This window comes from Gossypium raimondii, chromosome 9, assembly GCF_025698545.1.
Source record: "Gossypium raimondii isolate GPD5lz chromosome 9, ASM2569854v1, whole genome shotgun sequence".
Classification (NCBI taxonomy): Eukaryota; Viridiplantae; Streptophyta; class Magnoliopsida; order Malvales; family Malvaceae; genus Gossypium; species Gossypium raimondii.
This window is the reverse complement of record NC_068573.1, coordinates 24,229,463-24,373,641: the sequence shown is the minus strand read 5'-3', so window position 1 is coordinate 24,373,641 and position 144,179 is coordinate 24,229,463. Positions and strand designations below refer to the sequence as shown.

Below are 144,179 nucleotides of genomic sequence, written 5' to 3'. Positions count from 1 at the left end.
GATACGTCCTTCATTCTTTGCTAATCTCAACAGCGACGCAAAACCTTCTACACAGAATAAAAATAGATAAGGGCTTAGTGGGTCGCCTTGTCTCAATCCCCGTGATGGCTTAAAATTTTCTCCTCGCTTCTCATTCAATAAAACCATGTATTCCACAGTTCGAACACATTGCATAACCAAAGTCAACCATTCTTCGCAAAAACCCATCTTCATCATTACTTGTTTTATAAAGCTCCATTCAACTTTGTTGTACGCTTTGCTCATGTCTAATTTAAGTGCAAAATGCCCACATCTTCTTCCTTTCTTCTAATTTAAGGTATGCAAAATTTCATATGCAATTAAAGCATTATCTGTAATCTGCCTACCAGGCACAAATGTCGTTTGTGCTTCGTCAATGAAAATTTCCAAAACTGATCTAAACTTGTTAACCATTACTTTAGAGATGATTTTGTACAAAACGTTACACAAGCTAATTGGTCTGAATTGAGTCATGCAATTTGGATTATTAACTTTCGGGATGAGGACTATGCTTGGGCTATAAATCTCCCCTAGTTCTGATTTTCTACTTAAAACATTTAAACAATACCTGGAGATCTCCTCTCCCATAATGTGCCAATATTTTTGGTAGAAGAGTGCAGGAAATCCGTCAGGTCTCGATTCTTTTAAGGGAACCATGCTTTTTACTGTTGTCGTAACTTCATCAATTCCGAATTCTGTAGTAAACGCTTGGTTCATATCTTCTTGGATGCATTTGTTGATTCCTAATAATACTTTTTCAGGGTTCCAAGTATTTGGTGCTGAAAACAACTCTTTAAAGTAATCTATCGACAAATTTAGTTTAACTTCTTCTTCAACAGCCCATTCTCCATTCGGCCCTTTTAATTTTTTACATAGTTTTTTTCTCCGTTGGTTCTCAAAGTTGTGGAAGAAAAATGTGTCACGATCCCCAAATTGAAGCCAATTTGCCCTTACTCTTTGTTCCCAGTACAATTCCTCTTTGTCAGCTTCAAGATTTAGGGTTAATTTAACTTCCTCAATTTCTGCTAATGTATCATCATCTGGATTGCTTATTTAACTTATCAAGTTTTTTTCGAAAAAATTGCGTTCCTTCTTTTACTTGACATTAAACAACCCATATCCTTCTTGAGGCCTTCTCCTAACTTCGAAGCTTCGTTGGGACATCTTCCAAGTTTTCTTTCCTAAAATCCTTGATTTGTTGTTCACATAAATCTCCAGTATCCAATTTGCATTAAATCTAAAGTCTCCTTCGCTTCGATTTTTAAACAGATAAATAGTGACCCCTAACTCAACCAGAATTTGGTAATGATCTGATATGGTACGAGTTAGATGTTTTAAAGAAAATCCCGAAAAAAACTCCTACCAAGCTTTATTTGCCACCCTTCTATCAAGTCTCGCGAACATTGTTCTCTGGCAGTCTTCCTCGTTCCCATGTGTACCATCTTCCTGAAAAGTCTAAATCATTAATATCACAAATCTCCAACACCTCTCTAAATCGGGCCATGCTTCTTTCATTCCTCAAATGCCCCTCCCTTTTTCAAAAGAAAATGTGATTTCATTGAAATCTCCTATAAATAACCATAGAAGTCTCTGATCATTCCCTAAATTTTGTAGAAGGGACCAAGCCCTCTCCGATTATGTTCCTCTAGTGTACCATAAAATCCAGTGAGTCTCCAAGCCAACATACCTTCTTTTTCAAGAATTTCCATATCAATATGATTTATTGAAAAGCTTCTCAATTGAACTGAATACTCCCCTTTCCATCCAACCGACGGTCCACCTATTGATCCGTTTGCTCCCACCTCTATTCCATTAGTGAACCCACACTTCTCACGAACTTTTTTCATTCCCTTTTCACTCAATTTTGTTTCCATTAGAAACAAAATTTGGGGCTGAACATGCCTCACCTTGTTTCGAAGGTGATTAATCACTCGTGGATGCCCTAGTCCACAAATGTTCCAGCTTAATATTTTTATTACGTCAGGTCGACACGCTTACTAGCGGCCACCAGTCTCTCAATTTGTTGAGTTAACACACTCAGGTTTTCTTCAATGCCAACATCTCCCTACCTTGCTCTTTGCCTTTTTTTCCTTTATGGATTACGACTAGAGCGTTTTCCATCATTGAGTCCCATTGGTCCTTCGTCCCCCTATATTAATTTCTTCTTCATCAATTGAGTTCCCTTGGGTTCTAAGATCTAGCTCCATTTTGGTAGGGTTCCTGCTGCTTTGAAGACCTTGTGATGATTCTTCCCTGAGCCATTTACTGCTAGTAAACATCTTAGGAGGGTGCTCAAAGTGAAGAGTTCCAGCCAAAAACAACCTCTTTGGTTCCAATGGTTTTCCTAATAAGGCAAAAACCCTCCCCGTGCCCTAATTTTCCACACATGAAGCAAAACAATGTAAGCCTTTCATATTGGAAGTATGCGCACCCTTCTTACCCTTGCTCCAAAATTAATTTCTTTTTCCTTTTTAGCGCAAATCTCATATCTATTTTTACCCGAAATCGGATGTACCTTCACTCCCCTCTTGAGATTAATGCAGTATCATATTGGATAAATTGCCCTACAAAATCTCCAATTGTCTTACTAAGTCCTCAGAAATAATACCATGAGGAAAGTTTTGGACTTGAATCTAGAAATATGTGTGGTGGAGAGGAATTTGCTTAGGATATTCTCCCGTCTCTAAGCGATGAAAAATTATAAGACGTCTATTGAAAGACCACGGAATGCCATCAATGACTCTCTTGATATCAACCTCGTAGAAGAATTAAAAAGATATCGTTTGTCCCCTAGATCTGAGATAATCACTCCTCCTAGTGGATGCCACAAGTCAGCCAATGTTCTTTTGAGGGCTGGGAAGTGGATAACGCAGTCTATTAGAGCTTTTCCCACTAAGCAAACTTGATGCCCATTCTCTATTGTAATCTTGTTCCTTGTACACAGTATTGGTTCCTCCTCTTCATCCTCTAAATTGAGGTTTTCAAGATCTGCCTCTATTAAAATACCTTAGTATCAAAGATCTTTTGAGGAAATTGATAACTCCCAAAATCCTAGGTTGTGTCGCCGTTAATTCCCCCAATACCCAAGTAGAAAAATCACGAGGAAGAGTTTAATCGTTCTTTACTCAATTCTTGTTATCAAACCCCAATCGATACTGTTGTGAAGGTTCAAAAAAAGGAGATCTAAGAAAGAAAATCCACAATAACGAAAGGATAAAAACAACGTGCCAAACCCTAGCAGATGAAAGAACCCTTGAGGTTTTAGGATTTTAATAGACATCCACTTTATAATAATAAATATTTATAACAATATATATGAATGATAAAATAAGAAAATCTATGATAATATCACTTTTAAAAAATAAAATTTAATAAATTTAAATTCCAACTTAACCTTTGGAATTTAATTTTTATATTTTAATATGAAAAATTATATGACTTCAACTTACATAAAAGTAGTAATTGTACAATAAATACTTTTTATTGGTTCTCCTAACTATGGATGAGAAATTATATTTAATTAGATTATATACCCTTATTATGTTGGGAATTTAAATAATTAATTCAAAATAAAAATTTTAACTATACTGAATAGTTTTCTATTAAAATATTATTTTATATTTTAATATTTTATCAAAATAAATTTGGAATTAAATTAAAATAATTTAGCAAAATATGAGATAAATTGAGATTAAAAATATAATGCGATAGAATTAAAACATGACATATTGTTCAATGTGTGAATCAATCACTTCATAACATAATTTAAAAATAATGAATTAAATAATGCAATGGATTTATTTGTATACAATTACTATGATAAATTATAGAAATAATTCTTGGAAAGTGCCAAATTATCTCAAAAGTTGAATATAGTGACAAAATCTCAAATTTGAGCGTAATATAAGAATCAAAACTGAAATTTGACCATTATTATATAATTTAAAAAGAGTAAAAAGATCAAATTTGAAATTGGATCATTATTTTATAATGTAAAAAGAGAGAGGGGACATCAAAACATGTGTCCCTCGAGGTATGAAATTATGTCAAAAATTAAATATAAAGATTAAAACTCAAATTTGAGTATAATATAGACCGAAACTGAAATTTAATCATTATTATATAAACTAAGAAAAGCAAAGAAATCATACTTGCAATTGAAATATTATTTTATAATGTAAAAAAGTAGGACTATAGCACCCCACACCCGACCCGATCGACGGGTCCGAGATATGTGATGCCATATTCGTTGTCGGAGTAACTACAATCACAAATTCAATCGATTCAACAACTTATTCCAACTAATAAGATCATTACATCATTATAACATATTATATATTCTTATCCAGGGTTTATACGAGCTTACGAAAGCTCTTTCGATAATCCATGATCATTTTAGGACTGAAATGCAAAGTTTATAAAGTTTATGGGGTTAGCGTCACAGCCATGAATGGTTAATGTCACGACATCAAGAGCAGTAGCTCTGCATCACGACTTCGTAATGCAGTGTCGCGACACTAAAAACAGGAGGTTGATGCCGCAACTTCAAACAGGGGATGTTGTGATGTTGGGGGGCTGATGTCGCAACATCAATAAGATTATGTCACGACTTTGAGGGCAGGGTCTGATACGAGTCACAAAGGCCTTAGATGCGTATACGAAAGAAAAAGAAAATCAAGATTCACTTTCTTGTTTTCAAGAAAATCAAGAAACCGAATCTTGGTCCAATTTTGCTGTTTTGAGCGATTTCAAGAATCAAGAAAATCAAGATTTCAAATCTTGGAAATCTTGGTCCAAGAAACTGAATCTTGCAACTAAGGTGCATTGGATCTCAGTTACGAGCATTAACAAGCCAATTTTGGGAGAGAACGGATTACAAGCCCAAGTTCTTGAAGACACGGCCCAATAAGATGTTCCAAGCCCAATCCTGAAATTTAAATCAGACTTAGTTGAAAATCAGGCCAAATTGTCAAAGTGGCCCAATTTGTAAAATTTTAATTCTTTAAATACTTAGTTTTAATTTTTAGGCTTTATAAATAAATTTCTATGTAAAAATTCAGCCCAAAGAGGCCCATTAAAGGCCTTGGACGAAATTCCCTTGAAAGTAAAAAAAATTAGGTTTTTTTTTTAGTTTTCCTATTAGGACTAGGAAAATAGTTAGAAGGCCTATATGTATGGCTTGGCCAGCCACCCTTATACACATTATACTTCTCAAATATATCAAAAATTTCAGATTTGTTTAAGTGCAGAATTCTTTTTGAGTTTTTCTCCAAGAATTCTCTCTTGGGTTTTCTTTAGAAGCTGTTTTAACAATCTTTTGATTGTGGGAGCCATCTTCAGCCTTCTTCTTGCCATTGATATTCTTTGAAGGGGAGATTAGAGCCGTTTAAAGGGAGTTGTGAGATCTTTCGGGATTTCAAAGCTTCTTCGGACTTATCTTTTAATTTCTTGCTGTCAATTCTTTCTTTATTTCTGCTTGTGCCGAATCTTTATCTAATTTATTTGTTATTCTTATTGTGTTTCCAGCCTTTTTTTCTATCTTAAAGAATCAGCCAAAAATCCCCAATTTCTAGGGTTCTTGCTGATTCATCCATACTCTTTTTGGGTGAAATTAGATTGCCGAAATTTGGGGAAAACTATCTTGGTGTTCAATTGGGCAGAATTACAACCTCCTTTGGGGTTTCAAGAACCCTTATTAACACTTATTTCTATTCTCAATTTGACTCTTTGCTGATTTGGGGATTTTATTTCAGATCTGGAAATTCAAAGTTCTAATCTTTTAATTTTCTGTTTCGTTTCAGATCTGATTATTTAGAGCTTTCGTAGGAGTTTCCCGTGACTTGACGACTCGATCTTGGTCCACGCGCAACCCCCTATCAGGCTCCCTCAACGGTTACTTCATTTGATTCAACCTACCAAATTATACAGCACCAATGGTCTAGGGACCCAATATGCAATTCAATTCAACATATAATGATGATCATTTGCACATTTCAATTCCTTAAAAGCTTTAAACTACTTATACACATGTTCTAAAAAATTCATATGTTAACTTCCATCTAACATTCACTAACCGAAATACCTAGTTGACCATTTACAGCTTTAAACCAGTTTAGCCCTAAGTACATGCCATCTATTGAAACGTAAAGAACGGTACAAACATTGTTGAGTCAAGAATTTGCAATCCGGATGCTACTTCACCTCTCGAGGCTTTGTGATCTAATATTACCTGTGCACGGAATAAACAAATCATATGTTAAGGATAAATCTCAATGGTACTTTCATGATTCAAGTCATATATAAATGAAATGATAACACGATATATATACGATCAGTTCATATTAAGTTTTACCCATTCCATTTTCACTTATACATATCATCTTTATATACCAAATCATATTATGTCACATTCACAATTCAATATAACATGCCATACCATATTTTCCACTATCAACAATATGTTCATTTCCATCTGATGCATACCATTCATTTATATCATAATCCATTTCCGTATCGAATATATTGATTCACTATGTTTTCATATCGGCCCTTCGGGCTAGTATAAATCAGTTCACATGGTCTTTCACATGTTGTCTTTCATCACATTTCTCATGTATGCTTTTATATTACCAATTCATATCATCATTTCAATTCAAATATCATTTATCAAATTCATACTTTATAGTCCCTATTAACTTGACTCAAACTCAAGACGGATACACGGATTATCCGACCAACCCACCAATCCAACACCCAATGTCTCATCGAAACGTCCAAAGTATATTTGCGTCCATTACTCATTGGTATAACTGAAGCAAAAAGGTGTGTCCAACACTCATCGAAACGTCTGAAGTAAAATGTGCCTAGCGCTTATCTGCATATAATTGAAGTATAACCTGTACACAATCTAATCTATGGCATGCCAACTATATCCGACTCTACCCGAACAGTTAATAGGATATCAATGATCCAATTACATTTTATAACCAATTCACATATCAATTCATATTTAATATCATAATTCTAGTCCCATTTTTATTATCAATCATATTACAAATCATTTAACAAGTTATAATATGCTTGTTTCTACTATTTTCAATTCAATCCAAATTCCCGACATTCAATATCACTCAATACGGATCAATTCATATTACAATATAAACTTACCTCAATAGTTAATCATACAATCAACATGCATATATATAATGATCTCGAATCATAAAAGTACAAACCAAAATTATGGTTACTTGTCAACGACTCTCGCCTTTCCCTTCTCCCTCGATGGTTTGGCATCATCTTTAGTTACGTTTAGTAATTCAATAATAAAAATATTATCATTTTACACCCAATCCACATCCAAATACATAGTCACTCATATTTTATATTTTATATTTTATTCAATTTAGTCCCTATACTTGGGATGTGCATATTTTTCAATATCTAGCATCAAATCAAAATATGATTTCACATTCTTTTATTAAGGATCTTATACTTTTCATCTATAGCATAATTTCATGACATTTTTAATTTTTTTCAATTTAGCCCGTAATGTTTCAAAGTATCTAACAAGTTTAATTTACTGTTTAATTTAGTTCTTTTCATGATCTAAGCTCATAAACTATCAAATTCAAATCTAATTCATCAATTTCTCTAAATGAAAACTTACTAAAAACTCAACAATTGATTAAATTGATACATGAGTTACCTAATTCAAGCTCCCATGACTATAAATCTATAAAAATTACAAGAAAAGGGTTTGGTTAGTTACCTTATTCCATTGGTGGTCGAATGTATAAAGAAAATTTGAAGCTTTCTTTCTTTTTCAAAAACCGTAGACGGTGCAATTGAGGAAGAAAGATGATGTTCTCATCTTTTTCCACTTAATTTGATATATGTACTATGATTAAGCATTAATTAATCTAGTTTAATTAACTTAATTAAGATTTCATTATACTAATTTTACTATTATTTAAACTAAGCAGAACAATCATCATTATCCACTAACTCATATTAAACAATTGTTAAATAATCATTTTGGTCCTTTGGCAATTGCTATATAGATTCCCAAGTCTTTTCTAAATTAAAATACAATAGTAATTAGACTTTTACAATTTAGTTCTTCAACTTTAAATAACTATTTTTCGGTTAAATTACTTAACCAATCTTCAATATATTTTCATAATAACTTTGTTAATCTTTATATTTCGTCTTTACAAACTCGGTTTATGAAAATGGGATTCCAAAATCGTATTTTTCGACACCACTAAAAATCGAGTCATTACAAAAACACTTATTAAAAAGATTAAAATTACTATTGAACTATTATATTATAATGTAAAAAAAAGAGCAAAATACGTGTAGCAAATATGAGGTTTAATTAATATATAACTATGACAACAAAAATATATAAGAATAATTTTGGATTGACCAATAGTAGAGTTTAAAACTCCATAAGAAACAATGAGTTGATGACAAATGGATGTAAGGTATAATTAAAAAATTAAAAAGATTAAATATATAAAAGAAATCAACACATTATAATTTTTAATTCTATTTGTGAAATATATAAAAGAAATGAACACATTGATTTTTAACTCTATTTTGAAATTAAGTTGACTAAGGGTTTGTTTGGACGACACGAGTAATTACTATAGTAGTAATTATACTCTCTTGTGATTACAAAAGTTGTATTTGTTAGGCGTGTTTGGTGACAGAGTGTAATTACATCGTAATCTCTTATGTCTTGTTTGATAGTACAAATTGTGATTACATTGTTACATAATTTATATTTTAAAATATTAATTACTATAAAAATTATTTGTATGATAAAAATAATTTCTAAAAAAGTAACAAAAATTAAAATCAGATCATCATATGTATTAAATTAGTCTAAAATTAGTTAATAATACGATTACTAATAAAAATAACAAGAAAAATCAACATCATATGCAATTTTATCTAATTTTTCTTGTGCATGTTGGGCTATTCCCTCTTTAATATTTAACATTTGGTCTTTATCATCATATGTTGTTCATTGATCGAGTTCTTCATCATCATCTAAATTTGAATTTGCATAATTATATGATCATGATCTCATTTTTTCCATGGAGCCTTTGAAGTAAGAATCATCTTAACTCCACCTATGATTGAAGTTATGAAATATGCAACATGTTAGTACAACCCAACATTTTTCTATGTTATACTAAGGTGGTGGTGTTAATATGGGAAATAATTTCTTAGAACATTAAATGTCTTCTCAACCACATTTCGAAATCTTGAATGTCTCAAATTAAAGAGTTTGCGATTTGTCTTTGGTGCTTGCGTCTGGCATTATTCTCTCAAATGGTATCATACCCAATAATATAAAATTTATAATATATAACATTTATAAATAAGGTTTTATAAATTGTTCAATAACTTTCATAGTATTTTTTAAAAACAAGTATATTATTTTTTAATATATAACATGGACACAAATAAGTTATGTCCACATTTATTAGTCATATTCTTTTATAAATATATATATGTTATAATATCTAAATTGTTTTCATAATAAACATTTTAGTCATAATTTTAGAATTTTTTAAGATTTATAATTATTTGTTATAACTTTATAAAATACACAAATTATTTTTATAATATAATTCTTTAGAATTTATAATATAAGAATTTTTACATCTCAAACATTCATTCGTGTTCATAGTTATAATATAATTTTTATAACTTGTATAGGAATAATTTTTAAAATTAGATTTGCATATAATTAATATCTAATTACTCCAATTCTCACCCTCCTTGACAATTTTAAAGTGTAATTTGATGCTCCAATTACACTCAACTCGAAGAAACCACCAATTACAATAGTTACTTACCCTTGTGTAATTACAATCAATTACATCCAAATTCAAGTACTAAGTGATTTTTTCTAAACATTACCTAATAGTATAACAAATACTAACCCAAATATATAACCATTAAAACATATACACCAATTACCAAGTTTAGATCAGATAAAAAAAAATGTCCATGTTTAGAGGGGATTTGAGTTACACGGTTAAAACCACCTAATCATTATTGAATTTTAGAAATCAGTACTACATCTTACGGAAAATTGGCAAAATACACACGCACACAACTCAAACACCAAGTATTAACAGCAAACAGACTGCAGGACTTATCATGAAGGAATATATTATAATTTGACCACAAATCCATTGTTATTAACATGATTACGATTTTGGTTAAAGAACAAGCTTTGTAGTTTGTACTTACATATCCTATAAAACCTAAGAAACCGAACCATATCCTTTTGCATAAACATGACTTAACCAAAGATTAAGTTGCAGTTTTCGGTTAAGTTGTGTTTGCTATGGTGATGGGCGAACGTTACAGTGATTAATCATGGTAAGCGGCGGAGAAGGCCGAAACTGGAAAATAGCAGATGTAATATCACGTTATGACCGCTAACCACTGCCACTGAGAACTTGCAAGTGAGAAATCACATTTTCAAGCATTGAAAAGTGAGTCATGAACCTCTCACGAAGTTCAGCAGAGTCTGTGTGATTAGGTTGCCACTGTGTAAGACTGTCATTAATAACTTTCAAGCCATCTTGCAACAGTTCCACTCCCTTGTTAATTCCATCAGGAAGTTTCCTTCTCTTGTTTGATTGGTTTTCATCATCAGTCTCAATTTTATCACATCTTGCAGCATCTGAATTGATATTCAAGATCTTCCGAACCATTTGTTTTAGAACCAAACCTTCCTCGAGAAGAAGCCGCTGCTGCTCAATACTGGTGGTTATTACTGCAGGAAGAGCCCTTTCTTTCTCGAGAAAAGCCTTGAATTCGGACATAAATCTATCTTCGCTAGCATCAGTTCCAGATACTAGATCGTATGAAAGTGCTGCATCTTGGGGCATAAACCTCCATAGTTGATTGCAACTAGTACGAGCAGCGAAATATCCAAACGCTGCAATGCTTAGATGAACAAATGCCCAGTGCCTTTCTCTCAAAACCATGTGATACAACTCCCACACAGCAGTGCTTTTAGGACAAGTATCACTTTCCGACATCAACGTGTTACTAAGTCCAGCCAAGAAAAGTGTCAGTCCAGGTTTGCATTGATTCAAAAGAGTATCGGAAGCCGCTGGCCCCGAGACAAACAGATTGTGAAGCTCCAAGATGACTTCCTCCATTTCTGCAGATTCATATAAGTGTCTCAGACTGGAGATTATCCCTAAAGTTTGACTCAATAGCTTACAACAAACGTTCTTCTTTAATTTGTCCACAGAATTCCGATAACCACAAACAACAGTAACTAGGAACTTCAAGGTCTTCATGTCCATGTCAGATATGGTCACCTGGCTGCATGAAATAGTAATTCCATTCAGTATTGTAACTCACAAATCAATATGATGTCAAAAATACAATCAAAATCTTGTTAGATGAAACATATTTCGGCAGATCTTTATGGGAGAAATGAAAGAAGGTTAAATAAACATTTATGAAACTCGGACTTCGGTGTGTCAAACACGGGCATGTTCAATATTTTCTAAGTATGTTCCCCATACGTATGTCTAAATATAAGTCACACACAAGAGTGGAGATGGGTACTACAAGAGAAATGCAGAACCGAACATATATTAGCATGTAAGCGAAGCATATCAAATGAGTGGACGCAGAATCCTTTACTAAAAACTTTTATGCGTGCAGAACTTACAGTGACCGCAATGAAGCAGATAATGCAAAAACAGGAAGCCCAAATCCAGAACTGGAGACAGTCAATAATTTGTCATCAAAACTATCAATGAAACCAAAATAGTCAGAAATGATTTTCTCTTTAGCAATACTTCTCATGTTTTTCGATAGCAAGTTTAGTGGAAAGCCTTCCAAAAGCAAGGCTGAATATAGAACTGATGATAACTGAGATCTATCATCACCAATCACAGAACCATAAACACATTCCACCACTGATGTGCTGCAGAATGAAAGAAGTAGGCAGACTGATTTCGCCATTTTCCGGAGACTAGAATCCGGAACAAAAACCGATTCTGGAGATGATACTAATTTCATAAGTGCACATAGCTCAACAATGATGCCATTCACCAACTCTAGCTCAGCATGCCGAACCAAAAAGCACCAAATTTCCATTATGATTTCTGAGCAAAGGAAATGAGGATGCAGGAAATTCTTAACCAGGAAAGATCCAAACTCCTCCCAAGCTGAAGTTGAAGATACCACTATCATGAAGGTTTTTAAGGCTTGCAAAAGAGCTGAAAACATGGGCTCCCAAGTTAACTCCACAGTTTTACCAGAAACATACAATAGCGGAATCTGTGATACAAGAATGGAAGAGTAAACCTCTTCATCAATTATTGAGTTCAAAAACCAATCAAGTTTCCTGGCAATCATAAGTTTTACATCATCCTCAAGATCACTGGGGTATCTCAGGAAACTGGAAAAAGTTGCCACTTGACCAAGCACCAATACGCTTGATTTAGGCAGAGTTTCACAACTCACTGAAAAGATCTCATCCAATGAAGTCAGCCTACATTTACTAACCTGATTTTCTTTAACAGCATCTGACCAGCAATCATCAAAGAATAACCAATTAACAAGTTCATATTTTTGTTCCTGCTTCACATCAGTTGAATTTAGCAAAGAACTAAGCAAATCCAAGGATGTTTTCTCCAAAAGTTCAGCCATAACTTCACTGACATTTTTCATAAGTTTTTCATTGCTCACTGATAATTTAAAGGTTGAGATCATCAAAACACAGAGTGCCAAATGTCTATAAACTGTATATGCCTGACATGGATATAGGGAAGATATCTTTACTGCATTAATCAGGTAAAACTTTATTGGAACAAATATCCTTCTAGCTTCAATGACGGAAATGGTCTCCTTGGGATACAACCAACTCTCAGCTGCACATTTCAGAGAACCATTGACGAGTGAAATTAAAGTCACAACAATGTCTGCTACCTTCACTTTTAACGGCAATTTTCCCTTGGATAGGTGAAGCAAGTTGACCAAACCTTTCCATGACACATTAAGAATGGTTACAAGACTTCCACCGTCATTTGCAGCAAGAATGCCCAATTCAAACAGCTTTTCTACTGTAACTGTTGTTATGTTCATGACATGATTCATAATGCATGCCTGTTCACATTCCATGACGTTCTCATTTTTTTCAAGTTCTGTACCAGAAAACTCCCAATTAATTACTTGGTAATACTCCTTGCAGAGTCTTATGACAGCATCAATGACTGCCTGCGCAGCCTTTAAAACCTCACTACCAACCGAGTCAATACTCTGAAAATAAATAAATAAAATCAAAACTTCAACAGGAGATGATGCCAACTAGATCCTTCAGGTAACAGAAAGCAGAGCAGAAAGCAAATATAATTTCTTCATAAAAAATGCTTTCAGACATAAAATAGCTCCACTCTACATGTTTTGATATTTAATTAAATTGTACCGGCACTATTGCCACAAAGTTTAAAAAAAACAGATATGATCCATATTGAGAGATAAGAAATCAAGTAAGAGAAATCAATGTTGAAATTTGTCATCCCAAAGTGAATCAGCATAACAGGAAAGTGAGAAAGTGCCAAAGCATAACCAATTGACTAGTAAAGAGATAAAAGTTCAGGTTAACTTACAAAATTGAAAGACGCCTTAAACAAAATACCACCTCACCTTGAGCTTTATTTTTTAAAAGTATGTTTAGAAACTTTATTAGGGCATGTTTTAAGACTTTATTAAGGTATGTTTTTAAACTTTATATTAAGGAAAAGGGCAGAAAAGAGATCTAACGTTGGATTAGTTTTTGTAGGATTTATAACTGAAGTAGAAAGAAAAGGGAGGCAGTAAATATCACACTTTTCTCAATTCTATAAGTTCCCCAATATTTACTAAGTGAACATCATTAACGACATTTAGACTGCACTTGTTAAATTATTGAGACCACTGGTAAAGTTGAATCTCAATGCTGGCAAATCTGATCATTAACTCTTATTCTTTTCAGCAAGCCAGGCAGTTTGCCTTCAATAATGAATTTTTTTTATCTAAAGTCTAATTGAAGGTTTTGCAGTGGACACCTATCTAATTTCCATTTATGCAGCAAATTATAGTAGACTAATGCATACTTCAGCCCTAACAAACTTTTAAGAAGACATTTATATAATGCATTAAACAGGTTTTTAAGAAGGCATGGCCTTTATTTTCAGATAAGGTAAATATCCCACACAGGTATGCTAAACTTTTTTAAGGATTTTCATATATTTGGAGGATCATGTTCATGTATCCATGTCCAAATATGCATCAAACACAAGTGTCAAACATGAGCACTTCAGAAAAAATGATGAGTTAGAGTAACATAGATATAGTAGCAAAGATCCCCCATGTCAACACTCAATAATGATTAATGGCTAAGAAGGGAAAAAAAAGAATTAGGTACCTTAATTTCAGATATTGTGCCTTTTGTCAGATTCAACTGTTCTAGAATGAATTCTTCAACAACCTCCATTGATTCCTTATCAGTCACAACTGAGTATCTGGCCATAGATGAAAAGCTAGAAGCAGAGAAGCTCAAAAAATCCAGTAGCAGCTGCAAAATTAAGTTTACCAAGATAAACAGAACTTGTAAGATAAAAAGAGATATTAAAGCAGTTTCAGAATTGAAGAAAATATAAGCATTTCATATTAGAAGACCAGCTAAAGTTTCTCAACATTCTACACTGAAGGCAAAACTCTTACATTTTTCCTCTGAAAGTTAATGATATTTGTCATGGAAAGAATTAGTTAACTCTCATGCATCAGAGAAATAGACTCAGGAAGTGTAAGTCAAGTAGCTTAGCATGAAATGCATGTCAAATAGGAGTAGCCCTAGGTGCCTCAATGCACTTTCCAATGCATCATTATGATATTAACACTCTAGCCTTCTATCAAGGAAACAAATAGAAGAGTCACCTTGATTGGGGCTTGAAACTATTAGGCCATTAAATTCAGGCATTTGATAACTAGCTAATTAAATGCCTAACTTCATTGTATAATTACAAAGTAGAACCTATGACTAACTTCATGCCGGGCAGTGTTTACCTCAAATCATAAATTACAAAGCCTGCCTTCAACATGAAATAAGAAAAATATAGCATGATGGATATGAGTTCAGGGAGTCAGCAACAATCATAAGAATCTAAGACACTGCCATACAAGGATCATTTCAAGACTAACAAAATTTGACAATAGATAGTTATTTATCCAAAGAAAGGAAAGGAAAACAAATGACAGCATTCATACTAGCAAATTTTGCAAAGACAAACCCTTGTTTATTTGATGAACGAAAGTTTTCCAGACAACTAACAACTTCTCCTCACAAGCGATTGATGCCTGAAACTATCAACTATCATGTACCTGGTAAAAGAGGCTGCAATGTTCTTCTTCTGGAGATTCCTCAGTTGACATAACAGTCATTTTAAGATGCTTTCCACACCATATGCTTGCCTAGAGGGCTCATACGTTAAATTGCTTAAGAAACTGCCATTGAATTTGAGTTGCATTCAAGCAAGCACGGGGAGAATTTTATCTTATAAAGCAAATTGAAATACACATACCTTTGATCCAAGTAAAAGAAACTGTAATAAACATCCGGAAATATCTGAATCAAGATATTTTGCGGCCACATGCACAACAGTCTTGTTCAATAGACACTGCGACACATCCAAGCAAGTATAATCTTCCCAGAATGTCTATTCTCTTGTCAAGGAAATAACAATAACATGACAACAGAAGGAGACAACCAAATCTAATTCAAAAGAGAACTCCACATAAACCGACTTAATCTTTCAATCCTTCCCAGAATTCCTCATCTTTAGAGTAAATATTTCGGGAAAAGTTTACATACTTGAGAAATAGAAAAACAAAATTATGTACCCAAAAAATTGAAAAAAACATTATAAGAAAACAGCGATAATGTGGATACAAGTAGGGATTCAGCAAGAGATTTCACATCAGATTGCTTAGATAAATGTAAATCTGCTAATTTGGCAATCAGTTCCGTCCGGCCTTCTACCACCTGCAATGTACAATAATTTTCTTTTCCATTTCAAATTTCTCAGGAACCAAAAAAACCATTACCATTTCCATAACTGCAAACCCTCAACTATTACCATAGATAATTTCTTGAATAGCTAAAGAATATCCAAAAAAGATGGAAATGTAATGAAATGGAAAGTAAATTTTCAACAATAATAATAATAAAAGCTTACCTCTGAAATTTTTATGGCTTCTATGAGCTTCTGCAACTCGCTGCTGGAACTTGAGTTCTCCATCGCTAGTCTTTTCTTTTCTTTTCTTTTTCAAATTGCAGGTTTTGAGGACTGTCTATTTGTATTTTCGAATTTTCCCTCTTTTTATTTTTGCGTGTTGCCATGCCTATTTCCAGTTTTCCCGCCCTTGGTGAGGAAAATGGAAATTTAGATTTCAACCCTCAAAAATGTTTGAATTTCCATTAGTCGTCCATAGTTTATGTATCTTTTAGATTTTTTTCATTTGAAAATTGAAATGAACGAATTAAAGTGACATAATAAAGATACACCTAACAATGTTAGACACAATAAGTAATGTTTAAATATCAATGCCAATACTTGTAAACCAGAACAAAACTTGTATAGTTGCATAGACAATCATTAGCAAAACGAAAATATGTCTAAAAGCTAGTGTATTTGGCAGGAATGTTAGTAATTGATCTGGGTCGATATATTTATAATTTTTAAAGAATTTTTTCTCATTTTTAGAGGGGACAAAGTACAATTTTACTTTTATTAATTTAAAATTTTAAAATTTCTAAAAATCCTAAATGAATAATTTTTCATTTTAAGGGGAGCCGAGACCCTACCAGCCCCGTAGATACACTACTGTACTTATCATATAGGTATTGAATATTTGAATAGATATAGGGAAAAAAAATCAAAGTTATGTTTAATAGCAGGTGGAAAAAAATTAGATATTTTAGCATATTCAAATATCTTCGTAATGATGTTATTTAATTTTTATAAGGATTCAAAAGATATTATTGAAATTTTAAATTTTTATTGCGTGAAGCTAATATATTTTCTAAATGATTTTTCAATATTTTAGGCAATGATAGGAATGGTGGTTGTTTTGCGTAAATATTATAGTATTTAGGATGTTGTAGTTGATACCGAAAGTAATTCTTATTGAGTCATTGTATGAGTTATAGGGAGTATGTCCGGTTGAGGATTGTTGCTCGAATCAGTTTGGAAGGCCTATGTAGAAGAATTAGTAGTGATATTGAGAATTTTAGGGATATTTCTTCCACCATCGTCGTGCCAAATTAGAGAAGAGGGAAAAAAATGGGGGTGAATGGCGATTCACACCATCGGATGATTATGGAAAGAGTTGTTTGGTTGGGAGGTTGGATTAAGTTTTGAAGGAGGTAGTTGGTTTGAAGTCTTTGTTAAAGTTGGCGTACAGCTTTTCTCTTTCCAATATTTCAACTTTAATTTTAATGTTTCAAACCTGTTTATGAAAGTTAATAAAACTCTCTCTTTTCAGTTTAGTCGGATAAAAGAAAAAAAAAACCTTAATTGCAAGCTTCATTTTTTGCTAGTGAAGTTGCAAGCTTGTTAACAGAAGCTTGTTTTGAGTGAGGTATTTTAGGCCTGTTTTTTATTATGCTTTTAAACTTTTTTTAAAAAGTACTTTTCAATCACAACAACAATAAAAAATTAGCTTTGCACAAATGAACCAGCATCGAGTGCCCTCTTTATATGGAAATGAAGATTTCATGCAAGGTATAGTGAGCAAAGAAAGTAGCATTTTATCTTCCATCATATTAGCTCATTTAGATTAGTCTTCTTTCTCCTTCATGATCAAAGCTAAGAAAACTTTTTTTTTGTTTACTTTTTTCCCGTTTATAGAGTTATAATTGGTTTTTTTACTTATTTTTTTCAATTTCCGATTTCTAGTTCATGTTGATTTTTAAGGGATTTGAACCATCTTGTAGAATTGGACTTTTTTGGGGCTAGAAAAGTTTTGCCAAAATATAGAAACCGGATCAACTGATTTTGTTACCGATTTATTTAGTTCGTGGCTCAACTGATTCTACCCCTTTCTTCAAATCAGTATACCAATCAATTCTCAATTTAACTAATCAAACCAGTCGATTCCTTTTGATTTCAACAACCTTGATCTCAACACGTGTTATTGTGGGTGTTAATACAAATCTCTGATGAGAAAAATCTCGAACACACGAATAGAACTCGAACAGAAAAAAAAGAAATACGACAAGGCTCCAAGGTATATACCAAGCCACTATCTTTAAGGTTATATTCGCCCCCACCTATCTTCGGTGTGCAAATAAGTTTCAAACAAATTAACCTCGAGAATACAATAAAGCCAATGACTATTTGCGTTTTGCACTGACGAGAATAGTCCACTAAGTACTAAGTAATGTATAACAAGAAACTCAATTTCTACAAGAAATTTCTACAGTAACTCTTTATAGAACAATTTAATAATATTAGAACATGAGGAAGGATAGAAAGAACTTTTAGAACTTGTTGGTGTGATTTCCAAATGAAATTTCATTCCTATTTATAAGAATTTTCATGTCTCTTCATAAAGACCCTATTGAAAGATGTCTCTATGAATAAATAAATAATTATTATTCATTTAATTTTATAACAATTCAAGAAATATTGTTTGAATAGTTATAATTCTTTTCAAAAATCAAATGATATAACTTTTGACCAATGACCAAAATATTTATCTTTTGATTAGTTACACCCATTCATTTATTTTTTTATTTTTTTTTGAAAATAAGACTGGGATTTTATTTATATAGAATAGGAAACAAAAACAAAACAGGTGGCCCAAACAAAGGCCCAATTCCTAACAAAGCAAAACAAAATTGAAAAATTGTCCATCTTCTATCAAAACAAAACGGAACAAAAGAAACAGTAAAAGAAATCAAAAATCAAAATCAGAACCTAACCCAGTCAAATCAAACACAGCTGGACTCCAAAGAAATTAATTGAAATGTCATTTCCAAAGCACCAACCGTTCCATCAACAGCAGCCTCCAAGGCATTAAATCATCACTTTGCTGTCCATCTTGATTTCTTCTTCTTTGTATCAATCTTCAATCTGGGTTTCTTGGCCAGATTTCAACCGAAGCAAAAGTGTGGCCATCCAGTTCTTCTCCCCTCAGATAAGTAGTCTCTCATTTTCCAAGCGCATTTTTTGCTAGTCTATGGGCACAAAAATTCTTGGATCTATGAATATACTGAAAAATGAGTTCTTGAAAGTCAAATTTCTTGCTCTGAATGTCTCTAATAATGGATCTGATTGCTGATTTGTCTGTGGTAGTCTCCTGACATTTCCTTATAACTGTTCTTGAGTCCCCCATAAGTTTTACTGAGTGGTATCTTAGTGAAATCCCTAATTTTGTACCATCTAAACACGCATATGCTTCGCAAAAAGAAGAAGGAACATTGCTATGAATAACCGTCTTTAATCTTAAGTTTCCCTCGGTCCCATACTACCGGCCGGTGTCGATCGGAAAGTTTTGTCGTCGTACGCCGCATCAAAAAGGATCCTGACTCTCAGTATGTCCTCCTGAACTCCATAGCTCCTGCATATATTCTCATTATTCTTTAAAACTTTTAAACCTTCCTGTTCTGCCATGTATTTTTGGATATTACATACTAAAGCCCTTCCTGTTGTGTTTTTCCCCTCATGAATATATTGATTTCTGGATAACCATATCTACTACAACGCAAAACAGAAAAGACGACAATGGCCATTATTACCCCTCTTGAAGACCCAAGTTAGCCACTCCCATATAGACTGACTTGTGTTATCCAAAATCCATGAGAAATCTAACAAATACCATACTTCAGTTGCTATAGGACAATCGCAAAATACATGGAGGCTCCCTTCCACTTCAGATCTGCAACGAGGAAAACTGTCATTTGTGACAATTCTCCTGAATCTGAGATTAGCAAAGTTTGGAATAAAATCCCAAGAGAAACACCATATTGTAAATGCAATCTTTGACGGCAACTGTAGATTCCATAGTTTCTTGTAAAAATCTTTAGTTCCGGTCTGTAATAAATAGCTTCTAGGATCTAGATTAGCATCTTGTAATAGTTTATAGGCACTGCGGACCGAAAACTCACCCGATAATTCTCCTTTCCAAACCTGGAAATCCTCATGCTCGGTCTCTGCGAGAGGAATCTGAAGGATTTTCTGAGCAATGTTCTCTTGAAAGGTATTATTAACTAATCCCACTTTCCATTCTCTGTTTAAATGATCAATAAGGTCCGAAACTAACTCAATATCACATCTGTTTGTTCTATTTTGTGCATCAATTTCATCAATCCCCTGAATCCAGCAATCTTTCCATATCGAGATTCTGTCCCCTCTGCCCACTCTCCAACACATCCCTTTTTGTAGAAGAACCTTGGCAGCCCAGATACTTTTCCAGGTAAAAGAAGGTAAATTTCCCAGCCTTGCACTTGAGAAACTTGAAGACGGGTAGTACTTTGCTTTTAAAACTCTGGCTAAAAGAGAATTCGGAAAATTAATAAGGCGCCAACCTTGCTTCGCTAATAACGCAACATTGAACTGACCAAAATTACGAAAACCCATTCCACCGTTTTTTTTTAATGAACAGAGGTCCTTTCAAGCACACCAATGAATTCCTCTTCTGCTTTTTCCTTTCTGCCACCATAATTTAGCAACAATACTTTCTAGCTCATCACATAGAGATCTAGGAAATAAGAAACAAGCCATCGAGTAGGTTGGAATAGCCTGTAGAATGGCCTTAATATAAACTTCTTTACCTCCTTGTGATAGAAATCTATTGCTCTAATTGTCGATGCATTTCTTAAATCGGTCCTTCATACCTTGAAAAGCTTCCTTCTTCCTTCGACCCACCATATTGGGGAGCCCTAAATATCTTTCTGGTTCACTCGATCTCCGCACCCCCATCAAATTAACAACCTGTCTTCGATCCTCTTCCAATGTATTTTTGCTAAAGAAAACTGAAGATTTTTCAAAGTTAACACACTGTCCCGATTGAACTTTGTATTCATCCAAGATTTCTTTAAAGATGCAAGCACCCTTACTTGTTGCTTCCCCAAACAAAATGCAATCATCAGCAAATAAAAGGTGAGAAACATGTGGCCCATTCCTACTAACCCTTACTCCCTTTAATGTGCCTCTTCTCATTGCCTGTCTCAATAAACTCGATAAACCCTCACTGCATAAAAGAAACAAAAACGGACTAAGAGGGTCACCTTGTCTTAGACCTCTAGTTGGCAAAAATTTATCCCCGCAATGTCCATTGATAACAACAGAGTAGGAAACGGTAGAAACACAATTCATTATGGCCTTCACCCATTTAAAATCAAACCCCATTCTCATCATGATTCCTTCAATAAAACTCCATTCAACCCTGTCATACGCCTTACTCATATCAAGTTTAACGGCCATAAGACTTTTTCTCCCTAGTCTCTTCTGTTTTAATTTATGCAATACTTCATATGCTAGCATCACATTGTCTAAAATTAACCGACCAGGAACAAAAGCACTTTGTGCCTCATCGATACATTTTCCAATAACCTTTCGAAGTCTACTAGCTATTACTTTCGCAATAATTTTATAAAGTACATTGCAAAGACTAATCGGCCTATATTGCGTCATTGTCAAAGGATTTTAACTTTGGGTATGAGAACAATATTTGTAGAATTTATTTGACTAACCTCCATATCACCATTCAATATCTGGCTGCAAAAGGATATGACGTCTTCTCCCACAATCTGCCAACATTTCTGATAGAAAATCGCTGGAAATCCATCCTCTCCTGGAGCCTTCATTGGTCCCATATCAAACATTGCTTCCGTAATTTCCTCCCTTGTATATGGTGCTGTAAGATTTTGATTATCTTCCACTTGAATACATCGTTCAATCCCTGAAAGTATACAATCATTGTTTCCTCTTCTTCCAGACATGAACAGATTTTGAAAATAACACCCCGCAACCTCTTCAATATCCTGCAAAACAACCACTTCTCTCCCTTCTTCGTTCACCAGCTTATGAATAGAATTTTTTCTCTTTCGTTGTGAAGCTTGACTGTGAAAGAATTTTGTATTTTTGTCCCCAAACTTCAACCAATTTATTCTTGCTCTTTGTTCCCAATAGCATTCTTCTTTTTCGATCTCAAAATTCAAATTGATTCTAGTCTCTATCAACTCAGCTAAGATTTTATCATCCCTTTCAGCATCAGCCAACTCCTCAAGTTTTTTTGTGAGCAACTGTTTAGATCTTTTCCTCTTAATTTGAGTTTCCCCAGCCCACTCCTTTAATCCTGTTTTCAACGCCTCTAACCTCTGCAACAGCTCCCCCGATGATTTCTCCCATAATCCTTTTACCACATCAATGAAAGATTCATCCATAAGCCACCAAGTTTCAAATCTAAAGTTATTATTCCGTACTCTAACAGCATTTTCAGTAGTATCAAAGAGGATAGGACAATGATCAGAGAACGTATGAATAAGGTGTTGGGCCTTCACTCCTGAAAACATTGTAATCCAACCTAAATTAGCGACTCCTCTATCAAGTCTTTCTCGTATATTCGTTTTTGGTAGATTACCTCTCACCCATGTGAACCAGCTGCCCTCAAACCCCACGTCATACAATTGACAATCTTCAAGCGTTTTTCAGAAACATTCCATTCTTCTTTCATCTCTGGGTAAACCTCCTCTTTTTTCAAATCTATACATGATTTCATTGAAATCTCCGCAAACCAGCCAAGGCATATCCACTCCTGTAGCTAATCTCTTCAAAATTTCCCACGAGTCATACCTATCCTGTACATATGGAGATCCATAAAATCCCGTAAGCCTCCACTTTACTCCTCTTTCAATATCTTCAACAACCACATCAATATGTCTCTTAGAATAGCTGCGAAGAATTATATCCACATCAGTTCTCCATGCTAAACATAATCTTCCCCTTGTACCTTCAGATTCAACTTCAATACCATTTAGGAACCCACATCTCCTCCGCACAAATTCCATCTGCCTACTGCTAAGTTTTGTCTCCATAAAGAAGACTATTTGGGGAGCTTTCATCTTCAGTAAATACCGAAGTCTTCTAACCGTCCACGACTCCCAGGACCACGGACGTTCCAATAATGATTTTCATTGTGCCGGTCGGCTAACCTTTTAGTAGCAGCCGATGATGAACAATTTTGACCCTCCATCTCACCCCTATTTCGTTTTTTCCCCTCTTCCCCCATCACAGCTTCATCTTCTAGATCATGATCCATTAACACATTCGTCTGATGGACCCACATTTTTTCTTTCTGTTTATTCATAACTGATCCTTTCCCTTCTAAACTAAACCCTAAAATAGGATCAATTATTTCCTGCATACTTCCATTTGAATCCCCAAACCTTTGGCTCAGCCTCCTTGATATATTCTCCCTCCAACATCCTACACTGTCTCCCTCCCCTTCTTCTCGTAGCCAAATACTATTCAGTGAAAGAGCTCTACGGGATGGAGCCCGCAAAGTTAAATCCCAACCCATAACTGAAAGATCTGTTCTCATCATCATTTTTGTCTCACAATAAGAGTCATTGTGTCCTAAACGACCACAGAAAAAACAAAATAGTGATAATCGTTCATATTTGAACTTTACATACGAGGATACTCCATTAGACATAACCTGCTTCTTTCTTCTTAGTGGCTTCCTAACATCAATCTGCACCCTAACTCTCATAAAATTACGATTTTCTTTGCCCAAATCTGAACAATCATATTCCAGAAAGTTTCCAATAAAGTTCCCCAAATGCCTCGCTAAAATCTCAGAGAATAAACCAATTGGAACCTCATGAATTTGTACCCAAAACGACACATGAACTAAAGGAATTCTTAGCGGATCTTCACCTCTTCTCAACTTGCTTAAAATAAGTAAATGATTGTTAAAAGTCCACGGAAGACCCTTCAAAACTCTCTCCATATCCATGCTATGAAAAAATTTGAAAAGATACCTTTTTTTCCCTCAGATCTCGTATCTGCACCCCACAGACTGGATGCCATAAATTTGCTAAGGTACTCTTCATAGTTGAAAAATTTATGATACTTACTGTTAAGAAACAACCCACAAGCTGATAATCTCCCACCTCTGTTTGTAACCCTTGATCACCTTGGATTTGCAAAATTTCTTCTTCCTCTTCATTAATCGATAATTGTGCTAATTCTGTCTCCATAATTGCAGGGAAATAGAATCAGAGATAGCGCTTCACATCAACCAATTGAAAAAGTGGAGGTATCCTTGACACTCCGAAGAGAATCAAACAAAAATAAAAGAAAAAATCCCAGAAACAAACAAAAACCCTAAAACTCGTGCCAGCGGCGGCAGACAGAACCGTACTAAAATAGCAAACTTGTCTACACCCATTCATTTATAGTCATTGGAATACTATAAATATTTTAAAATGTTCTAACAATCTCCCCCCATTTTCAAAATATTTTAGATTTTGATATTCTTGGAAATCAATTTGCATAAATGAAGGTTTCTTACATGAAGGTGTCTTACGATTGAACCTTCACTTAGTGAAAATATGTTACAGTTAATCAAAATTGCATGGTAGACTAAGGTTTGAACCAACTATTCCATTTAATTAACCGAACACATCTCACACAATGATTTCAACATCGGTCAATACATAGTATCTAGGGACACTATTATGGCCATGTGTTTGTGTCCTCTTTTTATGAGTGCTGTCAGAGCCAAGCCCTTGAGCTCCTAGAAGCGGCCAGACTTCCACTCATATAGGTAGATCCCATCAAGAGTGTTCTCGTAATTATAACACTCTAACATATTTATGTTATAAGTCCATTAAAAGTACATTGCTCATCATTCCCTTATCATTACGGGTACCTAGCACTTTAATCTTAGGATGGATTTATTTATACTTTTAGGATGGATTTATTTATAGTGCTAACAGTTATATAGTAATGATGTACTTTGTCTCATTGAACTCAAGACTTGACGTTATACTAAGCGCTAAGTCGAGTTCCCATCATGGGTGATTCTAATTAATGGGCTTGAGTCTCATCCCTTTTGAGGTCCTTTTAACTACATCTCTAGCAAGACTTTTTGTCAAAGGATCCGCCAAATTTTCACTTGACATCACATAATTAATAGTGATCACTTCATCAGAGATTAATTGTCGGATATAGCTATGTCTTAATCCAATGTGTCTAGACTTTCCATTATATACTTGGCTATATACCTTTGCTAGAGTAGCCTCACTATCACAACAGATAGAAATAGGTGAAATTGGCTTAGGCCATAAAGGTACATCATAAAGCAAATTTCTTAACCATTCTGCTTCTTTAGATACAGCGGCTAATGCAATAAATTCTGCTACCATGGTGGAATCAGTAATACATATTTGTTTCTTAGAACCCCAAAAAATTACTCCTCCACCAAGAATGAAGATCCATCCACTAGTAGATGTATGATCTTCAAAACTTGTAATCCAACTAGCATCCGAGTACCCTTCTAAAACATGAGGATATCCATTATAACACAATCCATAGTTAATATTTTTCTTTAAGTACCTAAGTACTCTATTCAAAGCTTGCCAATGCAAACTACTTGGATTACTTGTGTACCTACTCAATTTCCCAACGCCATATGCAATATCTGGTCTTGTACAAGTCATTATGTACATAAGACAACCAACTAGACTTACATATTTCAATTGATCAATTTTCCTACTAGTATTAAATACTAATTTTATTTGAGGATCCATTGGTATAGATGCTGGTATACAATTTAAAAGATCAAACTTTTTAAGCACATTTTTAATGTAACGTGATTGTGATAAAGCTATAGTGCTTTCATCTCAGGTTATTTTAATCCCAAGAATAACATCTGCTACAACCATATCCTTTATAACAAAGTTGTTTGACAAGAATTTCTTTGTGTTTTCTATATGTTCCAAATACGTGAAAAAAATGAGCATGTCATCTACATATATGCAAATTATGACACCTTTTCCATTTTTAAATTTGCTATATATGCACTTATCGGATTCATTTATTTTATAGCCATTAGCTAAAACAACCTTGTCAAACTTTTGGTGTCATTGTTTTGGTGGTTATTTAAGTTCATATAAAGATTTAACAAGCTTACATACCTTATGCTTCTATCCTGGAACAACAAATCCTTTCGGTTGTTCCATGTACACTTCATCTTCCAATTCACCATTTAAAAATGCATTTTTAACATCTATATGGTGAACAACCAAATTATATATAGAGGTAAGTGATATTAAGAGTCTAATTGTAGCAATTCTTGCTACTGGAGCATAGGTATCAAAGTAATCAATACATTGTTTTTGTGTAAAACATTGGGCTACCAATATCGCTTTAAATTTATCAATGGTTCCATTGACTTTCATTTTCTTTTTGAAGATCCATTTACAACTTATTGGTTTGGAACCCGGTGGAAGATCAACTAAGATCCAAGTTTGATTTCCCATTATTGAATTCATCTCATCATTTATTGATTCTTTCCAAAAAGTAGAGTCTTGAGATTTCATTGCCTCTTCAAATGTATAAGATTAGATTCCGTATTATAACAATAAGGTATCTTGTTGCATATACTTTCACATTTTCCTTCTACAAGAAACATAATGAAATCTGGTCCAAAATCTTTGACCTTTTTAATTCTTTTACTTCTTCTTAATTCTTGACAAGATTCATCATTATTATCAATTTGTTCTACTGGAATCTCATTCTCATTTGAAGAATGAATTAATTGTTGTGGTTGTAATTGTCTTGAAATTGAATTAAATCTATTTTCATAAAAAATAGCATCTCTTGATTCAATAATGGTATTAATTGGAATTGAATCATTTGGTTCAATTACCATGAACCTATATGCCTTGCTATTATGTGCATATCCTATAAATATGCATTCATTTCCTCTTTCACCTAACTTTTTACGTTTAGGTGTTGTAACTTTGATAATAGCTCTACAGCCCCAAACTTTCAAATAGTTAAGGTTTGGTTTCCTTTTCTTCCATTATTCATAGGGGGTTATTTTAGCTTCCTTATTAGAAACTCTATTCAATATATGGCAAGCTATTAGAACAGTTTTTCCCCAAAAACCTTGTCCAGTACCTGAATATGATAACATTGAATTTACCATTTCAATCAAGACTCTAGTTTTCCTTTCAGCTACACCGTTTTGTTGTGATGTGTAAGGGACTGAAACTTGATGGACAATTCCAATAGATTCAAAATAACTTGGATTATAGTATTCTCCACCTCTATCCGATCTTAAGCACTTGATAAATGATTCACACTGAAGTTCAGATTTATAAACTTTAAATTTATCAAGCGTTTCATCTTTTGAATACAATAAATATACATAGCAATATTTAAAACAATTATTAATAAAAGTAACAAAATATTTTTTCCACCTAATATGGGAGTATTATGCATATCACATAAATCACTATGTATCAAATCAAGCAATTTTATTTTCCTTTTGACCTTAGGGAAAGAGTTTCTTGTAATTTTAGTCAACATACATGTATTGCATTTTTCAATATTATTATTAAAATAGGAATTAAATCTAACTTATGCATGTCATTCAATTTTCTATAACTCAAATGACTTAATCTATAATGTCATAAACAAGAAGATTCAACCATATAAGGAGAATGATATTGAGTTTGAACATGCTCTCATACATATATACTTTCCCTACAAAAATTCCTCCCTTAGACAAAATAAACTTATCTGCCTCAAAAACAAGTTTGAAACCAAACTTATTCAACAGACTTCCAGACACTAAATTCTTCCTAACTTCTGGTACATAAAGTACATCATTCAAGGTTAAAACCTTTCCAGAAGTGAATTGTAGTTCAACAGATCCTTTGCCTTTGACTGTTGCAGTGGAAGAATTTCTTAAGTACAAGACATTGTCATTTTCACATTGTGTGAACTTTGTGAACATGCTTTTGTCTTTGCATACATGTTTGGTTGCTCCGGTTTCAATCCATCATGCATTATCATCTTGTGCCATATTAATTTCAGATATCATTGCAACGAACTTTTTGTTATTATCAGCCTTAGAAGATGATTTCTTCTTTAAAAATCGACATTCATTCTTGAAATGTCCTAGCTTACCACAATGATAGCATGAGCCCTTTTATTTCTTTTTGAACTTAGGTGCTCTATCAATTTGTTTGAACTTTCTCTTAAATGGTTTAGTAGTCTATACTTCCTCTGTAACATGCACTTTGGCATTTTCAGAATTTAGGTTCTGATCTTGCTTTTGATATTCTTCTTCAATACGAAGATGATTTTCCAAAGCCTTAAAAGATATTTCATCTTTCTTATATTTTAGACTTCTTTTAAAGTCTTTCCAAGATGGAGGAAGTTTGTTTATTATGGAGGATACAACAATCATTTCATCCATTTTTATATCATATTGTTTAAATTGATTCAACATCTTTTCAATATCATGAAATTGTTCCATAACAGAACGACCGTAAACCATTTGAAAATTATTGAAACGATTGACAAGAAATTTCTTACTTGCAGCATCTTCGGTCATGTATCTTGTCTCCAATTTGTCTCATAATTCTTTAGCGGTGACCTCGTTTGGTAGGTGTCGAACAAACCATCAGATAAACCATTCAGTATGTGGCCTATGTGTAACACCCCTAACCCGTATCCGTCGCCGGATTGGGGTTACAAAGCATTACTTAATATTAAGCTTATTTAAAAAATAAATAACAAATAAGATAATTTAATTCAATTATCCAAACTAATTAAACAAACAAAAATAAAATAATGTACATTTTAACATTTCTAAATTCAATAGCCTAAACAATTTAACTTTTGATAATTTCATAGTCTCCATAATTTTTTTACATAAACAAACTCGGTCATTGTACATAAATTACTTAATCAATAACACTTTATGTTAATATAACCAAGCCTATTTCAATTAAATACTATAACTAAATATGCTATATAATTAAGTCATATAATTAATGAATTTAATGACTCACCTATTCAAAAAAAAAAGAAAAAAATACAAACACATAATAGCCAATTTGATACTTACCTATAAAGCCGATTATAAATGCATATAATTTGAATTTATCTTTAGCCAAATATAATTTGGTCATTAATTACACATATGTTATATATATAAAACAAGCTATAGTCTAATTCTTAATTAACTAAAATATGCACATATACAAGAAAAGAAACTTATGCCATAGCCAAACTTATAATTTACCAAAACCAAATTATACAATAAAAGTACCTTATACGTACTAATGTCGATTCACACATATATCTCTTTTAACAACATCCAAAATATTTTAACAGTGTTTGGTAATTAGCTCATCTTGTAACCAAGTCAACTCACTCCCAAATGTAAAACAAATATACATGTTCTAATTTTACAACCAATTACATATGTCCTATTATATGTATATAAGTTATCACTATTACATTATACGCCCAAAACAAACCTATTCTTACTAATCAAATTATCTATCAAAAACCAATGTTTAAACAACAAATCATATATCGGTTTAAATGCATATAACCGAATTAACCATTTTCATGCATGTTCATAAATGCTCAAACATAATTCACTTCCCAATTCCACATTCCATTTCATTACCACATTAATCTAAGATGCAAAACAAATATCACTTTTATAACTCTCGGTAATCTCATTAACCTCTCTAACAAAATAAACAACCACAAACATGTACATAGGCATTAACATTTTTAAATATACATCTCAATGAATTATACAAACCCTTTAAAATTTTATAATCACACCTCAAACCAAATCAATATACAACTGAACACTTAACATTCTTTTACTCTCCAACATTTACAAATATACTTCTATTTATAGATCATATCATATATTCATTTTGATGCCAACCAAATAAACCACACATAATATTCGCATGTAAAATACTATCCATAAAATACTAACTATTATCAAGTCATGTATAATTCATAATTCAATCCAAAACCAAACATAACAAGATGTTAAGCCATTTTTGCATGGCTTTAATATATGCATCTTCGAATTAAACAACCTTCAAAGCTAGTCTATACATGCCATAGTTTCAAAAGAAATTTCAGTTTAAAATATCATAGTTATTTGATAGTGTGATGAGCTTTTCTGACGAACCTTCGAGCTTGTAACAACCTCAAAACCTATAAAAACAAAAGCAACCAAAACAAATACACCGTAAGCTATTTAAAGCTTAGTAAGTCATAAGCTTAAGAATATTTATTATTCATAACATATAACATTTAACTAATATAACATATACTATATACCATATATAAGGACATCATCCATTATAATTCCAGACCTTGATTTCAAACTCAAGCTATATAATCGAAAATAAACTTTTATATATATATAATTATAACCATTCCATTGAACAACATTTAATTCAACAAGGGCCGAATCAACAGCTTATATACATATATATGGGTTTAGTATATTCAAATGCCATTTTCACATACTTTCCATAATTATAAATAACAACTTAACCTATTTGTAAACATACATTTAACAAACACATACCTGAATATGCAATTCAATTTCATATCCGATCTTCATTTATCGTTGCCAGTTGAACCATTCGAAATTAAATAGGATACTCGAATAATCAAGAGATTTATACAACGCCAACGTCCCAGACGTGGTCTTACATGTAATCACTGATCGATGCCGCTGTCCTGGACATGTCTTACACGAAAACACAAGTCGATGCCAATGTCCCAGACATGGTCTTACATGAAAACATTTATCAGAAAAATCTCATGCATTTCTAGGGTTCGTACAGGTTTGTAGATGTTAAATACTATTTGAATCAAACTCAATTACTTACCTATTTTAACAAATACATTCGGCCAAGACTAACATTATCTTTAATAATTCCATTTATCACATATATATACTATATACCAATTGAATTTAACAGAATTTAAATGCTTATCGACTTACCTTGGATATCGACGGACACGATCGACTACTCGACTACTTTCGTTTTCCCTCGATCCAATTCCATTTTCTTCGTTTCTTGATCTAAACATATTAAAATTTAGCCTTTTTATTCATTAATTCATTAAATTTAATCCAAAAACATATAAATGGGTAAATTACCATTTTACCCCTGACATTTTACACTTTTTGCAATTTAGTCCCTATTACATAAAACACAAAATTCACACATACCATGCTTAGGCCGAATTTTACCCTATTCCATACAAGTCCATATTTTTCATTTATTTAGCATTTTAGTCCCTCAAAAATTTATTTTCACAATTTAACCCTAATTCACCAAAAATTCAAAGACAAAACATATTAATCTTTCACATATCTTTAATATTTCACCATTAAACAACAAAAATCACAAGCTATCATCAATGGCAAAACACAAAATCATCATAAATGTCAAAAATTAAAACATGGGCTTTGAAGATAACTTAGCAACGATCTCAAAAACGTAAAAATTATCAAAAACCGAAAAAATTACATACCTTAATTGAGCAAGACAAAGGCCGAATGTAGCTTTTCTTTTCTTTTTATTTTCCTTAGCTAATTTCAGCTACTAAAGATGAACATGCATGTGATGTTTTTATTTTATGTTTTATTATATTATCATAATTAATATAATTACCAAAATAACCTTTATAATTCAATATACACATTTTATATACAAGATACATAACCGTCCATCAATATAACTCATGGTATAATTACAACATAAACACCTACCACTAAAAGAACAAATCAATTTAGCACTTTAACAATTAGTTAGCAACTTTTACTATTTACACGATTAAATCCTTTTTCTTTAATCGGTCACTTAAACGATAAAATTAAGACACGAAAATTTCACACAATCAAATTTACACATAATAAACACATAAAATAATATTAAAATATTTTTTGACTCGGATTTGTGGTCCCAAAACCACTATGTCCAATTAGGGTCAAAATCAGGCTATTACACCATGCACATATAATCAGCATTGTCCCATTTTTGCCTTTCTCGTGTTGCAGCAACAGATTCGTTTTCATTCTCTTTAAGTCTTGGAGTATCCAAAACATAGGCAATATTCAAAGTTGATAATAAGAAGTGCATCTTTTTTTGCCATCGTCAGAAATTGCCACCATCAAACTGATCAAGTTTGACAAAGTTGGAAGCCAAATCCCTTAGTGTTCCACTTTCATGTGTTGTGGTAGTCATCATGAAATATAACCTTAAAATTGTTAGTACAAATTTTCGATGAGGAAAATCTCAAACACATGAATGGAACTTGAACAAAAAAAGAAGAAATAGGACAAGGCTCCAAGGCGTGTATCAAGCCACTATCTTTAAGGTTATATTTGCCCCAACCTATCTTCGATGTGCAAATGAGTTTCAAGAAAATTAACCTCGAGGATACAATGAAGCTAGTGACTATTTACGTTTTGCACTGACAAGAATAGTCTGCTAAGCACTAAGCAATGTATAACAAGAAACTCAATTTCTACAAGGAATTTCTACAGTAACTCTTTATAGAACAATCTAATAATATTAGAAAATGAGGAATGATAGAAAGAACTTTTAGAACTTGTTTGTGTGATTTCAAATGAAATCTCATTCTTATTTATAATAATTTTATGTCTCTTCATTAGAGACATCTTTCAATAGGAGTCTTTATGAATAAATAAATAATAAGTATCATTTAATTTTATAACTATTCAAGAAATATTGTTTGAATAGTTATAATTCTTTTCAAAAATCAAATGATATAACTTTTGACCAACGACCAAAAGATTTATCTTTTGATTAATTACACTCATTCATTTATAGTTATTGGAATACTATAAATATTTGAAAATGTTCCAACAATGGGTCTAATCATGGTCCACTTCTTATGCGGAAAAATAACTTTCTAGTCAGGCAGCTATTGGACCTATTTGGATCTAGCTCAATCCCATGTGCTATACATGCATTGAGAAGGCTCGACATTTGAGTGAGATTAATTAAAGAGGCTTCATGTGTTGACCATACTATGTGTTAATGAAAGTCATGGTAAACGAGATATTATGATGCGTGAGACAACATTGAATACTGTAAGCAAGTCCCTTTTGCTCTTTAGTGAAGTATGTATAACATTTTTTGGTGAAAAAGAGAACAAACTTTTTTACCTACTAGATTAAAGTTCAATACATAACATGTCTATGGGCATCATCCAACAGTAAACAATTTAAACAACTAAGTGGATTAGAACACACATAAAGTAAATTATTAAAAGAGACTACATCCAGAGAAGAGGGAGGCTGGAAATTACTCTCCAATTGCCAAAGCATCCACATATTTGTTCCTTTCACGAAAGACGTGCAACATAGAGCTAGAAATTAGAACAGAAGAGCGTCTTGCACTCATCAATCAAAGGAGACGATAGAAAATTAGGATTAGATGTGGCTTTCATAAAATGAATTATAGACGTAGAATCAACTTCAATTTCAAGATTCTCTATGTTAATCTATCGAGCTAAGACAAGGCCATCTCTAAGTGCCCAAAGCTCGACTTCTACATTAATTACTTTAGGGATATGTCAAAATGAACCAATCAACCAATTACTTGATGATCATGAATAATAACACCTACACTCGCTTTACCTGAGTTACCTATAGTTATAAGAATATTTATAACTTTGATATATTTGTAGCTTTTTTCCATAATATTTTGACTAATGTTTTGTAAAAGATGATTTCAAACCTTTTTTTTTTTTTTGCATTTGATTCATAAAAAAAATTAGTCAATAATTGTATTATTTAAACAAATGATTTTATTTAGGACAACACTAAGAGGGCCAAGCAGGTTCCCCCAAATGGTAAAAAATTTAATCTTTTAAAATTTTTGAAATTTTAAAATAATATCATTGTTAAATTACACTTTGACCTTCCTAAAATGATAAAATTTCTCTATAAATCCTTTAAAATTATAAAATAATATATTAATATAGTGATAAAATTATATTTTAAGTTTCTTCAAAAATATAATTAAATCTTAACCCCATAAAATAATTTTTTACTTCATCCTTGATTTTATTTCTGATCAACACGGAAACGGTTTTAAATTAAATGTTGTGGTTCAAAAATTCAACTATGAAATATCGATGTATTTAGTTGTTGTCTCAAATGAGTCTTAAACGAGAGATTTGAGAATTTTATCGAATATACATATGTTAGGTTAAACAAATGTGGTTTAAAATCATTTTAATAACTTAACTAATGTTTCTTTAGTTTGGGCGGTTATATTGTACTACTTTAGTCTTGTTTTGCAATAGAATATATATATTATATTATATTTAAAGTTTGAAATTATTCCCTTTCAAATGTCGAATTCAAGTCTCTCTTTTAAAATTACAATATGTTCACTTATTGAATAATTGATTTTATTTCACAACTTATAATAATATTACTTTTTTTATAATTTCAATCTCTACTAAATATATATAATATATAAATAGTTAGTATTTAAAACATTTGTGTGTATAAGCTTACACACTACCTATCAATTAAGAAAATGAGGGTAAATTATATCAACAATCACTCAATTTTGAGGTAGCTGACAAAACAGTCACTCTTGTTTCAATTCAGTCACTCAACTTTTGAAAAATGACAAAACAGTCACTAACGTTATAGAAAAAATACAAATTAGCCACACATTAACTTTTTCCATCACTGGCTTAACGAGACCGCTGACGTGGCCAATTAACTAGTTTATGTGGCCAGTTAACTTGCCACGTTGGACGAGGCAAAGTTGAGTGATTTTTTTTTATCATTTCTTTTCTGTTTTTTAATAAATTACCCAATATTTTTATTTTTTGCGTAAATAACCTAATATGTTTATGTTTTTTCTTCTCCACCCCAATAATCTTTGTTTTCAAATATGGTAATCTGCTTCTTCTTCTTCTTCACTAACACGAATATGCTCAGCTTAAAAAAAAAAGATGCAGTTTCTATTTTCCATTTTCCACGAAAGAGAGATGATGGTCAACATTAAACATCATCATCATCCATTAACTATTGTGGGTTTAAACCTATCACATGGGTATAATCAACAAGATCCATTAACTGACAAATGAGTTTCCATTTCAATACAACCATATGTACCCAACAAAACACTCACAATTAGATACTTACCAAACATCACCATGGTAGTAAACGGATAAAAAAGTTTTAAGACAAAAGGTAATAAAAAAACAAAAACCTCATAAAGAAAAATAAAATGGAAACAACAACAATCGCACTATTTTATCCCTAAACCATGGCAGATTATAAGTCCAAAGTATCTGGTACGAAGAAGAAGAAATAGAGATGACCTGAAAAGAGATAAGATGGTGCATTTGGCTGGATACGGCGAAGAAAAGCTTTCAACCGTTCTCGTCACCGGAACTGTTCTTTGTGAAGCTTGCCTCACTGTTGTCGCCGCGATCCACGACCTTTTTTTTTTCTTTTCTCGATTCCTAACTCAATCACGATTCTCAAATTTCTCTTCTTCTTCTTCTCTGATTCTTCTTTTTCTTTTATTGCCCAGCCCAATTAAGGTTTTAAATTGGGGCCATTTACTTAGTAGGATGTCATGTCACTTTTTCATTACGTCTGTCACGGAAAATGGTTAAAAGAATTGTTTTGTTATTTTTTAAAAGTTGAGTGACTGAATTAAAACCAAAGTGACTATTTTGCTAGCTACCCGAAAGTTGAGTTGCTGTTGATGTAATTTACCCTAAAATGAGTACAACATTTAAGATTTTTTCTTGAATAAAAACTAAACTTAATTTTCACCAAGATAATATATACAATTTTTAAGTTCTATTATCTATATTATTAAACTTTTTATGGAGGAATAAAATAGTTTACCGAAAGTATTAGGTGCAATGGTAAAATACATTGTACTCTTCAGGAGAGAACAAAATTCGACAATTGAAAACGACATTATTAGAATGAACAACGATGAAACCCGAACATAAACTATAAAACCAACATGAAAAGTATAAAAATAAATAAATAAAATTAATAGAAAATTACAATTAACTTTCTCTGCCTTTACTTCCAAATTGACTCCACCTTCACTGTTTACTATTAAAATTTGTATCACATTAATCCTAATAAAAGTATAAGGAAGAAAGAACTTTATCTCGAAAATTTGAAAATTTTCTTGTTCTTCTAAGTTATTTTACATTTTCTTTTAATTTTTTAAAAGATAAAAGGGATGGTGAAAATCTCATCCATTCTAATAAAGAAATGATGTTATTTCTTTATTTATATGCAATTAAACAGTTTCTATGATTACATTTGAGTCAGATATTCCACCAAGAAACTGTTGCCAATTATCAAACTTCTAGTTTGAATTGTCTAATTCGAAAGCTATGTAATTTAGGGAAGTACAATTCGACCTATAAAAACTAGTAATTCTCGGAAGCCTAAAGGCCCAAATTTAATAATAAATCTCGAGTTAATTAAGAGATATTACGAAAATATTTTAATAATTAAAATGAGTTATATTATTTGATGGTACCTAAATCCTTTTATTTTTATTTTAAAAGGTCAATTAAAATAATAAATCCATGCTATTTTACATTAATAAAATATCAACTTAATTAATTTTAAAATAATATCTACATATTAATTGCTTTATACTCCATCAATATTATATTGGTAATGTAAGTTAACTCGACCTGATTTAAAATTGATACAACGCCATAAAAATAATTAGTATTCTTTTTATTCAGAAAAAAAATAAAAGTTACCTTTAATATTCTTAATATGATGCATTTACATATTTAAATTTCATTTTACTCATAATTTAATCTATTTTTATTTTAATATCATATATATTTCATGTATTATTATTAATTAGTTTCAAGTATTTAATTTTCACGTGATAGGTTTTTAGTTATATATAAAAATTGTGAAATATCTAATTATTTAAGGGTTAATATTTGGTACAGTACTGTATTTTTATTTATTTCATAAGCACTTTAAAAATGTCATGTATATTTTTTAATATTTATTTATTTTAATATTTTATTATATTTTATGGGCACGTTTAAAAACTAGACCATTGACAATGTAAAAAATATTATCACATTATTTAATTTGTTTTATTCGTAAAACACAACATGCTTCTGCATGTACAAGCTTTAACTACTTGATTAACACTTAACAAGCAACGAAAAACACGAACTTAAGTACACACAAAGTAGTTTCCACAATACGTTTAAACATATATAGGAAAGGGAACACTAGTACTTTTTATCGCTTCTATCAGGAGCCTGATTAAGTATTCTTCCCAACCTTCCTAGGCATGCTGCCGCCATCATCTCCACCACCACTGCCTCCACTGCTTCCACTTCCACTTCCGAAGCCGTAGCCACCGCCACTGCTACCACGCCCACTGCTGCTACCTCCACCGCTTCCGCCTCCGTGCCCTCCACTACCCCCACTTCCAGTACCACCACCACTTCCTGAACCATACCCAGAGCCACCTGATGAACCACTACCTCCACCACCGCCGCCTCCACCTCCCGACCCTGGACTACCACCAACCGAAGGAGTTGGAGAGGGAGATCCCACCTGCTGTGGAGGGCTTTGTGAATGGACGCAGAGAGCAAAGCATAGGGAAATTAAGAAAAGGCACATCACAAACCAACGACTCATCTCTCTTGATTTTACCCAAAAGAACAATTCTTAAACACAACGCTCTTCAAACAATTGAACCAGCAAGTCATATATAAAGGTGTGAGAGATGGAAGAAGCCATGATTTATGTAACTCAAAAGCCTGTTTCCATGTACAGCTGCATGCAAAATTCGAGCATACGTTACACCGATGACCGAACGATAAATGTTGTTTTCTTGATAAAGAACATTCGTACGGAAGGCTTTAAGGTTTTGAACGTCGGCCAAATCGTAGTTTAGATAAGTAACACCGACCTTATACGTGTTCTTGCTCTTGATAAACATCATTGCGAAGGAGAGCTTTTAAGGTTTTAAATGTCGACCAAATTGTAGTTTAGAAATATTTAGAACCTTATAATTTGTATCACGCGGTGAGATTAGTTCCGGTAAGGCTAAAAATATGGTTGGTAGTGAGATTGGTCACTCTAGCAGTGAAATTTGATATGAAATTTAATATTGTATTAGTGAAGTTATTTTTAATTTTATATTGACTAGAGAATATTCTTATGTTCACACTTACCCTATATAAAAGTGTCATTTTATTCATTATTTTTAATGTGTCAATTTCTTCATTATTTTTATCAAAATGTTATTTTTAACCCTACATTAATTAGAGAACACTTTCATAGCTCACCTATTCTCCATTTTTATTAAAGAATTAATTTTAATCTTATATTGACTAGAGAACACTCTTGTATCTCACATTTATCTTATTAAATGTGGAAATTTCTTCAACATTTTATTAAAAGTTAATTTTAATCTCACATTGACTAAAAAATACTCCATAGCTCATTTCTTCACTATTTTCATTAAAAGTTAATTTTAATCCCACCTTGGCGAGAGAACACTTTCATGCTCACACTTATCCTATAAATAAGTGTCAATTTCTTCACTATTTTTATTAAAATGTTAATTTTAATCCTACATTAACTAGAGAATACTACCATATCTATAAATAAGTGTCAATTACTTACTCTAAGTGTAAATTTCTTTACTATTTTCATAAGCTCTTTAGAGTTTACTCAAAGGAGAGAACACTACCATATTTGTAAATAAGTGTCAATTACTTACTCTAAATGTCAATTTCTTTGGCCGATTTTGGTAAAAAAAAAGCCATTTATTAAAAAAATTATGGTTTTGAACCGATTTCTGGGATATTTAGGGAAATAGGTCAATTTTGGAGAGAGAAGTGAAAACTTTCTCGATCAATTTTTTTAGGATTTACGATTTTTTGTAGGGTTTAGGGTTGGAAATTTGTAGGGACAAATTTATTTGTGTTTGTGTTTGAGGTAGACATTATGAAAGCTTAAAGGTATATTTGAGTTGACGGTGATACGATAGCGCTCGGAGACCTATACATTTCATTTGTCATGTCGGGATGGAACCATTGCTTTAGAAGCCCATCACATTGCAACTGAGGCTCTAAGTTCAAGGTGCTTATACGGTCACGAGTTGAAGTATAACTATGGCTCGTACTTGACGAATGTTAATGTACGGTCACGAGTTGGACTATAACTCGAGAGCTTGGTTGACAGTGGTTATGTGGTCACTAGTTCGAGCTTCATCTCGTCAGAAGAAGATGATTTGTAAACCCGATACATAAGTTTGAGATCATAATCATAGGGAAAAACTGAAGTGCTTTCCAGTATAATCAAATTAATCTTTTTCCCCATCTCTACCAAAAATAGTATCATTAACCTCCTTACCAAAAACCTGTGACAGAGTTGGATGTAAGAGGACTCTTAGGAGGAGTGATTATGATGGTTAAGAGAAGGTAAAACTCAAGTTGAGGGGTAGCGATTGTAGTTATTAATGAGTTATTTAATCACAACAATCATTGTTGCCCCGAAAGGACATTCACATTTTCTCCAATGCCACAATCACTTCCCCATAAGAGTCCTCTTGCCCCCAACTCCATCACAAGTTTTGGAAAAGATAGAGGTTAATAATACTACGTTTGGTGGAAGCGGAGAAAAAAAATTAAGGTGATTATACTAGAAAGCCCCTAAGTTTTTCCATATGATTATGATGTCAAACTTATATATGGGGTTTACAAACCGTATTCTTCTAGTGAGGTGAAACTTGAACACGTGACCGCATAACCACTATCAATAGGGCTCTCAAGTTATACTCTAACCCGGGATTGCACATTAACATTCGTCAAGTACGAGCCGTAGTTATATTTCAACCCGTGGCTGAATAAGCACCGCGAAGTCTGAGCCCGAGTTGCAATGTGATGAGCTTCTAAGGCAAATAGTTTCATCTTGACATAGAAAATGAAATGCATGGGCCTTCAAGTGCCACCGCATTATTGTGAACTCAACCACACCTTAAAGCTAGCACAATGCCTCCCTCAAACACACATAAATCTTTCCATCGAAAAATTTTAACATTGAAAAAAATAATTGAAGAGACAATTTTTTAGGGTTGAGAGGTGATGGCCGAGAGAGTTTATGGAGTAAGGGAAGGAAACCCTTTTTATATAGGCAAACAAGCGGACAAGAAGTGAAAAGAAAACAAAACATGTACCACGAGTATTTGAAATTATCTCAGGATTCCCGGGATGTCTAAAAATTGAGGACAAGGATTCTTGGTTTCTAGAAAGTTTTCACGGGTTAAAGGGTTAGTTGAAAAAAGAGGGGTGAAAACGTGCCCCACAGGAAGCGTTTTCAGTTGACATGGCATATGCACCTCCGACCTACATACATAATGTCGACCTTAATGCTGAAAGTGGGTTAAAATTTCCAGAACTCATTCATAAAAGACTGGGCCATGCGAGTTCTTCATTAGATGTCGGCAATTTACAAGTTTGCATGAAATTTTCCTCAAAAGATGCTTTTGTTGCTGCAAGCGATACAACATAAAGCATGGGGTAAACTTCTACGTTACAAAATCCCAATCGGAGAAATTTGAGGCCAAGTGCGTAATGTGTGACAACAGATGGTCATGGAAAATCATGGCATCTGTGAGAAAGAATATAGGGTTTTAGACCATTAAAAAATATAGCACTCTGCATACAAGGGCAATATTCGTAAAATGTAATCTTGCTGTCATCAGGACCTCGACAGCCACTAGTGTCGAGTTCATGGTACTAACCATTCATCATCACGAAATGATTGGACATAGATCCTGCACGTTATTTAACAAAAATAAAGAAAATTGACACTTATTAATGTCGAAATACTCCTAAAAAACAACATTCTAAAAAATAACCTTCTCATACACATATTAGTAAATAATAGTAAAATATAATAGTAAACCTAATTTATACTACATTTATATCAAGATTGATGAAACCGAATTGGACCAACCAATACATTGGTTCGAAATAAGGTAAAGAATCAATTGACTTGGTAATCGATATGAACCAGATTAAAAATCGATTGAACTGATGATTGAATCGAGTTTTATAATTTTTTACTTTTTAGTTTTTTTATGATCTTTTTGTAATTTGTTTAATTAATATGGACGAATGAAACCTCACTGGTCTATGATAAAATATTGATTTAGATTCAAAATTGCGACTTAAACTTCATGCACCTAGAGAAATAAAAATAAATAGCTTAATATATTAAAGAAAACTCTTAAATTACTGATCATTTTACCAATAAAAGCCCATTTCCCACTTTATTTATGAATATGGGCCACTTTATTTATTATTTACCAGAATGGCCGAAAACACTAAAACATGTCCATGTAGAAGCGTTTTAAGGGAAAATTCCAGTAAAACGCGTCCTTGAGTGAGCGCTTTGGCCATGTCAGTAAAAAACGTATTGACGTGGACGCGCTTTGCTAACATGACAAAAGCACTCCCTCAGAGACGCATTTTAGCCCATGTTTTTAACCCCCAACAGTCATTTAAAATTTTGATCATTGGGGGGTCCAACGATAAAAAAAAACTATAAAATCCCCCCTCCTTTTTTTTTCACACAAGCATTTCTTCAAAAATTCTCAAAAAAGCTCTCAAAATTTTCCCTATATTTCTCAAAGCTCTCTTTAATTAGCTATTTTCTTTAATTTTTTTTTCTAAATTAGCATTATTTTTTTATAATTTCTAAGATATTTGATCATGTTAGCAATGGCTGGAGAATTAATTCGTCTCGATCATAAACATATCTCTATCGAATAAATGAAAATGATAAAGGTTAATTTCAATTTTTGAATATTATTTAATATTTTTTTATTCATGTAATTTTAATTAATTTTTATTTTATAATTTTTTATAACAGTCTGTAGATCGGGTGTTACAATGGTATATTTGTAATATGTCTAGTACTCGAAACGGGTTTTTGACACGTGGCCAATATAGGCCGGGGGTGCAAGTTGGACTCGAAACTCATCAGCGCTTTCATAGAAAGATGGATACCCGAGATGCACACATTTCATCTTCCATGCGAAGAGTGTACCATCACTTTGGAGGACGTGCAGTTACAATTAGGATTACCGGTGGATGGATTCGTACTCATTGGGTTCGCTCAATCTGCTGATTGGGGAGCCATATGCTACAATCTTTTGGGTGCGATTCTGGATAATATTTACGGAGGTCGGATCGAGATGAGCTGGTTACGAGACACATTCCCGGAGCTGGGGAATGATTCGATTGAAGCAGAAAGAATACGATATATTCAGAAATATATCTTTGAGATCATTAGAGGTTATCTGATGCCAGACTTGTCACGAAACCTCGTACATCTGAGATGACTGCTAAACTCGTTGATTTTAGAGCAGTTGACGAACTTAGTTGGGGGTCTACCGTGTTGGCAACATTGTACCGGGAGATGTGAGGGGAGATGAAACCAAATAAAACCAAAATCAAATGTTGCCTATCACTTCTACAATCATAGGCTCAGTTTCGCTTTCTATTTTTACGTCTTTAAGTGAACCACGCATATACATTCCCACTTATAACGTGGTAAAATTTATATTAGATTTTAAAATTATTACATAGATTTAAAATATAATTTTATACTAAAAATTTATTTAATTAGGTGGTACCATTCGACGAGTTATGTTGGAATACCTACCGCTCTTGAAGACATATGACTTCTATTAGACCAACGGTCGGAAGCGCGTGTAAGTATAACATAGTCGTTTCGTACTTAGTATTTAATATTATGTATATAACTAATATTTTTATCATGTTCATATAGTTTCAATGGATACCATACGAGGATCCGACAATTCGCGCAGTAATTCCAGATGAATTCTTTCAAAATCTGAACATTTGGCATGTTAAGGTCCTATTGGTTAACTATGTTACTGTCGAGATGCACCAGACGAATAAAGTATTGTGGCAATTTAGATTCCGACAATCGATTTCTGTGACACCTAAGGTGTTCGATGATGAGCACAAAATCAACTTACGGTAATCGAATACACATTGGTCGCTATTCTTGTCGAAATATATAGAAATGTGGGAAAATCAGTACGATCATATACCTACTCGCGAACCGATCATCGTTCTAGAGTTAGCGTGTGCGTCGGATTACATGCCATGGTTTAGGATCCATGGTAAGCCATATTTGCTCTCGAAAGAGCAGAGGCATCGATAAATTCGTGTCGAAAGGGACCAACTGGGCCCTTTATATCCAAGAAGAAGGGATGACGGAGCGAGCCCATCAACAGTGCCTACACAATCATCGGGCCCAACGCCTTAAGCGATGACGCCCACACTACAGCCCCTTCAGATTATGTCAGGTGCGTATCTTAGCCCTTATATGTTTCATTTTCTCAATCCTATGCCAAGTTGGAATGCATGGACCGGTGCATTTCTTTTCCTGATGACTTCGACTCAACTGACGATATGTATGCCATCATCGTAGGAGGGATCGCACGAGGCACTATGGGGAGCTTATCCCATTTCCAATCCCCATCGCCTTATGGGATTCAAATACCTCCACCGTGGGTAATGCAAACACCTCCGCATTTTTTGTTCTATTAAAGTGGGTTATCCTTCCAACACCCATAACTAGAACAACCACAACCCTCGCCAGAAGCTGAACCAAGAAGGAACCTAACGCGTAACCGTCGACCACCCCCACGTGGCACTAATTTCGACTGGCATATGCATTGATTTTTTCATATATTTGTACAAACTATTTTTATATTATTTTATTTAATAAAATAAAAGTTTTTTTAAATATTTTAATAGTAAATTATTTTTATATTTTGTCCTATTTAATAAAATAGAAGTTATTTTGAATAAGGCAATAGAAATAATGCAACATAGTTTCATTTAAGCAATTATCAACTATTTCGATTTGAACATGTTTGAATTGTATGACCTAGGTTCCTACACCATCCGCACAACTTCTGTTGGTTCGTTCTTTCCCTGATATCCATATTATCACGTATTTTGGTTTACGACGCAATTCTCTATCCGGTAACAACTTAAACGGAGCAAGCGATACAGGCAGTCACTTACATTCATCTAGGACCAGTGGGAATACATGTCTCTACACGTTGTGCATGTATTCTATTTTGTACACATCGTCAACATAGCTCATTGGATCCAAATAGAGATTCTGACAAGCTGCAATTACATAAGTGCATGGATAACAAAGTGCGTCAAATGTCCCATAGTCGTAAGTCTTATTTCTCTGGTGTACATGATATTACCCGTCAGTAATCTTGGTCCGGTCTGTCGAACTCTGTCACACAAAACTATATGTTGTCGTGATTGTGACAGACTGTATGCATGGTGTTGGCTCGCGCATTCGCCTTTTTATATTCTTGCAATACCTTCCGACACCATATATGGCCTCCCTACATTTGGCCTTTATAACTCGCTGCTCGCTTTGGAAATAGTACCGTCAAACAAAAATATGTTTTCTGCTCAACCGAGGTTATCAGCAAATGACGTGTTCTTTTTAGAATATAATTTATGCATTCAGCCAGGTTTAAGTTTATATGACCATATCGTAGGCCACCGTCATATGCTTGTGTCCACTAATCGAAAGGTATGTTGTAGAGGTAGTTTGTGCCTTGATCGTTAACTGACCGCAAAATTGCCAACATCTCATGAAAACGACCCTTATTGATCTCGTACCCTGTCAATATAAGTTGATAGCGAAAATTACATACTACTCTTCCATTCATAATAAATTGAATATTACAAACGAAATTATATTAGTAGAGATTAAATACCCATGTTGGTCACTTATCGTCATTCAGCGGTAGACCGATATTATCTGTAATAGTTGGACTCAACGTGCCTTAGACAACGCCGATGGTGTATGCGATCTTATATGCTTCCCTATCGCTCAATTAAGGTTAGTATTCTAGTGTTCCGATCCAATATAACGTAGATATTAGGTTGGGGGCAGACATGCTTTCTCAACCTAGAAAGAAAAAATCTCAGTCACCACCTGACTCCCCCGGTGTTATTACAAACACAATTGAAAGGGTTCTCCCACCGTCATCCTGTGCTACAGCTAGCAATAGCCGATGGGTATATCTACCGTACATAAAGGTACCGTCAATTTGTACCAATGGCTTGCAGTATACAAATGCATCCCGGTATTGCTTAAAGCTCCAGAATAGACGTTTGAACACTTGGCATCCATAGAGCAAGTGGTCGTTGTAGTATGTAGAGCCCATTTCAAGGTCTGTTACGCAACCTGGGATGTACCTCTCCAGACTTGACACCACTGCCACACCTCAATATGTGAAGCATCTCACCCACTATGTATCTTTTCTAACGCTTTCTGCTTAGCTATCCAGACCTTGCGGTAAGAGGGCATGTACCTCAATTGGTTACAAATATTGGCAACTAAGACTGACACAGAAGCCTTGGGATTTGCTTTCACCATCGGTAGTATTAAGCTAGCTATCATATCTGAATTCATCTTGGGATACTGTAGCGGCAACACACATATGTGGACCTTTGTACTTCTATATCTCCCACAAGCTTGTCTTTTTCCTAACCGAAGCCATGGTTTTCCATGAACATGTACTGTCTTGTACTGCACACTTGGCCTCGAACTTCTCGAATTTGGATTTAACCACGTAGTAGTTAACCTCGTTCATGATGCTAAATTGTTTCAATGCACCAAGAAAACTATCCTTACTGGAAAAATCCTTACCAACTTCCAATTCACCTGAATCTAATGATGAACTTGTACGGTCACACCTTCTGTGTGGTAGATCTAGAAACTCCAACGCATCATCTGTCGATAGATTGACATTATGCATGTGGGCTGGAGATGAATACACCGTGAATCGCATATCTTCTTTTTTTCATTTGAAGCCTCTTCACTGTCTTCAGGTTCGGTTGGAACAGACTCCGGTTCAAAAAATAATACAACTTTTGTACCATCGGGGTCGGGCTTTCGAGGTAGATCTACATCAGACTTATCATCCAACTCACCATCATCTGCAACGTACGAGGTCCCCTCACCGGTGGACATTGTAGGGAGTATATTATCCCTTATTGTGGACGTTTTGTAATATCCCCAATAAGATGTGGATTGCCAACCGCTAGAAGTTGATGTCATTTCCCAGTACGTATTTTCAGCATCGAACATCGACCCACTGAGGTGAATGTTCTATCCACTAACAGAGTGTCGTGCAGAAGTTGTGTATTCCATACTGCCATTAAATACAAGTGCTTCCGTGTTCTGCCTCCCATAATGGAGTGTCGGGCAAGGATCGTGTATTCCTCTCGAACAACAGTAGGTGTTAAAGTCACAAATACTTCATTTGGCGATGAAAATTGTACATATAACTCAAGTTAAGGTGATCCACTAGTGAGATGAGTCTGCACCATTGTCTCCAAGATACGACCACCTTTGATATAAAATGAGTCATATGTCACGGGATCAACTGAAGCACAAAATTGATACTTAATAGATGAAACTCTCATTGGCGTCGTTCTGAAGATTTTGCACTTAATTCTTTTATGAAGTTCTGTCAAATCTATATTCTGGTTAAAACCAATCGCGTTGTGTTCTCCGATAAAAAAACAACGCCGTTCTCGGTGTCACGGACCTCACCATCATAGTAAATAACAACACTAATATGTTCACTCATCTTCAATTTCTATTCTTCTTAGCCTCTCTAACTTTTCTTGCTGTAACTTATGCAACATGAGAATGAAATTTGGCTCATTTATAGCCTAAGGCCAAACAGGAGCTACTGTAGAAAAAGAGCATCCACGTGGGAGCTTGTTTCAGTAATTTTGCTGACAGTGCATCCTGTTTGGAATGTTTTTTACACTATTTTTTCAGAACCGTCTTTTCAAAATTACTTTTTTAGAAACTATTGTAGAAAAAGAACGTCCACGTGGGAGCTTTTTTAGTAATTTTGTTGACAGTGCATCCTGTTTGAAGCGTTTTTTATAGTATTTTTTTAGAAATGTTTTCTCTAATTATTTTTCTGGAACTACTGTATAAAAAGAGCGTTCATGTGGAAGCTTTTTTCAGTACTTTTGCTGACAGTGCATACTGCTTGAAGCGTTTTTGACATTAATTTTTCGGAATCGTCTTCTCAAAATTATTTTTCAGAAACTACTATAGAAAAAAAAAATCTTCTTGTCAATACAAATTTTTCAAGACTCAAGCCTAAACCCTTTTACAAAATCCCTTAAAAGCTAAACACAAAATTATTTTAAAAAAAACCTAAACCCTAATTCAATTAATTTTCTTAAAAACCCTAAAACCTAATTTAATTAACTTACTTAAACCCTTAAAACCTAATTTAATTAATTTTTTTAAAAAAATTTAAACCCTAATTTATCTTTTAAAATCCCTAAACCCTAAACAAATAAAATCCTAAACTATTTTAACAAAACACTAACCTTAAAACACTAAAACTGTAAAACCATAAACCCTCGGCACTAAACATGCAAATAGCCCTAACCCTAGAAAAATATGGGCTAAAACGCGTGCCTAAGGGAGCGCTTTTGCCATGTCAGCAAAGCGCATTTAGGTCAGTACGTTTTTTGCTAACATGACAAAAGCGCTCCATCAGGGACGCGTTTTGCTGGAATTTCCCCTTAAAACGCTCCTACGTGGACGCGTTTTAGTGTTTTCGGCCCATTCCGATAAATAATAAATAAAATCGCCTATTTCCGTAAATAAAGTAGGAAATTAGCCTTTATTGGTAAAATGGTCTAAATTACTATATTTTGTTTAAACAAGCTCTTATATTATTTTTACAATTAAATAAATCTTAACTTATTATTTTTATTCATGGAAGTCCTTAATTTTAAACTAAAGGATGATATTTTAAATTTTTGCATTTAATATTCTTACGAATTTGATGAAAATAATTTATTAAATAAAAATAAAATAATGTTTTAATTTTTTAAAGTACTTATATATATAACAGACTTAATCACACTTTTAAAAATTTTAATTATATTTAAAAATTTTATATTATGTTAATAGTGTATATAATTTCAAAATATTTTACTTTTAACATTAAAGTAAAACTAGGATTTTTTTTAGTATAAATAAATACAAAAAAAGAGAAAAAGTTTTCCGAAGCCCTGTGATATAACCTTTTAATTTATTTGCCCACAATCGCTCTCTCTCTCTTTCAGTTCACTTCTACAGCCTTCTCTTCTCCACCAATCCAAAAAAACCAAAGATGCAGTACAAAAACCTGGGCAGATCAGGCTTAAAGGTGAGTCAACTATCGTATGGAGCATGGGTTAGTTTCGGTAACCAGCTCGATGTTAAAGAAGCAAAGTCACTTCTCCAGTGTTGTAAAGACAACGGAGTCAACTTTTTCGACAACGCCGAGGTTTATGCCAATGGTCGAGCCGAGGAGATCATGGGTCAGGCTATTAGGGAACTTGGGTGGAAACGATCGGATATCGTGGTTTCTACCAAGATCTTTTGGGGTGGTCCTGGGCCAAATGATAAGGGTTTGTCTAGAAAACATATTGTGGAAGGAACCAAGGCGTCCTTGAAGAGGCTTGATATGGATTATGTTGATGTGCTCTATTGTCATAGGTTGGTTCACTTAAAAGATCGGATTTTTTTTTTTTGGGTTTGGAATCGATATGGGTTTCTGTTTCATTAGATCAATTCATTTTTTATACAACTTTTCTTGCATTTGTTTGAATATTTGTTTTATGCTGTTTCTCTTTTCTTGGATTTTAATTTTGATCTGAAGTCACTTGATTTTTGGATTTTAGTTTTGATCTGAAGTTACTTGAAAAGTAGCATCTATAATCTTCAAGATGTTCGAGGAATTCTAATGTGTGGTTTTGGATATAGGTTTAGTTGAGGCAAAAGTACCATGTAACCATTGTATTAGGAGTCAAATTCATTTTGTCTCCTCTACTAAAAAAATGGACAAATTAGTCTCTTAGATCAAAGAGCAAACTTATAATTTTGTTAAAATTTTTCTAATTTTACTTTTAAAGACTGGTTTTTACACATCAACATGAGGAACACATGGAAGACACATCAATTTTTTAACCGTACAAATTGATAAATTTTTTAACAAAAATGATCAATTTGCTCTTTGATCTAATATATAGGGACTAATTTGCCATTTCTTGAGTAGGGAGGGCTAAATGTAATCTGGCTCTTAGTACAGGGCCTCTATCGTACTTGTACTTAGTTGAATGTTTTACATGTGGAGTAGTGTATAATCTATCATATGTAACAGTGTAAGGCTCTTTTACGATTCTTTGTGGATTGAAGTCTTGTTTTCGTCTGGATAATTTCTCTGATCAATTTTTGGGAGTCTTACGTTCTAGGAGTTTTCTTTTTCAAGAAACTTGACACGAGTGCATTACTTTAATATTTGGTTACAGGCCAGACACACAGACTCCAATTGAGGAGACTGTGAGGGCAATGAATTATGTGATTGATAAGGGTTGGGCATTTTATTGGGGGACAAGTGAGTGGTCTGCACAACAGATTACGGAAGCATGGGGAGTAGCTGAGAGGTTGGACCTGGTAGGCCCAATTGTGGAGCAGCCGGAGTATAATCTATTGACTAGGCACAAGGTAAATGGTGTTGGCACTCAGCATACCGAGTAGGCACTATTTCCGCCTTTTCATTTTATGTGAACTTTGTTTTGGCAACTACACATTTAATAGAATTCTCAGTTTTCTTCAGTTTGTACCATAAAAACTTGACTTGCCCTTGAATTTACAGCTGTTAACCAGGAATGACTTTGTTCCTACCTCCTTCAGGACTATACAATTTGTTCATCCTTTTCTGTATCAATGCAGGTTGAATCCGAGTACCTTCCTCTGTATACCAACTATGGTCTAGGTCTTACAACATGGAGTCCGCTTGCTTCTGGAGTGCTTACTGGAAAATACAACAAAGGAAATATACCATCTGACAGTCGGTTTGCTTTGGAAAATTTCAAAGTAAGAATCACTTCACATTTGATTTGTTACTTTTGATTTTGTATGCTTTATTGATCTTTGTGTCTCAATTTTAAGTGTTGAACATAACCACTTGTAGTCTTCTAGGTTCCTTTTTCCTCGGAAGGATATATTCTTTTCAATGAGATTGATTTTAGGCTATGGTTCACTATGTTTTGTGCTTCTTACGAATCTAACATCTTGTTTATGCATATGTGCTTGTAATAAATATAATTTCTTGCACGTTTACAGTTGATAAATCTCTGGTGTCTGTATCCGAAAACAGAACAAAAAGATCAAAAACTCAACTGTATAGTGGTTGTACATGTACCGATATAATATTCCAAGCAAACTTATGTTTTCCATATTTAATGTTAAACATTTTCATTTAGCATCTCTAGCGATGATTGTGAAACTCACCAGACTTAATTTAGCTGCTAGTATTACTTGATTATACTTGATGTTGTAGCATATGTTAATTATTTCTATGAGACTAATCTGAAAATCCTTCCCTATATGCCATGAGTAAGCAACTAAGCTATGTTGTTTTCTTGTGTAGAATCTTGCTAACCGATCACTAATTGATGATGTGTTGAGGAAAGTTAATGGACTGAAGCCAATTGCTGATGAACTTGGTGTACCATTAGCTCAACTTGCAATCGCATGGTGCGCTGCAAATCCCAACGTATCATCGGTTATTACTGGTGCTACAAAGGAATCTCAGGTTATTATTTTATGCATCTCTAATCATTTTGTTTCATATTTTTTTTGGACCACTGTATGGATCCAATGAATTTGCTTGGCTATGAGATGCTTCATGGAAGGAAATTTACACATTTTTTAGTAGTGCAATATTATAAAACTGGGCTATTTGCTACATATGCATGTGCTTGAAGTGTCAATATATGTTTGATATAGGAACAAACCAGCCGATGACAATGAAATATGGGTAATTTAATGAAAGGGTTATAAATTAATCTGGGATTATAGTTGTTTGCATACTTGGCAAAAGGTGACATGATTGGCTGTTTTGGTAGTGCGGTAGTATAAAATTTGGCTGTTTTCTAAGTATGCATGCGTTGAAGTGTCAATATATGTTTGATATAGGCATACTGGATGATGACAATGAAATATGGGTAATTTAATGGAAGGATTATAAATTAATTTGGGATTATAGTTGTTTGCATAGTTGACAATGGGTGACTTGATTGCAGCTAGATCTGTTAATTGGGTTGGTTTTGGATTGGGTTAATCTAGGTTGGGTGATTTTAGGTTTTAAAATTTTCGGGTCATTTGGGTTGAGGACATTTCAGGTTCGAATAATTTTTTGTTTGGGTCATTTTTGGGTTGGACAGGTTTTGGTTGTTGATTTTTTATGGTCTAATCAGGTTTGGGTTCGGGTTAGCCGGCACAAGTTTATGGGTTTAACTAAAAATTGATGCATCTAATTGCAACCTAATACCGCCCCAACTCTTCATTTTCCTTGAAGTATCAATGTCCCACACCCATGTCTTAAAACACATTTTCAGATACGAGTATAGGACATGATCCTGACCCTCTTTAAGTACATGGAAAAAACATAGAATAAGTTTAGCATACTTGTGTTGAGCACGTACCCATATCCAACAATCATACCAGAGTCTGAGTAACAAGATTGCAACTTACCTATTATCTTGTGACATATTCATCAGGGTTTGTAGGCCTATTTCCTTAATGGCCATCTTTTTATAATACCTGGATAACAACCTCACTCTTTTGCCACCAGGCTAAGTGTCGGAAGAACCCGTGTCTGAAATTGTAAATTGATGAAAATATTATTTTCTATGGTTCCAAGAAGTTCCAATCTAATGTTTCAGTGTTGCTTTAATGGATTGATCATCTATGGTAGGCTAGTTACAGTTGGTATAAGCTATATGTTAGAATCTCCATTAGAAGGTTATATTTTCTTACCTATGTCGGAGTATGTGTTGAACGTGGTTGTCGGAACACAGGTATATAAAGAAAATATTAGTCGGAGCAACAAAGGTTTCAACTGTATTAGTTTTTTAAACTTAGTTTTTTAAGGGTTGCATTAGGATTTGAATATTTACACTGCTGCTGCTATTAATACTTAAACTAAACTGCAATTTTTTTCTGCATTCAGATTCAAGAGAACATGAAGGCACTTGATGTAATCCCATTACTGACTCCTGCTGTCATGGAGAAGATTGAGACCGTTTTTCAAAGCAAGCCAAAGCGTCCAGATTCTTACAGGTAGACGCTGGCATAGCTGTGTTTTGGAGCAGATGTGTGAGCATCAATTTATGTACTTGGTTTGGTGTTTTATAGTACTTTGCAACTTTTAGTTGTATTTGGCACCCTTATCATTGTGGAAAGAAGACTTGGGAGATGAAATGAATTTGGAACTGGTTGTGATTGTTGGTGGATTGTGAATGTACGTACAACTCTAATTTATTTATCTCTTTTCTATTTTCTGCTTTGGTTTGAATTGTTTGTGGTGGCTGAATTTTTTTTATTTTATTTCTCATGATTCTATTCTACAAAAATATATACCAGTGTTTCACTATTGAATCAAGTTTTTTATTTTTATTTATCAAAAATATTTTTCAATTTTTTAAAATTATTATTATTATTATTTTAAATAAAGAAACCAAACGTAACTAAAATAGACGGTTGCAATGTTACTCAAATTGTTGTTTGAATTATTGCTACACTTGTAATATACAGCGCAACAATAGTTTTATCCTAACAAGGATAACTGTTCATTGATTAAAATTTTTAATTTAATTATTATAAATAAATAAATATTAATATAAGGGTTAATATATAGTTTATCTTTAAATTTGTCCGTTGGTAAATTTTTTTTAGTTGGTATTTGAATTTATATTCAATCACACATATTAATATTTTTATATTTTTATAAGAAAATATCATTAATAAAAAATGAGTTAATAAACGAGCTTTTAAACGAGTTTGTTTGTGAACATAAATGAACCGAACACACCTCTGTTCGTGTTTGTTTGTTTATTAAACGAAAATAAAATTTTTGTTCGTACTCGTTTAACTTAGTAAATGAACATAAACGAATGTTATACGAACGGTTCACGAATAGTTCATCGAAACTTTTGTTCATTTATACCCCTATATGTACCAATTAAGTACTTTAAGATAAGTTCAGAAGGCGGATTAATATAAAGTAAAATTTTAATATTTAGTTGTATTCTAAATAGTGAAAAAGCTTTTAGTTGTAGTTTAACCAAGCTTGAAAAGGTCTAACATATGAGTACGTCTAAAATAAACCAAAACACCATAGAAAGGATTCATATAAAAAGTCAGTAAAAAGTATTACATTTTACATTAAATCAAAGTTAGAAGGATTTGTTATAATTATTGATAATAAGAAAGTACTGAAAGTACAGTTTGCAGTACTGTAAGCAGGAGGAGCAAAATAGCAGCCATAAGAGAAATGAGTGACCATGGACTGTTAAAATAATTGTGCTTCAAATTCGCCATCCATATGTTCCAACGCTTGCTGCAATGCTTGTTTACATCCTCAAACACTACACTGTAATAGAAGTTGTGGGAATGGCATACATAGATTCCCAGACTGTTAATCATGGCCGCCACCGCTTTATCATCCCCTAACATGTTATTTATAATCCCATGCTGGCAAAGTATTTCCACATCTTTAGGTGAATCAATAAGGCTGTCCATCAACATCATGTAATCACTTGCATGCTTTACATCTCTGTCTGCTACAAATAGTTGCTCGAATGCAATCAGATTTCGTAGGAATGATTCGGTATAGTCATCGATGTTAAGTTTAGGGATAAGCAAGGTTTTGTTTTCGAACCTAATGTCGAACATGCTGTTTCCTTCTATCGTTTCGAATTTGATTCCGGATTCTTGGAGTTCCAAGGCACAACGAATGAAATTCATATCGAAATTCCGGGTTTCGTTTAAGGCTTCCATTTCGGAACTCGAAGGATGACAGCAATGGTGATAGGTGAAGTCTAGTAAGTGTTTGATTTCTGATGTAACGGATATGAGATCATGTTTCGGACGTCCTTTTCCGGGTACTCTATGGAAGAACATATCGAAAACCGCTTCAATGAACATACCTTGATCGACCCCAGTCTCGATTACGGAAAACAATTCCCAAATGACGAAGAAAGGAAGTTGATTTTCGACTAACAAAATGTCTTGAATCAAAGCAAGAAAGTAGCCATTAGTGTAATAATTGACCAAATCCTTCTTTAAACACAAGCGAATCAACTGCACAATAAAGCAACCATCAAGAAGCAACATTTTGACGAATTCATCGGAGTCGAGACATAAAGGTTGTTCATAGCATTTGCGAGCTTGTGTTTCTAATTCTCTCATTTTCATGACATATTTTGAAGCATTCATCACCATTGTTTCTTCAACAAGTTGTTGAAGGAAGCCAATCTTTCTCTCTTCCATTGCTTTCAAGTGATGTTTACCACGATGGTATGGCCCGATTGAAATGAGTTGTGGTTCATAGGCCTTTTCATTCACCTGACGAAGATAATTAGGTACTTTGCAAATGCAAGGCTTAGGAGAAGCTAGTGATGAGCTCTTAAGCATTTCGTTTACGCTAATGGCAACGGGGTCTTCTTTTACTTTAGCCTGTAAATTGCACCCAAACCATGTTATCCATAAATAAAATACATAGTTTTCAGTACAGGTATTTTATACCAAAATCTAACCTAAATATTGTTGGTTTGAATTTTGGAGATACATTGTTGGTAAATCCCGAACATTAATCATAAAACGAATTCAGACGGATAATATTTAATTTAGGTTTTCGTATCATTTTATAATTGAATTAAACTGATATTTTATCAAGTAATAAGCTTATAAATAGAGATTATATTTTAGCCTTTAGAATTAGAATTAAGAATATATCATTCATGTGTCGATTGAGAGTTAACTCAATTAACATTGTTGTTATTACAGTATTCAAGTATGTGGATTGAAAGCGTTTAAACATGTTTTTTTTCGATTTAAGAATTAAAAGAGGTTTATGGATAGAAGTAAGTATTGCATAAAAGAAATATATATATATATATATATATATATATATATATATATAGATTATTCATGTGAGATGTTGATCTAAGGAATGTTTGTAACTTTATCAGTGTAGAATTTACAAGTGAGTCATAATATATGGGATGAGAAATTGTAACTTAAATTCGTATTGTGGTTTGTAAATTATGAAATTGGATGAAAAAAGACTAAATCAATTTAAATATTTTATTGTTAAGTAGGTATAAACTTCTTAGGATTATATAATATCACGTAGAATTTCTTACGATGATATGTCTAAAGCAACCAGAAAATTGTTCCACTACCAATATTTAAATCTTTAGACTTCAAAAAAAATCTCGTTCTTTTCTCCTCCCTATCTCATATAGTAAAAACTGATGAATAAATTGAACAGAAAGGTGAACATATCAATAAAGATATTAACTTTTGTCGACCTTTCTGGCTAAAATCAAGTGAAAATCATTTCAACCCATGATGGAATTTCAGTCCATTCATACATCACTGGTTTTCTAGCATTTTAAATTATAGTTTATGAGGGGGAAAATAATCTATCTATATATTAATAAGACTACTGATAATCAGTTCTATTATTTAGATTTATGTATAAGACTTACTTGTTCAACGGGCAGCGCCATGCCTGCAAATGGGTTTCTCTCGGTTTTTGGCTTGGCAATTGAAAATTGCTAAGGGAAAAAAACTACCTAAATTAAGAACTAGAGTATGATTTTCCCCATATAGGTGAAATTTTGGGTATGATGAACCAATAAATTCTTTTGTTGGGTTTTTTTTTTTTAATAATATGGAAGCAATAAATTTTGAGCAAATATGGTTGGCAGCTTTGAAATATATAGTTAGTAGAGTGGTTGAATAATAATTACTACAAAAGCAATTTACTTGCAGACTTTGGTGTCAACTTGGTACTACTTTTTATTGAATGCAATAACTAGGCCTTCAAAAAGATGGAAAATGGCATTGAAAATTGGAAAAAAGAGAGAGTAAGCTCTCTTTACATTAATTAATTTATTGGAATATGTTGAAAAAAAATATTTGAGAAATTAAGCTGAAATTCTATAAGTTTATCGATCTATATTGTTTTTGGAGAGAAAAAGGAAATCGTGACTTACAGGGCGTGTTTTCACTGCTACATCAGTGAAAACGCGTCACATATGACGTGTTTTTATTCTCTCTCCTAAAAACATGTCTTACATAGTGTATTTTCGCTGATGTGGCAGTGAAAATACACATTGTAGGACGCATTTTCACTTAGGTAAAAATTGTTTTGTTTTTTCTTTTTTTTTCTTGCGATTGAAAATTAGAAGTTTGTAGATTTATTTTTATTTATGTTTGAGATAGACATGGTTATAATTTTAAGGAACATTTGAATTTATGGAGGTGCCGTGTAGTTGGGTGACCCACAAATTTCATCTGCTACGTGAGTATGGAGCCATCACCCGGGAAGTCGAATCGTGTTTCAACTCAAGGTCCCAGCTGGTAGTGATTATACGGTATGGGGTTGAAGTGTAACTATGGCTTCAAGTTTACAAATGTTATGCTGTCAAAGGATGGAGCATATATAGGGCCTCAGTTGATAGTGGTTATGCGGGCACGACAACCAGTTTTTCCTCGTTAGAGGAGGATGATTTAAAAAACGCAATAGCATTTTAGTATAATTTAGTATTTCATTTTATCCATGTCCACCAAAGGTGGCGACCCTGTTATTATAACTTGTGACATAATTGGGGTGTAACAGGTTTTACTAACAGGGTCACCGCCTTTGGTGGAGATGGACAACACGAATTACTTGATTATACTAGGGCCCCTTGCGTTTTCCTTCCTTTCACTTCCATATGGTTTTTATAAAGCATGCTCATCTTATGAGGAGAAACTGGTTGTTATGCCCGCATAACCACTGTCAACTAGGGCTCCAGTTATGCTTCATCCTTTGATAGCATAACCTTTGTAACCTTGAAGCCCTAGTTACACCTCAACCTGAGACGGTATATTTACCGCCAACTTAGACCTCGAGTTAAAAAGCAATCCCGATTTATTGGGTGATGGTGTTATTCTCACACGTCAGGTGAAATTTGTAGGTTACCGACCTTCATGACATCATTGTGAACCCAACCACAACTTAAAACTATGACTATGTCTCCCTCAAAGCAAGAGAGAAATAAATCTTCAAACTCAAAAATTCATATATGTAAGAAAAAAGAAAAAAAATAATTTAAAATATTGAATTAGAGGATGAGAATGTGCATTTATATAGGGAATGGATCGAGATAAAAAGGGATTTTTTTTATCTTGGGTTGTAGGGACTTAAGGCAAAAGGTAATTCATTGATTTTCTATAGAATGAACTCAGTACATGCCTTTAATTTTCCATACCGAAATTTGAAGCATATTATTGATCTAAAGGATACTTGGCACTAGAAGTAATCGACGTTGTCATGAAAACTTGAATTTTGTCCCTACGTTGTTGTTAAAGCAAAGGTAATTCGTTAATTTAAATGAAGGTTTAAGGTTTTAGGTGATGAGTACTATATTTTTTTACAATTTTTTTAGTTTTAAACATGTGGAACACGCTATTCCGTTGAAGATGAGTAGACGAGTAAGAGCTCTTATCCATTACAATAGTCAAATTTGTGAGACCGAAATTGACTTCGTTTTTGTATCAGCACAATCCGAAGATCTGGCATTCAACTAGATCATAATGTTAAAGGAGCTTCAGACAAGGATTAGGTGTAAAGTGGGGATCCGAAGAAAAATTTCGAGCCTCAAATTTAGATATCTTTCGTCATTGGAACCCGCAAGATATGTCTTTTTTCAAAACAAACAGGACAACGATCTGAAGTAGGTGACCGAATCCTATTGCTCTAGTGGGAATGTTGTGTTGAAGTTGTATGCCGACTTTGTCGAGGAGGAAAAAGGTATCCCGAGCTCCCAGACATCGTGTCCACCAAATCTCACGCCCAATCAAGAAGCTGAAAGTCCCACCACACGATTGTGTCACCCCTCGATCATTAGGGTGGGGGCAGTTGATCTGTCGTAATTTAATGTAGCAGATTAAACTAGTTTTCACATTTAAGAAGCTTGAATACAAGCATTTTCATTATTTTTTAATTAAGTTTCTTTAGTTTTGTTTACATTCAATAAAATGTGCACATCGAGCCTTTTATTAACCTTAAGGGCCAAATAAGGCCTAAGGGAGAGCTAACGTAATTTGTGACTGTACAGGAGACCTTTAGAGGGCATGTCAGGTCAATACTGGATGTTATGTCATAACATGGGAGATCCGATATCGTAACATAGCGAGCAGAATAGAGAATGTGAGAAACTGCCTTTAATCTCGCGACATAGGCTAAGGGTGTCACGACATACCCCTGAAGATGGCTTTAGAGGAACATGTTGGATGCTACATCGTGACATAGGTCCTGGTGTGTCGTGACATCGACTCCATGATAGGAATAAAACAAAAAGCATAGGCGTTTTGTCTGCACAATCAAACTTTAAGCTCGAAAACTTTAGCTAACCTAGGGTTAAGGACGACGGCTACCTGAAGGCTATAAATAGGCCCCTTTAGCACATGTAAAGAACATCTAAGTTTTAACCTAGTTTTCTACCGTTAAATTTAGTCTTATTTTCTTTCCTTATTAAGTTTTCCTAGTTTTAGTTATTTGCTTTCTTCAAGAAATCTGATTGTAAGGGAGATCAACTTCTGTGGATTCATGCTTATTATCAATACCAATCAGACTTTTCTTAAACTCTCTATTTCAATCAATTCCCTATGATTAATTCTTCCATTTATTCCATGTTGTTTATGAAATCCATGAGGAATTAATCCTTCTATGGGAGATTAGCGAGTGGAAGCATGATCTCTTAATTGTTTTGTATGGTTATTCAATGGATAAATTGTTTGGGAAAGGAAGAACGTGAAATAAACCCTAGGTCTAAGAACTCCATGAAGTCATCAAGGTGGGAATTAACTCAAAATTAGTATTGCCCATTCGTGAACACATTGACCTCAAACCTGTCTGGACTGTGGTCGGAAGATAAGTAGTTCTTGCTGACTCGTTATGTTTGTGGAAGATCAGAAGATCCTGCTAGGGTAGCAACTAGTTAATTGACGAAGAACCCGAGACAACAATTGATTGAGATTGTTGAAGCAAGCTAATCACCCATCTTCAGATTTGATTCACTTTATTTCTCTCTTGCAATTTTACTCTTTTTATGCTATTTTATTTCTTTAGTATAAGAAACCCTAAAATTATCTCTTATTTTACTTTCGTACTATAACTGACTTAAAGTATTAATTAGATCTTTAATTGTTTAGGTTAGGATTGTTTTAGTACTCACCTCCCTTGAGTACGATCCTCAGAGTACGTACCTATTTCATTGTAAATCTATATTATAACTCGTCCCGTATACTTACGGATATCACCTCGTAATTCTTCATTCTATTATAGTATTCATACTCTGGACATTAGTACGTCTAGAGGCGCTCAAGTTGTTGGCACCGTTGCCAAGGAGGCAAGGTCACTAGATTGATTTTAACTTTTGCTTGTTAAGGAATAATTAGGAAATTTGTAGGCTATAGCTACGCTTTTCAATTTATTTTGTTACATAACACTTCTAACATTTGTTTAATTTTAGGAATCTTAGACACAAAACAATCAGTCAGCACAAGTCATGGATGACTTCTATTATATGTGGTCCGATGAAGACTTCGATTATGATGAAGATATTTACGAAGAATGAGTCTATGAAGATTGGGAAATCCAGGAGAATCAACGATTACTAATGCTCGAATTAATTCAACTCCAAGGAGATACCCTAGCTCGTCCCCCAATATGATAGTGGCCACAATAATATGCCATCAGAGAGTTACCAAGAGGTGTCAAGTCCAAAACTACTCAAAGAAAAGAATGTTATCTTAGGAGCTTGTGAAGAAGGAGAATCTTTAGATTATTATCCCCTCCAACCGATGAAAAAATATTTAGACAACTTAAATGGAACTTCAAGAAGAGGAGATGTAGAGCTAGCAGAGGAAATGGATAGTGAATTGAAGAATCAAATAGATCAGAAAAACATCGTCTCAGAAACTTCAGGTGATATTGAACCACAAGAACAGTAGAATAAAGACTCGTCATCAAAGACGATAATAGTTAAGACTGAGTTAATAGAAAAATGTCTATCAATTCAGAAGTTCAAAGGACATCAAAACGAGAAGCCAGTGATTCTGAAGGATGAGCCTAAATTGACCATTCTGTTCGCATCCCTAGTCCTAAACGAAGTACCCCAAAAGTCTATAGATCTGAGAATTTTCCAGCTTCTGAAAGGAGTGGGAAAAATATATATTAACAGAACTTATGATCATATAGCAAGTTACCGTCAAGTCAAAAAGTCAATGTGTATAAACCTTGAGTTACGACTGTTACGGAACGTTTGATTCCTCTAATGACCATCAAAAGGAATTATCTGCAATCCAATTGATGGATTTAAAAGCCCACTGAAGCAGAACTCCAGTAACACAATACAATCTTCTTTCTCCATCTCTCTGCAAGTAGCTTTAAAAAGTACTTCTGAAAATATATACCTGATAAATGAAAAGAGCAGAAACACCATAGACAACCGCAACCCATAACCTTTCTCTAACATAAAAATGCTAAACACTAGTTAAAGTAGTTATTTGGGTATGTGGCCATGCAGATTACTAATAGGTATAACCTACGAAAAGAGTTGTTGATCATTAAAGTAGGCCGGAAAGGTAAATTCAGAGAACGAGACAATCACGGTCGAATAGAATGGCATGATGGGTACTAGACTAATACAGATAGAAACAAATTATAGGAAGCCCATCGGTGCATATTGACTAAGCTGACGGACGAGTCTGGTAGTAAAACCTAACTTTTTCTACTAATTAACCATTACTAATTGTACTAGCTACATAATTTACTAACATAATTGTTAACAGGTTATAGGTAGGTCAAAGACGGGTCCAACAGACGTTTGAAGCATGCCGACGAACCAAAAATGTGGAAAACAAGGTAAACGTTATGACACAGACAACTTTGTGTCGCAACATCAAGGGTAGGAATGAAAAAGTTTACAAATCGACCTAAGGTCGCGACACAGAAGACAATTTCTTTAGAATTCTAAACTTGTCGGGTGTGTCACGACATCAGGGTTCGATGTTGTGACATAGGTAGTCTGTTAGGGATGTCGCGACACGGAACCCCTGTGTTGCGACATCGCTGCAATTTTCTGCAAGGGTGACCCGACTGTGCAACCCGACAACATAATTATTATTTTACTCAAATTTTAACCATAAAAACACCCTTTTAATCATAAAACTATCCCTCTAATTTAATCTAACTTCATTCTAAACATTTAGTCTTCCAAAACCTGTTTAAAACCCATTTTCTCCTCAAACCCTAAATTTTCAATCCCTGATTCCATATTCTAAGAAGCAACTTTGGAAGGTATTGTCAACAACAAAACAGAGAGGGGAGCACATACAAAGTAAATAAAACTTAAGGTTCAAGTATTCTCAATCTTTCACTGTTTTATTAGTTACTGTTCATATCTATGTTGGAAATATTATGCCTCCTAGAAAGAGTAAGAAAACTCATGTTTCAGAAACTCCACGTGTTTCTGACCCTGTTAGATTCCATAATTCCAATATGGGAAAATAATTTTTGGAGCCGGAAGGAAGACCTTTAATTCAGAAGCAAGCGTTTGAACCCTCGATGGTCCATTGCAAGGAAATTTGGACTTTGGTTTGTTATCATCAATGGGAGCCATTTTGTGTTACTCCCATGAAAAATGTAAATATACTTGCGGTTCAGGAATTTTATGTGTCCGTTAAGGACCAAATAATCAAGAGAGGCTCTAATATAGTAATCATTGACGTTGAAGTATGTGGGGAAGACATTTCAATTTCTCCTAATGATATCGATGAATTTTATAACATCCCATTTTATGAAAAAGATTTTATTAATAGTATAGATTTAGAGAGATTTCAAAAAATTGACATGGAAGATGTTATAAAATATCTGACACAAGGCAGCAGTAGTTGGAATTACAGGCTAGATACTGAGCTTCCCACAAACTTTAATCAGGCTTATGTTTCCAGTAGCTAAGATGTGGATGCAATTCATTGGCACTAGAATTGCACCCGCATTGATTGTATCTAACATTAATGTATTTCGATCAGTTTTGTTATATGGTATTATGCAGCGAAAACAAGTTTGTGTAGGGTGTTGGATCTTTCAAGAGATGAAACGGTGCGTGCAAAGCCAAAAAGCTGGACATTTCTTCCCACACCTCTTAATGATACTATGTCGCCAAACAGAAGTGCCAATGAGCGACAATGAGCAATTCATGAAACCTACAAGGAGTATTATTGGACATACATTATATACACTGTATGTTGAGCTTCAACAGAAGTAAATTACTGAATGGAATCAAACGAGGAAGAAGAAAATGGACATACCAGCCTCAGTTAAACAAAAAGATTCAACAAAGGTTAAAAAGGGAGCTAGTGGAACCACTGAAGCAAAACTCAATAGGATGATCAGATGGATGCAGGAAACATGATCGGTACTTCAAGAATTTGCAAGGATGAATGGGTTACACACTCTAAGTTACCCTCCAGATATGTTCAGGCCAACTCTGACTTATTAGAATGAGGGGGCGAATCTTTATGAGGAAGGTGCTACTTAAGAGTACCCTGAAACAGAGGACAAGTAAAAAAGTGACATTTTAACCACAATTTTCTACACCAAAAGGGTCTGTCATACAAAGCCCAACTCACCATACAACTTCAATAGGTGGGAGCTCCCACAAAACATATGTCAGAGGAAAGGGAAAAGCCTCTATGGAGAAGAGGTGTTCTCATCCCTTCGATGATTCAGATGAGGATTGGGCAATTTTTTTATTCTGTTTTAAAATACTTATATTAATTATTAGATGATTTTAATTTAGACTTTGTAGGAGTAGGATTAATAAGTAGATTTTATTTTATTTTTGTTGCATTGTGTTTAATTTTTCTATGTAGGAACCTGACACAAATGAGACAAACAAATTCGAACTTTCAACGATCAAAGGAGGAAGCACCCACCAATAGGAGTTAAAACAATCACGATCAATCGGGTAACTTCTTTCCTTATCTTTTGATGGGCTACACATTGAGGACAATGTGTCAACTAAAATGTGGGGGGTAACATAGAAAGTTTGCTTTAATTTTTTACATTTTCTTTTATTTTTCTTGTCTTTTGGTGTGCTTAAGCTTGTAGAAATACAAGTGATTAGATAAGAGCATGTACATAGGTTGCTTGTGTTTATGAATAAGTTTGGCATGATGATAGGAGATTTTAAGTTTTTGATTATTAGACTACTAAAGGTCTATATGTTACATTATAAGTAGGTATATAGATATCATTTGTACCAAGTGATATAGAAAAGACAAGGAAACGAGAGTGCTAGTATGAATGATAAATGGTTGAATTTGTGTTTGTTCGGTTGATTAAATTCGTTCATGTTGAGACATTTAAGGACGACCTAAGCCATTGTTTGTAACACATCCAGAGCCAAAAAGTTGTACTATTTATATTTCACCTTTAGTACCAATTTGAGCCTATTAACCCTTCTTGATGGACCTCATTAGAAACCCCAAGCCTAATAACATTAATTTGTATTTGCGTTTTTTCTTTGGTCTTGCATTACACGATTATAGACATCTGGCCATACGTATTAAGGGTTAAGTAGATACATCATGGCGGAGTTTGTAAAATTAAAGTGAAATAGGAAAGATTAGTGTGATATGTGAATTATAGGTTAGCCTAATGTGCGGAACAAAAAACATCCAAAAAAATTAGTACAAGTAGAAAAGTCCCTAAATGAGTGAAAAAACATTCATGAGTGAGATTTATTAAAAAAGAGAAATGTCATAAAAGAAATAAAAACTCGTTCATTAGTGCACAAAAACTCGTAAGGCTAGCCATAGTTACTATATCATGCTATGACTTCCTATATATGGAGCGACAATAAAGGGAGGAGAAGAAGAAATAAGGCAATGAGCAGGAAATGGTCACTAAGGGAGAAAAATAAGGATCAATACGATGTGCTAAACTATTTTTGTATTTGTAACCCATTGATGCTTACCATTTTTGAATTCCATACCTGTCCTAAGCCTTAGAATGTTACATGCCGAAAAGCCCTATGTGACCTAAGTATCCTTATGCATGAATGAACATCATACTAAACATTCACATAAACGATTATTTGTATTCTGCTCGGATAATCAAAGTACTTATATAATTTGCTGATGGATTCTTATAGGTGAGAACCTTAATACTTGTATATTTTGTAACATACTGAACTTAGATGTTTGTGATCAAAGGTGGTAAGTCAACTACTCATCGTGTTGAAATTGTTAGTAAACATGAAATGCCTAAGTCATATGCTCTGAAATCAATACTTGTACCATACTTGCTCAAGGGTCGTCATTTTCATTTTGTAATCTTTGTTTATGTTCCTTGAGGACAAGCAATGACTTAAATGTGGGGGAGTTTGATATGTCGTAATTCAGTATAGCAAATTCAACTAGTTTTCACATTTAAGGAGCTTGAATACAAGCATTTTAGTTATATTTTAATTTAGTTTCCTTAGTTTTGTTTACATTCAATAAAATGTGCGCATCGAGTCTTTTATTAATCTTAAGGGCCGGAAGAGGCCTAAGGGAGAGCTAACATAATTTGTGACTGTGCAGGAGACCATTAGAAGGCATTTTGGGTTAATATTGAACGTTATGTCGCAACATGGGGGATCAGATGTCGTAGCATAGCTAGTAGAATAGAGAAAGTGAGAAACTACCTTCAATGCCGCTATACAGGCTGAGAAAGTGAGAACATAAAAATATAAATTGTTTTGCTTTTTTTACTATTATTATAACTTAACCTTTTCTTTTCTTTTTATTAACTAATAAAACATATATTTTAACATAATAAAACAACATCAACCGTACCTACATTTTCAATATGGCATATTTGCAACATAAACCCTTCTACCTATCTTAAATTGATCAATTAATTAATAGAAACTAACTTTTACAGCTTTTATGATTTAGCCATTTTTAATCAATTAACTAACTAAACATTAAATTTTTCCGTAACTCTAATCCTGCAACTGAGACAGGTTAGGGGTGTTACAGGTTCTATTATCAATTTCAAGTTATTTTATGTAGACAATGATGGTTCCCAAAGGCTTATGCTATTAGATTGAACGTATAGTAAGGAAATTTGTTTGGGGATCCCATAATGCTATTTCAAAGATGACCTTAGTAAGTTGGGATTCAGTGTGTCAACCTAAGTCACATGGAGGTCTTGGTCTTGGACACTTGAAAGATCATAACACTTATTTTATGATGAAGGTTGGTTTCAACATTATCTCAAATGTCAATGCCCTTTGGGTTTGGGTTCTTTGGTCAAAATATGGTGTCACTAATGGTTTTTCTGAGGACTTATCAAGAGGACGTTGTTCCTTTTTATGGATATCCATTTCTAAGGTATGACCCTCCATTCGTGAAAACCTGCTATGGTCTGTCGGGACAGGAATAGTATTAAATGCTGGCGAGACCCCTGGATTCCAAACTGCAACCCCTTATTTAAACTAATTCCTTCATCTGCTAACCTTAATATGGATTGTTCCCTTAGTAATGTGATTACTGGTGACAACTCATGAAATTTCTACCTTTTTCGGCCTTGGGTCTCAGAAGTGTTCATCAACAAGATTGTAGGTGTTCCACCGCAGCATCCGTCTTTGGGCCCGGATAAAATTATTTGGGGAGCTATTTCGACCTACTATTTCTCCCTTAAAAGCGCTTATGGGAAGATTCGAGAAGGTGTAGTGAACTCAAAAGAACAAATTTGAGAGATACCTTAGAAGTTTGAGGCCCCTAACGGATCCCCTTCTTCATTTGGCTTGCCCTTAAGCAACGTTTACTTACGAATACTGAAAGGGTAAGGCAAGGCATTTTGAATAGTTACACTTGTGGTATTTGTGGATAGAATTATGAGGATGTGCTGCGTATGCTTAGAGATTGCTTGGCTGCTAGAACCATTTGGGATAAACTCATTCCACAACAAAGTCTCTCTAGGTTCTACACCGGATCTCTCTTAGACTGGATGACGAATAACCTCCAGAACCATCTAACTCTTTCTTTGGATAGAGTAGATTGGCCGTGCCTCTTTAGGATTATCGCGTGGCATATTTGGAAGAATTGCAACTTGTTTATTTTTCAAAGCATTTTGTGGAGTATTTATGAGATCTTTAAAATCTCTTACAATTGGGCAAAACAGTATTCCTCAATTTCAATGACATCATCTCATAAACCACAAAGTTATTTCTATAATTCATCTATAGCTAGTAGTTGGGTGTGTTTGAGAACAAATGGTTCGGTTAGGATTGACGAGGGTTTTGCAACAATTGGAGGTTTTATAAGAGATCATAGTGGTAGGTGGATTATTGGGTTCTCTAGATATTTGGGTAATTGTACAGTGATGGAGGTTGAGCTTTAGGGGATCTTAGATGGGTTGAACCTTATTTTGGATAGACGCTTTGAGAGGGTGTTAATCCAAACGGATAGTATTGAGGCTGTCAACGCCATCAAGGATGGTTCTTCGGGGAACTTTAATTCTACCCTTGTCAGAAGAATTCATCATATCCTGGAAGTGGTAAAGCAGTGGAAAAATCAACATATTCCTCAGGAAGAGAACTCAATTGCAGACAGTCTTGTCAAGACACTTTGCAACAAGAGGCTAGGTTTAAGACTATTCGAGGACCCTCCTTTGAGGATCTAGTTTAATTGCTTTGTATCTTTATCTTTTCACCAAAAAAAGAAGAAGATGCATTTGATTAATTCATATTTATATATATAATATTTACCCAAACTATAATTTATTGCAAATATAAATATTTAATTAATTTATTTAAACATGAAAACTCTTTTAATTTAAAAATAAAATATTTATTTAAAAGTTGTTTAAAATTTTATAACCGTTAAGATTAAAATTAAGATAAAAACTGGTTAAAGTAAAATTTATTTAAAAATCTGCTTAACATTAACATTAGAATACAAGCTTTTAAAAAGTGTAAAAATTAATTTTATATGACAAAATATCACATCTAAAATAATTTATGAAAATTGTATTAAACATTTTAAAACTGATTGTAACATGTTTATAATATGATAAAAACGTATTTAAGTTATTAAATAATATAATAAAAATTAGTTTTGTTTCAATTAGCATTAAAATAATTAATTTAAATCATATCAAAAAGATTGAACTAGTTAATTTAAAAGATGTTTAAAAACTTCTACCGTTAATATCAAAATTAAAATAAACTTAATAAAGACCATTTTAAAAATATTAAAAAATAAAATTGCTTAAAAACTGTTTAAACATGATATAAAATTACTTAAATTTTTTAATTTTTAAAATTTTAAATTTTCCTTAAAATGCTTTTTAAGATTATAATATATGTTTACCATATATTTTTCAAAAACATACTTTTATTTTAGAAAAACTATTTAAAAGATATTATAATCTTTTTAAAAATTAGAACATTATAATTTGTTTAAAATTTATTAAAACTTTATAATGTTTCAAAATTTTAAAATCATATAACATGTTTAAAAGTAATTAAATTAACTTAGAGAATAATAAGGTTAAAATTGAGAGCTCGAGAAAATAAAAGTATTTTGGGTACTTCTAGGTTAAATAAGACATATGTCGATTTTGTTTTTTATTTGGTTTTTTAGGCGTTTTTTTTTATAAATTTAGGGAAATAGGTCGATTTTGGAGAGAGTGTGTGAAAATGCACTTTCACACGCCCAGCTGGACACGCTTTCACACTCTCGCTCCTTGGATTTTTTAAGGGTTAAGGTTTTTCTAATTTTGTTAGAGTTAGGGTTTTAGGGGTGAAGCCACAAAAGTTTATAGGTAGAATATTTGAGGGGTCAAGGATGTGATAATGCACCTCAAACCGCATACATTTCATATATCATGACGGGATAATATCATTACCTCATAAACTCATCCTATGGAAGTCAAGTTTCGGGGTGACAGTGCTTGATACGGTCACGGGTCGAAGTCTAAGTGGAGGTCTCAGTCGGCAATTGTGATGTGGTCATAGATTTGAATATAACTGGTGGTCAGTTGACAGTCGTTATGCGGTCACGAGTTCAAGTTTTTTGGATACCCGCAAATGATGTCTTATATATACCATACATAAGATTGAGGTCATAATCATAGGAAAAAATTGAGGGATTTCTTGTAATAGCCCCTTTTTCAATGGTGTAAAAAATAATGGTTTTGAGACCACAAATCTGACGAGTAAGTTTGTATAATTAGTATTTAAATTATACGAGTTGATAGTAATTTTATAATAAATTTTGATTTGAGGTATTTTAACCAATTGAATTGAAAGTTAGTATAAGTGGTTAGGTTCAAAAGTCAAGTGGTTATTGAAAACAAGGTAGTAGGACCTCATTTCTGTAATTTAAAGCCATAAATATTTTTATTAAATATTCACAGAGTCGTATTATAGGTGAATTAAAGTTTGGTCCGGTAATTTTGACGATTGGTGGCCTAATTAAGGTAAAATGATTAAATTGTAAAAGAGGTAAAAGTTAATTGCTATAGATTTAAAATAGTAAAAAGACCAAAATAGTAATTAAATCATGGTCAAAAAGTCTAAGTGGTGGTGACATGATTAAATCCACTAACTTTGGGGGTATTTGCTCATTTAGTCCTAATTAGCTTAGGATTAAATTGAAATTAAGTTTGTTTAGTTAAAATTCAAAATAATTGAAGGACCAATTGTGTAATTAAACCTTTCTTGAATGGTAAATATACCATAGGTGATGATTGTGGACGGTAATGGGCTTGAAATTGTTAAATTTGAATGAAAATTAAAGGGTAAAAAGGTAAATAAATAAATAAACTTTATAAACAAAATTAAAATAAAAGAATCATCTTCTTCGTTAAGCAAAAAAAAAAAAAAACCGAAATAGCCATTAGAGAAGAGAAGAGGATTCGGCCAAGCTAGGGCTTCCATTTGGTTAGGTAATTCTTGCTCGTTTTTAGTAATTTTTATGTTTTTGAGCTCGTATTAGTTCGATCTAGCTAATCCGGTAACTAATTTGTAAAACTGTTAAATGTTGTGGATTATGTCATTGATGAGTTTTGTGTGTTCTCAGAATTTTATGATGGATTATTAAGTTTGGTTGTTAAATAGGACAATTTTGTAAAGTAGTTTTTGATGATTTTAACGTTTAAGGACTGAAATGTTAAAGTGACAAAGTTATTTATACTTGATGTGAAATAATTGCAAAAATGGGCTGTAGAAAGGCACTTGAATATTCGGCTAAGCTGAAATTTGAATAGAAATGGTTAAATTGCATGTTTTGAGTTAGGGATTAAATTGCATAAAAGTAAAATATTGAGGGAAATTTTGTAAAAATGTCAAAAATGACTTAATTGCATAAAATGAGTTAATTTTACTGTTGGAATTAGTTGATTGAATGAATTTATTATTCTAGATCAAGTATGGGTTGAAAATCGAGGCATAAAGAAGAGTCATTGTACCTTATCGTGCTGCAGTTTAGTGAGGTAAGTTTGTAATATTTCTTTTATGTTACAATGGTTCCATTTATATTACATGTTTATTATAATTAGATCCAACGTTAAACTTAACTATTGAATGATTTGATAATAAAAAATAAATTAAATATGGTGAACACGTTATGTTTCTGAATAGTAGGCTTTAAGCCGGTGTTATCTATTAGGCTTGCTGCTAGTATATTTATCGGGCTTTGTGCCTAATGGGCTTTGTGCCTAGCAGGCTTTGTGCCGGTGTTGTCCATCAGGCCTTGAGCCGGTGATATAGACCGTAGCAATGGCTGAGATCCTACATGTGATGCGGATTATCTACAGCTTGTGTGAGCAGCATCGTGAGCCGGTGATTATTTAGCAGGTACTACGTACCATTCATACAAAGTGTAGCTTGAGATCCTGCACCTTTTGCGGATTCTCTGTAGCTTGTGTGAGCAGCATCGTGAGCTGGTCAAAACTCTGAAATTAATTCGAATGAGTGATACCCTCTGATTGCCTAAGATTAGATCTTATTAATACGATGATTGAGAATATGATGTGAATTAATGCACTATGTAATACTCACCTGTTGTGAGCTGTGTTTGACAAGAATTTCGTTATTTAATCTTATAATTTGACATGTTATGTTAATTTGGTAAGATTTATCGTTTAATTTAGCGAACTTACTAAGCTTCAAGTAAGCTTACTCGTGCCTTGTCCTTTGTTTTGTATATTACATTTTGTGATCCAGAGATCGAATCAACTCGCAAAACCACACTACCCTTAGGAATCTTTTGGTAGATTTTGTAAACATTTGGCTTATATGGCATGTAGTAGGGCAAATGGTTATTATGCTATAATTCATGGCTCCGTGTGATGTTTTGTACGTGATGAATGAATCGTAATCTTTGTGGTATGTTTATTAACCTTAAGTAAACTTGAGTAGGTGGTCAAGATTGTAAGTGTCATATTAAGTTGGAATGATGTGTTTGGAATGTGTTAGTTGGTATATATTATGGCTTATAGATAGTTGTTTGATAATGAGTAGCATGAACATTATAATGTGTTTGGTACATGATACTTTGGTTGGTTTTAGATGAATGGAAATGGTATGTTTTGGTTAATTTAAAGTGTGTTTATAGACTTGTGAATATGTGAAATGAGTTGGTATATATACCTAAACAATTGCATGAAGAATAGGCTTGGATTTGGTCACTTTTACACACATACGACTTGGGACATGGGGCTGTCATATGGTCGTGTGTCACACATGGGCAACCCACACGGGCGTGTCGCCTAAGTCAGTGAATTATACGGGTGAGCACACGGTTAAGCACACAGACATGTAGGGTAGACACACGGGCGTGTGGGATAACCACACGGCCATGTGACCCCTATAGTGAAAATTTTCAATTTTTCCTTGAATGTTCTGATTTGTTCTTATTTGGTCCCTAAATGTTCTTAACCTATTTTTAGGGCTTCGAAGGCTCGATTTAAGTTCATAAATATATCTTCTATTTCATTTTGAATCATATATGTATTTATGAAATTTATTTGATAATTGATGCCAATTGATATGAAAAGTTCTGAGATGTACAATAATACTCTGTAACCCTATTTCAGCGACGAAAATGAGTTATGGGTGTTGTATTTTTGATGCAATCAACATAATTTTTTCTCTATTTCCAGGCAGCCAGTATCTTTAACCTTTCATTCTTATCCGAACTAAGATTTAGTTAGCAATTTTTCACATATTAAACGTGTTCTTATTTGGGTAATTAATTATGATACAAGATTTTTTTACATATTAAATACATTTTTTGTCGATTGAGTCTTAACTCGATTGATATGAGAATTATTGTCAATGCAAGAGGACGTCGGTTTGAGTGCGCTGAAACGTATTATCCTCCTATTTATGGGTTGGAGAAAGGCTACGGTAGTTCTAGGCATTGTGTCAAAAAGAACAGATATAATCAGAACCTATAATGAGATTGTTAAAAAAAATAGAATTTAAAATTTTTAAAATAGAATTCGAGTAGTAACATAATACAAAAAATTATAATTTTTAAGCAATAGAATTAAATTATTTTTAAACAATCTTTAGAAAACAATGACCTTTTCCTTAGAATATTGTTGTTTTTGTAAAATCGAATGCCAATAATGGCAATATAAAACGATCGTAAAACAATAAGAAAGAAAATAAAACACACAGATTTTATGTGGAAACCCTATCGGGAAAAAATCACGGGCAGAGGAGAAGAAAATTCACTAGTGTTGAAAATCGAATGATATAGGAGGAGTTTTGACTACATCTATTTAAAGGCTGAAAAATCTTATTCTAATCAACGTCAAATAGATGAAGTGTAGTTCTATACGTATTCTACTTGTTTTAGTGCTGTATTATTTCTTTAACAGGAATTTGCGTCATACAACTCTAACAATTTTAAAAATTATACACTATTCATACAATATTTTTATAATATGTTTACTGTATGTAAAAATATTATTTAAAATTAAAATTTTATAAAATAAAAATATCTTTTATAAATAATATAAATTTATTTTCACAATATTACTTAATTTAAAAAAAGTAAAAGAAAAATATTTTTAATTCATACATAAAACAAACTCGTGCATGGATAAGAAAATTAGAATATAAATTTTTTATCAAAATGTTATATATTATAGATAGCTCTAAGAACATAGATAATAAATATTATCTCTTGTTTATATTTGCTTGAAATGAATAAATACTTATAAGTTTAATCTTGATTTTTTAAAATACCAACATTATCCTTATATTATAAATATGTAATAACGCGCTCTCAAGTGATACACAAGAGGGGGGAAAGTATAAGTCACTGGAAACCCTTAGTTTTGATGTCCAAATCAATGTCCCTACCAGCCAGCCAGCTTTGACAAATCTCAATTATCAAAAGGAAAGAAACTTTAATCAATCATTGCTTCTTCTTCCTGCTGCAATTTGAGTCGCCCATAAACCTTCCATATGAAACCATTGTGTGAAACAAAACTAGGATGTTTGAGCTTCGCATGAATACCGATTTGCATTTGAATTTCCGTCCCTCGTACAGGATCGATTCACATCTCAAATAACCCAAACAGGTAACCAATACACACTTTTTTAGTAGATGTCAAGTGAAATACATGTCTATTTTATGATGAATGAAATTAGAGAAAACACTTCAGCATTTACTATTAATTTTGGCATCTATTACTTGCTCTTAATACTACTCTTGCATTGATTTAAATCTACGTTGTAATGCTATTGTGGTCAATTGCAAAATAAATATCGACGGCGAAGAGTGATTGTAACATCCGTATCCGAGTTCAATAATCTTTGCAACTTAGTGTCGACTGCTGTTATAGGTGTTATTGATGTAGAAGAACTTAAATGGCGGATGAAAAAGATGACCCGGTTGCTATTCGTATAGATAAAAAGCTCAAGGCAATTTCCCCAATATCATCAAACTGTTGCATTTTCAAAGTACCGAATTATCTTCGGAAGGTAAACGAAAAGGCATACGAACCCGATGTAGTCTCAATCGGTCCTTACCACCATGGTAAACATCATTTAAAACCAATGGAGGAACATAAATTCCGGTTTCTCAGAATGCTGCTCAATGAAATGAAGGAGGATGTCACCAACTATGTAATGGTAATGAGAGGCTTAGAAGATAGAGCTAGGAAATGTTATGCAGAACAGATTGGTCTCGACACCGATGATTTCATCGAAATGATGCTCATTGATGCTTGCTTTATAATTCAACTAATCCGCAAGTTTGCGATGACGACGGTGATGGACGATCCTTTTTTCAAGATAGACGGTTTCCATAACCTCTTATGCCGTGATTTGTTGTTGGTGGAGAATCAACTTCCATTATTCATTCTTTGGAAGTTGTTTGGTATGATAGAGATTCCGAATCCAGACATATTCCGATACATTACCATGAATTTCTTCGCCATAATATTGCCGGGTAAAGGGTGTAATCGAGATAGCTTAAAATCTATCATGGAGATCAAGCCTCTGCTCGGCTTGGTAAACGAATGCTGGCAACCTTCTGAATCTGAAATGGTAGCCTATAGGAAAAAGACTAAACCAATCGAGTGGAGCTTCATGCATTGTGCTACTGAGCTCCAAGAGGATGGAATCCGATTTGAAAAGGCTGATGGAAGTAGCATTTTCGATATAAAGTTCGAAAATGGGACAATGAAGATACCAAAATTAAAAATCGATGATCATACGGAATGTTTCTTCCGCAATGTGATTGCCTTTGAACAGTTTTTCCCAGGGAGAAGCTTGAATCATGTGACTGATTATATGAACTTCATGGACTGCCTTATAAACTCGTCGAAAGACGTGGAATTACTTCGACGACGAGGGATAATTAAAAACTGGTTAGGCAACGACGAAGTGGTCGCCACCATGTTTAATCGGCTGGGTGATTCAGTGAGCATATCTAGGTACTCCTTTTACTCTGAAGTTTTCAGCAATGTGAACAGGTATTGTAGTAAACAATGGAACAAATGGATAGCAAACTTGAAGCACAACTATTTTAACAGTCCATGGGCACTTGTTTCTGTTCTTGCAGCTGTTCTTCTCCTTCTACTTACCATGGTTCAAACCATTTTTTCAGTTCTCTCTTATGTTAAGTAAATGCTAACCCATTGGGGCTTCTCGGCATCAATGTAATATTCTATCAGATGTTTGATTGTCTTTTGAGTTGAAAATATGATAATTATAATTAGTGTCGAGAGTTTATAATATAAGGGATTATCTCATTAATATTCAATTGAAAAGGATAAGAGGAATAAAAAGAAAAGACAAATTAATTAATAATAATTAAAAAGGGAAAATAGAATATGCAAGCATCCAAGCATTGTTACAATATAAAGAAAGACCTTTATAGAAATATTTATTTACCCTTAAAAAAGGTCCAAAGTGTAACCCCTATACAAAGCCTTTCTTTCACTATCCTAATCGGCCAGCAAGGGAGAAATATATATATATATATATATAAAATAAGCTATGAAAGAATGAAGCAATCTATCCGGATAACCCCGGTTAGCAAGGGCAGCAAAACAGCAGTAGGTGGTAAATCCAAGACAGATTAACAGTTGAGGTTACGGCAGACTGAGATAATAATCACAATAATAATCACAGCAACAATACCGAATACAATCAATTTCATCTTCATATTCTCAATCCACATCTTTCTTTTTATTTTAGTTCCTTGCTGCCTAAAATCTTGTGCCTGGAATCCAAATATCAAGTCAAATGCATCTATATGTTCTGCACCACCAGTATGTTCATTTTTTCTAAGTTTTTCTATAGAAATGAAGGGACATATCCCCCACACCAGTATTTAGACATGCACTCAATACAAATATCAGATATGAGCCAACATAAATGACTGCAAAAACGATTCATAATTTCTAGAACCTTCAGTAGAGCAGAATAGAGTCATAATTTCAATCATCCATAAAAATGCAGTTTAGATAGGACTAACCTGTGAGCGAAGGTTCTCAGTTTTATCAACCAGTACCTCAATCTTCTCACCACGGTCAAGGACCTGGACAAAGAAAAATGTTAACAACATGCTGTGTGTAATAATATATCTGAAGTACCATTAACATTTTATCTACACTAAAACCCATGGTGGCTATGCATTCCTACTCTTATAAGAGATTCAGAAAGAGCAACTGCTATTACCTTCTCAATATTTTCCATCATAACACCCTTGACTTCAGAAACTTGAGCCTTCACTTTGGCAAGTTTACTGATCTCTTCAGGATGTTCCGCACAGTACTTCATATGAGCCTTCAATTTGGACCTATTCAATATAAAGAGCTAAGCATGTGAAGAAGAAGAAGTATAAGAGTAAATGGGAGAGGCATTGATACCCAAATTCTCTATTAAGACTCTTGGCTTTAGCATTTGCAGCCTTCCCTCCCCCATATCTCTTCGAGAAGTCTTCCTTAACTCTTTCTAGAAATGCAATTGGAATTTGCCTGCCCGCGGATTCCGTTGCAACTACACAGTAGGCTGCACCACCAAATTTATTTGGCAAAATGAATATGTGAAACAGAGAGATTAAAGAATCTAGGAGTTACCAAAATCAGTACTGCCCCCATGGTAAAGATGCGCAGTCAAAGCTATATCACCCGAGACCCAAGGCACCAAAATAAAAGAACAAAACTTATGTATCATGTATAGTAAGCTAGACTTCACCCATTAATAGTGCATTTTGTTAAGTAAAACATTGCTCGTCTATCCCTTTCCCTAATAAAACTACAAAGTTGCAATCAGTTTCAAGGGAACATCTACACTCCAAAGAGACTCTTTGATCAGTACTTTCCAAAAATACTCATTTACCTCCCAAAGTTTGATGATAACCAAATAAGTCACTGGAATTTATTTACTAAATAAATTTTAAATAAAAAGACTATTATACCCTTTTATTAGTAACCTTGTGTCTTTATTTGTATTATTTTCTCACTGTTTTAGTTACAAAATCGTATCAAGTTTTCATGGTAAAGAAATTGATTAAATAAAAGTAACGAAATAATGGAAGAAAAAAAAAAAGAGAGGAAAATGTAATAATTACCGATGAAAGTTTATTGAAAATAAACTTAATATTTGTTCAAAATTTACTGTAATTATTAAAATTTAATTGTATTTATTGTCCTTATTGCAACTGTAATTATTTTTTATAATTAAACTTTTATAGAGATTTAATTATTTTATTTAAAATTAAATAAATTTGGAAATTATTCTCGACGTTTGTATAATGGAATTAAAACTAAATTTAAAATATTTGCACGAATTTTTCTTAAAAGAGGCAAAAAGAAAAGACAAGAAAAAAATATAATTAATTAGCATTCCTGAAATTTTATTAAAAACAAGCTTGCGTATATTATTAACTTGAAAAATACTTTACATCAACATATATTTATATTAGGCTTACATGGTGCATAAATTAGTTATAATATTGAGAACCACAAAATTTTTCAAAATTAAATTTAATAATAAATTATTTAATAAGTAAATTTAAATAATTTAATAAGTGCATATTGATTATAATTATAAAAAATAAATGTGCATTTAATTAATAATAATGTCAATTAGAACTTATATAGATGTACGATGTGTGGGTTTATTGTATTGAAATTAAAATATAAATTTAATTAATTCAATTTTTATATATAACATATTTACACATATTATAATTTAGTGTGTCACACCCAGATTCCACAAAGTCCGAAAATTAATAGACAATTGAGGGATGCATTTGGAAAAAGCCAAAAGTTGGTGGCCTATATTGGGAAGTTAAGAAAAGGTAGAAACAAAATTGGACATGGTTGGAATCCATTTTCGGTTTGGTTAGGTTAGAGCCAGCCAGTTCCTTAGTTGGGGATAAATGATTGTGAATGAGTGAATGTTGCACAGTTAAAGGTCGTGCGGAAATGGCTATAAATAGCTAAGAAATGACTTCCCAAGAGACTTCTTCTCCCCTTTGTCTCATTTTTCTTCATCTTCCATGGCTACTTTGAGGAAGCGATGTCATGGAAAGCCCTACATGGTACATGGAGCGACAATTGTGAGGAATTAGTCAGAAAAGTAGAAAATTCGAAAGGCTGGTAAGGTTCTAAGTCCTTCGGTGTATGTAAGATTTAAAAAAACAAAGTTAAGATTTTTCGGAACCATTTTAAGGGTTTTGCATGTTTCTGAAAGATTAAGGTTTAAAGTAAAAACACTAAGTTTAACCTATGATTTGACTATAATGCTTAGTTGCCAGGAGAATGGAAGCTCTAGCGATCGAAAAAGCTAAGCTGATAAGGTGAAGAAGCATTAGGTGAGTTTCTACACCTCAACCCTGTAAAGGCTAAGTATGTTACGATTGCATAGATATATGAATATCCTCTATTCTAGTCTAGTATGCATGTTCCCATAATGCTTTATTTATAAAATGTGTGCATTGCATATGGAATATGGAAAGGGAAATTACCAAGGGGTATAGTCAAAGATAGGATTTGGGAACAAAAAGTAATTTTGTTAGATATCATCATACGATCTTGCTAAGTGCAAACCGTGATGTGCGAAGCTCCAGACCTTGCGGAGGGGACACTACGGTGTTCGAGCATCAAGGTTAGGAACAATGAATTGGGGGAATGGAAGGAATGCAATGGGAAGGGTACGTAAGAAAGACCATGGCTAGGTCATGGGTCCAATTGGAGGCTATATGTCAATATGAGTAAGACCATAGCTAAAAGATGCTATGGCATCATGATAAAGATGAGTAAGACCACAACTGAAAGATGCTATGGCATCAAGATAAAATAAGTAAGACCATAACTGAAAGATGTTATGGCATCATGTGAAAGCACATCAAAATGGCTAAATAGGACTAAGACCATGACTAAAAGACGTTATGGCATCATTTGATAGTCTATGGGGACAGTAAACATAAGGCTTTTTTGTGTAAGATCATAGCTGAAAGATGTCATGGCATCATAGATAATCCGCCAGAATACTAAACACGGGGCAGTCCACTGGGATAGTAAATACGGGGACCACGAGGTATAAGACCATGTTTAGGCGTGGAACGTTAAGACGATAATTATGGAAAGTCGCGTTTAAGGAAAAATGCAAGCATTAGTGAGCGGGTTTGAGAAATCCATCGGGTAAAGTAAGAGAAATATATTGTCGAAACAATAACCATTAAAGTCAATATGGTAACTGGGTGGTAATCCAACATGAAACGGTAATGGGAAATGATTCGCCAGTAAGTGACAGATGTATAGGCAAGCGAAAGATGGTTCAACCAAGGATCACAATCAGGGATCCACCATTAAGCATAGACAAAGAAACCTTTTTTGATAAATATTGAGCATGGGCTCGATGATTAGTTCGTGAGGTAAAAAGGTGTAACTAGAACCCATAGATCGAGAGAGGGTTACACGAAGGGATACATCAGGAGACAGATATGTCTGTCGAGGCTGTTCCTTTCTAAGTGGAAATTAGTAAGAAAGAACCAGTTATATAACTAGTTTTGTATAGAATCGATATGTAAGAGAAATCGAGAACCCGGACAACCACCCAGGTAATAATCCGCTGAGTATTATAAGTTAGGCAGACCATAACAAAAAGACATGTTGCATTAAATGAGCAAGGTATCAACGACAAGGCAGGTTACAAGGATGTAAATTGATCTCGATTTTCCCTAAGAGGGAAATAGTCTTCCAGAGTGGCGAGAGACCTCATTAATTATATCAACCAAGTGAAAACTCAGCAAGACATTCAAGAAAAAGGTGAGGTAAGGAGTTCATTATGGGATAAATGGATTTGGAATGAAGCTCCAAGGGAAATTACCCAAAGACCTCTAGGAGGGTAGGCCTAAGAAACTACTTTATAAGTACATGGTGGAAAGAAGAGTCCCCATTGGGAATAAAGGGAAGAAAGAATATAGGTAAGGAAATGACAGGGAACGCGAAGTTGGCGAGATTCTAAGGATCTGTCAAGGTTAGTTGAAGGCTGATAGGATGACTAGAAGGAAATGGCCCAACGATCTATCCGTCATGCGGATAGGATCGAGAATAAGTTAGAGTTCGATATGTCATGTTAAGAGAAAATTTTCCACATAAACAAAAAGTTATTTACACTAAGTTTCATTCCTTTTACTATCCTAGCGAGGCGGGGTTTAAGCATGCGTATTCTAGTTAAGAGACTCACTAAGTTCTTACGAACTTACAAAGGTTTTGACTTGTGGTTGCAAGATTCGCAGGATAAGGAACTCAATGAGGGACTAAGCCAGACCGTGTGGATTTAAGGCGCACCATAGTATCATGTCATGTATATAGGAAGGGGGTACCTTTAGGAGTTTCTCCATGGGGCGGCTATATTGTAATTACTTAAATCGCTTAGAGTTCGGGGTTCAGACGGTTAACTTTATTTTTAATATTTCCAGATCCAGTGGTTAGGTCGGGTGAGGGTGTTACATAGTGCATGTATCACAATATTGGAATCACCACCATTTAACCTTTCATGTTTATAAATAGAGTTAATGTAAGATTAAAATTAACTATTTAATGTAAATGTAACACATGTGAGTATTCTCTAGTCAATGTGATATTAAAATTAACTTTTTAATAAAAATAGTGAATAAATTGACACTTATTTATAGGATAAGTGTGAACATGGGAGTGTTCTTTAACCAATACAGGATTAAATTAATTTTTAGTGGAAATAGTGAAAGAAAAGAGATATGAGAGTATTTTCTAGTTAATATGAAATTGAAATTAACTTTAATGAAAATAATAAATAAGTGAGTTATAAAAGTATTCACTAGTCAATGCGGGATTAAAATAAATTTTTTAATGAAAATAGTGAATGGGAGGGGAACAGCTAGAAACGGTTGCTAATACCCTGTAGGTTGAGGAGCAAAAGGAGGAATCTGCCCAAGGATGGGCTTGTGTCTGATTAGCTAGTTGGTGAGGCAATAGCTTACCAAGATGATGATCAGTAGCTGGTCCGCGAAGATGATCAGCCACACTGGGAAATTATCACTTATTTTATAAGGTAAATTTGAGATATGAGGTGTTCTCTAGTTAATGTATGATTAGAATTAACTTGAAAATAGTGATGAATTTGACACTTATTTATAGGGTAAGTATGAGCATGAGAGTGTACTCCAGCCAATATAGGATTAAAATTAATTTTAAAATTAACTTTTGAAGGATTAAAATTAATTTTAGTAAAACTAATGAAATAAATGAGCTATAAGAGTATTTTCTAGTTAATATGGAATTAAAATTAACTTTTAATAAAAACAATGAAGTGAACTATAAGAGTGTTCTCTAATAAATGTGCGATTAAAATTAACTTTTTAATGAAAATAGTAAATAATTTATCATTTATTTATAAGGTATATGTGAGATATGGGTGTTCTCTAATCAACGTGCAATTAAAATTAATTTGAAAATAGTGAAGAAATTGACACTTATTTATAGGGTAAGTGTAAGCACGAGAGTGTTATTTAGCCAATGTGGGGTTGAAATTAATTAAAGGATGTGGGATGAAAATAAATTTTAAGGGATTAAAATAAATTTTAATAAAATTTGTGAAGAAATGAGTTATGAAAATATTCTCTAGTCAATGAGGTACTAAAATTAACTTTTTAATGAAAATAGTGAACAAATTGTCACTTATTTACAAAGTAAATGTGATATAAGTGAGTGCCTCTAGCTAATGTGGGATTAAAATTAACTTTCTAATTAAAATAGTAAAGAAACTACCACTTATTTGTCGGGTACCTTTAAGCATGAGAGTGTTCTCTAAACAACATCGAATAAAAAGAAGTGAAGTGAGTTATGAGAGTATTTTCCCATCAATGTAGGATTAAAATTAACTTTTAATGAAAATAGTGAAAAACTATCACTTATTTGTAAGGTAAATATGAGATATGAGACAATTATAAATTGACACTTATTTATAGGACAAGTGTAAGAATGAAATGGTTCTCTAGTCAATGTGGGATTAAAATTAAATTTTAAGGGATTAAAACTATTTTAATAAAAATAGTGAAGGAATGAGCTATAAAATATTCTCTAATCAATTAGGTACAAAGATTAACTTTTAATGAAATTAGTAAACAAATTGTCACTTATTTATGAGGTAAATGTCGATATGAGAGTGTTTTCTAATTAATGTGGGATTAAAATTAACTTTTAATGAAAATATGAAGAAATTATCACTTATTTATAAGATAAATGTGAGATATGTGAATGTTTTATAGTTAATGTGAGATTAAAATTAACTTTTAATGAAAATAAAGAAATTGACACTTTTTATAGGATAAGCATGAGCATGAGATTGTTCTCTACTCAATATGTGATTAAAATTAACTTTTAAAAGAATTAAATTAATTTTAATGAAATTAGTGAAGAAGTAAGCTATAGAAGTATTCTCTAGTTAATATATGATTAAAATTAACTTTTAATGAAACATAAAAAATTGTCACTTATTTATAAAGTAAATGAGAGACTTTTAATTTCTTAAATTATAGCTAAAAGTATGTAAAAGTTCTATTGAGCATGTTTATAAAAAGTTTTAGATTGAAAATAAAATAAAACATAAATGATAGTTTTAGGTTATTTCCGAATCAATAGAATTATTATTATTTCCCTCTTTCAAATATATATAGTTATAAATTATAAATAATATAAATATTTTTAAACTATGAATTATTTCTTATAAATTTCTTCAAAGGAAGAAACTATAGAGAGCTTATGAAAATAGTGATGAAATTTACATATACTTGTAAGGCAAATGTAAGTTATGAAAATATTCTTTAATCGATGTGAGATTAAAATATGTTATATAAGAATGTCACATGTCAACAAAATAAATATCGATGTGTAAAATAAAAAAGTCTTTGCATCAGTTGAGGGTCTTAAACCTTGTAATATATATTATTAGAATAATATTTAATTATCATTTAATTTAACAAAAATAATTTCAAAAATAGTTAGATGACCCGTAATTAAAATTATGAATAAAAATTGAATGAATAATAGGTAAATTTACATTTTCATTTATAATTCATCAAGTAAATAAAGCTTGGGATATTAATATATTCTTATCAAAGCGGACAAGTATTTATTTTTCAAACTACTAGGTAAGTGCATTTTCAATTTAAATATTGCAAAGTTAATTGTGTTTAGATGTAGGGTTGAGTTTGAGTTGATTTATGTATGATATTAACATATTTTATATTTACCTAAATTCGATCCAACTTGATATATGAGCCTAAAATTTTGCCCAAGTCTATTCATATCTATAAATAGCTAACTTTGAACCCATTTTATACTCACCCATATTATTTTTAATTTAATATTTAATAATTTTATATATTTTTTATTTATTAAAATTTTACATATAGTCACCTTAACAATTTTTAATGTTTAGATCATAGTATTAATATTATATACTACTATAGATTTAATTTTTATGTGTTATAAATTACATAATATATAAAATAACAACATAAAATAATATAAAATGAGTTAGGCTAGACTCGAACATTGAATGTTTAAATCTGAGGCCAACCTATATTTTAAACAGGCCCATTTTTTATCTAAACACATTTTTCAAGTCTAATACTTTTGTTTAAACCTTCCTAAATTTCAGGCAGACCTTTGGACTTAGACGAATAGCCTGATTTATGAACAAGTTTTGAAGTTATTGTATTTTTTGTTATTTAAAAATTTTGATCCCATTTGTTGGCATTATGGACATGACAACTAAAAAAAAGGTAATATAATTTTTTAGTCCTTTCACATTTACAATTTTATGCTATTTTGATCCTTACCCTTTAAAATGTATATATAAAAAAAATCATATTTTCAATAAAATCTTAAAAAATTGCAAATTCTTTTTTAAAAAATCCAAAAGTTAAGAAAATAACTTTTTTTTTTTAAAATATTTATTTAAAATTTTAAAAATATAAAACTTCCAAAATTAAATTTTTTTTGGTGAAATACAAGGGGAAGGCAAAGCCCTAACAACAACGCGATTAAAGCAACTCAAACCCAAGCCACACTTGGAACGGTGAATACCCTCACCATCAGGTCAACAAACAAGGTTCATTCCATTTACTACTTGAATGGTAATAAGATTTCATCAATGTGTGAGTTATTCATTCCATCTATATTAAATTAGTTTTCAATAAGTATTTTTTTACTTGAATCGATTCAAAGTTTGTATCAATATTTAAGAATTTTTTATACTAATATGCTATATATAGATTTATAAATAAAATTAAATAAAAATATTTTAATATATAATTAATTCAAATTAAATTAAAAACTATTTATTCATTTTTTTAATATTGACTGAATAAATATTTTTTACTTGAATCGATTCAAAGTTTGTATCAATATTTAAGAATTTTTATACTAATATGCTATATATAGATTTATAAATAAAATTAAATAAAAATATTTTAATATGTAATTAATTCAAATTAAATTAAAAACTATTTATTCAATTTTTTAAATATTGACTGAATAAATAAATCAAACTTTGGATAGGCCTTTACCATTGATGGAGTAAATAATGTAATCTTTGAATTCTTGAAAGTTTTGTTATGATTTTTTTATAATTTTTAAAAATTTAAAATAATTTTATTTTAAAATTTAAAAGTTTTTATTCTTTTGTTTTTAAATTATAATTTTAAATTTTATTGGAAATACAAAATAAATATTTTTTATGTACTTTTAAAAGTAAATAAACCGTAAAACTCTGGAAGCTAAAAAGTTATTATATCTTTTTATTGTTACCACTTGTTATGGGAATTGGATGGGAATTAAGATTTTTTCTAACAATTTTATTGTAGGTCCTAATCATATATACTTTTTTGAGACAATACTTAAAACTATCCATAATTCTTTCCCAATCAGTAAATAAAATGTAATAGATTTTAATGTACTTAAACTTACATCTAACTGCATTAACAACAATGCCTATGTATTCTTTAATATTTAAATAAACAAAAATTTTAATATTTAAAATTAAAGTATGTATTCTTTATTAAGATATATCAAAATAAAGATTTCTAAATAAACAAAAATAAAAAGATTTTTAATATTTAAAAATTAAAGTATGTATTCTCTATTAAGATATATCAAAATAAAGCATCATGTCTATTTAACCATTATGGCCCAAGAGCTATAATTAAATTCTTTAAATTGAACATTGATGAACATATTCAATGATTCCAATTAATCTATCTTTCCTTCTTTTTATTGATGCATTCCAACAAAGACAGATCAAACAGGTAAATGCACAAACGCAATACGTGAAAATGAAGGCAGTCAATACCAAATCTCATAAAAAAATAGAATCAAAAGCTCAAATTCAGAATAGGATCAACAAACCCAAACAAAAGCACCCTCTAAATCAAAACTAAGCCCAGAACAAACACGTGGCAATACAGTCAGCCGGTCAACAAATGCCAAACAACAAAAAGGATCGGGAATCAGCAAACGTATTTAAATCATTAAATCATTAATAAAATCAATCCGTAGAATAGGTTCATTCCAATTTATTATTATTTTTGAAAGCAAACCGATCAATATAAACGAAGATTCAGATCCCAAGTCGTTGCCAAAGGGGAAAAAAGAATTCTTACTGAATCCATTGTCAACGAGGTAATTGAAGGTGTGGCCATCGCAATTATAAGTAAACCTGTTGCTGGAGGCAGGGAGCTTCTGGAGACATTGAGCGGCGATGGTGTTGAAATTACCGGAGAACTCGGTGTACTCGGCGAGGATCACCGTGCCTCGAGCCACAAAGCTGTAGATCAACGACTGTTGTCCCATCTCTCAAAACCCTAACCCTAAAATTTTCTCAACCAAAAATTCAATTGTTACAAAAAAAAAAAATGGAAGGGAAAAAATAAGATAGCAGCTGAGGGATTATGGGATCGGAGAAGAAAATAGGAAAATGAAGAAATGCTACATTTATGCTAAATGGAATTATATTTATGTATAATATTTATTCAGATCAAGGAGAGGAGCTAGGCGACTAAAAGGGAGAAGTAATTTTCTCATAATTATTTGTTTCTGTTATAGTTACTTTTTGTATTACGTTCTACTTATATATTTAAAACATATAAATATTGATGTATTAATAATTTTAATTTATTCTTTGTTATATTATATAATTAAATTGCATTTCGAATTATTGCGCTTATATTGAAATAGAGGGAATTGTTGGTTTTTTTTCAAGATGCACTAGCATTTCATCCCCGCTACGCTGGGGTTTCAATCTTATTTATTTATTTAAATTTAAAAATAATTATTATTTAAATAATTTTTGAAATATTTATGAAAAATACTTTAAAATTTTATTAAATAATATTTAAAAAAATATTCAAGTTTTGAATAAAAAATTATTTTTATTTAAAGCAATTGATAAATATATTTTATTTACAACTCTTAATTAATGTATAATATCGTAGTAAGAAAAGTGCCACCTGAATTAATATTAAAACGTAAAATTAGAATATGAAAAATACTTTTTTAAAATATTTTATTATGATTTTCAAAATTGTCAGGTCCTCTGCCTTATGGGAATGGACTACATTTTACTGTCCCAAGGCCGGCCTCCCAAGGGTACAAACTATGAAAATAGGGACGGGCATAAAGGGCATATTCGGAATTACGTAACAAATCTTGCCGCTTTTTTTCCCTTCAATTTCCCGCCAAAAATACAGAAGAAAAAAAAGCTCCCAAATCATTCCCCTTCTTTTTTCCCTCTCACAGTCACCGACACTTTCACTTTGCTCCTTCCTATAGACATGGACATGGACATGGACATTCCGCTCCCTGAAGAGCTCGAGTTACTGGAAGCCAACTCCCATTTTTATGAAGAACCCTACATAGATTCTCCCCCGTCCGATCCCTCTCCTCCACAATCACCGCCCTTGAAAAACCTTGAAATCGACGGCTCAAAACGCCCTCGAAACTCCGACGCAATCGAATCTCAACCCGAGGAGAACAAGAGAACCAAAAGAATTGATATTGAGGAGGAGGAGGAGGAGGAGGAGGAAGATTGGCTACGGTACGCTCCGCCAGAGGAAACTAACGTTGAGGTTGCAGTTGAAAAGGATGAGGAAGTTTATTTGTCAAGGTTTATGTCGGCAATTAATGGCGATTGCATGCCTGTCACCGCGCCAAGTGGTGGCGAAAGAGTTTATGCGAAGATTAGCGGTGCGCAGAGGGATGAAGGATTGGAGAAATTGAATTGCAAAGAACGATCTAAAGGTAGTTTATGCAAAATTTAGGATAATTAGAAAAAAAAAATGAAAATTCTCAACTATAATATATGATTCTTATGTTTATTTGAATTAATGTTTAATTTCTTTGCAGGCCTTCTTCCTGAACCAGTCAATGTTCTATTGCAAAGAGTGGAACAACAAGCTTTTGCCAAGGTACATTGCCATTTACAAAAATTGAAGGGTTTCTCCCCCTTTCTCTTTAATGCTGCAATTCTTGAATAAATTCACTAACATGTTAAAGTGATTTTGAAAATGTTCATTTGTTTGTGTCTACATGTTAGAGTATTTGTGGAATTGGAGTCTGCTACACAAAATTGTTTCCTTATATTTCAATCTTTCTAATGTGAAAGAGGAGTTGTAGCAAACAAAGTGAAGATTACATTCTTGTACAATATTATCAAATATGAAAGTCAAAACTAGGGGAAATTATAGAAGATTTAACAGTCAGCCATAATTTCTTTTCATGTCACGCTAGTGTCTAGATAGTAATAGTTTTGAATCTTTTTCTTTGATCTATGTTGTGCTCAACTAAATTGAAATTTGCCCTTGGCTTTATTAATTAGCAGTTCTAGTGGTCATATAATTTTGCTATGGAAAGAATGGTTCTTACAATTCATTTATCGGGTGTTGAAGGCCTTGGAAGCAAGTTCTGAACATCAGAATGATATAACTATTCCCGAGACAACTATGGTCCATGAACAACTTTGGGTCGAGAAATATGCTCCAAGTTCATTCACTGAGCTCCTTAGCGATGAACAAACAAATCGTGAGGTACATACTAGTTATTTACATACGTAGTTCATGGAGACGATAATTGTTTTAAGTTTTATGTATGTATGTGTATATATATCTTTAGTTATCAAGTTCTGATGGTGATCTTACTGCAGGTCCTATTGTGGTTAAAACAATGGGATTCCTGTGTTTTTGGATCCGAAATTAGGAGTACCTCAGATGAAGTTTTGTCAGCTCTCAGACGACTTTCTTCTACTCAACATAAAAAATCTTTTGATTCGGATTTTTCAAGAAAGAATAGAGGACATAGATGGATTAACGGAAATAACAACCACATTGATAATGTGGATCATGGGACCAATAATTTAAAAGGTATGCAGGACTTTTGGAACAAAAACTCAAGGCTCACTGGTCCACCAGAACAGAAGGTAAGCAATGGTATATTTGAGAGAGATCTGTCATGGTTGAGACATTTCCTTTCCTTCCTGTTAATAGATTTCCTTCAATAAGTTGAGGAGTTATAAAATCATTTCAAATTGGCACCTAAAAGAAATATCACAAGAGAAGGCTGCTCTATGACATCACGTTCTAGAAGGAGCAGTGTACAGTTTTAAGTACCTGTTCGGAAAACCAAATTGATCTGTTCCTAGTAGCTCTGGTTTACTTCTGTGTTTACTATACATCAATATCTCTTGGTGTCAGTTGAAAGAAATTTTAGTTTTTCAATTTAGCAGCTGGTTTTGTTTGAATTCTTTGATATGTTATATGCATCACAATAAATGTAATCCGGTTTTTAACAGACTCCTTAGTTGAGAAATCATCAATTTCTTATCTTGTTTGGTGCTCTTAAATAACACAACGCATTTCTAGTAGACTAGAAAGTGTTAATTTGCTTCATCATATTTTAGTGCTAATCATCAACTTCTAAGATTGAAATCCATCATTAATTGAATCTTATGAAAATTGCAGATTCTTCTACTCTGTGGTTCCCCAGGGCTTGGAAAGACTACACTAGCGCATGTAGCTGCAAAGCATTGTGGATACCGTGTTGTGGAGGTCTTTTGTGTTTACCTTTTACTCATGCAAGGGCCCATAGGTTCATCAACATTGCAGGATATTGGCATTCAACCATTGCATTAAGCTGTTTCTGGTTGCCTCTCTTTATGTATTAAATAAGATTTACTTTGACAGAGAGGATTTAATTGGCTAAAAATGAATTTATAGAGTCATGGATGTCTTGTTAATTTTCACAAGCATTATATTTCTCAATTGATATGTCTAGAATGTTCTGTTACTTCTTGCATATTTTTGTGACAATTTTTCTGTTTAACATTTGTATTCTGCATTAATCTTTTTAAGTATTTGATAAGAGTCCTGTGTAGGTTAATGCTAGCGATGATCGATCAACATCAACAATTGAAGCAAAAATCCTTGATGTTGTTCAGATGAACTCTGTCATGGCTGATGCAAGACCCAAATGTCTGGTTGGTCATTAATTATTTCTTTTCGAAAGTCTCATAGTTTAATTTAATTTATTTGTTTATGCAAGATGATACTCAAACAAAAGCTTATCGAGTTGTTTGTAGGTGATTGATGAAATAGATGGAGCTCTTGGTGATGGGAAGGGTGCTGTGGAGGTTATTTTGAAGATGGTATGGCACGGTTCTGATTGTTGATGTCCTGTGGTTTTTGTGAAGCATATTCCAATCATGCATCTAGTTACGACATGCTCAATCGGTCTTCAATATCTACTTTGATTGTATATTCTCTCTTTTAGTCGGCATTTTGGTGTTCTCTTTATAGTTATTTTTTTCTGCATGGTGGTTAAAACTTTAAAAGGTTGTGTGGAGTAAGAAAGCTTAATTATTATCAATTTATAAAAACTAGGGGTGTAAACAAGACATCATTTTTGCTTGCAAGATACTCAGGTTTGGCTCATAAAACAAAACAAAAAAACTAAATTGGCTCAATTATTGTTGAGCTGAGCTCAAGCATCTTTAGCTATCAAGTGAGTCAAATTTGGGTGACTTAATGCTTGACTTAAGTAGCTTGCAAGTCTAATTGAGTTTTTCTATTTCTAATATATTTTTTAGTTAGGAATGGAAATTTTCAAGTCGAACTTGAACTTGAACACGAACTTGGGCGCAAATAAATAAGTTTCAAGCCAAGCATGTGAATGAAACTCAAATTTTGCTAGGTAAATGAATAGAATTGAGTGAGCTCAAATAGTTTGATCTTTATATTGATTCAAGTTTGAGCTTTAAAAATGAAACTCCTCTGAGCTTGAGCCAAGGTTTGAGCCTCAAATATTGTGTTGGGCTTGAGTTTCTTATGACTTGAGCTTGGCTCGGCTCAACTAAAAAGTTACTTTCAGTTACTCAAAAGAAATGCCACAACATTCTCTTAAGAATTTCCAAAATTTTTATACTTTGTTAGTATTGTCTAAGTTAGCACAAGCCACAGGATAATCTTTGTTAAATTAGCGTGCTAAAAAGTGCATCACTACAATTCTATTGGTCAATAGGACAGTGAGTCATATGTTTGCTTGATTCTATTCCTTTATTCTTTTGATGTTGATCAGTTTCTTTGGTTCTTTTTAAACGTTTTCTATAATTAACTGTATTTTGAGGGTAATCTATTTACAGGAAGGAAAGGAAATCTGTCTTGGTTGAGACATTTCCTTTCCTTCATGTTAATAGATTCCCTTCTATAAGTTGAGAAGTTATAAAATCATTTCAAATTGGGATTCCGATTCAGTTACTTCATTTATTTGGGTGTTGTAGTTTTTCTGTACAGTTCATGAATCATACAATCACTCGATGCAGGTGTCTGCTGAAAGGAAGCATGATTTTGGGAAGGAAAATAATGCTAAGAAAAAAGGAAGTAAAACTGCATCCCTAACAAGACCTGTGAGTTTGAAATGCCATATGTGCGCTGTTTGGTAATATTTTGTAGGTGACACTAAGTTTTTGGGCCATCTATGTAGGTGATTTGCATATGTAATGACCTCTATGCACCTGCTTTAAGACCATTGCGTCAGATAGCAAAGTAAGTTCTTTAGCTGTCAACAGTAGTAAGCATGTTGGTGATTTTGACCTGGTGCTCATGGTATTTATTATTTGAATGATCACTTGGCAAGTGTTACTAGCTCTTTGTTTCTTTTGCCTGAATTTATAAGAAGGAACTCTTTTGATAATCTCTTTATTCCTTTTTGTTGGCATTTCTGCTCCTGAAGGAAAGAGTATTTGAATTAAAAGGTGCATTGATTTCTGCTGCATTAGGCACATAACTAGTGTGGATGAAATGCCTTTTGACCTCTTGTTTAATGGTAGTACTAATGATTGCCAGCTTTTAGAACTCCTTTTCATTGTTTGTTTGTTATACCTGGAAATTTCCTCTTTTTTCCCTCCTTAGCGGAGTTTTGAGGTGCTTAAAATTATTATCCTGACAATACCAAATATTTTTTCCAGGGTTCATATATTTGTCCAGCCAACAGTGAGTCGTGTAGTAAGCAGGTAATTCATCTGCAATATTATTGCTTAATGGTTATGATGCTTCAAGTTGCTCCCGGTGTTTTTATTGCATAATTGTCCTTAAAAAAGGAAATTAACATATTTATATTAGCTATTATTAGTTTCCAATACAACTTGATTGTGTGATGGAAAATATATTCATAACTAGGAAGAACAATTAATTAGTGAGCCTGATTTTCTAATTATGTTTCTTTTACAGGCTCAAGTATATTTGTAACAGGGAGGGAATGAAAACAAGTTCCATTGCCCTTACTGCACTAGCAGAGTTCACCGGTGAGTTTTGTTGCTTGTTGTCGAGGATGTTCTTTTACTTCCATTAGTGAAGATATTCATATTATTACTAAAGCTTCTTTAGTTGCGAATTGCTTTTTCTCTCATTTATACTGGTTCTGGTTCTATTTAGGCCTTTGTTTTTCTAGTCTAATCTCAAGATATCATTTTTATATTTGGGCCTTAATAATATGAACTATTTTAGTTGTGTTTCTTCCTGCCTTTTTTTTTCTAATGTACTTATCTTTATTCCCTTTGGTTAAAATGTTTCAGAATGTGATATACGGTCATGTTTGAACACTCTCCAGTTTCTCCACAAGAAGAACGAAACCCTCAATGTGGTAAGACTTTTATGTCATCTTATGGTTTTGAATGCATTCATTAAGAAATCTAGCACTGTTGCTGGAAGGGTTTTGTTTAATCTTACTAATTTCAGAAAGAAGTTCAAGGTTTAAGATTCAATGAATGATACTGCCCGCTAAGATAGAATTATCCTTTCAGACTTTCCTTATGGGAAGAGTCAGGAAAATAGAATTTTTTGCTGCGCCAATTTAAAATGTTTTAGTTTCAAGTGTAATGTGATGCCTGGTAAGTGTATAATAGTTGTAACTAACACCAAAACTAAATAATTTTAAACCTCAACGTTAAATTTTGTTTCATAGGAGGCTATTAATTGACCAGCTATCCATTGAAGTCTAGAATTCATATATGTTGGTATCTGTAAGATGAAGTTTATGGATTAGTATAATCTATAATTTGTTTCATTTGAATTGTTAGTCATTTCTAATGGCTACATCAGCACTTGGATATCTTTTACCGTAGCTTTACTGTAACTCTAACCTTCTTTTCTTTCTTTTGATGTATACATTTTTAGATGAATGAAATGTGGTATCTCTTTCCTATGCAAGTTTGCTTGATAATCTTAGACGTTCTACCCTTTTGGTAGTTTAGATAATTTTTTAACTGCTTTCATTGATTTAATCTAATAGGTTATATTTGGCGTTTAATCAATTGTGACAAGTAACTTAACAATTTTTACACTTTGTTCCCTTCTTCCCTTTATTCTTTAATCATCGTTGTCAATGATTGCAATTGTTTATTTTTGAGTCTAATTCATTTTTTTCTTTTTCCATTTTCAACATTTTAAAGCTTGGGCATTTTATTTAGGGCAATGAGTAATGATTAGCATGGTTTCCTCTTTCTAGATGGACATCAGTTCACAAGTAGTTGGGCGGAAGGATGTCTCAAAAAGTGCTTTTGACATATGGAGAGAGGTATGGCAGTGACTTCTTTTGGAATTGTTTTAGTTATTTATCCTTTGAAGCATTTTTTTACTTGAGGCTGCTGTCCTTCAGATTTTTCATAAAAGAACAAAGCGGGACAGGAAATCTAACACTAGTTCTGGGAGCAGCTATGGTGAATTTGACTTTCTGCATGCCCTCATATCTAACCGGTAGACATTAGATGCCTCTCAATGTCTTTTATTGCAATTCTGTTTGAACATTATTATTTTTCACTTCATGTTTCCCTCCAAAAGGTGTGATGATCCTTGTAGTGGACCAGCAAGCCTTTTGCTTCTTCTTTTTTTTTTTTTTTTTGGTGATTTAATTCCTTTGCTTCTAACCTTAAGTTATGAATGACTGTGCAGTGGCGATTATGATGTAATTTTGGATGGGATCCATGAAAACATTTTGCAGCTCCGGTATCATGATCCAGTGATGCATAAGACAGTAAGGCTTGCCTATCTGAAGTATTTGTAGATGACCTATTCAACTTATCTGAAGTATTTGTAGATGGCCTATTCATATGGCAATAAAATATTGTTCACCTTGTTCTCTTTCCACAATGAAACCTTTACCATGTACTCATGATATTTCAAGGTCAAATGCTTGAATTCTCTTGGCATCTCTGATGTAATGCAACAGTATGTTATGCGGACACAGCAAATGTCCCTTCAAGGTGAACATATGCAGTACCAACTTCAAATCCCTGGCATGTTTATGGCCACTAAACACTAATCTGATTTTATCTTTCACTGCAGTTTACCAGCCTTCTGTTGCAATTACTTTGCATCGGATAGTTGCCCAAATCCAAAAGCCAACTCTTGAGTGGCCAAAGTCATTTCAAAGGTAATCTCTACTCCATGCCCAAGTTCTGAAGAACCCAATGCCAAACATGGAGGACTAACAGTCGATAATACTGTATTTGGTGCAATGCTTCAGATACCGTACTATGCTGATGGAAAAGACAGATATTTTAAGGGCTTGGCACCAGACAATTCCACCGTACATGTCTAGACATTTATCAACAAAGTCCTGCATAGAGGACTTGATATCTCCTTTGTTGCATATCTTGTCACCACCAAACTTTAGGCCGGTAATTGATTTGAATTTACTTAATTCTTTGACCTTTTCTGGCCTCAATTTCTTTCTTTCTTTTGTTTATTTAGGTAAATTAAGCAAGTTCTTGAAGCATGCGAACATAATGTGTCTTGCATCTCATGGTTTGTGTCTTTTTTTACTGCAAAACATGTATTCCTTTTTTAATGTGTTAGCTGAACCACTATTTGTTAATTGGAGATTGGTTTTTCATTAATACTGGAAAAGTATTTTGCACAGTTACAATTAATTGTGTTCTGCAGTGGAATTTGCATATGCATTTTGATTGAACTGTATAAACAAATAACTTTATCTTGTTTGCAATTTTAAATTTACGCTGTTAAATATTTTCCTATTGTTATTAAAGAATGCTTGGAAGGTGAATTATTGACAACGTAAACAAGAAGTTTAACATTGGGCTAGGCTAGATGCAATCAAATAGGTGCTGACTTTTGGAAAGGTAGTGTCCCTAAGGTTTAGTATGCAATCCCCATGTAAGTTTTATTTGTTCTAAGCAAACTATAATCTAACAAAGGATCTTCAAGAGTTCCAATTAAATTTTGACCCTTAAAATCTATCCATGGATTTGTATCAGGAAAGGTAAATTTAATTCCAAGGGATGACGTTATGGACAATGTTGCCACATTTTTGTTTAGATGCTGGGCTCTTTGTGCTAGTTATGCTATCGAGTTTTGTAAAGATAGTTAGTATTAGTCATTCGGTTGCTTACTAGTGTTTCTAGTTGTGCACATAATGCTTGACGCTACACCTGCACATTTAGATACATAGTAATATACAATATTAATTGTTTAATGTTGATTTGCTTGATATTAATTCTTTGATCATTATATAGGGTGCCTACTGTTACTATTTTTGGTGTCCCCTCATCTCTCTCATGTATCTAGAATGTTCCTTTTCTATTTTCATGTTATTCTCTTATTAAAAGAATGCAGCAGTTTCTTTCAAAAAAAAAAAAAAAAAAAGAAAGAAAGAAAGAAAAGAATATAGCAGTTCTTCCATCTCATTTCTGTGGCTTTTCTTGTGCCTTCAACAGGTGGCATTGCACTTATTATCAGAAACTGAGAAGAATAATTTGACTCAATTAGTAAATGTGATGGTATCCTATTCTATAACCTATAAGAAAATGAAGTCTGATTCACTGTCCAGTAACATGGGACATGAAGCAGTTTCAGATGCATCAGCACTCTCTTTTGAGCCCCCCATTGGCGAGTTTATTGCTTACAAGGTTTCTAGCTGTGCTTTATGTTTAATGGCATGCAACTTTATTCAAAATTTCATGATTTTGACCTGAATTTCTCTCTCTGATATAAGCAGGATTACAGATCAGATCCTCATGTACTTCCCTTAGCTATGAAGCAGGTTTTATTGCATGAGGTATGTAATGTAGTTACTTGACAATATTCTGTATTTTTGTCTACTTCTTTTTTAAGATATGCTAGTTTGATGTTGGCTGATGCCTGTCTCTGTTGGCATATAGCTTGATGATTGTTATTGGTGCTGAAGTTGCTTTAGACAGACAAAATTGAAATAGATTACTTTAGTACTCACCGGATTCTGACTATTTACTATCCCTTTTAATCTCTGTAATCTTTTATATAACTGGAAATAATCCAACAAATTTGTGGTTGCCATTTTTTGGGAAGTATCATGTAAATAGGGGGAGTGATCCTCATATGTGAGCTATAGGATAACCCTTTTTGTTCTGTTCTTGGTGAGACATTTATTGCGAGTAAAAGGGATTCTAAAAGAAGCAATAAAATAAGAGAACTTATACAGTAAAAAAGTTATTTTATTTTGGTGCCATGAAACTTATTTCTAAAGTTCTTGATGGCATTGCTGTTTCCAAATATTTCTTTAAACGGTTTCAAGGTTTTATTTAATATCTCAAAAGAATTGATGATAGATCATAGGATAGACATGGCTCAACATATCTATTTTTCCTAGCCAGATGAACAAATGTGTGTTGTAAAGACATTTATTTGACAGAACAGTGATATTGCAGTTTTGTTACTTCTGAAGTTTTGTAGGTTTAGTGGCATGCAAACTCAAGCAATTCATAATTAGATTTTAAAACTTGGAAATATTGTTAGGTGTCATTTTCATGGATTTAATCTTCATTATTTGGGTGCATTTTCCCAGATACCTACTTCCACTCTAGACCTGCCATGAGTTACAATTTTTCTTTGTTACAATTTTTCTTTCTTCTGAAACCACTATGAGAAATATTAAATTAATCAATTTAGTCTAGATAGGAGTTTAATATCCCTATCCTCTTAATTTAAAGTTCTTTTAAGTATCATCTTTGTGCTTGGTGGATTTTAAGCTTGTAGCAGCGTTTAGCATAAACTTTTTAACATCATGTTCTTCCTTAGATTGAAATCTCTTCTGTCTGTCGAGTTACAGTCTTCAACATTTTATTTTCAGAAAAGGAATTTCAATTAAAAGTAAAAGCTTTTATACAGTGTTCTTACTTGTGAAGGCTTTTGGAATTTATTCTGATTTCAGGTTGAGAAGCAAAAGATTTTGCAAGTAAGCACTGGGAAATCTGCGCAGAGAACAGATGGATGCTGCAATGGAGACCAGGGCGTTGTAAGGAAAGGGGCCAGTGTAGCCAAATCTGCTAAAACTATTGGTGAGAATGCTGGTGCAGGCACAAAGACCTTTGAAAATGAAAAGAATATATCAAATACAAGGCAAGGTAATCTTAGTACCACCACAGTTTCATCATCTTTGGTTTCTAGCAGAAGTGCCACCGTGGAAGCAAAGCAAAAATCCACTTCAGATGTCAGGAAGGCACGTAGTGGTTTTGATTTCTTTGAAAGGTGATCTTTTTGACTTCTTTCCGTTTATTTTGATTTATAATAAGTTTTTCCTTCTTTATTCTTCTTGTTATTGTTATGCTAAACTTTGTAAAAGTTTGAGAATAAAAATGTGGCTAATGTAAGTGACAATTCCTCCCGGCAAGTCAACTTCATACCCTTCCTATTTCTTTGCTATGTTTGATGGCCGTATGAACTATGACACATGCTTTATTTCCGATAGACTTCCCATACATTTGTTTTTTAGATGATTAAGTATTTGGGTTAAGCCAAAGTCAATCTAGTTGAAGGTTACTCTGGTTGATCTTGTTCTCACCTTTTCATTTCAGCTTTAGAACACCTATTCTAAACACTTGGTAAATCTTTGGCTTCTTTAGTTGTCTTCACCTGATCCTTTCTCTTGCTGCTGTATACAGCCATTGGTGTCTGTCTGTTAAGTGAGCATGTCATTCTCTTAGAGTAATCAACTATGTTGCCTTGGATTATAAGTCAACTGTAGCAAATGAAGGTTTAGTGCCAGTTCTAGATGAAATCTCTTCTGATTTATAAAAATAATCAGTGGACCATACCAGAATATATTGACTATAGTTTATATAACTGTATATACATTATATTTGCTGAGATTTTGTCAACTATCCAGGTTTAGAAAACCAAGCAGCAGAGGTTCTCTGGATTCTGAAATTGCAGTAGTGAAGGAAGTGACGTTGGAAAGAGATTTGCGGCCTCTGTTATTTAAATTTAATGAGGTAAATTCCTATCGTTTAGCTTCATTTTATCAAAGCTGAATTTTAGTACATATCGAGTTAATGACTAATAGAAAACCTGGTTGCTTGGTCATGCCATGAATGTTATGTTAAAATGAAACCCAAAGGTTTTGCTGAAAGGGATTTTCTACAAAGTGTTGTGTTGCATTCCCATTTTTTCTTTGGTTAACAACATATTGATGCTGCCTTTTTGATCAATAGATTTGTGAGGAAAATAACTGGAGCTAAACACAAAACATGACATGACAGCAAAATAACACAAAAACATGAACGTATCAAATCTCGCGTTTTAAAATTTATATAAATATATAATATCTTAGACATGATAAATTGCCAAGTCTAGCATAGGTGCGTAGGGAAGTAGATGTTTCAAATAATTCACTCCTCTTCTCTGTCTTCTTAGCCTCTCATGCGTGCTAAGCCTCTTTTTATAAATAAAAGACTTTACTATTGCATAACCTACTAGTTAAAATAACTTAGCAATTTGGGTCCATTCTCAGACAAGATTTTGCAAAGAATGCCCTAAATTGTAGAGTAACCTAATATGTGTGTGTGTGTGTCTTGTTTGGACTCAGGGGTGATGTTGGATATGAGTTTGTATCTGGTACAAGTATGATTATATTTTCAAAGTATTTCCACATATTTGAAGGATCATTTTCCCGTACTTATATTCGAATTTGTATCGTACATGTTTACTTAAAGTAAATAGTTGAAGTAACATATGTGGAGATTACGTATTTTCAGCTACCTCCTGGAATTTGGTGATATGTCACTGATGGCTTGCTTTAATGACTTCAAATTCCCAGTTTCATCTTCTGGCTGTGCAATTGGTATCAAACTAGAAAATGATGCAATACTGTGTTGTTTTTTGCTTTCCTTTTACATGCAGGGTTTTACCAATGCCGTGAAGAGGCCGGTTCGAATGCGCGATTTTTTGCTATAATGAATCTCCATGTCTTGTCCAGCACTCAGCAGCTGCTAATTTCATGTACAATATTGAACGCACTGATATTATTTGCCCTTCAAATTCCAAAACTATATAATGACAACATTTCTTACAAGTGTGCTTATATATATATATATATATATATATATATATATGGAAAAACAGTCTGTTTTCTTGTACATCTTTTGGTATTTAAAAGAAAAAAAAAAAGAAAGTTAAAAGAGCAATTAGAAACAGGATGATTTGTTTCACTTAGATGTTTTCTCGTATTTTAAGATCTTGTCTCGTACATGAGTTTGGAATTGATCAAATTGTACTTAGATTATTAACTTTAGATGCAACAACATAATATGAATATGAAGTATATAGAAAAATAAAATTAAATATGAATTAACATTTTAAATAAGTTGTTAATTTATTAAGGGTATTTTGGACAAAATAAAATAATTAAATGAAAGTAATTATTAAGGTGGTAATTACAAGAATTGTAATTTTCTAAACGTGTTTGGTTGATAGAGTGTAATTATGTCGTAATTTTTATGTTATGTTTGGTAGTACAAATTGTAATTATATAGTTCTGAATTTATTTGTAAAAATATTAATTACTATAAAATTTATTAGTATGATAAAATAATTTTAAACAAGTAACTAAAATTAAAATCAAATTATGTATTATGTTAGTCTTAAAAAGTAGTTAATAATATGATTATTAATAGAAAAACAGGAAAAATAAACATTATATGCAATTTTATCTAATTGTTCTAGTATATATTTGGTGGGTTATTCCTTTTTAATATTTAACATATTCTCCTTATCATTATTTATTGGTTATTGATCGAGTTTATTATCATCTGAATATGAATTTGTATCATTAATATCATCAAAATCTTCTTCTTCTATGTACTATTCAAAGTATGAATCATCTCAATTCCACATATGATTGAAGTTATGAAATATGCAAATGTTAGTACAATCCAACCTTATTTTTTTATTCTATACTAAGGTGATGTTAATAGGAGAATTTTTTTGGTGATGTTAATAGGAGAATTTCTAAAAAAACAAACAACGATTGTCTTCTCAACTACATTTCGAAGCCTTAAATGTATCAAATTAAAGAGTTCACGAGCTATCTATAATGCTTGTGTTTGACACCATTCTCTTATATAGTATCATATCCCACAATATGGTGCAAGAAAATATTTTCTATTTGTATAATTAGCATTAACCATATAATATTTAATTCACAATCCAAATAGTCTATAACTTTAATTATAAAAGCTTATATAAACTTAATTTGGAGAAAGACTTATGTTAGGTTATATCCCTTTTTATAATACATAAATTGAGTAAAAATAGTATGAAAATTATAATATATATCATTTATAAAAAAACGTCTTATAAATTGAAGTTAGGTTATATCATTTTTATAATACATAAATTGATTAAAAATAATATTAAAATTATAATATATATCATTTATAAAAAATATCTTATAAATTGTCCAAAACTTTCATAACACTTCTTATAAAAATAATATAATTTTTGTCATAACTTTAAAATGTTATTTTTTATAAATTAGTTATGATAAAAAAAACTATAACAATTTTTATTTAATAAGTATATTATTTTTATAATATATAGCATGAACACATAAATAAGTTATATGCATACTTCTTAGTCATAACTTTTTACACAAACATATTTTAACACTTTTATAACATACAAATTATTTTTATAATAAACTTTTTATCATAAATTTAGAAATTTTGTAAGATAAAAAATATATTTTTGAAAATAATATAATTTTTATTATAAATTTAAAAATACTTAAATTATTTTTATAATATAATTTTTAGAATTTATAATATAAGAAAATTTTAACCATAATCATCTCAAACACTCATACCTATTTATGCTTGTAATATAATTTTTATAACTTGTATATAAATAATTTTTAAAATTAGATTTGAGTATAATTACCTATGTAATTACTCAAATTCTCACCCTTCCTTCTTTAAGAATCGAAAGTATAATTGGGGTACATCAATTACACCCAATTTAATGGGATCCACTAATTACAATAGTTATCCAAACATGTCACCCTTATATAATTACAAGTAATTACACTCAAATCCAAATACTAGGTGGCTTTCCAAACACTTCCTACAATTAATTAAAAAATTTCTATCTTCCTATTGTTTTAGCTTAATTTGTGTGTTTTGCATGATTAAATTAATTCTAAGGAAAATGACATTTGGATTCATGAGTAGTTAATTCTTTTAAGAGGATTAACGAGGGAATGTGGAAGTAATTAATGGGAAAATAAGGGTTTACCTTAGAATTAGTTGGTTTAAATTATGTATGCTTAAACCTTAGGATTGACAACCTTAGGAAGTAATCTAGGTAGATAGGCCGAGGGGATATGTTTACCGAGCACCTCATAATTTATCTCAGTTTAAACTGCAAGGTCGAGAGATAAGTGGCTTTTATCGATGAATTAATCAGTTATAGGTCGAGAGATAATAATTGGTTAGTTATTATCTAATTCATTAAAACCTGAGTTTTGAAATTGATTACACCCATTGAAGAGAGTTAATCTTCTGTCTGTTAATTGAGATTTCTTTGTTTGTCAATTTCTTTTTAGTAATTTTATTTTATTTTATGTCATTAATTTTTATTATTAATTCTCGTAATATAATTTTCAATGATTATTGTTTAGACCTGTTCTTGTAGAAGATAATACTAAGTTTAATCCATCCTCCATTAGGTACAATCCTCGGAGTACTTCCTGTACCCTGTTGTACAATACTATATTACAATTTGACCCGTATAATTGCGGATACCATTGCTTTATTATATATCTTTTTGCTGTAGTATTTCTAGCCCAAATGTTTGCATGTTTGGCAACAGTTAAGTTGTTGGCACCGTTGTCGGGGATGTTTCGACATTTAATTTAATTTTCTACAATTAGTAGGATAAATAGAAAAATAGAAAATTATAGATATGATTTTTATCTTTATTTTTTTTGTTTTTACTTTTAACTTTTATTTGCTAATTTTTATTCTTTTTCTTTGATTTCAGTGTATGACTCGAAGTGAAAACATTCCAATTGAATCACATTATGATCCAAAGCAATTTTGTAGGCGCAACTGTCAACTGGTGCAAAATGATCCACCTGTGGTAGTTGATTTACCTTGGGAAAATCCATTATTTGACGATCCATCTGAACCACAAACACATTCAGGGAGAGCTATTGATGGCTCAAAGGACGTTGCGCGATTATGTACTACCAATTATAGGTGTCGTGCGAGGCAATATTGAGAGACCAACGATTGATGCCAATAATTTTGAGATCAAAATGGCTACAATTCAGATGATTCAGAACACCTTGCAGTTCCGAGAGAATATGATGGAGGACCCGAATCAACACTTGAAGCGATTCCTTCAACTCCGCGATACATTCAAACATAACGGGGTCACCGATGACGCTGTTCATCTTCGGTTGTTTCCCTTTTCCTTATGTGATAACGCAACTGATTGGTTGGAACCAGGTTCCATAACTACATGGGACGATCTAGCGGAAAGATTTTTACACAAAAAATTTCCTATCAGCAGAACCTTTCAGCTCAGATGTGATATTGAAATTTCAAGCAGATTGAGGGCCAAACTCTGTATGAGGTATGAAATCAATTTAAGTTGCTGTTGAGGAAGTGTCTCCATCATAGGATGCAAGAGTGGCTCCAAATGAAAATTTTCTATAATGGTTTGGATGATAATTTAAGGTCCAGTTTGGATGGAGTAGCCGAATGAGCCCTTATGAACCACACATACAAACGAGTCTGTCAGTTAATTGATGATATGACTATGAGCTCATATATGTGGCATAGCGAGAGGTTCGCCTACAACCAAAACCACCAACGGTAAAAGCTATCCGCGAGGAGGATAAGTATAAAAAAATTCTGGAAAATTTAAAACTTTTGGAAACCGTCGTTAAACCATCTATGATGGAGCTGAATTGGAGCTATGGGCCACATTCTGAAATCCATGATGGAATTGACCGAATCCTCCTTACCAATCTCGACATGTGTAGAGATCTTAGGACAAATCTATGAGGAATGGCCATATTGTATGTGGCCAAAGGCTAGACAGACTAGACAGGGATATACAAACAATGAAAACGGAGCTTCAACAAGTCCATTCTACGTGCAATTGACTCGAGTCCTAAATGGATAGTCTCCATAACCAAATGAGTCAAATGATGAGTTTTTTACAAAAGCAAAGTGGCCAAGGCATCCCTGGTAATACAAAGAATAATCCTCAGAAGGATGGGAATGATCACGTGAATGCTATTGACCTGTGATCAGGTAAAACACTTGATAACCTTAGTGCACCCATCCAAAAAGATGAGGATGTACAAAAGTTTGTAGAGGAAGCCCTAGATGAAAACGAGCTTAAGGAGCCAGCCGAAAAGGTAGCCAAACCGATAGCTGAGTGGGTAATTTCAAATCCTAGCACGACAAAGATACCATTCCCATTGAGGCTAGAGGAAAAATAGAGATGGGACGAAGTTGACTTCTTAAGTTTTCTTAACTTATTTAAGTCCTTCAATGTTAATTTGCCACTCTTGGAGCTAAATGATATCCAAAATATGCTAAGTATTTAAAAGAATAATGTTAAGGCATAAAACGTTAAAAAAATGTGCAAATTAATGTTGATGCTTCTTGCAGTGCTATAATTGCTAAAAAGATACCCCCCAAATTAAGATCCGGGTAGTTTTACAATTCCTGTAGAAATAGGGGATAAAGATTTTAGTAAGTCCCTTTGTGATTTAAGAGCTAGTATTAATTTAATGCCCTTATCGACCTACATGAAACTCGAATTGGGGGAATTACAGAACACATCTATAACACTACAATTAGATGATATGTCCTTAGCACGCCTAAAAAGAGTACTTGAGGAAGTATTAGTTAAACTGAAAAGTTTTATAATCATTGTGGATTTTGTAGTCCTCGACTTTGAGGAGGATTAAGAGATCACCATTTTGTTGGGTAGGCTATTTTTGGCCACTTCTAGATCAACCATCGATCATGAAAAAAATGAATTATTTATGAAAATCGATGGTGAAATAGAAGTGTTCAAATGCGACCACGATTACCAAAAGGTGGGACTAGAAAAATAATTAGGGGAAGATTGTTTTACATTATACTGGTTCACCCCTAACAACCTTTATCGAAGGTATCTTTGTAGTCTCATGTGTGTAGGAACATACGGCTCAAGGGAGAGTGATAAATGGAAAGATTTGGGATGGGTAAGCATTTGTTGGATGGATCAAGATGATCAATAGAAACACAAAAATTTGATGATAGAAATTAACGATTTGATAGACGAATCCAGTAGCCACACTTAAAAATTGACCATCAAACTTTATTAATATTTTTGTAAATAATGTAAAATTATTTGTGTTTTAGATTTTAGAATTTCTAGTATTTGAATTTGACTTAGTTAGGATATGAGTAAAGTTTTAGGGAGCAAAAATGGGTTTAGAGGTGGATTAAGGTGATTAGGCATAATCGAGGAGTCCGGCATGCCCCAAAAAGATGATTTCTTGAAATTTATAGGCTGTGTTGCCACACAGAGCTCCAAAGCCCAGAAAAATGAAAAATCAAAGGTCGTGTCGTGACACAGACCCTAAGGTTGTGACATGGAACTTCAAAGCAACAATATTGAAAAATTCAAAGGACTGTGTTGCAACACGCATAGCCTATGTCGCGATATGAAACTACGAACAAAAAGACCTAAAATTTTTGGGCTTCGTGTCATGACACACCCTTTGAGTCGCAACAACGTATCGAAATCTACAACTTTCCTTTTCTAATCTCCATAAAATTTACCGGGATTTTGTGTGAAAATCACATCAAGGGAGCCCTAAAACTCTCTTTAAGTCATCCTTAATAGCCACCTAGTCCTCCAAAGTTTAGTTGTAGCTACTAAGCAACATTGAGAACACAATCCTTAGTGTTTTGAAAGTATCATTGCTTCTTCTTTGTCCACCGATACATTGTGGTTTGTCTCATTTCTATCCGTTGTATGTACAATCTATTGCAACTGAAACAACGGACTTGTTTAACAAACTCGAGCAACATCAAGAAAAGTGGTCAGGCATTCCAAATTTGTGATCATATTTTTTTTATTTTTGTAACGATCCAAAAGTTGGTTGTGTCAAAAAATATGGTTTCAGAACCCTGATTCTGTAAACTAGACTCGTAAATATTATAAAAATATTTACGAAGTTATATTAGAAGCGAATTGAATTTCGGATAAGTAATTTCATTGAATTAGTGCTTAATTTTAGTACATGGACTAAATTGTATATGTGGTAAAAGTGCAATTCACTAAGGAATTATAATTAGAACTTGAATCAAGGGGTTAAAATAGTAATTATACACTAAGTTACTAACCTATGGACAATTAATGAAGTTTATTTCTATATAGATATATTATATTATAAATCATTAAACAAATTAAAATTAAAAAATAAAAATTAAAGAAAGATGAAAACTTAGTGAATGGAAAGAGAAACATATTATCTCTTTCCATTTTCACATTTCGAAACTAAGAGAAATAGGAGAGAACACACAACACAAGGGTTTATATTTATGAAGCTCAATTTGGTTAGTTTAATTTAGTCATTTTTTTATTTTTATGTTTTAGAACCCGATAATCTGAGCTAGCTAACCCATATAGTATTTTTCGTTATTGTTTAAGATTGAAAATGTTTCCATTGTTAAATAATTGAATTCTAAGGTGTTAATTTGATAGATTTTAAGGTTAGAAGTGAAATAAAACTAATTTGTAAAGTCCATTGATGATTTCGTATAATAAGGATTAAATTATGCAAAATTTAAAATTTGGGGTGTAATTGAGAAATATGAAGTCCTATAAGGACTCTAGAAAATCTGGCATTAGGTTTGGAGGGGCTAAATGTGAAAATTATGTTATTCCCAGTTTTAGGGACTAAATTGAATAATTGCAAAAGTTGTATGATTTAGCAATTGAATGCGAATTTGGCTGTTTATTGTTAATTTATTCTATTTGTTTTAATCCATAGCAAACATCGACTCAGAGTCTTCAAAAAAAGAAAGGAAAAGACAAAATCGTCGACAAATAGCTTAGAGTTTACGGTTTGTGTTTATGTAATCTGAACTCTTTATAAATTGCTGCATTATGAACTGTTTGTGAATGGTAAGAATACAAGGTGAGATAATTGTGATAATGAAATGATTTGAGCTGAAATGAATTGATTGATATATCTGAGGATTAAATTCAATAATTATGAAAAATGTATATATATTGTGTAAATGTGAAATTGAGTATGTAATGTGATGATAAAATGTTGATATATGTAACTTATATTTTTATGATGAAAATGAAGGTGAAATGAAGTATTTGATTCTAGTGAATTGTGAAATGGAATCCCTATTAACCGTTCGGGTAAAGTTGGATATAAGTGGCATGCCATAGGATAGGAAGAGTTTAGAGTTACTTCAACTACGAGTCAATGAGGCACAAGGTGCCAATTTGTTTCGGTTTAACCCATGAGATACTGGGTGTCAAATTTATTTATAGCACTGGGCGCAACCACTTACTTCAAATTTATTCGATGAGGCACTGAGTGCCAAACTGGTGTGTTCGTTGGATCCATGTATCTGTCCGAGTCTGAGTCGTGTTAATAGGGGAAGTAAAAAATAAACTCGAGATAATGACTTTGAAATGGTAATGCTATTGAATTAGCAAATATTATAGAATGGAATATAATGTGAAATGGAAACTAAAGTAGTGAATGGATATGTGAATAAAGAATGGTGTTGATTATGTATTAAATGAATTGAACTATGATTTATATAATTATTGTATATATGAAATTAGATTTGGGTACCATATGTCATGTTAATTGAATTTGCCATGTATTAGTATTAGTAAAATGTATTTGATAAAATAATGCATATATGTAAACTTGCACATATGATATGATAATTGCATAGCATCGTTTAGTTTTAACTTAGCATTTAAATGCATTGTATATTATTTTAATGTTCGGATTATAGAAATACTACTAAGTTATACTTAGAGTACGATTTTGTTTTCCATGCATAGGTTAGGTACTTATCGGTTTGATCGTCAACTCAGCATCCAGTGATAATCTCGAACTCAAATGTTGGTGATATGATCAATTTGATTTTGGTAGGTACCTAGGAAGTCTTTTGGTGATAATGTTCATTTTGTATTTTATGGCCTTGGTTATTATGTTTATAAGTGTATATATATATATATATATATATATATATATATATATATATATATATATATGAGATGGTAATGGTATTTTGTTGATGACTTGTTAGGTTGATTAAGAGTCTGTTGGTTTACATGTAAAAGGTTTTATGGAAAATATTTTCTACATTTTTCTGTGTTTGTTTAATAGAAAATAACTTGGTTAATGGAAAATGACTTACAGGTCATCATAAAAAAAGCCATTTTTCCTGTAAAATGGCTTACCCTTTTGAAAAGCTTAAGTCATTTTCTAGAAACGAGCCCCTCTATAGGTAATTTTATTTTTATATAAAAATTAACTTAACTCAAACTTAATATTATTATATTGATAATAAATTATATTTTTATTTTTAAAAATATTTAAAAATATTAATATAAAATATTATATTTTTTAATATTATTAAACATACATATATATATATATATTTGAAGTAATAAGACTGAACTTTATTTAAAAAATAAATCAAAACACAAGACAATATAGCCCAAAAACAAAACTAAGGCAAGTTCAAAACCGGAAAGCCCAGCAACGTGGCCTACCAAGTAGAATTGAAACAACATAAATAAAAAAAAATGAAAAAAGAAAACTGTTAAATTAAGCTTTATTGGATAATATGTTTTAATATAACAAATTAAAATGTTTTTAAATAAAAATAAAGTTGAGCAATTTCATAAAAATCAAGTTGAAATGGTTTCAATTGAGTCAAACATTTTCTATTATGTTTTAATCATTTTCAAACAAGTTAGAATTGCTCCCGGGTAAAAAGTATTGATACTTTTTGTCTAAGTATCGATATTTTACAAGATATCGACACCCCTCTGATAATCGATATCAAATTGACATTCTGCCATTTTCAAACCTTGGTAGGTATTGATCCAGTATAAATATTTTTCTTAAGGTATTGATATATTTCCTAAGGTATCAATATTCCTGCTACAACGGTCACTGAAATCAACATTAATTACAAAAAATATTGATACATTTTTTGCTGGTATCGATACTCGTTGTTGCAGGTGAAGTTAATGACCTGATATTTTATCTCCAACGGCTACATTCGCTTCTACAACAACCAAAATGGTTGGAAATCAAGTAGAGGGTATAAATATAATCTTTCAAAGGTTTAACAATAACAAGAAACATGCGCAAAGCTTAAAGATCAATCAAAACAACCCAGAGATTAATTCTTTTATACCTTTTCTTATAAACACTTGTGAGCTTTCATTGTATTCATTTAGCTCAAGTGTTCTTCTTTGTATTTTTGCTTAATTGGAAAACATCTTAATCTTGTAAAGATTGTTTCTTTGTTTGCTTATTTGTTTCTTTTTAAGAGAGTGTTAATTCTTAAGGTTTTGGTAGAAACATTAAGGGAGCTGTATCTTAAGATTTTGAAGCATAAATCTTAAGAGAGATTATAAGGTTAAACCTTGTCCTCAAAGGTTTCCAAATTAGTGAATTTGAGAAAATCATTAGTTATATTAAGCTAAGGTGGAGTAGGCAATTGAGGCCAAACCACTGTAAATCCTTAGATTCTTTGTTGCATATTTTTCATTTCTTCCACCACAATTTTTTAAAGGTCAATTCAACCTCCCTATTGGCGATCTCAAGTTGATCCTTCTAAGCTAACAGAAACTAAAAGTCACTTTGTCCAGTCAAATTAATGAACTGCCACCCACCACTTCCCGAAAACACACTATTTTCCTGTCGGTTGCAGTTCTCCGGAGATCATTGATGCTACGCAGAAACACCATCTAGCATTTTCTCCAGTTACTTGAAATACTCTAAATCTCTCAGTTGGGTTCCTGCTCCTGTTGCCTTCCCGATCCCAATGAAACAACGGCGTAAGGCGGTACAACCCGTTCCAGGCAAATCTCATCTTCCCTCTTTAAGCTTTTTGTGGCGATTATGTGGGTCGTTTGGTTTGCCCGTCTTGAAATATGCCTAAATCGAATCTTGGGAAGTCAATTCTTGTTATGGTGTATATCTCTCTAATAGAAGCTGCTATTTTTGAATTGTCTTCAACATTGGACTGGCATTTTTTAATAATCGTTAACGCATCTCCTTCAATTTCAACTTCATCCACACCCATGCCAATCCCCAACCTAACTGCTTGAGAACATGCACAAGCCTCCGCGGCAAACGGAGAGGCTATCCGATTCTCTAAAATTGATTTGGATACTAAAACTTTCCCCCTATCATTTCTAGCCACCAACCTCAAAGCAGATCTGAAATGTCGTTGGCTAAAAGCCGCATCAAAATTTATGCGAACGATTTGGTTCTCTGGGGGTCTCTATTCAAGAGCAGAAAGGTGTTTGGTAAGGTTCCTGTTGATTAAAGCATCATTCTCCTGCACATATCTGATGATTTTGTCCGCCACTTCCTTCCCAAAATTGTTTTGGCCCTCATGTATTTTTTTTTGGTTCTCTCGCTCCAGATAACCCAAAGTGTGTAACAGAACATTTGACACTGGCTACTCGACCCATCTTCAATGACCTAGGTGAGCCACTCCCAATTCCCCAAATTGGGTTTAGATATCACCCATGCTAGATTTAAATGAGTCCATACTTCTGTTGAAACAGGGCATTCCCGAAATACATGTGCAGTAGTTTACACACCTACACCACACCTTTGGCAGATTGTACTCGACCCTAGTCGTCTGTAATGTAGATTAACTAGGGTAGGCACAAAGTTCCAAGAGACTTTTCAAGTTGTAATTTTTTATTTTGCTGGGAGATTAAAGCTCCACAATTTTTTGTAAAAGTGTTTTGCTGGGAGATTAAACATAAATATTTAATTATTTATATTTAGTCATATAATAAATTATTTAATATTTTAATTTTATTTTAATAATAAAATTTTAAAACAATAATTTTAAATAATATGTTTCACATATTATTGAAAATATTCAATATTAATATTTTAATAATAAATATTTATTACAATTATAAATATATTAATAATAAATATTTTGTAGCATAAAGGTTAAAATATGTCGAAGTTTATGTACTCTTTACAAATTTGCAATTTAGTCTCTGTACTTTTATTTTTAAGAATTTAGTCCTCTACTTTTCAGATTTGAAAATCAAGCCCAATTGTTGACATTATTAATTTTTTGTCAATTTTGTTGATGTCACATTTTAAATAAAAATACTCACTTGGTAGTCATGTAATTAAAAATGATGTTGTAATGAACCCGAATTTAACTAAATATTAATGAACTCGAATTTAACTAAATATTTTAATATATACAAAAACAATGTAAAATATAAATTTATAGATATAAAATAAACTCAATTAAACAATGAAAAGATAAGAAAATATCAAATGTATGTTTGTTTCATTAAAAGCGCTTTTATGAAATATTTTAAGAAATCATTAAACAATAGAAAATATTTTACATAGATTCATCAAAACACGGAAAATATTTACTTTTCCGAAATAATTTTCGAAGCCATTTTTAGTGAAACAAACAGACCCTAAATTGTATACTTAGTATCCTTATAGTTGAGAAAAAATGGCATGTTATGCAATATGCTTTTGGTTGATGCTTGGGATTTGTATGTTTAGGCTAGGTCTTAGAAATGTTTTGGTATGTTTGATATCTATGTCTATGCTTTACTGGGATGTTTTGATTATTTTTGCATCTAGGTCATTAAGCTAATAAGAAGATCAATTGTGAAATGTTTGAATGGTTTTTCTTATATATGTTTAACTAGGTTTGAATTGATAAATTGAGGTTCCATTGTAGGCATATTGGTTAGGCATCTAGGTTGACTGGTATATGGTATATTTTGTCATGATTTGGTGTGTTTTGAAATGAGTATTTATAGATTCAAATGGTGTGGCTTGATACTTAAGCAATGGTAGGGGAAATGGCTTGAATTCGAAGTTATTTTAGGTGCACACAGTCTACCACACGACCATGTGGAGTATTTAATTTTGGTACAGGTTTGTCCACATGGTTATAGGGAGTTACAAGGCCTGGTGACACATCCATATAACCCTATATTCGAACTGTACACGGTTTGAGAACACAGGAGTGTGGAGTAGCCACATGACCTAGCTTGAGGCCACATGGGCTGATCTCCTTCACACGGCCTGGCCACATGGCCGTGTGACCCCTGTTTTTAAAAATTTCCTATCTTTTTAAATTTGTTTCAAATTGATCCAAAATGATTGCTTAGTTAGTTTTAACCTTCCGGAAGCTCGATATTAACCCGTAATTGACTGAAACACATGTTAATTTAATTAATTATGATTTTTTGATATTTAATTGAGATTTTAAAATTTAATTTGTTTATAATTGTTTGGTATTTAGTTGTAGAATCTTATTGCCCGAGTCCGGCGATGGACCGGGTGAGGGGTGTTACAATTTTGATTAGACATTTGAATTTTCAACTTATAGTATGTTGAGACTATTGTAAGTACAATCAATGTCATATGCGCATAATAGTACAATCTTGGATAGTGAGTCATCAGGGGCGAATAATTTCAAAATACTTAGAGAGAAGAAAGTTGATACCTACCTTACCGAAATTCAAAGAAAAACACCTCTTTAAGAAAGGGGATTCGAGTCTTTAATGACATTAGTTAGCAAGATAAGGGACTTAGTTCAGTACCATAGGTGGGATAGTTTCTGTTAAACTTGACAAAACTGGCTTACATTCCCATTTTACAAGAATTTTATGCATCATTAAAAGAAACAGAGGCCAAGCGACCATTGGGCAAGCAATGGTCGCACGTCATTGTTAGGGGCATAGAAATATCAATATCACCCCTAGAAATTTGTAGATATTATGATGTTCCATTCTACATGTATGATTTTCTACAAAGATTTGATTTAAATTTTTTTCCAAAACATAAACATGGACATCATCATAAACTACTTTATTGGAGGGAAAGGTGAATGGAAACATTAGTTAGGAACTGATTTTCCAATATCATATTCACATATTAGACTATCCCAGACGGCTAAGATGTGGTTACAATTTATTTTCACTCGAATACATCATGTGATAAATGTGTCTAACATTAATACTTTCGTAGCCACTATGCTTTATGCCACATTACAGAAGGGAATAATTTGTATTGGAACATGGATATACCGAAGTGTGATCTGTTGCGTTCGTAACACGAAAGTAGGGTTACTCTTCCCACATCTTGTGATAGCCTTATGCAAATAGGTGAAGATTCCTATGGGCAGGTCAGGATTATTTTTGCAGTCATCAAAGAATCCCATAAGAGAGTTCAATGCAAGACAATTTGTAGAGCTTCAGAAACAAAAAAAAAAAAGGATTTCGAAGCCCAACAAAGTCTAGACGAAGGTAACATTCCTGACTCATAATGGATAATTCGACGGATGCAAGAGACAGGGATGATTTGCGAGGATTATGCAAGGAGACACGGCTTGCAAATGCCATAATTCCCATTTTTCAAATACAACTCGAGACCAGTCAACATAAAAATTGATGAGGATGACCCATAAGAGGAGGAAGATCTCGAAGAAGAAAAGGACGAGACGTCAAAACAAGACTCCTACTGAATTTGAACTCTTTTTATTTTTATTTTTGGGATTGTTATTTTAAAACTTGGATGATTTTTTTCTTAATTTTGCTTTAGCTAGATTTTTTTTATCATTGCTAATTAAAAAAAATTGCTTATTTTTGTGTAGAAACTCCACGCTTTGGACGACACTACATTTTGGACTTGAACAAGCAAGGGGGAGGAACCCAATAAACATTGTGGAGCTGTTACACCGAAACGGGTAGTCTCTTCTCTTAATTATTTTTAGTGCATATTAGGGACAATATGTCAAATAATGTATGTGTGTGGGAGGGGGGAGGTGACAGAGAAAATTTTAAAATTTTGTTATTATTATTTGTTCTTTTATTTGTAATTTTTAGTTGAATTTTTCTTTTTTTTTCTTGTGTGCTTGTTTGTGCTTAAGCTTATAGAAATACAAATGATTGGTTAGGAGCATGCGAATAGGTTGTTTGTTTAAAATATAAATCTAGCCTAAGAATAAATGATTTTAGGTTGTTTGCATTTAGACTAGTTAGTTCAATTTGTTATACCGTGAATAGGAAAAAGGAGTTAAATATACCGAATGATAAATGTATACACAGGTAGGCATAGATGTTTGTTTGAATTATAGGTTGTTTGAATTTTATAACTCAGTTAATTGAAGCCAAGGTTATTGAAACTATATAGTATAATAAGTATAAAAACCTTACAAGTATGTGCTTAAAAATGAAAATTAATGAGCGAACAAAAGCATTGTGAGGTTAAAAGCCAAGCGAGTGTGATAAAAGCATAAAATGATTAAAAGCCAATGGATTGAAGAGTGAATAAATTGAAATAAATGAAAAATATGAGAAATTGAGAAAATCTCACTCATATTGGACTAATTTACCTACAAAGGCCCATTTCCAAGTATATTTACGGAAATGGGCCAATTTCTGTATTATTTACCGGAAAGGGCCGATTTTTTCAAAACGCGTCCATGTAGGAGCGTTTTAGGGTTAAATTTCAGTAAAACGCGCCCTTGGGGGAGCGATTTTTCCATGTCAGCAGAAAATGCACTGACGTGGACGTGCTTTGTTGACGTGGCAAAATCGTTCCCCTAGGAGCGCATTTTGCTCCGTGTTTTTTTCCCTAACGACTATTTTATTTTTTGACCGTTGGGGGGTCCAACAGTAAAAAGAGAGAGTATAAAACCCCCTCCTATTATTTCACACAATATTTCTTCAAATTTTGGCAAAAAACTCTCAAATTTCTCCCTAAATTTCTTAAAGCTATTAAATTTCTCATTAAATTTCTCAAAGCTCTCTTTAATTAATTTTTTCCTTTTAATTTTTTTTTCTAAATTAGTATTATTTTTTTTTATAATTTCAAAAACATTTGATCATGTTAGCAATGGCTGAGGAATTAATTCGTCTTGATCATAAACATATCTCTGTCGAGCAAATGAAAATGGTAAGGGTTCATTTTAATTTTTGAATATTATTATATATTTTCTTCATTTATGTAATTTTAATTAAATTGTATTTTATAATTTTTTATAACAGTTTGTAGATCGGGTGTTACAATGTTATATTCGTAATATGTCTGGTTCTCCATCACCGATGATAGAAAATTACTTGAGGGAAGCGAATTTTTGGCACATGACCACTATAGGCCGAGGGTGCAAGTTGGACCCGAAACTCATCAGTGCATTAATAGAGAGGTGGAGACATGAGACGCACACATTCCATCTTCCATGCGGAGAGTGTACTATCACTTTGGAGGACATGCAGTTACAATTAGGATTGCCGGTGGATGGGTTCGCACTCACCGGGTCTGTTCAATCTATTGATTGGGGAGCCATGTGCTACGATCTTTTGGGTGCGATGCTGGATAATATTTACGGAGGTCAAATCGAGATGGGCTGGTTACGAGACACATTCCTGGAGCCAAGGAATGATTCGGCTGAAGTAGAAAGAATACAATATGCTCGGGCATACATCCTTGAGATGATTGGAGGTTATTTAATGCCGGACTTGTCACGAAACCTCGTACATATGAGGTAGCTGCTGAAACTCGTTGATTTTAGAGCAACTGGCATATTTAGTTGGGGGTCTGCCATGTTGGCAACATTGTACCGAGAGATGTGCGGGGCGACGCCACCAAATAAAGCCAAAATCAGAGGTTGCCTATCACTACTACAATCATGGCTCGGTTTTGCTTTCCATTTTTACGTCCTCAAGTGAACCACCCATATATATTCTCACTCATAATGAGGTAAAATTTTTATTTGATTTTACAATTATTACATAGATTTAAAATAAAATTGTATGCTAAAAATTTATTTAATTAGGTGGAACCATCCGACGAGTTATGTTGGAATACCTACCACTCTTGAAGATATACGGCTTCTATTAGACCAACGGTAGGAAGTGCAAGTAAGTATTAAATAAAATATATATACATAAAATAGTCATTTCATATTTAGTATTTAGTATTATGTATATAACTAATATTTTTATAATGTTCATATTATTTCAATGGACACCATACGAGGATCCGACAATTCGGGCAGTAATTCCAGATGAGTTCTTTCAAAATCTGAACATTTGACATGTTAAGGTCCCATTGGTCAACTATGCTACTGTCGAGATGCACCAGATGGATAGAGTGTTACGGTAATTTGGATTCCAACAACCAATTCCCGAGGCACCTGATGTGCTCGATAAAGAGCACAAAATTGACTTACGAAAAATGAATACGAATTGGCCGGTATTCTTATCAAAATATATCGACATTTGGGAAAATCAGTATGATCATATACCTAATCATGAACCGATCATCGTTCTAGAGTTAGCATGCGCGCCGGATTACATGCCATGGTTTAGAATCCATGACAAGCCAAATTTGCTGTCGAAAGAGCAGAGGCGTCGAAAAATCTGTGTCGAAAGGGAACGATGGGGCCCTTTAAATCTAAGGAGAAGGGATGATGGCATAGACCCATCAACAGAGCCCATACAATCACCAGGCCCAATGCCTCAAGTGATGACACCCACACCACAGCCATTTTAGATTATGCCAGGTGCGTATCCTAACCCTTATATATATCCTAACCCTTATATATTTCCTTTTCCCAGTCCTATTCCAGGTTGGAAAGCATGGCCCGATGCATCTCCTTTCCCGATAACTCTGATTCAACCGACGATATTTAGGCCATCGTCGCCAGAGGGATTGCACTAGGCACCGTCTGGGAGCTCATCTCATTACCAATCCCCATCACCTTTTGGGATTCAAACACCTCTGCCATGGGTGATGAAAACACCTCAACATTCTTTATTCTATCAAGGTGGGTCATCCTTTCAACACCTACAATCGGAACAACCACAACCCCCGCCGGAAGCTAAACCAAAGAGGAATTCAGCGCGTAATCGTCGACCACCCCCATGTGGCACTGATTCTGACCGACATATACATTGATTTTTTTAATATATTTGTACAAACTATTTTTATATTGTTTCATTTAATAAAATAAAAGTTGTTTTTAATATTTTAATAGTAAATTATTTTTATATTTTTAATAAAATATAAGTTCTTTTGCATATCATTTTTAATATTTTAATAGTAAATTATTTTTATATTTTTAATAAAATATAAGTTCTTTTGCATATCCTTTCCCGATAACTCTAACTCAATTGAAGATATATAGGCCATCGTCGCCGGAGGGATCGCACGAGGCACCGTCGAGGAGCTCATCTCATTACCAATCCCCATAACTTTATGGGATTCAAACACCTCTGCCATGGGTGATGCAAACACCTCCACATTCTTTATTCTATCAAGGTGGGTCATACTTTCAACATCCACAACTGAAGCAACCACAACCCCCGCCGAAAGCTGAACCAAAGAGGAATCCAATAGATAATCGTTTAACCACCCCATGTGGCAATCGATTCACCAAAGACATACATTGATTTTTTTAATATATTTGTACAAACTATTTTTATATTTTTTCATTTAATAAAATAAAAGTTATTTTTAATATTTTAATAGTAAATTATTTTTATAGAAGTTCTTTTGAATAAGGCAATAGAAATAATGTAACATAGTTTCATTACAACAATTATCAACTATTTCGATTTAGACATGATAGAATTGTATGACCTGGGTTCCTACACCATCTGCACAACTTCTGTTGGTTCGTTCTGTCTCGGATATCCATATTATTACGTATTCTACTCGAGCAAGGTCGACCTTTTGGTTTGTGACGTAATTCTCTATCCGGTAACAACTTAAATGGAGCAAGCGATACACACGGCCACTTACGTTCATCTGGGACCGGTGGGAATACATGTCTCCACACATTGTACATATATTCTATTTTGTACACTTCGTCGACATATGGTGGGATCCAAACGGAGATTCTGACAAGCTGCAATTGCATGAGTGCAAAGATAACGAAGTGCGTCAAACGTCCCACAGTTGCAAGTCCTATTTCTCAGGTGTACACGATATTGCCCGCCAGTATTACATTGGTTCGGTCTGTCAAACTCTATCACACGAAACCATAGGTTCAGCCTGTCAAACTCCGTTACACGAAACCATAGGTTGTTGCGATCGTGAAACACTATGTGCATGGTGTTGGCCCGTGCCTTTGCCTTTTTAATTTCTTGAAATACATTTCGGAACCATACATGGCCTCCCTGTATTTTCCTTTTATAACTCGCTGTTGGCTTTGGAAATAGTGCTGCCAAATAAAAATATGTCTATCGCACAACCGAGGTTATCAGCAAATGACGTGTTCCTTTTAGAACATAATTAATGCATTCAGCCAGGTGTGTGGTCATATGACCATATCGTAGGCCGTTGTCGTATGCTTGTGTCAACTGGTTAAAAGGTATGTTACAGAAGGAGTATGCGCCTTAATCGTTAACTGGACACAAAATCCCCAACATCTTATGAAAACGATCCTTATTGATCTCGTACCCTGCCAATATATGTTGATAGCGAAAATTACATACCACTATTCCATTCAGAATAAATTGAATATTACCAACAAAATTATATTAATAGAGATTAAATACCCATTTTGGTCACTTTTCATTGTTTAGTGGTAGACTGATATTACCAGTAGTAGTTGAACGTAACGTGCCTTAGATAATACCGATGGTATGTGCGATCCTATAGGCTTTCCTGTCACTCAATTGTGGCTAGTATTCTAGTGCCCTGATCCGATATAACACAGATATCAGGTTGGGGGCATACATGCCTCCTTAACCTAGAAAGAAAGAAATCCCAGTCATCATTTGACCCCCCCGATGTTATTCCAATCGCAATTGGAATAATTCTCCCACCGCCATCCTGTGCCACAGCTAACAATAGTCGATGAGTATATCTACCATACATAAATGTACCGTCAATTTGTACCAATGGCTTGCAGTACATAAATGCGTCCTGACATTACTTAAAGCTCCAAAACAGATGCTTGAACACTTGGCATCCACTGAGTAATCGGTCGTTGTAGTATGCAGGGACCGTTTCAAGGTCTGTTATGCAACTTGGGACGTACCTCTTCAGCACCTGACACCACTGCCACACCTCATTATATAAAGCGTCCCATCCACAATGCATCTTTTTCAACGCCTTCTGCTTAGCTATCCAAGTCTTGCGGTAAGAGGGCATGTACCTCAATTGGCTACGAATATTGGCAATTAAGACCGACATAGAAGTCTTGGGATCTGCCTTCAACATCGGTAGTATTAAGCTAGCTATCATACCTGAATCCATCTTGGGATGATCTTGTGAAACATCTATAAAAGAAGTACGTTAAGTAATGCAACATTAAGTAATAACATTATTATTTAAAAACCCTAAACATTCAGTGATACTGTACTGGCAACACAGGTATATAGACGTTTGTACTTTTTTATCTCCCACAAGCCTGTCTTTTTCCTAAAAGAAGCCATGATTTTCCATGAACATGTACTGTTTTGCACTGCACACTTGGTCTCGAACTTCTCAGATTTGGATTTAACCACATTGTAGTTAACCCCGTGATTGATGCTATGTTGTTTCAATGCACAAAGAAAACTATCATTACTGGAAAACTCCTTACCAACTTCCAATTTACCCGAATCTAATGACAAACTTGTATGGTCACGCTTACTGTGTGGTAGATCTGGAAACTCCAATGCATCATCTGCTGATATATTGACACTATGCATGTAGGCTGGAGGCGAGTACGCCCTGAAACCCGAATCTTCTTCTTCTTCTTCATCTGAACCCCCTTCAACGTCTTCAGGTTTGGATAGAACAGGCATCAGTTCAAAAAATAATACAACTTCTGCACCATCAGGGCCAGACTCTTGAGTTGGATCCACATCGAACTCATTATCCAACACACCATCATCTGCAACGTATGAGGTCCCCTCACCGGTGGACGTCGTGGGGAGTGCATCATCCCTTATTGTGGACATTTCGTAACGTCCCCAATCAGATGTGGATTGCCAACCAGTAGAAGTTGATGTCATTCCCCAATACGTATTTCAAGCATCAAACATCGATCCACCGATGTACATGTCCCATCCACTAATCGAGTGTCGTGTAGGAGTTTCGTTTTCCATACTGCCACCAAATACGGGCGCTTTTGTGTTCTACCTCCCACTAATGGAGTGTCGGGTAGGGGTAGTGTATTCCTCTCGAACAGCAGTAGATGTTGAAGTCACAAATGTTTCATTTGGCGATGAAAATTGTACATATAACTCAAGATAGGGTGATCCACTAGCGAGATGAGTCTGCACCATTGCCTCAAAGCTACGACCACCTTTGATATCAAATGAGTCATATGTCACGGGATTAATCGAAGCAAAAAATCGGTATTTAATAGAAGAAACCCTCATTGGCGTTATTCTGAAGATTTTGTGCCTATTTCTTTTACTAAATTCTGTGAAATCTATAGTCTGGTTAAAAACCAGTCTTGTTGTGTTCTCTGATAAAAAAACAACGCCGTTCTCAGTGTCACGGACCTCACCATCATAGTAAATAACAACACTAATATGTTCACTCATCTTCAATTTCTATTCTGCTTAGCTTCTTTAATTTTTCTTGTTGTAACTTATGCAACCTGAGAATGAAATTTGGCTCATTTATACCCTAAGGCCAAACATGAACTATTGTAGAAAAAGAGCGTCCACGTGGGAGCTTTTTTCAGTAATTTTGCTGACAGTGCATCTTGCTTGAAGCATTTTTGACACTATTTTTTTAGAAACGTTTTCTCAAAATTATTTTTTCAGGAACTACTGTAGAAAAAGAATGTCTACATGTCAGCTTTTTTTAGTAATTTTGCTGACAGTGCATCCTGCTTAAAGCCTTTTTCACACTATTTGTTCAGAACCGTATTCTCAAAATTATTTTTTCAGGAACTACTGTAGAAAAAAACAAAATCCTTATTGTCAATATAATTTTCCTTAAACCCTAAACCTAAACACAATATTAATTTTTAAAAAAACTAAACCCTAATTTAATTAATTTTCTTAAAAACACTAAACCTTAATTTCCTTAGTTTATTTAAAACCCCTAAACAATAATTTAATTAATTTAAAAAAAGAGCACTAAATCTTGATTTATTTTTTAAAATTCCTAAAACCTAGAACCCTAAATTATTTTAACAAAACCCTAAACCCTACAAACCTAAGCCTAAATTATTTTAACAAAACCCTAACCCTAAAAACCCTAAACCAAAAAACCCTAGGGACTAAACTTGCAAAAAGCCCTAACCTAGAAAAAACACGGAGCAAAAGGCGCCACTGGGGGAGCGATTTTGCCACGTCAGCAAAACGTGTCCACTTCAGCGCATTTTCTGCTGACATGGTAAAATCGCTCCCCTAGGGATGCATTTTTCTAAAATTTCACCCTAAAACACTCCTATGTGGACGCGTTTTGCCAAAATCGACCATTTCTGGTAAATAATGCAGAAATTGGCCCATTTCCGTAAATATACTTGGAAATGGGCCTTTGTAGGTAAATTAGTCCTCATATTGGCACCAAATGTGGCGCCTCAAACCAGACTAGGACGATCCGACCGAAATCCAGAACGGTGCATTAATCACCTACATGACTTCTTTACCAACCACCAAACACACCACAAGAACGATCCGCTCACACCACACAATATTCATGCGCAATAATTAATCAAGGCTTAAGGGTGTAAAAATCCCTCAAACCTTTTCAAAAAAAGCAATTAAGCCTTGCTTTTTTTTTGTGCACTCAATTGGGTATTTGAAACTTTCAAAATATATAAAAGACCCTAAAACTTTTCAAAAAAGCAATTAAGTCTCTGATTTTTTTTTGCACTCAATTGGTTACTTGAACTATCAAATGCATAAAAAAAGGCCCTTTGACCATTAATGTTAATAGTTGAACATTAAAGTTAACTGTCTCTAATTTTTTTCAGTTAAAGTCACCCAATATCACAACTATGACGTGACATGTGGCAAAAAATTATAAAAAATAAAAATCAATAAAAATTATAACAATTATTAAATTATAATAAAATATAAAAATATTTAAAATTTATTAAAAATAAGTTATAAAATCATAAAAAATATAAAAATTGTAAAATTTTATAAAAATAATAAAGTGCATAAAAGGCCATTTAACCATTAACTTTAACCGTTGACTATTAAAGTTAATGACCCCATTTTTTTTCACTTAAAGTCATCATATGTCGCAACACAGTGTGACAAGTGACAAAAATTGATAAAAATAAAAATCAATAAAATTTATGGAAAAATTATAAAATGCTTCTTTTAGTATGATATTTATATATCTTTTTTATGAATTTTATATTTCTTTATTTTTATAATTTTCTTACGACTTTATAAAATTTTATAACTTTTAGGATTTTTATAAAACTTTACAATTTTATAATTTTTTATGATTTTGTAATTTTTTACTAATTTTAAATAAAATTTAAATATTTTTATATTTTTTTATTAAAATTTAATATTTTTATAAATTTTATTAATTTTTTTGTTATCATTTTTTACCACATATCACGTTGTGGTTATGACAGGTGCTGGCTTAACTAAAAAAAAATTAAGGGCGGTTCAAGTACCCAATTCGGTGCAAAAAGGGTAGGGGCTTAATTGTGTTTTTTTTTTGAAAATTTTTGAGGGTCTTTTTTATGCATTTTGAAAGTTCAAGTGCCCAATTGAGTGCAAAAAAAAAAAAGCAAGAACTTAATTGCATTTTTTGAAAAAGTTTAAGGGTCTTTTTGATGCATGATGAAAGTTCAAGTTCCCAAGTGTGGTTAAAAAAAAGCAATGGTTTAATTGCCTTTTTGTTTTTTGAAAAAGTTTAAGGGCTTTTTACACCCTTAAGCCATTAATCAATAAGTAACATAAGCAAACAGACCTAAGATCATGCTTTTGTAGCAAAAACATCAAATAACTAATCAAGGGTAAAATTGTCATTTTGCATAAAATGCAAAATAATTATAAATCATTTAATTAAGCATGCAATTGACCTGCAACTTCTTATTCCAAACCTAAATTGGAAGAAACGATTCAAAACATTAAGTAAAACTTATTTAATTTTAGAACAAAGGTTTCTGGACTAAACCGTAAATTTGGCTAAATGTTCAGAGAAACCTTTTTGTAAAATTGAGAATAGAAAGATGAAATTAGATTTTTAAATACCAATCATGCAAAGTTGCATGGCATTTTATAGCTTTTATGGACGTCAATTTGATTGTTTAAAAATCAAGACTAATTTGCAAAGAAAACAGAACATGACCAAAACACACAGCTTGTCATGTCGTGACGATGTGATTACTCACGTTATGCCGTTGTCTGAAAGAGGGCCTTCATCCCAACAATGCAATTAACGGTGTCCCGATAATGATCCCTCGTCACATTGTCAATTATGAGTCGTCGCGTCGTCGTCTGCAATTTTTGCAAAAAATCCCAACACTTGCATATGACACTTTTGACACTAAGCTAGACATATCATTTCGTGATTTCATACCAATTTTCCTGGTCAAACATGTCATATAGCATACATAAATCATTCAAAACATGCTCAATTACATTAAAACATACAATGACATACTTTAACACCTTAGGTAATTTGCTATGCTAGCATTCAATCCTAAAGTCTATTCAAATTACTCAACAAGTCAATTTTACATTACCTGCATTTCTAAGGATGAAATAGGTCCAGCTCATACCAAAAGGTCATTTCAAACTTTTCCAAGCAGTCAACATGCAATTTTAAGCATTCACAACTTTATTTCACCATGAGTCAAGCATATTATTCATCATGCATTCAAACCAAAATCATGCATTACACATTCATCATTCTCAAGCATCAAGCAAAACATTCAAACCAATCATAAAAGTCCTTATAGTCCATTAAATTACTTTTACAACCCAGTAGAAAAATAAAGTCTAAACCCTCATGATTAGTCTCACATTGCCTTTTTTTTGTTATTGAGAACACATCACTACTCAAATCACTTTGCCTTTCTTTGGATCACTTTGTAAGCTCAGTTCTCCTCCTCACTCAAGCTATTTCTCTACAAAATGGACATATAGAGTGTGAGCTTATTCAAGCTCAGTGAGTATTCAAAGAATGCCACATGAAATACACAATACCAAGGTTAATAGAAAACATAGTATATCGTTTACTCATGGCATTACATCAAGCATATATCATTGGAATTCATGTTAATATATTGGAATATTGTGACTATGAAACATGTATGAAAATATATGCATTTGGTAAAGGGATCTCCCAACACAAAAAATGACTCATAGAGTCTACACTAGTCCCATAAAAGTGTAGCATGAAGCTAACACACTCTAAACACAGTAACCAGTCTCATTGAATAGAGCCAAGCTCAACATTCCCTTACCTCTCCAAACCAATCTCAAGGCCTCAATGCCCAAATACATAAGAAAATAGTGGTGAGTACTCACAATCCTATGGCATGCTAATGATATCCAATGGTTCCAAAAGGTCACAATGCCAACATATTCACCTAAACACACATTTACTTACTGTTTTATGCACACTTTCACTTGTTTAAAACACTTACACATTTCACTTTCAAAATCACTTATAATACACTATCAAGTGCTATAACAATTTCTCATAGAGCCACATTCAATTTTATCACTTGTGTGTGCATAAATCCAGAAAATCACTTGTCACTTTCTATCATATACACATCACATATATCATGATCTCTTATCACATACATTAAGCACTTATTACAAAATATCATAGTTTCAGTAGGACCACTGATAGGTGATTAGGCTACCTAAGCTTGCCTTTAACACACTGAATGGTGCATAAATGTAGCACACCAAACTACTCACTGTTTTAGCTTTTGCTTCAATGCCAAAAGCTGAAACAAGCATTTGTTTCCCTTTTTTTCTTGCAAATTAGAGGATCTCGATTGATCTGACACTTTGTTTACATGATAAACACATTACAAGAACATTATGAACAACCAAAAACACAACCAACTCATAATAAAAATGCAAATCTAAGCTTTTCTTCCTCAACACCGAAATCAAACTAGTTTTTCTGAAATAAGAGATTTTGTTGCTCAATTATCGTTCATAACCCCTAAACATGTTTCTAAGCATCCTAAATATCATATTATTACAAATCTAAGCCATCAATTTCATCTAATTAATCAAATCTAACTTTTTCGAGAAATCAAACTTACATGAATAACAAAAGAGGGAAAACATTCAATTCATGAAAATTCCTTAATGATTTGTTAAATTAAATTAAAAACCTTCTAATTAGTTCAAAATGAATTGAAAATAAATTTAAAATAGCAAGTTAACTCAATAATTCGGTTTTCACCATTTTTGAACCAAATTTTGGTGTTAAAACTTTAGATCTATTAAAATCCCATATTAGTTGATCAAATCCCAAATTATAAAAGCAATGAGCTTAGAATTATCAATAGGAATCAGAATTTTACCTCAATTTGAATAAATTGATGAGTTGTAGATCAAATTTGAGAAAACATTTATGAGGAACAATGAAGGAATTGATGAAGAAAACTTGAATTTTCTTTGAAATTGATGGAAGAATTGGTGTTTGGAAGGCTAGAAAATCAGATTTGGCTAATCAATTGCAGAGAAAATGCTCTAATTTGGATTTTGTAAGAAATTTGAATGGGTTATGAAAAGAGAGGGAAGGGACAGTGGGTGGTTTAAATAGCTAACCAAAATTTTAAAAGTAGGAATTTACCCTTTTGGCCACCTTGAGTTTCTTCCATTTTTCAAATTAGTCATTTTGTTTAATTAAAACAAAATTCCTCAATTACTTTCAAATCCGGTTTTGTTTTTAAAATTTTTTTTAAGAAAATAAATTCCAGACACCTAATTTTAATTTTCTAACTTAAGATTTTAATCTCGATTATTATTATTATAATATTTTATTTTGTCCTATTTTATTATTAAACACTTTTAACCTATTCTGCTATCCGGATCGAATATCAATTCCACTAACCCAATTTTTGGGTTGTGACACCAATACTCGTGAATTGCTTATACTTGTAAATACTATATTATAGTTTAAAGCATGGGTAAAAGAAACTGAGTGAGTAGAATACGAATCGCCTATATTCTTCAACTATAGATGTTATACTCGTGTATAAATTTTGATGGTATTACATGTTTAGCTTTCTTTAACCTGTTTACTTTGTAACTTATTGAACTGGCATTTTTGAAGTGAAAATCATGAATTGAATTGTTTAGACATCTAGCTAGAATTACTTGTTTAGCATATTTCCCTATCTCAGATGTTTCGAAACCAATCTCATGTGTGATGCATTCTCAAGTACATTGTTGTTTTGTGTGTTTTCTTTTACTTTGTCATTTATTTTTGTCTTATTTGCTTGAGGATAAGTAACGAGTTAAGTGTGGGGGAATTTTACCTGCCACAATTTGTAGTGGCAAATTGGGTACTTTACAGCACTTAATGAGCTTGTTTTTAAGCATTTTTAGTTTTATTACCTTATATTTAATTTCTTGCAAAATAAGCATTTTTACGCAATAATTTTATATTAGTTGACCTATTGACCAATACAGGCCATAGTTAGTTTTAATGAGCTAAATTGAGTGCCTAGGATACCTATATTTAGGCCTAAAAGCATCAGGAATGAAAATTGGGTCGTAGCACAAGCTTCCAAGGTCGCAACATAGCTGAACGAGCTCCAAACTTTAAGTTCTAAGTTGTGTGTCGTGACACGCATAGCCTATGTCGTGACATAGCATTGACGAGAGCCAAAAATTAATTAAGGGTGTTTTTTTCTGCACAATCAATATTTATCATATTTAAGGCTTGTAATTGACCTAATTAGATTGCTAACTTTGCCTATAAATAGAAAAGCTTTGGCTAAGCTATGGGAGGCGGTTTAGAAGGTCACTCTTAGGGTTTTGAATGATTAAATTAATTATAAGGAAAATGACATCTAGATTATGAATAGCTAATTCTTTTAGGAGGATTAGAGAGCAGATGTGGGAGTAATTAATGGGAAAAAAGGGTTTACTTTAGAATTAGTTGGTTTAAATTATGGATGCTTAAACACTAGGAAGTAATCTAGGTAGATAGGCCGAGAGGATAAGTTTACTGAGCACCTAATAATTTATCTAGGTTTAAACTATGAGGTTGAGGGGTAAATGGTTTTTATTGATTAATTAATTAGTTAGAGGTAGAGTGATAATAATTGGTTAGTTGTTAGCTAATTCATTAAAACCCCAATTTTAAAATCGATTACAACAACTAAAGTGAGTTAATCTTCTATTTGTTAATTGAGATTTCTTTGTTTTTCAATTTCTTTTTAGTAATTTTATATTATGACATTAATTTTAATATTAATTATCATAATATGATTTTCAATGATTATTGTTTAGACTTATTATTGTAGATACTAAGTTTAACCTATCTTCTCTTGGGTATGATCCTCAGATTACTTCTTTTGCCACGTTGTACAATACAATATTACAATTTGACACGTATACTTGCGGACACCGCGAATTTATGATATATCCTTTTGTTGTAATATTTCTAGCCCAAACGTTGACAGCGACGATCACCATAAATGACACAATATTAGGTACCAAACTAAACATGCTTCTACCGTCTTGATGATAGTGTGATATTCACACTAATCCAACTTTCTGAATACCACATGCTAGGGTTCTAAACGTAAGAAAATAACGATAGATAAGTATTTAATGTGAAACACCCCACACCCAGCCTAAACGTTATGGCCGAATCTTGAGGAATTACATAAACTCGTTTTAAACCCATGTTTTTAACTAAAAAAAATAGTGTGTTTCGACAATATTAATTTGGAAAAGCTCTTAAAAATTTTAGAAAAATTATTGTTGAAGTTATTTATTTAAAAAAAAAACTCTTAAGTGGTTACTTTATTTTGCAGTAGAAATTTCTAAGTTGTTAACTTTGAAAATCGTGGTTCTAATTTGTGAAAACGCGCAACTTTACAGTTTAACGATGTTAATTATAAAGAAAAATTTTGACGAAATAAACCAAAAACCAAAAATAGATTCCAAGAGTAGCAACAGTCTAAAAAGTCCATATTTAAAGATAAGTCTCTTAAAAACCATTTTATTACTGAGAATCCAACCCGAGCTCCTGCACACCGTCCAATCTTAAGTTTGCTGATTACCTGAGAAGATAAAAATATAGGGTGAGCTAACAAAGCTCCCTATGTAACTCAACCCTTATGCATATAATAAGGTAATAAATAACCATCCAACCCTACACCCCGAAGTAGTGAGCATATGTCACTTTACAGAATAGTGCAGTCAAGCTGCCAAAAATAATGTGGTAATCCACCAGAATCAGATAAGTGTGGTAAAGCCACCAGAACAACTATGTGGTGAAACCACTAGATAGAGAAGATGATGAAACTACCAACACTTCCTTTGTCAAATAATTATCCTGCCCCAATGCACATGCTAAAGTATAAAACATACTAAAATGCACACTGATGAATCATGCTTAAACAAATTTCTCACATTTACAGATCGGATGTAGAAATTATATTACAAACATGCTTTCGAATGTTACACATACGACATTAGCACTACATATTTCATATATTGGAGTCCTACATATCGCATAACAGTCCCTACGAAGTAGCTAATATCGAAATGCACTTCATTTATGCTCCTAACAAAATTTTATCGAAAATGGGCCCACACACTTGTGTGGCCCACATGACATAACTAGCCTAACCCGTGTGGCCCACATAGCCTGGAACGCGACCGTGTGGTGTCAAAAAATGAGTTTTTCAGCTTCCCTCTGTTTATTGGTTTTTCGGGATTGAGCTACACACCTAATTGATTTGCAAAGTCGACACAAAAACGAAAATTCCAGAAACTATAATAACACCAGACAAACTAATTAGCAGTAAAACATTGGATTTGAACTAAAATCCAACCATTACTCAAACTGAGCATTCAACCCAAAACCTTAGGTAATTGACCCTAGCAACAAAACGCACAACCTATAAATGTAACCCTCATCGAAATAGGGGTTCAGAGCATTACCGAATAAATGTAACCTAAATCATTCATTTCAAAAAAATTAAATAATTATAAAATAATCCATCATTAAACATGCATATCATCCCTTATTCAAGCCCTCGAGACCTTAGAATCACTTTAGAAATAATTCGGGACTAAATCGGGAACATTTGAAAGATTGAGGAAAAAGTTAGAAAAAAATTCAACTGTAAGGGTCACACAACTGTGTGACTCACATGGCTAAGACACACGCCCATCTCTTAGGCCATGTAACTCTCGAAATAGGGACACACGGTCGTGTCCCAGCCTGTGTCCGTGCCCGTGTAGCTATTTGACTTGGGTCATACGGCCAAGCCATACGCCTATGTTCCAGGCCGTGTGCTAGCTGGCTTGCTCCCTAAGCACTCAACAGACGACAAACGACCATGTCGCTCAATCGTGTGGACCTAAAATGTACCTTAAACAACAAGTTTACCATTTCCTACTTGTTTGGGCATTAAACAACTCAAAAACCAATCATTTAACCTATCCAAAATACGATCAAACATACTCCAAACATACCAAAACAATCATTTTAGGTGCCTAACTAATGTACCCTCATTGATAACACATTTATATAGTCAAAACATATCAACAATGCATCATTCAAATCAAATTTTAAAACATGTCAAAATCACTCAATTTAGCCTAGCTTATAACTACCTAAAACATCAAGCTTAAGTTTACATACACCTAACAAGCATTGGTTCAAAACAATATGCCAAATTATGGCTTTAAACACAAACATATATTTATATACTCAAACCAACATTCTACTTATAACTCCATTTACTCAAACACAATTTTGAGTTATGACCTAATGGGCCGTTATGGGCCTAGGGATGATCTAACAGCTCTATCTAGTGTGCAGGACACTGTTTTCGAGCTTAGAAGGTAAGGGCGACTGCAGCGTTGCAACACCAGGAAGTTGTGTCGCAACATCAAACTTTGAAGCCAAAATACCTAGATGTTGAAAGCAGTGTCATGACACCGGTCCCATGTTGTCGTGACATCGAGTGATGAATAGGAAAAATTAATTAGGGGTATTTTAGCCCACATAATGAACTTTAATAAGATTTTAGGTTGTTTAGCAACCCTAATTAGGTATGAGCATAAACTCTATAAATGGACCTGTTAAGGGTTTGTTTAGTATTGCTTCTAAGAAGCACTTTTGGGACAAAACATTCCTAAACAAACTACTTTTTTAGAGAAAAATTACTTTTCCTAAGCCAAATATTGGCCCAAAAGCACTTTTGTCAGAAGCCGCAAATTTTAGTTTCTCCCTAAATCTGCTTTTTTCCAAAAATCACTTTTGAAAAACATTCTTAAACTAGGCTTAAGTCTCATTTGAGGAGGCTTGGCCAAGTGAGCCGTTTTAATATTTTTCAGGTTTCTAGTTTAGTTTTATTTTATTTTCTTTTTAGTTTAGTCCTTTTTATACTTTTGTTACTATTTTAACTTGGATTCAATTTTCATCCAAGGCTTTAATATATTAGTTTTTCATTATTTTGTTGTTGATTCCAATAACAATCGAGGATATCTTTACAATTGTTAAAGGAGATTTTGCTTCTGAGCTTCAATCGATATCAAAAATGGATTTCTTTCCCTCATCCTTACTTTTATTTAATTTGTTATTTTGCATGTTATGTAACACCCCTAACCCATATTCGTCGCCAAAATAGGGTCACGGAGCGTTATCGTAAAAACTTAACTTTAAAACATACATTTCAGATTCTCAACATAAACATGATATAAATCATTGATATACATGCATATCGTCCCTTAATCTAGCCTTTGAGGCCTTAGAAACACTTTAGAAATGGTTCGAGACTAAATCGGAAGTATTTGGAACATTTAAGAAAAAGTTTGAAAAATTGAACTGCAGGGGTCACAAGGCTGAGACACATGCTTGTGCCTCAGGCTGTGTAACAATCGAAATAAGGACACACAGCCGTGTCCTAGCCTGTGCCCGTGCCTGTGTAACTTTCGAAGTTGTGTCACACGACCAAGCTACATGTCCGTGTGCCAGGCTGTGCAACTCTTGAAATGGCCTCACACGCCTGTGTGCTAGGCCATGTGCTAGGCCATGTAACTGTTTGACTTGTATGCCTTTAAAACCTACAGGGGACACACGGCTATGACACACGCCAGTGTCTTAGGCCATGTAGACATGAAAGTGGCCAAATCAAGCCATTTCCAGCACCCATTTCAAGCTTGTACCTAAACACAATTTGAACACATGACCAAGGTATGATAAACATACTAAAACATGCATAAAAAAACCAATTCAATAGACTATTTTCATACAAGGCACCTCAATCACAAACAATCAAACATACCTAAACATATACATATTTGGCCATATTTCAACCATCTCAAATTATACTGTAACTTGACCTATTTCATGACAATATAAACTTACCATTTGTACCATTTCTCTCATACATCAAAAGCACATAATTGGCACAAATCAACCATTACTAAAATGGTACCAAACAAAAACATATATACATACCAAAATCAACATCTAAGCCTTCAACCAAACATTAAAAATAAGTCCATCTATACATGCCATTATAACCTTGGCCAAAATATCAAAAACTACCGATATATTCGTTGAATAGTGTGATAGATCTTCGACGAGCTTCCAAACTGATCAAGCTTCCGATTATCTATAAAACATGGGAAAAAAAACTACGTAAGCATATCATGCTTAGTAAGTTCGTAAAACATGAACATAACTTACCATTTCAATGCATAACTTTAATTTTAAACATGATACAATCCAACCATAAGCTTAGCACAAGCCTAAGTATTATCAACAACACATGTTAGTGCATCAACTCATAATTCACTTGAATTAACATAAGATAGGTAATTATACATGATCAACATCACTTGAAATCATCAATTTCATGTACATAAACATGCTTTCATTGAACATTTCTTTTTCATTCCTTTCCATAGATTCATGGCATAATTTATTTAAATACTTACCATTCATTTCCTTTTCATGCCCGTTGAACCATTTAGAATAACATCTGATACGCAGGAAAGCTCACACGAAGTGTGCTAAACATATAGTTGTAACCTTTCCTTTTCCTTTTCCTTTACATTGTTTATCACTCGAGCTGTGAAATGGGTCTGCTCACACAAGCTGACAATCAGAATGTAAGCTACACGATGCTACTCACACAAGCTGTAGAGTATCCCTAACAAATGCAGGACCTCAGCCATCGGTAGGACATTCAAGACCAGCACCCGAAACACAGTAACCCTAATGACATGCCATTTGTATTCTATATATTCCTAAGGTTCAAACGGGGCTCGAAAATCATCGTAACATCGTTGGATTTTCACCATTTATTTACATGATATATAACACAATGACATATGGGTCAAAATAACATTAAATCATTATTTAAACATACAAACTTACCTCGATAACAAAGACGTAGAAACGAGATCAATCTGAGGCTTTCGCTTTTCCCCGATTTAAATCTGTTCAAGGTCTATCTTGATCTAAATAGATAAATTCAATTCATTTAATACTTCTATTATTCAATTCAGTCCATAATTCGTATTTTTGCAAAATTATAAATTTACCCTAATATTTTAACTTCTTTACAATTTAGTCTTTAAGCTCGTAAATTGAAATTTAATTTCATCCACATTTCATGCTAGTCGAATGCGCTAGGGACCTATAGTAATTCATAGAAATTAGCATTTCAGAAATTTACCATGGTATTTTACTACTTTTACAAATAAGTCCCTAAATGACAATTTCATCAAAAATCCCTTTACAAAATTTGTTTATTTAACAATAATGATTCATATTCTTCCATTAAACTTAAAAATTCATGCAAGAAAATTCATGGCAAAACCCTAAACCTTTAACATTTTGCAAATTAGTCACTGGGCTAGCTAGATTAAGCTATAACGATCCCGAAAATATAAAAATCATTAAAAACAGAATCAAAATACATACCATGCAAGAAAAAATGGCTTGACTGAACCCTAGCTATACTCCCTTTGAAGAACTGGTTGAAGAAGAAACATATTGAAGAAGATGATACCTTTTACTTATTTAATTTTATCTTTATGTACCTATTTACATTTTAACCTTTAAAAATATTCATAATTTCAACAAAACCAATCCATGAACATCCACTAACTATATAAATGGTCTATTTACCATCTAAGTCATGTTACATTAAAGTTTCATAGATATTTGATACCTTTAGATATTAGAACTCTATTTTTCACCTTTTACGATTTAGTCTTTTTACTTAATTAAGCGTGCAAACGTCAAAATTTCTTAACGAAATTTTTATATGACTCTACTAAAATACCGTAAACATTAAAATAATAAAATAATAATAATTTACTCGTCATATTTGTGGTCCAAAAAATACTGTTTTGATTTCACTAAAAACAGGTTGTTACATGTTAAATATGAGTTTAGGAATTTTTTTTTATTTCGATTCATGAGTAGCTAATGTCCTTAGGGAGTTTAAAAAATAGATGTATGAATAATTAGAGGATGAACAAGGGTTGGAATCCAGGTTAGTTGGTTTAAATTATGTGTGATTAAACACTAGGGAGTGACGCCCCTAGGAAGTAATTTAGGATAAATGAGATCGAAAGATAAGTTTACCAAGTACCTCATTATTTACCCCGTTCAAGAAAGTGAAGCCGAGAGGTAAGCGTTTATTTGTCGGTTAGTTAATTAGTTAGAGGTTGAGATGTAATAACTAGTTAATTAATAGCTAACTCAATAAAACTAGAGTTCTGAAGTTAATTAGGATCACTGAAGTGAGTTAAGCTCCTACATATTTTTATTGGATTATTTTTGATTGGTATTTGGTTGATTTTTAGTTTAATTAATTCTAGGTTAATTAGATTAATTGCTATTTATTTGATTCTTCGTAATATAATTTAAAATCGATACTATTTAGACTTATTAGTAGAGGATTAATTTTGATTTAATTCAACCTCCCTTGGTACGATCCTCAGAATACTTTCCAGAGTGTTTCGCTATAACACATATTATATACAATTTGACTCGCATTCTTGCAAACGCAGCTATTTAATTAATCATCTATTTTGCTGCAGTATTTCCAGTTTAGACATTCACACATCTGGCGGTAGTCAACCATCCACGTTCTCCTATTAAGAAATGGTCCAATTGCTATATAGGACCCTTGGCAAATTGCTATTTTAATCCTCAAGTGTTTTGGCAATTGAAAATCCATAGCTATTGGAACTTTATAATTTAGTCCCTATGCCTAAATTAACTATTTAATTGACAAAATTGATGGGTCAAAGATCAATATATTTTTATATTAACCCCGTAAATATTCATATTTAATATTTATGAACTTGGTTTATGAAAATAGGGTTCCGAAACCACAATTTTCAATACCGCTAAAAAGCATACCATTACAACTTAGGTGTGAATTTTTTATTTAAATTTGTTGTGAACCCTAATTTGGTTGTTTTGAACTAGATTTGGCACGTCTAATTTGTTAGTGTTGTCTTGGTTTAGCGACAAGCAGTAGTGTTTGGAGCATGATTGCATGACTGACTTTGCAACTTATTTTTCTGCATTTTTAGGCTTAAATCTTGAGATAGGAAGAAGATTTTGGTTGATTCGTGCATTTCTAGACACATGTCAGGGAGATATAGCATGTATGTCTCGAAACAAAGAGGGTAAAGTCTCAAGAGATGGCCCAGTGTCTCAAGACATTCAAAGTCGATAGTTAAAATTAGTTTTACAAGTTGCAAGTCTTAATACGTGGAACTTATGTCTCAAGATAACAAACCATGTATTTATTCACTGGCTCAGGTATAAGGACCTAACTACTAAATTTTGTATTTTGGGCTCCCAAATGTCGTCTTAAGGCGCTTTTGAACTCAGTTTTCATTTGTAATGAAAATAATTGCCTGTAATTAGTATTGTCATGTTATGGTCCGTGCTTTTACATGTTTTGAGCGGAAATTAGCTAATGTATTACGGTAGAAGTATCTAAAGGTTCGTTTTTATACAAAATCGAAAACTTAGGATTTTGTATGTTGAACTTTAATATGAATGATCCTTAGTACTCTTAACCTATAATTTTATCTTGATAATCAAATGTCTATAACTAAATTAATAAATAATAAAACTTACATTATTGTTGTCATATATCATGTAGTTTTATAACATATTTCATATTAGATAAATGGAAATTATTGAATATTAATTTAATAATATAATCTTGCTGTTAAAATAAGTATAATATATTTTATAACTATTCAAAATTACAAAATATATTCCTTTAGTTTTTTTATACTAAATATCATCTGAGTAAATAAACAAAAAATTTAAATATTAGGAGAACAACTTACAAAAGTAGAAAGTAAATTTATTTCCTTCGACATTTGTTTATATTCTTTTACTAATAGTAATATAGTCATATCTATAAGGTCATGCAATATGCTAATGGGCCCTAAACTGCACTTGCTTTGTTTTAACATAGAAGTTGAACTTTTATTATTTATTTATTATTTTAGGTGTAAATCCAAAATGTTTTCATGGTAAAGGATTATATGAAACTGTGATTTTACATCATCCTTATCCCATTCCAATAGGAGAATGACAAATCATATTTTTCCTCCTGATTTTTAGCATTTTTTAATTAGATTTGAATTTATTCAGTAAGAAAAAGTTAAAAATTAGGAGAAAAAATCTGATTTGTCATTCTCCTATGGAAAAATGATAGGAGTATTGTGGAATCACAGTTTCATACAATTCATTCTCGCTTTTAAGTCACATTTGATCCGTAGCATTTAAAAATAAAATTTTTCAATAAGTGCATTTTTCAAAATTCAAATTTGTGTTCTCATAATGATAAATGGTTAAAATTCAAGGAAATGAATTAAAAACAACATCAGGTTAAATATTTCCTAAATTGGATTCTTCAATTACTTGAGTGAACGGTGTTACTATTTACTCCCTCACTTTAAGTTTGGCCTTTCATTTTATTTTCTATTTAATTTATTGTTTTCTCTATATATATACCCAAAATACTAGAACAATATTTATAGTTCCTTAACTTTTAGTTTAGCTATTAGATAGTGATGGGTATTTTTGCTCGCTCGTTGGTGGTCATATTCTCATGTATTCTACTTTTGAATGGTTTTATAGTTGCTGATCATCATGTTATAGAAGGTGACAAGCATTTGCTTCATCGTTTAATTTTAAACAAGGACCAGGAAGATGGTCAAGAACATGAAGTACATAGAAGGTCTTTAACACTTGGTCTTCTTGGTCTTGCTGCTCTTGGTGGATTAGCAGCTAGACATAATGCTGGTGGTGGTGGTGGAGTAATTGCACATGCTACTGCTGATAGAGCAGCTGCTGTCCATTCTGCTTTTCATAAAGTAGCTGCACAAGCTGCTGCTGATGGAACAGCTGCTGCCCAATCTGCTTTTCGTAAAGCAGCTTCACAAGTTGCCTCTGATGTAGTTGCTCGAGTTACTGGAGGCTTAAAAGGTGGCATTGGTGGAGGTAGTTTAAGAGGTGGAGGAGGAGGCAGTTTAATAGGTAGAGGTAGAAGCAGTGTTGGAGGTAGTGCTACCGGTTTCCTCGGTGGACGTGGTGCTGCCGTTGGTGGAGGTGGAAGCAGTGTTGGAGGTAGTGCTACCGGTTACCTTAGTGGACGTGGTGCTGCTGTTGGTGGAGGTGGAGGTAGTGTTGGAGGTAGTGCTGGAGGTAGTGTTGGAAGTGGTTTAAGGGGTGGAGGTGGATATGGAGGTAATATTGGTGGAGTAAGTTTCGGAGGTAGTAAGGTTTTTGGAGGAGGAGGTGGAGCTTAGGTAATGTTTTCATCAACCATAATGATGGGGACACTATTGCACGATGCTCACAAATAAATCTGAACTACTCAAGTATGGCTGGACATCTTTATAGATATTTGTCATTCTTTTATTTGATCAAACGTCAATTTATATATTTTGTTAGATTATATATAATAAGATTTATGTTAGTTAACCCTAATTACATTTTCTATGAGAAGCTTGTAAAGTTTATGATCCTAATTATATATAACAGGTTTTTAGCGGCGTTTTTTTAGAAGCGCCGCTAAATGTATTTGCAACGCTTTCACAAGCGCCGCAAAAATTTCTGCTAATTTTAGTGGCGTTTTTTCACATAAACACCTTTAGCGGCGCTTTTCTATAAAACGCCGCTAAAGAACATGGCCTTTAGCGGCATTTTTTCACAAACACCGCTAAATGTCATGTTCTTTAGCGGCTCTTGTATTACAAACGCTGCTAAAGAACATGACCTTTAGCGGCGCTTTTACCAAAAACGCCGCTAAAGAACAAGACCTTTAGCGACGCTTTTACCACAAACGCCGCTAAAGAACATGACCTTTAGCGGCTCTTTTATCACAAACGCCGCTAAATGTCATGTTCTTTAGCGGCGCTTTACTAAAAATGCCACTAACTTTGGTAGATTTCTAACATTCATTTTCATCCATATGCAACCCTTCCTGTAACATGAAAACCAACCAAAAGCAGCAAATCGAAATGATACTTCAAATTCAACAAAAGGGATATGATATAAATTGATAAATGAAGTATAATTCATATTATTTTTACAATAATGTTAAAAGTTAAAATGCTAAAAATATTTATACGATAATCTAAGATGGCTGATTTTGCGACTGCAGAAACATCTTCATCATATTCTAAAGCTGTTGTTGGAGTTCATCGTACTTTCTGCTCTGCTCTGCTTCCCTAGCTGCTGCCTCTGCTTCCCTTACTACTACCGCTGCTTCCCTCGCTGTTGCCTCTACTTCCCTCGCTGCTGCCTCTGCTTTAAGTTGTAGCTGGAGTTCTTCATATTTTATTTGAACCTTAGCTTCTCTCGATCTTGCCTTTGCTTTAAGTTGAGTAATTTGCTCAACTGTGCTCGCTTGCATCTGAGCCATCTGGTCTCTTAACCTCTAAACTTCAACTTGAGCCTGACTCCCCGAAGGCATGTACTGCTGCGAGCTGGATCCAAAATATTGGGTTGGGTTAACAAAAGATCCTTGAAATCGAACCCGACCATACCATTCATGACCCAAAACTTTAGTAATAATCCAGTTATCAATGTCGTCAATATGAACATAACTATCACTCGAAGCAATCGCTTCGTACTCCACCTTTTTATCCTTTAGTTTCTTCTAATAAATAAATCAAATAGTTAGAAACACAATATATATTATAAAAACAAATGCAACATAACTTAACAATATTTGCATTACAAACAATGAATTAAACCATTATAAAATAAACACTATAAATATTTAAAATAATTCAAATTTTATTAAGTAAACATACCATAATTTTTGCAGCTTCAGGAGTCATAGGAGATTCATCTTTCTTCCTATGTGTAATGTCAAAAAGTTGAAGGCGTCCAACTTTTTGACCGGATTACAGTTCCTACAATATAGTAGTAAAAATATTATTTAATGGAAAGTAATAAATATTTGACACTATTAATAAATTTAAAATACCTCGGCCTCAGCTACACAAGCAAAACTTTTCGACCCAACAGTGTGAATGAATTTCTGGTTTTGCTTGCTGCTTTTTCCAACTCGTTCACGATCCTACATTATGAAATTATTATTACATATATAGTAAATACTATAAACTGAAATAATTATAAGAGTTTGGAAGTACGTAATACCTCTCCTTTCTTTGAATTCCAAAATCTAACCGCATCTTCCGATTGGCACCTCAGCATTCCCAACGGGACATTTCGCAATTTCTCTTTGAGGGTTGTTTCTGTCTTAAAATAATATTTTTTTAAAGTACTTTTATGGTCTCTCCATCTTTTTCCCAATGCTTTCTTAACATAATTATCCAAGACCTCTAAAGCAAACCTCACCTACAAAAAACACAAGTTTAGAAAGTAAATATAAATGAAACTTAAACCAAAGTATTATAAATTACATTAACGTTTTGTTACCTTAATATTATCGAGAGCTTGATTTTTGTTACTATCAGGCATTTCATGCCATGATTCGTAGTTGATAGGCAACATATTTGCAGTTCGTGCTATAATGCCTAAATATCCTGCTAAAAGTCGAGCTTTTGATCAAACAGGCTGACCAAAACTATTTCTACATACTTTGACACGCTCGACAGGATCTAAGTCATATAAATCTTTAAGTAGCGTAAGTCCTCGACCTCTGCACGTCCCACCACTTTCAGTTGAGAAATGATATATTATAATATAAGAATTTGAAAAAGAAATCAACAATAAAAGTCAACATGCATGTAAATTAAATGTAAAATTACTTTGAATTTCTGAAGGTTCGTTAGGTTTATTCGGAACATTCGAAGATCCAATAGCAGTCTGTTGTTCACTATTTGTTTCTTCCGAGTTTGGAGTATTTTGAACAATACTTAGATCTCGCAATCTTCTTCTAGGCATTTTATCTGCAATACACATAAAATAGTTGAAAATTTAGTAACTAATTACAACAATAACAGCACATATAAAATAATTGAAATATTTAATAAGACCAAGATTTAAATTATGATATTACATATAATTAAAAAATCGTAAAATCTTAGTACATCATAATTCGTAAATATCTTAATCCATTCCTGGCGAACCCATTGAAATTGTGTACTAGTACTAGGGATATTTTCGTTTAAGTTTTGTTCTGGAAAAGGCAAAGTTTCTGATCTATCGTCGATGTCATCTCTACTTCCATTGCCCATGTCAAACAAGTCTCTAGGGATGTTACGGAGTACAACGTACCAACCCTCATCAGTTGGATATTTTGAGTAAAAAACTTGTTTCACTTAAGAAGAAAATACATATGACTCTTCTATCAATTATTGTCCTGTGTGAATCAATCGAGAGAAGTTCACCATTGTAAAACCAAATTGATCTTGTTTAATTCCACGAGCAGTATTAACAGCAGCCCAATCACCTCGAAATAAGACAACTTTCCATTTGTTGTAGTAATCCAACTTAATTATGTCAGTAAGAAGTCCGAAATACTCCACATTTCCCTCAACAGGATTACTGTCCCTAGCACTAGCATAACTTGTAATTGAGGAATTAACAACTATTCCACAATTTTGAGTTCTCCTTAATCTCTCGCGATAGTTTGTATGAAATCTGAATCCGTTGATGAGGAAGGCACTATATCTTTTAACCACTCTATTCGGACCTTAGGAAAGCCATTTAACTTCATCATTGACGTTCTTCCCACTTCAAACCTATTGAATTGAAAGTAAACTGAGTAATTATAAATGTTATGAGAAAACATTATTATTTGTCAATGAAAGCTTCAATTGCATACCGTTTGGCTTAACCATTCATGAAAAGATTCTGTGAACAACTTATTGATCTCTCGATGTTGTAATCTTCCGGAGCGCGAATGAGATCTCAAGATTTGTTTGTACTCACTATGTTAAAAAAGGTTTATTTTGTTAGAAGATAAACAATTTATAATTGATGAATATTTATCAAATTCTAGAACTTACTTTCGTAATGGTTCCATTGAATCGTTGTGAAACAGAACATATCGATGTGCTTGTGTCACGGGGCTAGACCTTTCGTCTCGCAAACCGTGCGGCCTTAGGCGATCCGTTTGCTCCAAACTCGCCTAAGTCAGCCTTTACGCCCAAAAGTGAGGATTCCTTAGAATTCCTCCAAGGCACCAACTTGTATAGCGGAAGCGATTGTGCCAAAAAGAAGCTAAGCCAAAGAACAATGAAAGAGCGCTACAAAGTGTTTGAGTAAATGCTCTCAATTCTTATTCACAAAGAATAATGAAACAATTCAGGAGTGAGTACAAATGAGGGGGAGGATCTCTATTTATAGTTGAGCTCCCCAAAACCGACAGTCAAGATACACTTACATCGACGGATGAGATTTAACCATATCCCTTAATTTTAGGGATTTACAAGATAAGCCTTATCAAATCTAATCTAATCTTTACAAGATATGATTCCCTCTATCTTCTAAGATTAGTTACCATATTAGCCTAAGTTGCCATCTCTTCGCTATCGGGCCAACCAGGCTTCAATCGCGAGCTTGTCCAATATCTCTTTGAATCGGGCCAGTTCTTGTGGGCCAAATGATCCCCATCTGAGCAACAGACCTCCATTGGATGCATTTGGTGCGCTGGTCACGGGCTTTGAACTGCGGCCCGTGACATTCTCCCCCACCCATTCTCGCAACGTTCTCATTGCGACTTCCGAATGGCACTGACTGGATTCGCCTCGGTCTCGTCTCAACGCCTTAGCCTTTCCCTTCCTTCGGGACTTTTGCCTCGGCTTACGTCGCTTCTTAACTCGAGCCGTCCTACTCGCTTGTACATCTCGATGACAAGAAGCTATGTCGCTCTCTTACCCACATTCTAACTTTGCTCGAACAGAATCCTCTTGATTCACCACACTTGGCTTCGCTTTGCCCACAGTCTCTCGGCCTCTTTGCTCAAGAACTTCGATAGGGCCCCTATGTTCTCGCCAAGTCAACAAGTTAGAATGCAAAACACTATCACAGTGTTCGGAATGTACCTTCGCATTTACTCTGGTCAACTGTCCCTCATGCATCACTTCTTTTCCCATGAAGTCCGATGCATCACCCACCTCTCCCATAGGTGGAAGCCTTGTCGATGACTCGGCCAACTCTGACGCTTCACTCAACCTGAGCCTCATTGGTCCCAACTTCACTGTTTTCATCGCAACTTTCTCCACTAAGTTCGATGGCAAACTCACCTCTTCCTTGGGTGGAAGCCCCTCCGATGACTCACCAAGCTCAGACGTTGCCTTTCTTTTGACTCCGGCTTGCTTTGGACAGTTCCGTAACTCATGCGGACCACGACACAAGAAGCACTTTACTTGCTTCCTTTTGCTCCTCTTTGCCCTCTTGGCTTCGGCTTTTCCCTTGCTCGAACCAGGCTTCTTGGGCTCCTTGTCTGTTCCATCGTTCCCCTCGATGACAGACTTCCTCGGACACTTCCGCAACCTATGCGGACCATGACACAAGAAGCACTCCACTGGCTTCTTCTCACTTTCGGCCTCATTGGCTTCGACACCCCTTGCGCTCGAACCAAGTACCAAGGCCTTACCCACCAGCTTCTTCTTAAGCGCGGATTTCCTCGGACATTTCTTCAACATGTGTGGACCGTCGCAGAGAAAGCATTTCAGCTTGTCCCTTTTCCTCTTGGGTTTCTTCTTCCCAACTCGTGGTTTCCCATTACCACCATTGTCGCCGTTGCCATTGCCATTAACTCTATCTTCCTTGTGATCCATTTCACTTACGCCCCTTTCCTCGGACTTGGAAGACCCAAGCTTGTCTTTCTCTAGACCAAGCTTGACCACAGCCTCAACTACCGTCATGGCTTCCGACAGCTTTTGGACACCTCTTTGTTCCACCTCCTATCTGACCCACGGCTTCAATCCCTTTTGAAAAGCAAGCAATGCTTCTTCATCGGTCACATCTGAAACTTGGAGCATGAGTTCCTTGAACTCTTGAACATACTCCCCCACTGTGCCTCGTTGCGTTATCCCTTGCAACTTTGCCCAAGCTTCTTCCTCTGCAAACTCTGGGTAAAACTGTCCCTTCAATTCGCATTGGAACTCTTGCCACGTCCCAATCTCACCATGCCTTTTATCTGTGGTCCTACCTCGCCACCATAAAAGCGTAATGTCAGTAAGAAACATTGAAGCAGTGTTTACCTTAATCGCATCCTCCACGATGCCTTTGGCACGGAAGTAGTTTTCCATCCTCCACAAGAAATTGTCCACATCACATGCAGACCTTGTCCCCACAAACTCTTTCGGCTTTGGGACATCCTCATTACTGAGTGCTGCATTAGCCACTCCTTTCCCCACTGCAGCTTGACACAAGGCCAGCTCTCCCTCGAGCTCCTCTATTCTTGTGCTCAAAGCCCTCGTCGTGGCCATTGTTTCCTCCTTCAAAGCGATCATCATGGCCTCGAGAGCATCATTCCTTTCCGACAGTTTATCCCTGTGTGAATTAAACAACTCGTTTACCTTATCCATGGTGGAACCAAGAGACATCTTTACATAGTCTCTGGACTGCTCCTCCCAGTTTGCTATGCGATCCTCGAGCCCATCGAGTGCCTCCTTTACATCCTCCATGGAACCCTCGAGTTTTTCCACACGTTCCTCTACTGCCGATATTGTCTCCCTCAAAGACTTCCTCGCCCACCTTTGTTCGAACTCTTCTCTCGACATCCCAACGGTGCCTTTGAACCAACAACTCAGATATCACTTGGTTCAAAACTTGGCTCGGATACCACTTGTCACGGGGCTAGACCTTTCGTCTCGCAAACCGTGCGGCCTTAGGCGATCCGTTTGCTCCAAACTCGCCTAAGTCAGCCTTTACGCCCAAAAGTGAGGATTCCTTAGAATTCCTCCAAGGCACCAACTTGTATAGCGGAAGCGATTGTGCCAAAAGAAGCTAAGCCAAAGAACAACAGAAAGAGCGCTCGCAAAGTGTTTGAGTAAATGCTCTCAATTCTTATTCACAAAGAATAATGAAACAATTCAGGAGTGAGTACAAATGAGGGGGAGGCTCTCTATTTATAGTTGAGCTCCCCCAAAACCGACGGTTAAGATACACTTACATCGACGGATGAGATTTAACCATATCCCTTAATTTTAGGGATTTACAAGATAAGCCTTATCAAATCTAATCTAATCTTTACAAGATATGATTCCCTCTATCTTCTAAGATTAGTTACCATATTAGCCTAAGTTGCCATCTCTTCGCTATCGGGCCAACCAGGCTTCAATCTGACAGGCTTGTCCAATATCTCTTTGAATTGGGCCAGTTCTTGTGGGCCAAATGATCCCTATCTGAGCAACAGACCTCCATTGGATGCATTTGGTGCGCTGGTCACGGGCTTTGAACTGCGGCCCGTGACACTTGTACCCACGATCTATCATCTAATTTTGCAATTTTAACTTTGTCGATTGGTTCTCCATAACTTTGAAACAAATAAGTTTCGGCGAAGTTATGATCAGTGAGCCCAGCATTTCTACTTGGTCTGTTCAACATTGTTTCAACATCTTCCAAATATCTTGAAGAAAAAGTCATACATTCCTCTGCCAAGTAGCCTTAGCAATCCATCCTTCAGAATAAAGTTTGTTGCGGTAGTATGACTTCAATTTGGATAAAAACCTAAACACGATATACAACATTATCAAAATTTGTTACTAAAGGCATATAGGTGAATGAATGAATATTTTACAAATAAATTAACACCTTTCTATGGGATACATCCATCGATAGAAAACGGGTCCACTAATTATTGCTTCATACGGGAGATGGATTAGCAAGTGCAACATAATAGTGAAGAAGGAAGGTGGGAAGATTTTCTCCAAGTTGCATAAAGTCAAAACAGCTCGATCTTGTACTATCTCAAGTTCTTGAACATCCAAAACTTTGCCACAAATGACTTTCATTATATTAGATAGTTCAATTATACAAGACGTCACCTTTTTGGACATACAATATCGTAGAGCAACTGGCAGTAAATCTTGCATCAAGATGTGGTAGTCATGTGATTTTAAGGAATCTCGTATTCTATCTTTAATACTAACACATCGAGATATATTTGATGCATAAGGATCTGGAACCTTTATATCCTTCAACACCATGCAGAACACTTCGTTCTCCATATTTGACATTGAAAAAATAGAAGGCGGCAACCGATATTTCCCATTCGGAAGTGCTTGGGGATGAAGATCAGGCTGAATTCCCATGTGGACTAAATCAAGTCGACTCTGAAGATTGTCTTTCGATTTTCCATCGACATTCAAAATTGTCCCAATGATGTTCTCTCAAACATTTTTCTCAATGTGCATGACATCAAGATTGTGTCGTAAAAGGTGATGCTACCAATAATGCAACTAAAAAAATACTTCTTTTTTTCCACAAGTCCACCTCATTAGGATCATCCTCTTCTTCAGATTCATCATTTGATCTTCTATTTCTTTGCGTGTTCGATGGTTGGTTCATCTTCCCAGAACTAAAATTCATATATTCCAACATGAACAAGATTTCAGATCCACTGGTCTGCGAAGGAGCTTCTCTAAAATTTTCAGTACCGTCAAATAGAGAACTCTGAAATCTAAATCTATGATTTCCCGGTAACCACCGACGATGCCCCATGTAAGAAAACTTATTCCCATTATATAACCACTGCGAACATGTTTGCGTAGCACAACAAGGACAAGCATAACGTCCCTTGGTACTCCAACCAGATAAATTGGCATAAGCCGAGAAGTCATTAATAGTCCACATCAAAGCTGCACGTAGATTAAAGTTCTCCTTTCTCAGTACATCATATGTTTCAACACTAGCCCATAATTGTTTTAAATATTCAATAAGTGGCTGCAAATAAATGTCAATATCATTCTCAGGACCTTTCTCTCCAGGGATA

The 144,179-nt window shown here is 33.4% G+C and overlaps 9 protein-coding genes and 2 long non-coding RNA genes across 14 annotated transcripts; 7 read left to right on the top strand and 4 right to left on the bottom strand.

Annotated features, from left to right (window-relative positions):
* Window positions 1-10,192: 10,192 nt before the first annotated feature.
* On the bottom strand, window positions 10,193-16,586 carry LOC105798620 (uncharacterized). Its single transcript, XM_012628745.2, has 7 exons — window positions 16,290-16,586; window positions 16,004-16,096; window positions 15,636-15,770; window positions 15,436-15,525; window positions 14,480-14,629; window positions 11,738-13,332; window positions 10,193-11,382 (listed from the first exon to the last, which is right to left on the bottom strand). The coding sequence occupies exons 1-7, from the start codon at window positions 16,350-16,352 to the stop codon at window positions 10,482-10,484; spliced, it is 3,027 nt and encodes a 1,008-aa protein (XP_012484199.1). The 5' UTR covers window positions 16,353-16,586; the 3' UTR covers window positions 10,193-10,481.
* Window positions 16,587-20,295: 3,709 nt separating this feature from the next.
* LOC105798621 (uncharacterized) lies at window positions 20,296-24,432 on the top strand. The gene is made up of 3 exons (XR_001135248.2): window positions 20,296-20,316; window positions 20,440-20,542; window positions 24,331-24,432. It is a non-coding gene; the product is annotated as an uncharacterized LOC105798621 (long non-coding RNA).
* A 13,041-nt stretch (window positions 24,433-37,473) lies between these two features.
* On the bottom strand, window positions 37,474-37,854 carry LOC105797527 (putative glycine-rich cell wall structural protein 1). Its single transcript, XM_012627486.1, has one exon. The coding sequence runs from the start codon at window positions 37,852-37,854 to the stop codon at window positions 37,474-37,476; it is 381 nt and encodes a 126-aa protein (XP_012482940.1).
* Window positions 37,855-48,350: 10,496 nt separating this feature from the next.
* Window positions 48,351-52,696, top strand: LOC105798623 (probable voltage-gated potassium channel subunit beta). Its single transcript, XM_012628747.2, has 5 exons — window positions 48,351-48,831; window positions 49,644-49,839; window positions 50,068-50,211; window positions 50,768-50,932; window positions 52,352-52,696. Exons 1-5 carry the CDS (start codon window positions 48,464-48,466, stop codon window positions 52,463-52,465), a joined length of 987 nt encoding a protein of 328 aa, XP_012484201.1. The 5' UTR covers window positions 48,351-48,463; the 3' UTR covers window positions 52,466-52,696.
* Window positions 52,697-53,503: 807 nt separating this feature from the next.
* On the bottom strand, window positions 53,504-56,068 carry LOC105798622 (UPF0481 protein At3g47200). Its single transcript, XM_012628746.2, has 2 exons — window positions 55,896-56,068; window positions 53,504-54,858 (listed from the first exon to the last, which is right to left on the bottom strand). Exons 1-2 carry the CDS (start codon window positions 55,914-55,916, stop codon window positions 53,596-53,598), a joined length of 1,284 nt encoding a protein of 427 aa, XP_012484200.1. The 5' UTR covers window positions 55,917-56,068; the 3' UTR covers window positions 53,504-53,595.
* Window positions 56,069-72,817: 16,749 nt separating this feature from the next.
* On the top strand, window positions 72,818-74,722 carry LOC105798624 (UPF0481 protein At3g47200). Of its 3 annotated transcripts, none has more exons than XM_012628753.2 (2): window positions 72,818-73,057; window positions 73,387-74,722. In XM_012628753.2, exon 2 carries the CDS (start codon window positions 73,536-73,538, stop codon window positions 74,607-74,609), a length of 1,074 nt encoding a protein of 357 aa, XP_012484207.1. In that variant the 5' UTR covers window positions 72,818-73,057; window positions 73,387-73,535; the 3' UTR covers window positions 74,610-74,722. The 3 variants fall into 3 exon arrangements, with proteins under 3 accessions (XP_012484207.1, XP_012484205.1, XP_012484204.1); XM_012628751.2 differs by having other exon boundaries at window positions 73,257-74,722; XM_012628750.2 differs by having other exon boundaries at window positions 72,819-73,057; window positions 73,322-74,722.
* A 108-nt stretch (window positions 74,723-74,830) lies between these two features.
* On the bottom strand, window positions 74,831-85,567 carry LOC105798625 (putative vesicle-associated membrane protein 726). The gene is made up of 5 exons (XM_012628754.2): window positions 85,144-85,567; window positions 75,857-75,998; window positions 75,666-75,786; window positions 75,463-75,525; window positions 74,831-75,207 (listed from the first exon to the last, which is right to left on the bottom strand). The coding sequence occupies exons 1-5, from the start codon at window positions 85,331-85,333 to the stop codon at window positions 75,064-75,066; spliced, it is 660 nt and encodes a 219-aa protein (XP_012484208.1). The 5' UTR covers window positions 85,334-85,567; the 3' UTR covers window positions 74,831-75,063.
* Window positions 85,568-86,222: 655 nt separating this feature from the next.
* LOC105798626 (uncharacterized) lies at window positions 86,223-98,511 on the top strand. 2 transcript variants are annotated; one of them, XM_052621493.1, is made up of 23 exons: window positions 86,223-86,779; window positions 86,885-86,946; window positions 87,427-87,564; window positions 87,681-87,953; window positions 88,495-88,581; window positions 88,908-89,009; window positions 89,112-89,177; window positions 90,351-90,434; window positions 90,512-90,573; window positions 90,996-91,040; window positions 91,258-91,331; window positions 91,602-91,669; window positions 92,534-92,602; window positions 92,684-92,781; window positions 92,977-93,058; window positions 93,209-93,287; window positions 93,370-93,457; window positions 93,551-93,704; window positions 94,761-94,952; window positions 95,042-95,101; window positions 96,233-96,549; window positions 97,187-97,292; window positions 98,055-98,200. In XM_052621493.1, the coding sequence occupies exons 1-23, from the start codon at window positions 86,314-86,316 to the stop codon at window positions 98,073-98,075; spliced, it is 2,793 nt and encodes a 930-aa protein (XP_052477453.1). In that variant the 5' UTR covers window positions 86,223-86,313; the 3' UTR covers window positions 98,076-98,200. The 2 variants fall into 2 exon arrangements, with proteins under 2 accessions (XP_052477453.1, XP_012484209.1); XM_012628755.2 differs by having other exon boundaries at window positions 86,225-86,779; window positions 98,200-98,511.
* Window positions 98,512-107,897: 9,386 nt separating this feature from the next.
* On the top strand, window positions 107,898-109,382 carry LOC128032685 (uncharacterized). The gene is made up of 2 exons (XR_008188947.1): window positions 107,898-108,900; window positions 109,020-109,382. It is a non-coding gene; the product is annotated as an uncharacterized LOC128032685 (long non-coding RNA).
* A 4,306-nt stretch (window positions 109,383-113,688) lies between these two features.
* LOC105797528 (serine/threonine-protein phosphatase 7 long form homolog) lies at window positions 113,689-114,153 on the top strand. Its single transcript, XM_012627487.1, has one exon. The coding sequence runs from the start codon at window positions 113,689-113,691 to the stop codon at window positions 114,151-114,153; it is 465 nt and encodes a 154-aa protein (XP_012482941.1).
* Window positions 114,154-134,826: 20,673 nt separating this feature from the next.
* LOC105798627 (glycine-rich protein 23-like) lies at window positions 134,827-135,564 on the top strand. The gene has a single exon (XM_052621198.1). It carries the CDS (start codon window positions 134,827-134,829, stop codon window positions 135,562-135,564), a length of 738 nt encoding a protein of 245 aa, XP_052477158.1.
* The last annotated feature ends 8,615 nt before the right edge of the window (window positions 135,565-144,179 follow it).

Coding starts and splice junctions, on each gene's coding strand:
- LOC105798624 (XM_012628751.2), top strand. CDS start 73,347: ATGGCGGATGAAAAAGATGACCCGGTTGCTATTCGTATAGATAAAAAG.
- LOC105798625 (XM_012628754.2), bottom strand. CDS start 85,333: ATGGGACAACAGTCGTTGATCTACAGCTTTGTGGCTCGAGGCACGGTG. Junction 75,999..85,143: donor CCTCGTTGACAATGGATTCA/GTAAGAATTCTT, acceptor TTGGTGGTGCAG/CCTACTGTGTAGTTGCAACG. Junction 75,208..75,462: donor CTGAGAACCTTCGCTCACAG/GTTAGTCCTATC, acceptor TTTGGATTCCAG/GCACAAGATTTTAGGCAGCA.
- LOC105798623 (XM_012628747.2), top strand. CDS start 48,464: ATGCAGTACAAAAACCTGGGCAGATCAGGCTTAAAGGTGAGTCAACTA. Junction 49,840..50,067: donor ATCTATTGACTAGGCACAAG/GTAAATGGTGTT, acceptor GTATCAATGCAG/GTTGAATCCGAGTACCTTCC. Junction 50,212..50,767: donor TTGCTTTGGAAAATTTCAAA/GTAAGAATCACT, acceptor TTTCTTGTGTAG/AATCTTGCTAACCGATCACT.
- LOC105798626 (XM_012628755.2), top strand. CDS start 86,314: ATGGACATGGACATGGACATTCCGCTCCCTGAAGAGCTCGAGTTACTG. Junction 91,041..91,257: donor GTGAGTCGTGTAGTAAGCAG/GTAATTCATCTG, acceptor TTTCTTTTACAG/GCTCAAGTATATTTGTAACA. Junction 94,953..95,041: donor GCGAGTTTATTGCTTACAAG/GTTTCTAGCTGT, acceptor TGATATAAGCAG/GATTACAGATCAGATCCTCA.
- LOC105798622 (XM_012628746.2), bottom strand. CDS start 55,916: ATGGCGCTGCCCGTTGAACAA. Junction 54,859..55,895: donor TGGCGCTGCCCGTTGAACAA/GTAAGTCTTATA, acceptor TGCAATTTACAG/GCTAAAGTAAAAGAAGACCC.
- LOC105797527 (XM_012627486.1), bottom strand. CDS start 37,854: ATGAGTCGTTGGTTTGTGATGTGCCTTTTCTTAATTTCCCTATGCTTT.
- LOC105797528 (XM_012627487.1), top strand. CDS start 113,689: ATGTCTGGTTCTCCATCACCGATGATAGAAAATTACTTGAGGGAAGCG.
- LOC105798627 (XM_052621198.1), top strand. CDS start 134,827: ATGGGTATTTTTGCTCGCTCGTTGGTGGTCATATTCTCATGTATTCTA.
- LOC105798620 (XM_012628745.2), bottom strand. CDS start 16,352: ATGGAGAACTCAAGTTCCAGCAGCGAGTTGCAGAAGCTCATAGAAGCC. Junction 16,097..16,289: donor AAGCCATAAAAATTTCAGAG/GTAAGCTTTTAT, acceptor TGTACATTGCAG/GTGGTAGAAGGCCGGACGGA. Junction 14,630..15,435: donor ATTGCAGCCTCTTTTACCAG/GTACATGATAGT, acceptor TTAATTTTGCAG/CTGCTACTGGATTTTTTGAG.